Source organism: Lepisosteus platostomus, chromosome 22, assembly GCF_059453375.1.
Source record: "Lepisosteus platostomus isolate fLepPlt1 chromosome 22, fLepPlt1.hap1, whole genome shotgun sequence".
In the NCBI taxonomy this organism is placed as follows: Eukaryota; Metazoa; Chordata; class Actinopteri; order Semionotiformes; family Lepisosteidae; genus Lepisosteus; species Lepisosteus platostomus.
In genome coordinates, this window is record NC_142632.1 from 15,301,427 (window position 1) to 15,419,896 (window position 118,470).

The 118,470-nt window shown below is 40.9% G+C and overlaps 1 protein-coding gene and 3 long non-coding RNA genes across 6 annotated transcripts; 2 read left to right on the forward strand and 2 right to left on the reverse strand.

The window, feature by feature from the left end:
* Window positions 1–2,216: 2,216 nt before the first annotated feature.
* On the reverse strand, window positions 2,217–87,562 carry atp2a3 (ATPase sarcoplasmic/endoplasmic reticulum Ca2+ transporting 3). 2 transcript variants are annotated; one of them, XM_088615708.1, is made up of 22 exons: window positions 87,414–87,562; window positions 86,792–86,924; window positions 65,931–65,948; window positions 64,759–64,841; window positions 54,409–54,513; window positions 52,318–52,456; window positions 39,981–40,061; window positions 37,667–37,752; window positions 36,526–36,990; window positions 23,874–23,962; window positions 20,999–21,101; window positions 18,193–18,324; window positions 15,687–15,803; window positions 14,275–14,493; window positions 13,214–13,549; window positions 12,370–12,590; window positions 11,705–11,907; window positions 11,355–11,440; window positions 10,960–11,093; window positions 10,071–10,188; window positions 9,428–9,545; window positions 2,217–6,738 (listed from the first exon to the last, which is right to left on the reverse strand). In XM_088615708.1, the coding sequence occupies exons 2-22, from the start codon at window positions 86,907–86,909 to the stop codon at window positions 6,692–6,694; spliced, it is 3,018 nt and encodes a 1,005-aa protein (XP_088471834.1). In that variant the 5' UTR covers window positions 86,910–86,924; window positions 87,414–87,562; the 3' UTR covers window positions 2,217–6,691. The 2 variants fall into 2 exon arrangements, with proteins under 2 accessions (XP_088471834.1, XP_088471835.1); XM_088615709.1 differs by lacking the exons at window positions 2,217–6,738; window positions 87,414–87,562 and adding an exon at window positions 6,745–8,574 and having other exon boundaries at window positions 86,792–87,311.
* LOC148643616 (uncharacterized) lies at window positions 33,412–36,992 on the forward strand. The gene is made up of 3 exons (XR_015929008.1): window positions 33,412–33,758; window positions 34,188–34,287; window positions 34,982–36,992. It is a non-coding gene; the product is annotated as an uncharacterized LOC148643616 (long non-coding RNA).
* Window positions 87,563–94,032: 6,470 nt separating the features above from the next.
* LOC148643617 (uncharacterized) lies at window positions 94,033–111,074 on the reverse strand. Of its 2 annotated transcripts, none has more exons than XR_015929072.1 (4): window positions 110,810–111,074; window positions 106,060–106,214; window positions 105,553–105,702; window positions 94,033–94,999 (listed from the first exon to the last, which is right to left on the reverse strand). It is a non-coding gene; the product is annotated as an uncharacterized LOC148643617 (long non-coding RNA). The 2 variants fall into 2 exon arrangements; XR_015929071.1 differs by lacking the exon at window positions 94,033–94,999 and adding an exon at window positions 102,765–104,330.
* Window positions 104,234–105,288, forward strand: LOC148643618 (uncharacterized). Its single transcript, XR_015929070.1, has 2 exons — window positions 104,234–104,440; window positions 104,629–105,288. It is a non-coding gene; the product is annotated as an uncharacterized LOC148643618 (long non-coding RNA).
* Window positions 111,075–118,470: the final 7,396 nt, after the last annotated feature.

Genomic DNA, 118,470 nt, shown 5'->3' on the forward strand with positions numbered 1-118,470 from the left:
TAAAATTCTGTCGGTTAAGTGTTGTTTGCTCATTGATGCACCTTCAGAGGTGAAAGAGAAAGCGATTAGATAGTATCTTTGATGAGTCACTTGAAAACACGAACCAGAATGTGTCTAAGATACAGATACAGCTTTTCAAAGAACCTTATTTCTTACACATTAAAAACAAGGACAAATTCAGCACCAAGAAGTTAGGTGGAGAAAATGCTATGCAACAGCAAACATCAGTAACAAAAGCAGTTCCTATGAATAAAGGTGTAATTCAAAGAACTCTGACATAGATTAGAATTAAAAGGAAGTGAATTGAGGATGAATAATATTCCACAAGGTTTGAGATCGTATGCATCAGATATGAATATATTAAGGTTACTGTATATCCTTATTACAATGCTTTAGAATGCATTTAACTATGAATGGAAAAGGAACAAGCTCGGCTCTGTTAGATTTGAAACACTAGTGTTTGTGATGCTTTGAATTCAATAGCCACAGCTGTATCCTCTTTATTTGCAGCCAAAGAAATTGGAATGTGGTGTTTTATTTTGTAAGTTGTTTTCTTTTACATTTATTTCAAGTTATATGTCTAACTAGAACAGCACTACACTTCTATGGATGTTTTGTGTTTTGCTATGTTCGGGGGAAAAAAAAAAGAATGAGCTATTTTGAAATTCCATCAAATGCAAGTACAAACATCTCCAAATGGCTAAAGTATGTTTCCCTATCATTTCTACCAATACCATAATTTCCGTGGAATTCAAGTGTTATCTCTGAAGGGGTTTGGGTCCTGTCTTTACATGTCAAATTGCCCAAAGTAACTGCAGAGAAAGGTAACAAAACACTCTGAACCTTCGACAATAAATGAAGTCCATTTCACTCTGATATTCAACAAATAATGCGGCCACTCTTAAACAGGGAGAAAAACAGACTTGAGACAAATAATGGCCAATGAAATCCTGAAACATTACTAAAGGCATCAAAACACAGCAAGCCTGCACAATGGAAGAACAATGTTTATTTTGCATATAACTGTTTACCAATATTAGTGTACTTAGTGAAACCTGAAAAATGACCTCTCTTTTTCTCCTCCTTTCCTGTGGTGGTGACTTTGCTGAGACAATTTAAAAAGCAGCGGACAGCTCCAGGGGTCCGGACAGCAGACCATACAGACTGAAACCACATGGTAGAGAGGAATGCAATGTAAATTTACTTCGCTCTTGTCACATTTGAAAGTTGGAGACTGTCAAACGGCTGTGCATTGGCAGGTATCCTGTTAGTATTCACAACCGGATCCGTTGCAGCTTCAATACAAACACAAGAGCGTCTCTCATCAGCTGTGCTGTGGAAAAGTAAACTAATTCAGTCACACAGGCCTGTTCTTCTTTCTCCTGTTTGATTACGGTATACATTCGATAACGGAACACGTTGTGTTAAACCTAAAGAATGGGAATAGAAAATCAGCGTTCTTTACATGAGGAAGCTGAAACTGTTACCTCTCCACACTACACAGTGGGAAAAACAGAACTGCAGAGCTGCTTTTGGTCACAGAAAGTTAAAGAAGCAACACAGGACAAACAATACTACTAATTACATGAGGTCATTTTCACTTTCTTTTCAATTGTTTTCATGTCCTGCCTGTCAATAAATTGGTGTCTTGCTTTTGTTCTACCACTTCAAGAATCCAGCAAACAAAAAGCCCATTTAAACTAGAATGATTGATAAAACAGGGTCATTCTCAATGTTAACATAGTTGAACCTGCTTCTATTCAAGCCAAAATACTAACTTCAAAATCCTCTTCCTTTAAAAGATCCCTAAAGCTTGGGAAATGAAAACCCTAAAACAGCAAAGAGAACAGGGAATATCTCATTAGATTTAGGCAGGAATACTTTACTTTAGTCACAATTTTGTTATTCACTCAGGTATGTATAGTGTTCGAAATTGGCAATCTTGATTAGAAATCATTTGTGGCACCACTTTTTCACCTACTGTATGTATGTTCACATGTATATTGTATGTGTTCATGTACTGTATGTAATGTATGTTGTGTTTTCATGTATACACAGTATTTGCATGTGATAGTATGTTACATGTGTTCATATGTGTATGTGTATGTTCACACCATCTGTACATGTGTGATGTTCATGTACAGTATGTTTTCAGTCATTCCAGACACCCCTCCTCCAGGATGAAAACAATAAAAAGATTTTGCTGTACAGTATGATAGCTTACATCTGTTCATTTTATTTCAAAGATAAAAGTAAGTATTTCCCATATGTCTACATTAAGGTTAACCTTATTGCAAGGTTCTTTTATTACATTCTGAGAACAAACATGTCTTTAGATTAATTCTGGCAATTTAGGCTCAAGCATTTTAACAAGAAGTTTCCTCTCAGTTGTTTCTGTACATACCCAATAAAGCACCATTCCTGAATAAATAAGATAAATAATCTTTATTTTTTAAATGTATTTTTAGAAAATATCTGTGTCCAACAGATAATATTAACAAGGCAATACAGACAAACCCCAATTTTATTTCTCAGCTGTTAGAAACAGTCTCCAAAAATGACCTGATTTCACCTGTTGACAATGCTGGTGAAGGTTATCATCAGTAACTGTGTGAAACTGATGCTTTCAATGATTTCTCTCCTGAAGGAAATGAAGAACAGACAAGGCAGGAGAGCAAGGCAAAACGCAGATTGCTTCAGTAATATGTACAGTATAGTAGTATAAATGGGTACAAATATAAGTAACTTGTGGATGAAAGCATCAGACACATACATTAATAACAATAACAGGTGGTTTTAAAATAGTCATATTGTTTTAACATAATAAAGGTGTGGTTTAGGCCACTTTCAGAAGAACTGATCAATTTTACATTGCTAATTTCTTTCCACGAGAATGCAGCTGTTTAATTTTCAGATGTTAAAGTAAATATTTGGTGCATGCTTAGGGGTAGGGTTTAACTCTTTGAAGTGTCGATGAGAAGATGAGATTTTTCAAATATTTTTCAGTAGCCTCATACATTTCATATTCATCGAGAAGTTACTGACAAGGACAAAGCCAGCTCTTACACAGGCATGGGGAATTTTAAGGGGGGGGGACTGATGCAGATCTCCTGGGATAACTCAAGGAAATTACAAGACACTATCCTTGGAACAATAAGCATCAAGCAACCAAGATGAGCAGAACAGACTTCTCTCATGTTACTGTTAAGTTATATTCTCAAAGAAGTGGGAAAGCTTATCCTGAAAGACCTGCCTTCTTTTTACAGTGGGGGTGATTCAGTCACATATCCCCCAAAAAGTGTGATCTACCCCAAACCCAATGTGAACAACCAGCAAGAAACTTGACGGAGGGACAAAAACAACTGGACAGGAACAGGTCTGTTTTTGGCAGGACTGCCATGGCATTGTGAAGTGCAAAAAGCCTGGTTATGGATGAATACATACTGTACCGTATACTGCCTCAATATGTAATACAGATGGGCCAGAGATTTCACATCAGAAAAAGCTATGTAAGTGAGTGTTTTATAGAATTACCATAATACTCATTACATAGTTAATCCAGTAGCATCAGAAGCAGTATGTAGTCCATAAGAGAGTTCACCTTTGTTGTTTTGCACCAGTTACTAAATGCCACTGATAAATAGCCAGTTTTAAAGCAGTTTTAAGTTACACTCCTTTGTAACCTTTCTGAAATTCACTCCTCGTTTCATTGAAACAGCACACTTAGGTCAAATCAGGTCAACTTAAGAGGCAGTTCACAACACTGAAACCTTCAATGAGCAACCTAAATCAACTTCATATCACACGATTCCTCCCTTCACACTCTCTGTGTAAACCAGACACCTAAATAAACGCAACGTTCTCCTTGCAAATCAAATTATCATCATCGTCGTCATTATTATTATCATTATCATTTGGAATATTATTTTACACATATTTCTCCCCCTGAAATAAAAGCCACAAGACCCCCAACAACTGTAAAAACAAACAATAACAAGGAAATAATTAACCCTTCTAGCCTACAAGTGAAATTCCTAGATGCCATGCGCTCGAAGAAAAATAAGACTCTCAGCGGTTTAACTCAGTTCTCTCGTCGTTTTTTTCATGTTGTTAAAGTAGATATTAAAAAATTAAATACAATATACTGTATAGGTTATTAATTACAGTAACAATGTTCCATGCAATCTTTTTTCTGTACAGAGTTCAGAAGTTCAGTAGTAAATAACAAGGCTATACAATCCCACATTGCAGGGCGGTACACAATATCATTCAGCTGTGGTACAAGAACACAAAAGGTAAAGTTCCATCCTTTCCACTGGATTATACCACTTTATTAGATTCAACAGAATTCAAAATATTATCCTGAAACTCAACTGCAAATCACGACCTTTTTTCACTAATGCCCACAAGCGATTCTATTTTACAGAGTTATTTAAATTACATCCTGGAAATTTACATGTACTGTAGCACGGGTTTTCTAATGCACTGATTTAAAGACAATAATGGAGTCCAATAGGACAGTTACCATGTGGTCACAGTAGCCCTTAGGGCTCCACTAAAATCTTTAAGGATGTTTATCTTGCACTACTGCCACGGTCTGCCCCTTCCTAACACAGTGGCAAAAACTGGAAAATAAGGCCCAAGCTAATACAAAAAAAACCAAAGATGGACTTTCAGGCCATACTCAGTCAAAAATGAGCTTTTAACAACTGCTACGGCCATTCTACAGCAAAGCGTTGTGTAAGGGTCATTTCACAATCTTAAACAGAAGGAGCAGGCGAAAGGAAACAATTTTATCTTGCCTTACATAAACTGCACGGGAAATGTGTTGGCAGGCACAAACAAAATAACGGAAGAGAGGGGTTTTTGATAATCTTATAATCCGGATTGTGTGAAGAGTATTTAAAAATAAGCACTGGGGTGGTGTGGTGTCTTGCATTTAGGACACCAACTGAAAGAGGGGGGTTTCAGTCAGTGTGAGTTGGGAATAAACTGGAGGTCTGTAAACATTTTAAGTTTAATGACCTGTAGTTGACCATATTTGTCACTTTCTCAGCAGGCCTCAGGAGACCTACACTAGTTAGCAAGGAGTTTGCTCTAGAATGGCCTCTGACCCAGTAAAATGAGAACTACAGACTGAAAACTGAGTTCAGAAAATGCTTGTTAAAGCACAGGTTTTCAGGTCAGGTTTTGTAGGTCTTTTGTTCTTCTTGTTCACATCCTTGCCAATTAATCCGGTTGTATTTCCTGCAGCATTGTTACTTTCTCTCTGCTCTGAAGGAATATTTTTTAACCCAAAGCATGTTAGAAGGGTCCTTCTAAGACTGATAGCATTCCCCGCTGAGTAGTGTTTTATAAATCGGATGCAAGAAGGACATTTAGATGGCAGCTTGTTCAAAAGTGTTCTCAACAGTTTAGAAATATCAACTCAGTACTTGATCTGAATCATTTCTGCAGAGTCAATACCTAGTAAACTAGGATTCAATTGCTTGGCAAAATTATTGTGTACTCACTCTTATCCAGGCTGGGAGACACCTACTGCAGTAATCACCAGTCCTTTTTTGATACCTGCAGCAATTGGCAACTTACATTTGAACTGGGCATTCCAGGTTATAGAGAAACTGGAGGAAGCGCTAAAATACATTTCATTTTAAAAATATAATAAATATATATATATTTTACACATTCTTTTGAAATTAAAAGTCAATAAAGCCTTGAAAGACAAGGAACTTAATTTGATATTCCTATTGCAAAAACATTTCAAGATAATTGTATCTTTGGGTTTATGAAAGTATTTTTTAAATATTCAAATTTCATCTTGGTTTAAAAGGCTGGTGGGGGTGGGGTGGGGGGGGGCAGAACAGATAGCTACAACTTAAAATGAACTGCCTGTTGTTTAGCTGGATTATAGACAGTATGGAAAACATTTTTTCAAAATGGAAGAGTGTAAACTTCAAACTGGAGGAAATGTGAAATTTCGAGAGGATCCAGACAGACACCAAGTGAGAAGAAACAAGAAGGTCTCCTAGCAGACACTACGAGTGAGAAGAGTACTAAATTCTCTTGTGGCCAAGATTGCCAGATGTGTGCAGAGGTGATAGAACTAGGTGATAGCATCCGACTGAGACATTATAAGAGCATACGGTTCAACCATGGACTGTTCTTCATGTGGCCACATCCCTGGAGCCAGAAATCGTTAACCGGTTCGCTTTTCACTAAAGCCAGTGGATTGTGAAACAGTTTTAATCCCTTTTTTTCTCTGACGATGAAAACATAACTGGAGAACCGAGGTCCCACGCACCTGCCACTGCAGACCCAGATGTAAAAAGGTCCCATTCTGTGGCCGACCCAGAAATAATCCAGCTCTCCATGGTCCAGTCTCAGCTCCTCCCCTGCCCAGCCCGCTTTCTTCAAACTGGACTCTTCCCAGCAGCAGTGGATCAATCCGATGGATCCTCAGCGGCCCCTCTGCTGAAATCACCCCCACCCTCTTCCTCCTCCCCATCCCCTTCCCCTTCCCAATCTTTGCTCCAGTTATTGCACTAGTATGTACAGAAAAAAAAAAGCTATGAAAGTCATCAGTATGTTTCTGCAGTTTGTCCGCGTTCTTCTTACACATGCAAGTCCTGCTGGCTGATAGTGGTGGTTGAACATGCAAGACTTGGTGTACTTAGGGCCAGGGTTCAAAGGGTTAGAATTTCAGCTGCCTTCTTCTCATGTATTTCTTCTCCTCTTCTCCTGTGGAAATGAAAAAGAAAATGCAGAGGAGTTAAGTTCTGGACCGCCTGACCTGGACAGGTCCAGAGAATTAAACGGCAAGCTTTGCCTTTTCTCCAGAGTGCCTTTTTCTGTCTTTGGTTGACACTTTCAGTACTTTTAATCAGCCACACCCTGCATTCAGCAAGCATGCTAAATAAACCTTACCTTTCGTGGATTTAGTTTTCCTTTGAAAACAAACCTTGTTTGCCATTATTCATAAAACTGTAGCAGCTGCCTGACTTTTTAGACAGAAACACATTAAACAACAAAAACAATATAACAGTTAATGTCATCTGCAATTCTTGTGATGCTGTTCTTTCACCTGTGTATGGTTATGATCTGTTAGAAAAGACTTAGTCTCCAAGTCACATTCAGCATGAGTGGTGCTAATAAAATGACTGTGCTGGAAAAGCAGCTCATGCAGTCACCAGTTCATGACTGCTTTCAGGGCCAGATGTACTAAAAGACTATACCTGCTTTAAGAGTGGCCAACATATTAGGTTGGAAGTGCTGGGTGATATACACTAAACAAGCATAATAATCTGGGAGCTTTCATACAGTTTGCGAAGGTCATTTGTCTGAACCGGTTAGACCATTAATTTAAATTTGGGCGTTCCTGTAGAAACCACAAAAAAGAGGTGTTTGTGCCAAAGAGATTTCTCAAATCTTAAATAAGATGTGCTAAACCTGCAAGGAATTACAACACTTAAAATTACTCCAGACTGTTAGAGATTTTGAAAAGTGCGTCTTAAAAGCAGTCACAAAGACAAACCATTACAAACCACAATGCCAGTCCCTAAGCACACACTGCAGCAAGAATGACCCATCACTTTTAGCAACAAGGAGTGAAATGTAGAATGATGGGAAAAAATACTCTTCCCCTATGTGACGGTCAAATTAGATTAATACATTACCTACAGTAATTCATTAAATAAAAACCCAAAGTTATAACAGGCACTCTGTCTATGAAAAGCCTTTCAAATATGAAAGATTTAAATTAACTAAATTCTATGCTGCCATCACATCCTTAAAATCATGTAGGCTACACAGTCAAACTTAATTACAAATAGCTTAGGCAAGTCCCACAGGTTAATTCACAATTATTTTACTCTTAAGTAGAGCTTTAACCAGCTGTCCAACTTATCAGAAAAACTGACCTTTCTTGCACACAGTGGACATTGTGCCATACATTGATACTAGAGTTTTTCTCGTAGGACAGAACGTTTATCTTGTAAAATGTCGCAACACAACTGCAGTTTGCATGTACTGTATGTGCTGTGAGTGGCATTTCGTAGTACATCTGGCCCTATGTCTTTGAGCAGCCCCTGCATTAAATGGTCAAAAATGTATGAACTTAATTACTGATATTGCAGGCAATTAATAAAATGGAAATTACAGCAGCAATAGGTCCCTCAATTGGCCATTGACCAAACCAAAACAGATGAAACTTCTTTCAAGTGACTGTGATAGAATCTTGGCATGAAATAAGTGAGCCAGAAAAAAAACACCTAATGATTGTTTCAACAACGACTGCAATGAATAACATGTCCAGCAGTTTCAAAATGATTTAGAATTATCCTGTGTCTCCTGCACACAATCCTCTTTTATCTCCTGTTGGACATCTTTTCCCATTGCAAGGAGATCCCAGAAAAGGAATTCACTTTGGAAGGAGTTGGAATTTCTTTTTGGCAAAAAAGCAGATTCTCCTGAATGAGTATCAGAAGAGTACAGTAGTCCCATGCTGTATGGATGACAGGGTGAGAGACAGAGGGCAGAAATGTACCTTCTCCTGAAGACTAAGAGGAGAATGTTAGGCTGCAGGGGGAAGAAATAGAAAGCATGTTGACTTTGGTTTTCCAAGGGTCTCAGTCGTGCCACGGAGTTCTGTTCGTTGCCACGGAGATGTTTGCTTTGTGGGTGTTGTCCTGTAGATCTTCATTCTGTGTGCTCATGACACTGCAGTGCGTCTTTGGAAATCTTTTGTACACAGTGCAGTACCTTCCCCTCGAGGTATGTGTGAATTTCACCCCCCCCCTCAGTACCAGGACACAGATACTCCTCTAGTGTTAAAACTGAAGTGGCATCAAGTATTTCAAAAAGTAATGTGCACCTTTTCAGACTTGAAATGCCCACTTTCAAGTGTTCATTATTATTTCTCTAACCACTGACCTAATACTATGGCTGCATACAACAACAGAGACACAATGCCTTCTTTGATGATCACCCTTGTTCCTATGAAGTTATTATTCCCCCCAAACCTCTATAAATACCCTTTGGTACGAGAATGTCAATGAGACCTTTAACTAAAAGTATTTACTATAAATTTATCAAAAAGAGCTGCTTTTGAGACTCACAGTACACCTGTCTCAGGAGCACTGGCCATTTGAAGACTTCATAAAGGGTTCTGAATTGAGAATTAGCTACAGTTTTAGGAAATTCTGTACTTTATCGTTGGAGGTTTATTGTGCATTCTGCCTTTTAGCATCAATTAACCCATATTTTATATTTTCCCCACTACTGCTACATAGCTCTCAGGTCTCACTGTAATCACAGGTCATTGAAGGTATTAATTTGTTTTGCTGGCACAGCACTCCAGATGCAGAGGAAGGTGACATGTCAAGCTGACTCCCATTCCTTATCCCATAATAAACTCAATCGGATCACATACCTTCCAGGTAGTGGCGGGAAAAGTACTTGAGAGTTTCGTCCAATAGGATGACAGGAATCGAGATCTTCAGGACCACCACCCACTGAGACCACCGCAAAGGTGTCACCTGGAATATCAGCTGAGAGGGAGGGAAGGGGTGGGGAATTACAGGGCAGAAACCAAAGAGGTGCTTGTGTTCCTGTAGGTTTTTCATGGCCTCAAAAAACAGGACTGTAACAGCAGTTACAATGAACTGCAGCTATCCTCTGGAATGACAGGAGCAAAACATTCCATAAGTGCAATGCTACAGTACCTCATTTTTTCTCTTAAATACCACTTTGCTGTATGTCTCTATGCAGGAGTTCAACAGCATGTTACGTTCTTTCTGGTTTTCAGATTATATCTTGCATAGGCAATCCATTCATGACAAAATGACATTTTCACTTAGAATGTTATATAAAGAATAGGCTGTGATGGACTGGTGTCCCGTGCAGGGTGCACCCTGCCTCCTGCTCACTGCTTGCCGGTACCCTGAATTGGATGTAGGAGTTACAAAATGGATGGATTTGATCAAATTAAGGGTTTTGAGCCTAAAACAAGGCAGAACACTGTTAAGACTGCGCTTGTCTGCAATGAATGGGCAGCGCAGGACTGCTGCACTTACCGGCAGGGGCTCCACGTACAGGATGAGGAAGTGCAGAGACATCGACAAGACAATGGCCCCCAAAAGCCAGATGTTCACCCAGGGAGGCATCCTCAGCAAGGACTGGTTCTCAGACAGGCTAATGAAATGAAAGGGTGGCAGGAAATTACCATCAGGGGCTGGACTCAACCAGCCTTGAGTGCCACGTTACCTTTGCACGCACAAGAACTTACAGTCAGTGCAAACCTTTTACACTAACAATCTAAAGAGAAAAGACTGGACAAATTCACACTGCCCTACTACAAACAACCCCCTGGAATTAAGACACACAGGAAAAAGTCTATGATATCCTATTGAAAAAAAAAACGTGTGAATTCTCATTTGTTTTTCAACAGTTTTAACTGCAGTTTGGCTGAGCTGTTATTGGTTATCATTTAAACTATCACTAAATGAAGTTAAAAAACAAAGTAAGGACACAAAAACTAAATTGGTCTAGTGGAGCTCGGTTCCCCTATCCTAGGTTTTAAGCTATATGGATTACTGGAGTTTATGCCTCACGCTTCTGCTTGCCTGCGTGTAGAAATCTCAAACCCATCTCTCTCGCATTCCTTGGAGCAGCTCCCCAGCTCATTCCTTGCCTCAGTGAGGGGGATTTAGGCAGCCTTATCCGCACAACTAGACTGGCATTCCCTCTGCTGGGCGAGTTGCACCAAATATTCTCTACATATTCCATCTCACTATTGCATTCATTAGCATTTAACTGAACTACATAAGTGAAAGTTTACTCAGATACAAAAAAGTCCACATTAATATCAGTCTGTACTTTATAATATGATACAACATTTAATCTAATTTAGCTACTTAAACTTGGTATGAGCAGGACATGTCTAATGCACAGTAATGTACTTACCTGTTGAGCGCGTTGAACATCTCTATAGTGACCAGCACAGATAGAGCCATAGTGGTTGGGTAGCGTGACTCAAATATTTCACAATCAACGTTGGCGAACATGGGGTTGTCCTCTGTGCACTGCATGAAGTGTCTCTGTGGACCGACAGCCACACACATGAACGGATGAAAGGTGTTGTACAAGGCAAAAGGTAAAACAATGTTCATAAATTTTGAACCAGCCTCAATATAATGTTACTCAAATCAAGCCAGCAATTGAGAATATAAGTTTAAAATGTGTATCATACAAAATGCTGCCATAAAGCAATTATGCTTCGTCTTCTTGAGTTGTGATACTATCTCGGCTATTTTCCATTTATAGTTTGTATTAAACCTTTTGATGTGCTTCCAACTTACCAGCTGGTAGAAAGAAACCTGAGGACCTTCTTCATCAAGTAGGAACCACCATGTAGCGGCCCCTACTGTTCCCAGGCCAACATACCCTGCAGGGTATAACTGCGGTTATTATTCCGTCTTGACTAAAGCAAACCACCCCCAATGCATCGACCCTTCCAAGTTTACAACTTGTTAAACCAATCTGGTGGAAAAGTCATTCCGAGCAGCTCAAGTGATCAGAAGACCTTCGGGCTCTTGTGGTTTTACCAAGGTGTTCTCTGTCAACGACCAGAGTGCAAGAAGGCTCCCTCTGCTTCTACTGATAAAAGGGGACAGATCAGAGCTAGTTTGGGTGCCCCCCCCCAGCTCACCTCCGATTGCCAGATATCGGAAGAAGAGCCAGCCGGAGATCAGGGGCTCCTTGGGGTTCCGCGGGGGCTTGTCCATGATGTCCAGGTCCGGGGGGTTGAAGCCCAGGGCGGTGGCAGGCAGACCGTCCGTTACCAGGTTCACCCACAGCAGCTGCACAGGGATGAGGGCCTCCGGGAGGCCCAGGATGGCGGTCATGAAGATACTGGAGACAAGAGGACAGAGCCCTGATGTCAGGAATCAATGGTCTTATAAAACGGCTACCACAGGAAATGTATTAGCTGGGTGTCTCCTTGTCAGAATACACATGATATAGTGCAAGGCTTTTCATATGAAAAATATGGGATGATAAACATTTTGGATAGTTTGGTCAAATTCTAATAATGATCAAATGAGCTGACAAATATATAGGAAGAGCGGACGTATTGCTTAATGTTAACTTGACTGGCCAAGGATCAGCACCGTCCCAACTCCCCTCAACCATGAGGAATGAACCAGGGAGCTGCTGCAAGAGTGAAGTTGGGGTGGACGGAGGAGTGTTAAATCAGGCACAGAGTTAAAATTTATTAAGCATTTATTAGTATGATTGGGCAGAGGCAGGGTGCAGGTCCACAGGTAGCTATGTACATATCCGAATGATTCAGTAAGTGAGACAAGGTTTTCTTACCACACAACCTCGCCCACGTTGGAGGAGATGAGGTAGCGGATGAACTGCTTCATGTTGTTGTAGATGGCCCTGCCCTCCTCTACTGCTGCCACAATGGTGGAGAAGTTGTCGTCCGACAGCACCATCTCCGAGGCGGACTTGGCTACGGCGGTGCCCGAGCCCATTGCGATCCCAATCTCCGCCTTCTTCAGGGCTGGGGCATCATTCACGCCATCACCTGTCTGACAGGGGAAGGGGACACCATCACTGACAGGGCGGAATGGAAAACTGTCTGTCCGAGACCAATCTGGTCTGCAATGTGTATTCATACTGTTCTGACCTTAAGGCTCCAACTTTAAACAGTACAGAGCCAAAACATAAAAAAATGATTTTATGTTTTGGCTGATTCAAAGTTTTGGCTGATTAAATCAACAATTATTTTACATTTATTTTGCATAGACATACATCTACTGTTCAAACATGCCTCTAGCAAAAAGATTCCTTGCTTATTTAAGCTAATTACATAAGCTATCATGATAATGAAATTGGAAGAAATAACATTGAATCTGGTTGACTGAACGAGCAAGAGCACTCCTTCTGAATCGGACTGTGTCAGAGGTACTGTATCCAAGCCAGGTCCCGCAGGTGCCTGGAGGAAGCAGGTTTTCCATCAACTTGGTTATTAATGACCTTATTCAGTTAATTATTGGCTTAAATTTGGAACTTTTTCTCAGCATGTAAGGTGCTAGTGCTTTAAAAAGACTGGCAGTAGAAAACCTGCAGACACCCTGGCCTCCCATGAGAGTCTATAACTAGGTATTGGCTTAAGATTAAAACCGGTTCAGTCCTTCTCAGGTCCACTCACCATGGCGGTGATCTCGTCGAAGGACTGCAGGTACTCCACAATCTTGGACTTGTGCGCGGGCTCCACGCGGGCGAAGCAGCGGGCTTGCGTGCAGGCCTCTTTCTGGTCCTCGGGGGACAGGTCGTCAAACTCCCGGCCTGTGTAGGCCTTACCAGTCACCTCCTCGTTCTCCCCAAAGATCCCAATCCGGCGGCAGATGGCCACCGCCGTGCCCTTGTTGTCGCCCGTGATCATGATGACCCGGATGCCGGCCTCGCTGCAGAGCTTGATGGAGTCCGTCACCTCCTTCCGCGGGGGGTCCAGCATGCCCACGCAGCCCACGAACGTCAGGTCGGTCTGCCGTTGGGAAGAAGGAGGGGAGACGGGAAGCTTTTGTGAGAAATGAACAGCAAACTGCATTGTGTGAAGAAGGCGAGTGCCTGGTTCACTCCGCAGTGCATCTGAAAATGCTTTGCCATTTGGAGTGACCTGGAATGTCAGAAGTGCCACGACAGGTTTAAAAGGGTAAAATGTACAGAGTAAAGTGTAATACCTCCATTTTACATCACAAAACAGACAACATTCTCAAGTAAGCACAGTGCCACATTCCCGTCATTGTCTATGATTCAGAATGAGGCAACAAAATATCCAGCCCGGCCCTATTATACTGTAAACAAGCAGGCTTTTGAAAACATCTCTTTAAATCCAAAAGTAATACTGCTTTCAATTTTTGTGTAGGCTTTTCTGACAAATACTACTTACTTGTCCTTGTACTTATTCGCTAATACATCGCATCACATTTATTACAGTTATTACAGGGACTAGTGAGCAGGGAGGGCTGCTTCACATCATAATTCGTAGGAACTCTCTCTCTCACCCGTGGCAAGACTAGGGGTCTGTCAGGGTTTCTGAGAAATTGGGACTGCAAATCCCTCAAACAACAAAAACTTTCAGATGGAACCAAAGTAAATAAAAATCTCCACATAGTGTGAAATTAGGCTTTCTGTTACAGTACATCAGTCATAAGGGTAAATCTTGCAATAAAGAGATCCCTGCTCGGGGACAGGTGCTGATGAGCTGACCTCATATATCGCGAACTTGGCAGAGTTCTCCAAGTCCATCTCCTCTTTCCTGGGCGGGATGTCCCGTGTGGCGAGAGCCAGGCAGCGCAGTGTGTCCCTGCCGGTCCCCCACTCCTTGATCTGGGCCATCAGCTGTTCCCTGAGTGGTGGCGTGAGTGGGATCTTACGGGTTCCCAGACGCAGGTAGGTGCAACGTTCTATCACACTCTCAGGGGCACCCTGAATGGAGGGACAATGGCTGAGCATTGAGGCTGTGTGATGGATTCCGGAATACTAGAATAATGGGCCAGATAACAGGCAAGACACCACTGGAATACTCCCCCTGTTGAAGCTGAAGCTGTGTATAAACAGTTCTTCAGTATTACAGTATTACACAAGAACCATTTTCTTTTATAAAAAGACAAATTGCCAGCTAGACCTGTCACTATATACTTTCAACTAATTCCAAAACCTTTTTATACTATTGGTGAAACACTCATGAGAATACTGTATATTATAAAGACATTTTAGTCTAATTAGTCCAATTAAGATGTTTTAATCTTGATATACCCAACAGGACAAAGAAAAAAAGACCAAACTCTCAAGCAGAATTAAAAGCTGATGAAACAATCTTGTTACGGATTGCCCCAATAAATATTATTGGAGTTCTTTACTGCAGTAAAGCACAAAATCTGATATGTGACTCTATATGGTAGGTGAGAGTCTGTAAGGAGCAGTGCATCTTTATTATCACATTAATTCAAACATCATTTGAGCTGCAGAACTAAACGTGTGGAATAGAATTGCTTATATAAAAAACAGTACCTCTCTCTATGTTAGAGTCACTTATTTATTTTAAATTTCAATATTATGTTGTATATATGATTAACTGCATGAAATGAACCCATCCTATATACAGTACATTTATTTAATGAGCTTAAAAAGCTAGTTCTTAAGTATCATGAGCAATTTGAAATTCCATTGCTATTACAATGTGTGTAAATGTACAATAGACTTTGATGAAAATAAATTGTGAGATATAGTGTATATCACCTATAACATGCCAAAAATGCTGCAATATATATTGTACAGTATATATTCAGGCTTATTGATTTCCCCTTTCCCCAGAACATACTGTATTAAGTATCTTATATCTTATGGAGTTTCTTATGTACCTATTGTCAATTGTGGATTTGTATTAAAAATGCAGGTAATATGTCAGTGTACCTGAATGACAAGATTTGTTCTGCCTTGATGGTACATTACACTGGCAGCATAAATTATGTTTTAGTTAATGGTCTCCAGGAAAAATATTCAGTATATTTTCTATATTGTGATTAAGAAATAAAGTAGAAATAATCATGAAAGGTAATTTGTAAAGGGGGTAGGAGAGAGAATTGCTGATAGAAATGTGTTCTCTCCATTTTCTGTACCTTAACGAACATCTTGCTCTGAGTGCCAGGCTTGGCTGGGCTGCAGTAGACAGACATTGACTTGCGATCACGGGAGAACTCCAGGGTGAACTCCTTTTTCATCAGCTGCTTTATGACCTGGGGAGAGAGAGAGGCAGGGTGAAGGAGAGCTGTCAGGCACACACGCTTCAGTGTAAATGACAGGCAGGCCAGTCACAGGTGGTCAGTGCAGTACGATATCACTAATCCGTCACAGCAGGGGATGGTGACAGCTTGTCAGCCCCACTGTGCATGTGCAAAGCCAAAAACTGCACCACTGTTGTGCTTCATTTAAATCCTCTTTTCTAATGTGGGATTTCAATCTAGTATGCGACAATACAACTGTATTGTGTGTTGTATGTGCAGAAATACAACAATGTAACCGTAGAAAGAGGCTCATGTGTTTTAACCTACTTCTCATAGTTAATGGGCAGAGACCTTCCATTAATGTCCTACTTTTTCCTTTTTTGAAGGTCTCAAAATGGTGGCTGTTTTAGCACTAAACTGCCCTACATTTGGAGAACTTGGCGAATTAATTTAATTTCATGGACAGGAATAATGTCCTTCCCCTTCTTCCCCCCCAATTCCATTCCATCATTGTTTACACTGCTCATCTATTCTCATGTAAAGACAGATGTGCGTTGTTTCATGCTTGAACTCCAGTATTTTCACCATTTTGTAAACTGTACAGTATGTGTTTGCAATAAATCCTCTCGGGTGATAATTTTCACATGAAGAGAAGATGAGTTGTTCAGCTAAATGGCAGATTTTAAGCTGGCTGTGGTGAAACAGAAAATGTAACATTGACTTTTAAGTCCCAGCTGTTCTAAATTCTGGCTGAATTAATTTCCTATTAGAACTATTTTCTGCATATCAGCTGTGTTATACATACTGCAGGCAGCCACGCTCAGCAGCTTCTAGTGTATCTACAGGGAGAGTTTTACGATTTTCTCTCTCCACTAGGTGTCCCCATTGTATTGGATACATTTTACACCTCACTGTGGGACAATAAAAGTGAGGTATCTACCATGAACACACTCCAGGCACCTGGGAAACATCATTAACAAAGAGCTAAAATTCAATCATTTTGGACAGCACAGATGTAACGTTGAATAAAACACATTCATCAGGCATCCTGAAAAGAAACCACAATCCCATATAAAGCAACACATCCCATCTTTTGAGTAGTGAAAAAAACCTAAAGCTTTCTCCAAGGAATTTAAAGGGAGATAAATAATTTTCATATTCCGACTTTTAAAAGCTTACTTGGTCCAGAGCCTTCCAAGTAACTCAGGTCATCAACCAAGCTATTTTTTTTCCCGTTGAAAGACTGGTTCAAACTTGAATGTTTAGCTAACCCCCTCATAAACTTATACTTGTCTAAATATTATTCTTAACTTTCAAGTGCTGGAGTCACTAGAGGGCTTTTCAGCCTTTTACAAGGGAGAGTGGTTGCACTGCTTGCCCAGGCTCATTGAGGAAATGGGAAATACCAGTAGCCATTTACACAGATTAAATCTCATTGCATCGCCATTGTTCGAGCTGCAGTACAGGCTGTTCCATTCCACAGACTCCAGGCATCCACATAGTACAAGGGTCAATAGAACTCAGAAAGCAATGTTTGTTTAGGTATTTTAATGAATCTGTTGAAGCACTGTAACCCTTGCTTCAATTTGATTAAGTTGCTGCTCATTTCTCTACTAAAAGGTCTACAAACCATCTAGAAGCCTCATTCATTTTTTTTCTGTATTCTGAAAGCGGATGAATGAGAAATTGTAAGGGCTCCTTATACTGTAGTCAACATATCAAAATTACAGCCAAATCCAGCAGAATGACGGTATTTTTCTTACAAATTAAAATTTGGTGTTCAGGGGAAAAAAAAACAAAAACAAGCTTCTGATTTTCAAAAGCTTACATTTTTCTGGGTCTTTAAACGAATCTCAGAGCAAAATCTTAAAAAGATAAGAAAATGTGGCACAAAGGGTTGACCATATTTTTGGTGAGATTTGGTAAACACCACTGACTGTCTTGGGGTTTAATCAGCGCAATGCTGTAAGCTGGATGTTGAGGAGAGGACTGAGGGCAAAGTTCTCAAGATTTCTGTTTTTGCATTTCAATTTTAAATTAAACTTAAAAGGGACCTTAACCACTTTTAATTAGTATACAAAACATCTGCAGTATCATAGGTTATTAACTACTACTTTCAATAAAAAATAGTAGTAGTGTAAAAAGGGACATTTCTGTAAAACAGTGTAAGAATGTAAGAAGCATAAGACAAGATGAACTTTAATGTCCCCTAGGAACACACATCACATCTATTGCATGTACGTAACTCATAACAAAAAAAGTCACGCACAAACGGTTTATAGTGACGCAATTGCATTTACCTTTGGCATCTGAAGTAAGCCAGTAATACAATCGGTCAAAAATAAGGCAATAAGGAGGCCTGTACAGTCTGAGCTGTACCTTATCGATTTGCAAACCTTACCGAATTGCATGCTCCAGCCCGCTCCACCTTGCTGAGCCCAGAAAGGTGGGTCTTGAAGACGTTCATCTTCTCCACCAGAGTGGTCAGTGCGGTCTCGGTGGCCTCTCCCACTTTCTCGTATACCCCCTTGGACTGCAGAAGACAAAGAAGGCTTGCGCCAGTCATGCCAGAGGCCAGGGGGACATTGTGGAGTAAGACACAAGACACAGCACACGGAAGGTTGCAGGGGAACCAGACGAGCTGAAATTGTTCCTCTGAGACAATGACACAGAAATCTGCAGTCTTAGTGCGACGCACCGTGGAGATGTTTCCTGAAATATAAGGGATACGTCTGCCACATTCAATTAATTTAGAGAGGCAAGAACGCCAGACCAAGACTGCAGTAGTTTCAGATTCCTCTATCAATAATCACCACTATAGAGCACCAAACAGAGCACAATAAACTGAATTTGAAAGCTCACGGCAAATGAAATAATTTACTATAAAAACAGCACTAAATAGAGATAAATACACTGAATTTGAAAGCTCACAGCACATAGAATAATTTACTATATTTTATTTATTACTATATTATAAACAATTAAAGAATAAACTAATAAGAGACTAAGTAGCATGGATTGTCTATAAGTATCTGAGTTCGTTTTATGCAATCATATGAATAAGAACAACTCAGAGCTGGCAGTATTGGGCACAACTCTTTTTAGTGGAAGTGGGAAAATAACAGGAAACATATTCAAATAGACAAAACCAGATAAGAATTAAAATAACTTGCTGTTCACCCTACGAGCACACTGCAACTGTTTGTAGTCAACCCCCTACCTGAAGCTTAACAATGTCAAAGCATGTATTAAGAATAGAACTTGTAAATTTTAGATAAAACTGTATTTGTCTAGAAGGTGTAACATGGACAGGCCACGCCCCAACCCACATTTGTATTCCCTGACTGAACAAAACATGAAACAGCATGCAGGACCCATATGTTTAATTTCATAAAGAGAAACGATACTGGTCTGAAACTGAACCAGAATTGCTTTTACAATGTTAACATGTTCAATGTATACAAATAATATAATGTAATGATCAAAGGCAACAAGTAGAGTGCTCTTTTGTCAAAATGTACCCAAGAGCACTCACGGTGTTTTTATGATGAGGTTATAACTTTCGTCTTCCATTCAGACTGACTGGTGGAGGTTACAGATCTGTATGAATGTGCATTGCTTGACAGATCGCCCCTGTTCAACAGCTTGGCGCCGTGTGTAAACAGTGCAGTGTTTTTCTTAGAGATGCACTACTCTGCATAGCAACCCCACACAGATGTGTAAAACGGCAGTGAAGCATCCCAGCTTACATTCATCTCAGACTCCCTGTTCGAAAAATGCAGAAACATGCTCAGAACCCCTTAACTGTTAATGTGCAGGAGGCCTGCCTTAATAATACTACAGTATCTTTGGTTGTGTCTTGCATTAGGACATTTATTTATGTTTAAAGAAAGACAGACTCCATTAACTTTGCTTTTTATGGTATGTCCTTGTGCAGTTCAGAGAACTGGGCTGCAGTATTTCTACAGTGCTACATGCTACAGTGGTAGCTTTTAAGTCACTCTCTGACTCGAGCAATTTAATTCATAAAATGGGCAATTCAAATTCAAAGCCACCCTCCCCGGGTTCTGCTAAAAAACCCTAATATTCTCACTGTTATACCTGTACAATCCTCTGAAACCCAATAAGAGCCAGCCCTGAATTTGCTGAGAAAAGTTCTAACTGTAAGTATTCTCTTTTCTACTAGAGAAATAGATTACACTGCAATGTGTTTTTGACTTACAAAGACAGACATCGAGCTGGGCTTTGGAGTGTGAAGATGAACGACCACATTCCCTACAGCTTTTTTTACACAATCTGTTCCGTCAGTGGCCCAGTTTTTTTTATTTCTCAAGTGGATATAACCCAAAACATTTAGACCTGTGGTTAAGGTTAGTATTGACCTAATTTCTGGGTTTCGTATCATTCAGGTTTGTAGAATGTGAGTAATTTGGGAACTTTGCAGAGTAAAGTTTAAATAAGGGTGACACTACTTAAAGTACTTGAGAAGGTGAAGTGATAATATTGCTATTGCAAAGGGAGTTAGAAAAGAAACCTGTGGCCAACCCAAACAGTGGATGCAGAAACAGTTTACAAGGGTCTTTTCAAACAAAATAAAAATTACAGGCATCAATTAACCTCTCTGATTAAAGATCACATGAGAACTATTGGTTTAAATGACAGCTTGGACTAGCACTGTGAAAGGAGTGGCTGACTTATCCACAAATCCCCACTGTCTTTTAAAGTGCAATGAAATGAATGGTATATGCGGACCAGAAGAAAAACACGTTGTGAAATGATCCAGAAAGAGGACCAGGTTGACCAAGGGTGGGTGTTGATTATCTAAACACGCCCAGAGAGAACACAGCCATGACCGGAACAGTGCTTGCTCTGGAATTAGCAAGATACATCAGATACATCTATAGTGTGCCATTCCCAAAAAGCTCACTGAACATGTTCAAGATTTAAGAAGCAAAGATGTACCAACAAAACTTAGGTCTGGCTTATACACCTTCACTTGTTACTGCATAAATGATGCTAAATGGTAATCAAAAGTGTCACTCTATTTAATTCTTTTGTAATTTAATTGCAGCCAATATACAGATAGCAGTATTGAATTTGAGTTTTTTTAAGGCTCCAGCACAGAATCACTGCATAGGTCCTGCTGCAGGGAAGCCTAATGTCCCACAGATCCCTAGTGCAGACGTTTGTGGAGAGGAAAGGCTTACCTCATTGTAATCCAGAGAGGAATCGTTGCACAGTGCACAGATCGTCGCCAGCTCCACCAGGCCATCGTAATCCCCACACTGCACCGGTTGGTCTCCCTTCAGCCTGCAAAGATAAAACCATATACCAGTCACATACAGACAGGAGGGGTCTCACGTCAGAGGTGTATCTACAGTATGCATACTGTGTACAACATTACCTATATAATGTCTTCTTAAGGCTGTACAGTATTCATTAGGTGCACCAGAGATATTCTTACTGGGTATTGTCACACTCACCATCGCTGCAACCTTTTAAATGACCCTGAGAAAATCCTTCCCATCTGGCTGGAGATTCAAGCATATTTTAACTCACTTTTAATCCTTCACACTGGCATCTACAGCAAGGTGTTTCAGTGTTGTTGTTTTTGTTATTTAGGGGATTACAGTGTCCAACCATTCTAGAATCACATTTCATGTTTGCACTCAAGCTACAGTTTTCCTCCTGTTTTTAGATTACTGTGCAGAACCTTGTTAAGTCAGTCCCCAGAAACATTTAATTGGATGCAATACCATAAATCCCAGAACAGGAGTATTGTAGTTAATGTAAACAGCTTGGCAGAGATATCCACTAGAATTTTTCATGCATGTCTATGGTTTAATATACTATTTTGACATTCTGAGATCATACAGGACTGCTGGGAACCTAGCACTACAAGAACTCTGTCAGCCTCACAGCCCATACAGTATATATTTTTTAAACTTTTTTAGTCACCGCAGCTGAAAGCAGAATTAAATCTTATTATCACTAACAAAAATGACTACAAAGGCACAGATCCCACACATAACTGCAGCCGAACTACTGCACAGAATCCTTTAAAATCTACTCATGTTAATCCCATAACTAACACTTGTCATTCTCTATGTCTTAAATCTCAGTCAAATGACTGTAGTTTTGCAGTTGTCTACTTATATAAATATATAAATATTGACTAATGATGTGGCAATGCAGGGATTCAACTTACCTTCATTGTATTCACAAGTAATTGTCTGTGTCCTTTGAATTATTTAGAGCTTTAGATTTGACATTCTTTGCTTCACACACACCAGGCTGTTTTGATACTGTAGACTAGGATACATACACTCTGATCGCTTGCAGGGTTAGCAGTCACCCTTACTCGGAGAAATAAACTGAAACTCTATGTTCTTTGGATGTAAAAAAAAGGCTCAGTTCAAGAACACACCATGAGAACCCACTACCTAGCCCTGTGGTTTCAAGGCAGATTCCTATCAGAGCAGTAAATTCACCAACGTTAAAAGGAGAAGCATAAAGGCCAATAAAATAACCATTCATACATTGGAGGACAGGCACCTATATATAAATAATTAAAATACTGGTCCATCAACACCACTTACAATTTGCTGGTGTGAGCGGTGTTCATGGAACAGTAGGTGGCGCTGTTCCCCTTGGACAAGAATTTCCAAACGGATGCTCCAGAATGGCGGCCAGGAACACTGCGCTGTAGGAGGTGCTGTCACTCAGCTGAGACACTAAACCGAAGTCCTCACTATGTGGTCATTAAAAGTGCCGTGGTACTATTCGTAAGAGTAGGGGTGTCAACCCTGGTGTCCTGGTTAAATTCCACTGGGGGCTTGAACAATCTAATGCTCCCCCATTCAATTAGCAAAAGAATGTCTCACATAATGATTTTCCCACATCACCCAGGTGGGTACAGCATCCCAAGATCCTCTGAACTTTATAAATGTAGAACTTTATAATGTAATTAAGAACTTCATAAATGTATTTACCTATTATTTAATAACAAAGGGGAAAAACACTGATGTTACAGACTACAGCTTTAAGGAACTGCGCACAGACAGCTTTTAGTTGCCTTTGCCCCAGACATTTATTTAAGCCAATTTGTGAAACAGAAGCAACTCCAGTCAGAAAAAATGAGTCTGCAAGTTGTCATGGAATTCTGGATTAGGCTTTTAGAAAGACGGTGATATGATATAAAAGCAAGACTTCTCTTTTCCAGCAGGGTGTTGAGAATAAATCAAGACTGGAGGAAAGAAAAGATCTACAAGAGGGCCAAATGCAGTGAATTTGGAACTGGAAAATTGTGATGAATGGCAACAAAAAGCAGTAAAAAAAAAACATGGTGAAATTACAGAATAATGACTCCTCGTAAAACACGTATCAAAGTCAATGCTCCTCTCTCACTATGCTGTCTTTTAAAGTGCAATGAAATATATTCCCCTAGTCACATCTCATGCTAGTGGTCCATGATCGTAAGAGGTGATTGTCCATACTGGAGGTGTATATTAATGACATCACTAGATTACCCAATCAAAGGACATCCTACATAACTAGAAGACGCACTTACTAGAGCCAGAACTACCCGAAGAACCTGCTTGAAGGCAATCATTGTTAAAAGGCCATGCAGTTTAAGGAGAGCAGGAGTGGAACAAATGAATTGAGAGACTAGAACTGCATCAAGCTAATATTTTAACTGGTCCTAATGGTGTCTTTCTCCAGGAGGATGTTGGAACAGCACTTAAAAAGGGCTTCAAGAACACGTTTTGATCAAGCAGCACTTTGTGGGAAGAAATGAATCCCCTTGCTTTGGTGCCACGAGGCAGCAAATGAGGCAAAGAGAGCTTTCAGGTCCTGGCCTGGTAGTGTTGAGCAAATGCAAAAACTGTTCTGAACTGATATGACAATTCGTTTGCATCAGTGTATTACTCTGGTAACTCATTTTTGTTTCCTTTGCCTAATTAACCAAATTGGAATGATCTAACTCCCATTTGGGTTGCTACGCTCCAGTGCCTCTAACTGCCAGAAATAGAAGCAGAAGACCCTGGGCTGTAAATGTCTGCTGGCATGACGAATACTCACACTTGACCTTCAGGGGCGTATGTGGAGCCGGTGATGGAGAACTCATGCAGGGTACAGCTGGAATTGTCAGCTTTGTCCACCACGAACATCTGAGGGAAGAGAACAGAGGGGGTTTGTCTTACACTATAATACAATCACGCTCGATCAGGGTTTAATATACTACAAGCAGTCCCGTCTACAGTATGAAGTGAGCAATACTAGCAGCATTTGAATAAATCATAACATTTATTCAGGGATGCCTGACGAAAGTGAAAGTTAGGACACAAGAGTGACAGGGCCAAGGAAGGTGAACCCTGAAGCTAAAGAGGCACGTAGTTCTGCTATGAGTATATTCTTTTCATCTTTTTAAATTTTAATTCCATCAAGTAGTGTCCTGAATTCCAACCATTCCACAAGGCTATATATTATTGAATCAAGCACCATTTCTCAGGAGGGAATATGTAATGACACTGGAGGGCACAGTCTCCAGAAGTTACAGCGAAAAAAGAAAGGGAGTGCTGCAAATCTCCTTAGCATACCCATTGATGAACTCTCATAAAAAGACTCTTTTCACAATTTAAAAAACAATCAGAGAGTCTGTACAAATAACAAAAGCAAGATTATAAAACAGATAAACAGGCTGCTCTGAAGGCCTTCAAAAGATGGTCTTTTCACCTAGAAATGATGCTTCACATTTTGCCATGTCCCTAAACAAAGCATCAATACCATGAGAGCAATAGAACAAAATGACAAACAACCAGATTTATTTGTCCTTTGAGAGCTGTCTGACCTGCTGTCTCAGAACCTGGCAGTGACACAGAATCTCATTTGGGATGGATAGGAAGAGGAAAAGGGAAATGGAAAAGTCTGGCTGGCCCAGGGCACTGGGGACTGTGTGATTGAGGGTTAATAACAAGAGACTTTTCCTGAGTTCTCAACACATCAGTGCCATGCTTGAAAGGCTCCACCTACCAAAGGGGTTTCCCCTGTGGTCACAGCCAATCAGAATCCACCTGATGTCATCCAGGATGAGGCTTTATTCCCCAGCATGGTAAAGGGCCAGGAGCTTCCCTTCCACTGACCCAGCACAAATCCTCTTCCACACTTGATCTAAGCCAGTCTTAAAGAGGAAGCATGTACAGTAGGTCTTCTCGTTAAGATGAATGCTTATTCAGGGAACTCCTGCCAAGCAATGTGCCTCACAGAAAGGACACTCTTTGGAGGTCAAACTAACCAAACCTTCTTGCATTACAGTCATTAGACAATACATTCTAGTTTGAGGCTCTCTTGTACAATTCTTGAGAGGGATATTTTAATATCCCATCTGGGGGTAAAAACATTTTAATGCACTGAAAGCAGGGCCATAAAGCATCTGCACTTTTCTCTATCAAATCAAGTCAACATGAATTAATGAAAATTAAAATTAACTAATGAAAACTTTGGCTCTGGCAAACAATTCCTGACACTGAACTTTGAGAAACTGATTTTAACTGCCATATAATCACAGCAGAAATAATATGTGAGCAAGTAAATCAATGTGTGACAACACAGCCTCACTTGGAGTGTGTGCTCCTCAAAGCTGTTCTCCCTGTGCTTTGACTGAAAATTAAATTAATGTGGAAGAACGCTATCAATCACTTGATAGCACTTATGCCCCCCACAAATCAACCTAAATTACTGTGCAAGTGACTTACTGTATCTAGCCGAATCAGGCTGGGTTTTAAATTAAACCTTAGCTGATGCACTGTGAAGTTTACCTTGTAAGGCCTGTTGCCCTGTGAATTAATCCCATATCGCTTTCATTTGTTAAGGCTCTGGCCACAATAATTAGAAACTGGTAAGCACTGTTACTCCCGGGTTCTGCCACATCTGCTTTATCAGTAAGGGCATTGAGACCCTGGCTGATAGACTGATAAACTACTCAATTGTACCAAAGCAATTGCTTGTTGCAGGTTGAATTAATAAGGCTTTGTGACACTCTGGGCTTTCCTGAATTATTAACCAACAATGTCTTTAATGCTATTTACACAGTGTGCATATTTCCCACAATAAAGACAGGAAGTAGGCATTCTTTTCTGGGATAAGATAAGATAGTCCTCAAGTCCTCAAGGTAAAAACAGCAGGGGAACTGAATTGGGCTGTGGCAGAGTAATGAGTGAATATCTGGATTCCCATTGGAGTAATGATGCAGAGATGAGGGAGTCCCCAGTTTCTCATAGGAAAGGGATCATTTCAAGGAACCCTATTTTTTTGGACTTTTTGTATGTACAAAATTAAATGCATTTATTTAAAAAGAATATTGTTTCTGCTAACTAGAGGAAATCAACATGTAACAAAAGTCCTCTACTCCTTGCCCAATTAAAGAACTGCATACATACTTCCTAGATTATTACCTTATAGCATGGAGGAGGATATCGACAATTGATGTACAGTAAGACTAAGTCATATGAAATGAGCAGAACATACACCATCTGCAAGAATTCATTGGACACTGTCAATGGTTCAGCAAAGGACCTCATCAGCATATCAAGACCAAAATCTACACAAACACTTATGATTCTTTACATATGTCTATGCAGTGTTAAGAGGAAGACTACATAACATGGTTGCTAGTGGTTTATAAATGTTTTATTCTATAACCCTGGTTCTGTTTAGATATACCCTTTAGACTGACAGGTGTATTGTACAATATGCTTTTTGTGAAAATCCTGACTAATGGCACTAGCAGACCTTACTGTCTTGCATGTTCCCAGAGAAATCAAGTAACCAGAAGAAATTACTCATTTATGTAGTGTTTGTTCCTTATTTATGAAGCTTTCCTTGAAGTATCCTGATCATCAGTTCTCCTTAAAGGGAGATGTTGTTGTCATCCTTAACAACATAACATCCTCACAGTCCCTGCAGCCACTGAGATCATTCTCTGTAGTAAATCACTGCTCAGAACCCTCAGTGCACTCCATTCATCAGGCCAGCTGGACTCGGCAACACGTTATTCCACGCTGAGCGCGTTCACTAGCTTGCTGCAGCTATCCAGATCAATATTCCATTTCAATAATCGACTGGCTTCCACGCTGCCTCTCCAAAAATAAGAAATAAGGAAAGAGGGTCAGTTCGCCTGGGTACTCTTTATGCAAAAAGCACAAAGAACTTTGGTATTGGTGGAAAATGCTTAAAGTAGAAAAAACTGCTGTCCCTTGGCTGGGATCATTCACTTCAAAGCTGTGGTACAACCAAGCTGCTTAGTTAATGAAATTGCCTTCCAGCAGAATTTCTCCTTGTAGTCTCTTCTACAGTATACAGAATTCTCACCATAAAGGACACTAGTCCTTGATCTGCACTTTACAATCCCTTCAATATGACTCCATATACTGGTGGTTTAAAAGCCTGGATTCTAACCAGAGCTGTTCGACAGAGAACAACCATTCACAATCCCAGCCACCACAGACACTCCTGTATAAGAGATTGCCCAATGTGCCCCTTTCTGTCTTCGTTTTCTACTTCAACAGGCACAGCACGATTAAAATTGCATTCTGAAAAGCTTTAAACCAACACATAGAATATCATGTCCCATGCCCTGGTCTCCACTGTGGTGTAAACAAAGTGTGAATTAAATGTGAAATAAATTGACAAAGCTATATGAAATCAAATTCAAGGGGCCTTTGACTGTGCTGCTAGAACCCCCACACTTCTTCCCCAAAATACAAGCATCTTCAAGTGACTGTATCTAAAGCTCTGTTCAGGTTGCATATCTATGAAAACTGCCACTTCACACCCAAAATAAGCCTCTTAATATTTTACACTTTTCATTAGTGGGTGTTTAAAGTCATCTGTGGCTTTTGCTGCTTGAAAGAAAAATGTTCTTCTTTTCTCAAGTGTTGTAATGATTTTACTTGTCTGTTATACTGACAAGGAGGCATTTATTACTGGCTGTGATAATGGCTATAGACTTCTGGGACTGAAGAATCTCTGGGGATCAGACACCAGAAAATGAAACAGTGTAAGATAAGAAAATGATTTGCGCTGGCTATTACTTCTGTGAGACGTGGGAGTCTGTGATGACTTTTTTCATAAGCTGTGCTTTCACAAAAACGTTCAGCAGAAATTGCTGTTGAACAAATTTAATTTAAACTTCTTTATGATGAATTCATGCCTGAATTTCTCACTATTATAAAAGTAGTTACATGAGTTGCATGCTCTCCTCGTTGTAGGAGCAACTTTAGCAAACCTTATCAAAAACATAAGGATGAGTCCTGAATGTCTGCTCCTTATATTGTAAGGACTGCCTGTCAGCTTGGAAACCTACTGATTATATCCTCAATGTCTGGAAAGGAAAAACTAATTCTTAAAAAAAACAGCATTCTACCCAAAGAGACTACATTTTATTCCAAGGACATCCTGTATGACTGGATTAAATATCCGAAATGCACCGCCTTACCAAAATATTAGAGAATGGTTTGTTTCATTGACATAATCCTTCCTGTCCAAAGTAGTAAGAATGGTGCAGCACATGGTATAGCCTATAAATCCTATTGTCTGTAAAGCAGCAGCAGACCAGACCTTTGCCTCAGTGTGCCATGTTAAAGGAAGGAAGGGTGATGTCAGTGATCTCACAAGAGGCATGACTGTTCTTGTATCTCTCATGGCAAGAACACACCAGACAAATTCACAAACAGTAGCTAGTGACAAAAATAAAACACCAGCAGGAAGCAACACAAGAACCTACTGCATCACCACCTCACATCTCACGAAGAGCTGAATCGACTGCTACAGGCTAAGTGGACACATATCTCCATGTACATCCATGAACACGTACTGGAACCAGTGAAAGATGTTGTAGCTGTAACTGCTGCCGGAGACTGATACTTCCGTTATTCAGAATTGAGTATACAGTATGTATGCATGAATTAGCATGAACTGATGCAGCATGCGTACAGAACTTTGCACATTTTCCCACAGGATATTCATTATATGGGCAACACGATGGCAGCACTGGGGTCCTGGGTTCCATGCGGGAACTGAGATGCTATCCGTGTTTGCGTGTGTTTCCTCCCACAGTCCAAAAACATGTCAGTAGGTTAATTTGCTTCTGGAAAACATGGCCCTGGTGCGATATGGTTTGTTAAGGTTGCTCCTGCGTTTGTCTGTGATGGACAGGGAGTATCAGACCTTCCACCTGTTGCTTGGCTGGGATAGGCTCTCCTGTGATCATGAATTGGATTTTAAGGGGTAAGAAAATGGATGGATGGATATTCCTTAAATGACAAAATTGCTTAACTTGCAAACATTCAACATCATTCAACACCTGTACAGTAAGTGCTTCAAATGGAGGCAGTTTCATTTCACAACATAGATTCCCTAGAAACACTCTGCTGACCTCTGACACCAGCTCACACAATATCCTTTGATATTCCCTGACCATTATGATACAATATGTAATGTTTTCAGTCAGTTTTGTTGTTGACGTGGCCACTGTTTTTCATGTAATGGAACAACATTATTTTCTAAAAAAGTTTTAAAAAAACTTTCGAAGTTTAAAGAGCCAGCAGATTGTTTCAAACAGAAATAAAAAAGAAAAGCTAAAAACGCACCATGGTTCTCACAGATCCACACTAATAAGCTGTGAAAGAAGGAGGCTGAAAATGAATCACCACTCTCAGGCACACAGCCTTGTGAGGAGCCGATACAATTTTTTTTCTGAACTTTTTTTTTCAACCCAGACACGGGTTCCCATCTTTATCACAGTGATGTTTTACTCGGTGGCCATGGCAACAGGGCCTAGCACTGTTTTGAGTTCGTACTCCAAACCTCTCTCTTGCTTTGACTGTGAGTAATGTTATGGCACTGAAACAGGAACCTGAGGCTCCCAGGCTTGGGCAGTTGTAATTGGATTACAATATATTTTCCACCAGCCATAATAATGTTATCCTTAACAGTGCACAGTGCAGAGGAAGTGAGCGCACAGCCAAGCTTTGTGCTAAAAATAGAGCAGCTAATGTTCTTTAAACACAGCACACCACTGAACATTTCGAAAGTGTGGGGATCCGAGAGGAACCGGATCTTCAGTAGGAAAACTCTAGAACAAACTTGTGCAAGTTCACCCTGTGTGTGCAGGAATATTAGACAAGGTCCAGAATTCAGCTGGAAGTCAGAGAGTTTCTCTTCATAAGTTTTACCTGGTTAAACCGTACCCTTTCTCTGACACCTAGATATCTGCAGCCAATGATACACTTTAACACTCTTAAACACCGCTGTTACCAAGTGTTTTATGTGATGAAGGGTGTTTTTTTGGACGCTTAATTTTATATCGGAGAATGTTTAAAAAGGTCTTTCCCGTTCGACCACAAGCCTGACTCAAGTTTTCATACATTAACAAAAAGTAAAAAGCTGGCAGAGAAGAAAGCAATTTATTTGCACAAGGAGTCGAACACCTCCTGAATGAGATGAAACGCTGCACTACAAGTTGGCTCTGTTGATCTGTTTCCACTCTGCATTCCCCTCGGATAGAGACGACAGCTTTCATAGCACCTGACAGCGTCTGTGACGTGTTCCTAATGGACTGGCTGGGATTATAGCAGAGCCAGACTTCCAGACTGGCCCCACCCCTGTTATGTTATTCCTCGAGACAAACGGTGCAAGCTACAGTACAACTTAAACCAGCTTCTGGGCCTCCGAAACATCACACTGGGGCAGCAGGTGCGAAGTGACTGGCTAGATGCCTTGTGCCACTAGTGGACTGTGACCAGAGTCCCCAAGCAGCAAAACGTGTCAAGATGGGACATTGAGATAAATAGAGCAGCCTTTTCACAAGAGTGACCCCTGTTGACTGTTAGTCACGCGCGCTAGTAGGTGTGTCAGGGCTGCAGAACCGAATTCAGTTCATTTAAACAACTAACATTTTCCATTTAAAAAAAATCAATAATCATTGTAAGAAGTCTCTATATTTTAAAATGCACTGAAATGAAACTCTTCTACCCAGAGTTGAATATTGCTGCCCTTTAAGGTAATTTGTCAAATTAAATATCTACAATGTCTGAGGCACCATACAGTAACTTGCTAGTTTCAGCACAACACAGTTTCTAAGTTCTGTTTGGTACAGCTGATGCAGAAGGAATCAGTTATGTCCAGCTGGGTAAGAACACAGCAGACAACCAGTTTAAGCACAAATGAAAAAGAAGATAGAAATAAAGAATACACTTTTTTATGAGTTCTCAAAGAAAATATGAATCGCTAAAATTTAACAGAGGAAAAAAATGCATCCATGTTACATGCTCAATAACAAAGAAGTAACACAGAAGAAGAATCTGGTAAAACAGATTTTAAGTTTAAAATCTATAAATCATTAAACAAGCAGAGAATCCAGAGTCCATCCTGAATTAAGATAATGGTTTTTCTTCCTTTTCAACTAGAAGAGCAAGATTTCCGTGGCTCTCAGACATCCAAGAGTTTTTAAAGAAAGCAAAAGAACTGTTACGTTTCATAATTTATACAGTACGCACTGGGTGGCACGGAGGTGCATTGGCTAGCATTGCTGCCTCTCAAGAGGACTCTGGGTTCAATTCCGGAACTGGAGTGCTATCTCCATGAAGTTTGTATGTTCTTCCCATGTTTCTGCGGGGTTCCTCCTGGTGCTCTCGTTTGCTCCCACAGCACAAAGACACACCTGGTGGTTAACTGGCTTCTGGGAAAACTGGCCAGTGGTACAAGTGTGTGTGCTGTGTGTTTGACTTGCATCCCTTGGTCACTGAGACGAGCTCCGGCTCCCCTGTCACCCTGACTTGGATTAAGTGGTTAGCCCTATAGGGCACCACTGATGTTTCTGAATTTAAAATTCTCTAAATATTTTACATATTTTTATGTCTTAACTTTTGCGTGGTTTTTAAGAATAAACCGAGCCCAGAAAAGTCTGGCATCTCAGATTTGACAGATTTTGTCTGCTACCGTATATCCGAATGTTCAAAGCCATGAAGTGAAGTCTGTTAAAGCGAGGGTTTACTGTCATTCCTTGTATTATTGCATTGGGCCTGCTGGTCGGCAGGAAAACAGCATGGCTATACACTCCCAATGAGAGAAAATTTCTCCTATCATGGGGATATGAGCTGGGCTCAGTGAACCATGAGTATTGTAAATTTACAGTGTCAATATTTACCAGACCATGGCTCTGGCAGTCTGTAAAAGATCTCAGTATTAATGTTGTGAGATTAAACAGGTTCTACCAAGGGAACTCCCTGCAGTTAAACATTTATAAACCATGGCTTTTCCTAAGTGATTATGCTGCCTATTTCTGTTTTCATAGGTCAATTAAAGCAGCAGGTCACTGCTGTGCCCGACTCCTGCTGACAACATGTACTATATCAGAAGCGAGCCCAGTGCCTGGAAAATGGAGAACTGTTCCCTTTACTGGCTTCTTCTCCCACTCTCTGCCAGCCCCAGTGACCACAGCACACGGTCAGTTCCTTGTGTCACCGGCGCTCTCTGATCACGCCATGTTATTACTGCTTTACTGTAGCACGCCATACTAAAAGCAAGTTAAAGTAGTAAAACAGAGTTACATCATCATGGAAACAACATGTTAAACTGTGGAGAAACCAAAGTAAGGTAAATGCAGAAAAGCACAAAGTTACCTTATTCCCATTTTTGTGACTTAATGCGCAGTGCTGTGGAAAAACTTTAAAGAATTATGAATTTATTTGGCTTGTACTGTACATTTATACCAGCACACATTGATATATGTGGACATTTTACTGGAGCAAACTGTAATACATTGCTTACACACACAAAAACATCACCACACCTGAGACTGGAGCTCACACCTAGACCACTGCCTGACCACTTCTCCACTGCCCCTCTTTTACCAGCCACTGAGAGGCTGAATGCAACCAGAAATAATTGGAAACTCCCTGGTATTTGTATGTACAGTATGAATGCTGGGGAAATATGAAAGTGCTTTGCATGTGGCAGAACAAATACAGATTTAGAACTGGAAACAAAGATCCAGTGAACTTTTTTTTTCCCCCCAACCATTTTGAAATGTATTTTTCATGAGTACATTTTTTCACATACTGTATAACAGTGCGCACAAAATAAAAGCATGACAGAATTTATAGTCTGTGCTGTTCACACTTGAGGTAAAATAGATTGGAAGGCTAGATAGACTAGCATGGGGAATTATACCCAGAAATGGTCGATTTAAGAGTTGCCAATCAAACCCAAGCTGCAGGTGTTTCAGATGTAAGAGAAAACTGGAGCACTTGGAAAAGAACAATTAAATGGAACCCAGGACCTCAAAAGCTGTGCCACATTAATTAATGCTATAACTTACTAATAAAACATTAACGCTAAAAGCTATGGGACCATGCTGCTCAAATACAGACAGAGGTATTTACTAACATCTTTGCACCCTGGAAACATCTAGTTACACATTATTGAATCTCGTGTCGTGAAGAGGTGTAAGATATTTTAGCAGCTCTTAAACTGCAAAAGTGATTGGGGACCACAGTACTGCTTGTGTTTCTAATCCACTTTCAGCAGTCTGAGTGCATCAGTAGAGCTCAATGATTTACTGTATTTTTAATGCAGGCGTCTTTGCTGCTGTTTTTTTCGGGGAAGCTGTCAGCTGCTTTATTTGCAGGAGAGACCACATGCATTATTGAAGTGCACAGACACCAGCAATGTCACTTTGCATTGCTTCACAAGGCACAGAAAAATCCCGCGAGCTCGGGCACCCTTCATCTTTCACCAGCTTTGTGCTTTCGCCAAAAGGCAGACGGAAACTGAAAGCCCCGCCTCTCCGCTCTGTTCTCTAGGGTGACCTTGAACACTCCGGAGGACCTGGTCCATTTATATCCGGCCTTCTCTCCTGCTGTGCCCTTATTTCTTACTGATGTTAGTGGAATGGCTCCAGTCAAGGTAAGAGGGAAATCCCATTTTATAAATCAAGTCCAGGAATCCTTCCATTTCATCTTGAGAAACACAGTGTTCCTGTTCCTTATGACTCCGTGTATTTCAAAGGAATTGCCAGGATTATCTACTTCGGAGGTGCAGTAAAAACTGCTGTATTTGCAAGTAGTAGCACAAAACTGCCACTGAAGTTTTTCAAAGAATCTTTGTATTGAAATTGGACTGTTACTGGCACCCAAACACACTTTTGCATTTTACATGTCACCTACTCTTTCCTTAAATGGATGAAAGGGATAATAAAATATCTAAATGTATCAAGAGCGAACTGATTTGGTAGCATTAGCAAGAGGATTTTTACAGTGCAAATTATTTGAATTAGTATTCCTGGGAGCTGGCTAGGTTAACACTTACTAAAAGACTGTCCTTTTTATTTTGTAGGAAACACATCTAAACTAATAAGGAGAAGTTAGGTCATACTATGGCAGAGATGGAAAACTGGCCCTGAACAGCTTCAATCCAGCTGGATTACGAGGAGCAGGTGCTAAATTAAGTCATTCTGAGGTCATTTAAAATGAAAATACCAGCACTCTGTAACTCTCAAGGACTACAGATGGCCATTTCTCACTTAATTGAACAAATGAATTTATGTTATTAATTTACATATCACAAGTCTCTACATATTGATGATTTAAGATGACATACAGTATCAGATCTGAATGGACTGGGGGTACTCCAGGGCTGAGCACCTCTTTAATATGGTATAAAGCACAGAATCATCCCCATCTCCCTAGAACTCGCAACTGATAACCCTTTGGAGCTAAACAATGTGAGCCTGGTCAGTGCCAGGATGGGAGACCTCCTTGGAAAGCTAAGGTTACTACTGGAAGAGGACTGGTAGGGGGCACTCACCCTACAGTCTGTGTGGGTCATAATGCCCCAATATAGTAATGGGGACTCTATCCTAAAAAAGTAACAAAAGCACTGTCCTTCAGATAAGGTGTAAAACCAAAGCCCTGATTCTCCGTGGTCATTAACATTTCCAGGGTGTTACCCTGGGGGCTACACATTGGTGGTGATGGAGGGGAGTCCCCATTACCTGTAAAATGCTTTGAGTGTAATGTCCAGAAAAGCACTGTATAACAATAAGGATTATTATTATTAAATGTAAACTTCATACAACAAAAAATAATGTTCCAAGGAATCAGAGTATGAATATTGACTTTCATGATTAGGTCCCACTAGCTTGGATTATGTCTGAGATGTCAATTCAGCAGCTCCAGTGACAAAGGATTCCAGTAACACAGCTGCCACAGAAGCTCTCATCTCTGCCCCACACTCCGAGTGAAAGTGAACACCGATGGACTGAGCTGGGCTGAAAGGGGTGCCGGAGTGGGAAGACATCAGACACCACCTGAGAAAACTGGTGTTCTCGGGAGCTGAGTGCCAAGGTAAACAAGGAGCGGTTTTTCTTCAGACTGACTGGCATCCCCCCAGCGAAAGGGCACAAAATGTCACGTTGTGGGAGGAGAACAGAGGGGAGAGAGCTCTTGACAAGGTGGTTGCCGAGCATCACATGCACGAAAACCCAGACCAGCATTCTTCTCTCCCTGGCGACGGCTTTGTGAATACCCTGGGGCAAAGATTACTGGGTCTGCAGTGGGAAGTGCAGTGCTTTGACATTTCAAAAACCCAGCCAGGCTTAAGAAAGGCACTTTTAGCATCAAACTTATAGAAGCAGAAGTCCTATCTAAGGACTTTGCAAAGGAAAAAAACGCATGTTGTTCTTGTTAAAGAAAAAGAAAACAACACACAGAACTTTGACATTTACCCTATTCCGCAGTACGTGCAGCTGTATATTAAATAACAGTGAGAATTTAAGAACATAGTTTGGATTTAACGGGCTTGTCCTGGGGGATGATAGGGTGGTCAAGAGGATGGGTTAGCTGATCCACACCTCCAGCCCGAGATACATTACAACAAAATAGCACAGATCATGATACATTCAGTGCAGTAGAAGGAATATTCTAATACACCCTTACTTATAAGCACTGACAAAGAAGTCGGGACCAAACAAGAATCAATTTCTCCTGTTCATCTGTAAAAAATATTCGGCATTAATTAATGCATTTTTATGCTGAATGCTCAAACATCATCATAATGTTTAGAAAAAAAATTCTGTATCTTAATTTAAGCCAGCTCCAGACAGAGTGGACCTGATGTCTTAAGCTACTATTGAATCAGTAAGAAATTAACAGTAATAATAATTAAAATGAAATTGATCTCCATTAATCACGATGGCTTAGACTGCTGTTCCAAAATGCTTTACCCTATACATCCCTGCTTCTTCAACACCTACAGTATGACTGTTTCAGTTTTCTAACAGGCTCATTTTTGCTGTCCCTTTCAATTATACAGCACCACCTTTACTGCAAACGTGCTGTTACAGTAGGTCAGTCCATCGGTTTCTTTCTCATACATTTCCCAAGCTTTTAACAAAAGAGGAGCTCATTTGTTTCTGCCATCATTTACATATTGTATAAGCTGCACTGTTAAAGGACTGAAGAGTTTGCAGTCACATGTTATATGTTTTAGTCTTTAGTTTTTTTTAAGTGTGCAGAAGCCCATGCAATTTAATATTCAGATTGCTGGCAATGTCCTCATGGGCTCAATGACAATAAATACAGGGCTTTTCAAACAGGGGATAAAAAGCGAAGTATTGTGGCACCTGTTCCAACGCAGTCTGACACTAGAACTGCCCCCAGAGGCTGGCACTTACCCTGCACACGGACATCTGGTTGGTGGTGAGAGTGCCAGTCTTGTCGGAGCAGATGACGGAGGTGCAGCCCAGGGTCTCGACGGAGGGCAGGCTGCGCACGATGGCGTTCTTCTTGGCCATGCGGCGGGTGCCCAGCGCCAGGCAGGTGGTGATGACGGCGGGCAGCCCCTCGGGGATGGCGGCCACGGCCAGCGCCACGGCGATCTTGAAGTAGTAGATGGCGCCCCGGAGCCAGGAGCCTCCGTGCACGGGGTCGTTGAAGTGGCCGATGTTGATGACCCACACGGCCACACAGATCAGGGAGATGACCTTGGACAGCTGCTCGCCGAACTCGTCCAGCTTCTGCTGCAGAGGCGTCTTCTCCTGCTCCGTTGTGGCCATCTGGTTGCGGATCTTGCCGATCTCAGTGGAGACCCCTGTGGACACAACCACGCCGATGGCCCTGCCAGCAGCGATGTTGGTCCCCTGTGGTCAAACAGCAAATTACAGGATGAGCTAACATGGATGGCTACTGACTTTCAATAAGGTATAATTACATTTGTACTGATTTACAATAATAGCCCTGAAGTCTGTATTTCACTTACTATCTTTGGACAGGAAAAAAATAGAAGTCATATAGTAAACACCACAGCACTGGTTGTGATCAGCTTTTTTGGCATCATGCGTGTTATATATTGATCTGATTGTAAAGAGAATAAATTCAAAAGTGTTTAGCCTGACACCCAGCAGTGTTGATAACAAGGTATCATAATTTGAAAATAACTACAGTACATTACATTTTTGAGAATTTCTCCCTGAAATATTGCAATATGAACTGACTAAATGTTTGTTAGGTATGAATGAATTGAAATAACAGGGCACCATCAAGCTAAGCTACACAAGGATCTCCCCAAATACTCCCCTCTCACCTGTCAAAAAAGGCTGCTCATGCTACATTCCTACTGTCCCACAGTCAATTTCAGTCCTGACTGGACACACCAGAGCAAAAATAAAAGCTACGTATCTTTTCCTGCAATCTGGTCTGATGTTAAACATGTCAAATGAGACTTGAAAGCTCATTATAATACAATACATACCATTCTTGACATTGTTGCAGGATGCAATCACCAGTGAGATCAGGAATAAAATCCACAACACTCACCGAAAAAAGCATGTTCTTCTTGTCCTGATTGACAGCTCTGGGGTCAGGAACAGGATCGGTGTGCTTGATGACTGATACCGATTCCCCTGTACAAGGAAGGAGCAGATATCTGTTAAACGAGATTTCCACCACTCTTTCTACTGCATTTTTCCCCCTAAAGAGGAGTGATAAAATTTGGCTCCACTCCACCCTTTATTATTCTTTTTATAAATATTGGCTCTTCTGGGAGTTATTTCTTCAGATAGAGAATTCAAGATAGTATCACACAGCAAACTACAAGTTATGTTCTCAAGTTCAAAATACCAGTGATGACAATGTTTTCATTGTAGTCCAATGAACAAAAACTCCACAGGTTGGTGTTCTCTTTTGTTAATTTATTAACCATGTCAAACTTTTTTCTTATAAAGTACATTTGTTCATTGTTCACTTCAACTGAACACCAACTGATTACTAGTCCATTTGAAAAAGTCTGTCTGAATACAAAACCACACCTTTGAAAAACCTACTGTACTTTGAAAACTGTGGCTGAATTGATCTACAATAATTCTTTTACAAATGGAGAATGACAAATGCTTCACAAAAAAAGAAGACTTGTGTTTAGTTACTTTAAACCTGCATGCTGAATGTTGGCGATATAAAGTAGAAGGTTCAACATCAAAATTCTGGGAGCAAATCTGCAGATCTTCAGTGACGAGAGAATTGCAGTCCAGTAAACGAGATAAGAACAAGGGGCCAGAGGAGCCATAGAGCCTCAATTAAACCTGCTTTATATGCAATGGGGGAGAATGTCATTTCGAAACTGTCTGCCATTCAGGAGATTTTATAAAAACCCTTCTGGTCTAGAAATTAATCCAAGTAAGTGAGGATGCGACTTCAGCCAGTTCCACTTCCTGAGTGGCTCATAAATAGAAGGGAAGCACTGTGAATATCCGGACTGGACGCAACCTCTATCAACAACTTACTAATGCCTTCTGTGCGGTGCCCATTATCAACATGCAATACATCAGAATTGACAACAGCTAGCCTTCATCTAAGAATGTGTTATCTCCTTTGCTTGGCTGAATTTTTAAGGATGTTTCTTAATATGTCCACATTCTCGGGGTAATACCAGATATTTTGGAAGCACAAGCTGTTTTTATGGCCAAACACAAACTGTGCCGTTTAAATTTTCTTTTTTTGTGGGCATTTTTATTTCAGTAGGTTGTTCAAGCCTTAATGAAAGTTTGAGATGTTTTAATAGCATGTTACTGGGGTAACTCAACCAGCTGAGGAGAACCCAGACATAACAATGGGGTTGTCAGTACACCCCCTTTAATTGAAGGATGAACCAGGGAACTGTTGCAAGGGTAAAGATGGAGAGAACTCGGAAATGGGTCAGCAGTAATCATATTTATATCCAGGGAAGCTATAGCGGACGAGATTAGAGCTTGAACTACTCCTGAAATTTTGTAATTAACTCCAAATGGGGCTGCTCAATGGTGCAGCTAGCTAGCACTATGCATGTTGTGCAGGACGTAGACGGTTAAATTGAACTTTGTTATAAAACCCTAGAACTTGCCAGAGAAATAATGAAGCGGTACTGTGAAACTGACACAGATAGGAAAAAAATAACAAATTCAGGTAAAGACGTAATCTACTGCATATCAACTGCAGAGAACATGAATTTTGTATCTCTGCTTCAGTATTTGTATTTGTACTATTGTTCTTGGATGCAAAACCTGCAGCTGCCTACATGAAATGTCAGCCAGGCGTTTTTCAGTCTTAAAATTTTACCTGAATCTTACTGAACCATATTTATTGCTTAGGCAGTGTGTTCTAATCCTCCTTTTTGTGGTATCAATTAGAAATTTGGCTAACTTACCAACTTTAATAGAATCTAGATTATTGATACGGAGTATCATATATCCGCTGTGCACCTATATTATTGATGTTGCTTATTCAAAGAGCTCTAATAAACTTAAGCAAGGCTTATCTTTTCTCAATTTAAAAATCAAAACATTCATTTTCTTTTAAGAACTCTAAATTCCTAAAGCTGGTAATGAGGTAGCACTGAACTCATATGACCTCATGTTCACTGTTTTGTTGCCCCCTTTGGGTCTTCTTTTACTGCTGCTTCCAATGCATTTTTTAATTAAATGGATTCTCTCATCTGGAAACATTCTTTGGAAAAGCTCAAATGTTCTATGTGCACTGCTTACAGTATATACAGTACTGAAAATTGATGTGGTCATCAATGCCAAACTGTTTGAGGAAAACCAATACCTTTTCAATGCTGGAAAGGACAATGTAACAGAGACCCCCCCCTCCCACTCACCTGTAAGAATGGACTGGTCCACTCGCAGGGTTGTGGATTTAATGGAGGTGATCCTGATGTCAGCAGGGACCTTGTCACCAACTATAAGGGGGAAGAGAAATGTAAGTTGTTGGCAGCTAGATATTGTATGTCTCATTCTCGTCAGTACTTATCGTTTAACTTTACAGTTCGGTGTCTTACTAGGCAAGAACAATGAGCCACCCTGGGTCCCAACATCCTCAACTCTCTGCTCAGTTCTCACCACATGGCTGACAGTACCTGACTGGAGACGCAGAGCTTCACGTACTCTTTGACATGGAGAAAGGGGTGAATTAGAGACGAGCATTTAGCCGAATGTGAAGATGCATATTTTATTTTTAGCTCTTAATGTTCTTAATGAGCCCTTTGTAGTTTTCCATCTGCCACTGTACTTCATATCCTGCAATCTTTGAGCAGTATTTTCAAAAGAAGAATGAGATGATATTCAGGGGAAGAGTTTAAATGATGCATTAACTCATTGAAACAACACTTAAACAACAGTATGAGCTTCTGAGTAACTTCCCCATTAAATCTGTTTTCAGGAAGTATTTTTATGCAATAAAGCAAGACTACCAGCTGAAAAAGGAAGAATACAAAGTGAATGAAAAGCCAGACAACTAGCATTTAGAAACAAGAGAAATATGTGCTTATATTATAAACTAAAACAATTTTAACTAGTTTTAAATACAGAGCCCAATTCTTCTTAAATCAAAGGAGCACACAATCATCAGATTTCTTCCATTAAAGTCTCACAGATGCTGTGTTTTTTCCAACTGCAGGACTGAAGCAATTTCTGAGATGTTATCATTAGTACTTTCCATTTGGTGCCATTGTTTAAGAACGCAGAATGGTCTTGAAAACTTGTCTCCACTTTCTCCAGACTTCCTTTTATTTAATGTAGTAAAAACACAGAGAAATAATGTATTTCATACCTCTTAAGTTTTTTTTAATTAAATACCGTGGCCATAGACTGGCTGCAGGGATTACTCCTTGATAAAGATGGAAATTAAAAACATTATCTACACCTTCCATCTCAAGAAACACATTGTAGCTTAAAGCAATTTCTATTACAAATTAAAAACATCTACTTGAATGCAAGTAATAATTAAAAGCACAGGGCCTCAAAAGTCCCAGATTAAGGAACCCTTTTGAATCTGTTATTGTGAAACTTCAGCAATTGCTGCATAATTCCTTGTTCATTCTGACCTCTACTATTATGTTCATTGTTCCTTGTGAATGAGTTTTAGTTGGCCATGTTTGTCTGGTGAAGCATTAGTCTATGAAATTAAACACTGATTTCCTCTCTGTGAGGGAAGGAGAAAGATTGTGTTTCTGGGAAAAATCCTTACCTCCCATTTGTGGGATCTCCCTTCCCAGCCAACAGAGAAAATTCTCTGTACATGAATATTCTACTGTATAAGATATGTGGTCATCATGAGGGATAGGAGCAGATTCTGAGAACTGAGATATTCAGTCCTTTACAAACACACGGTGAAGATGCAAGAGTCACTATTCATGTGTGATTGCTTCATGAATGCTTGCTGCTGTGTCACAATAGCCAAGCTTTAAATGCATTTCTTGTGTTTTGGCCATGTGGACTACTAGACCTTACAAAAGATTGACGTGAGCTTTTGACCTGTGTGGCAACTGTGCTCTAGGTGTTGTTGGTTTTGGTTATTCACTTTAACCTTATCTGGAAAATTCCAAAATGAAGAATCTCTGCACCATCACAAGGCTGAACTGATCTGCTACCGTACCGGGAGGATTATAATATCAAAGCTAAGAACAGCACTGAAGGAAGTGCATCTTGACAACACAAGCTAAAGTGTTGCCAATATACAACAATATACAAAGCACTTTCACAGCAACGTTCAGGATATACAAGGAAAGCAAATTTTCCTTATAATGGTACTGTGAAACACACAGGTGTTCCATGTAAGTATCACACACATCTGCATCACCTGGAAGAACGCCGAGATCCTCTGAGCAATATCTTTAGCTTTGGGTTTTCACTTTTATTAATCATTTTATTTGCACTATGTACAGTAACTACATATTAAGGAGGTCAAAGTTATGCGTAATCTACACTGCTGTTCATTTTTTTCACACTGCCTTTTCGTCGGAGGACACAAAAACTAGGGGGACCTCCTGTATTGCAGTACGATGCCAAATGTATTAATTTAATATTAAAACTGTTCAAAATGCCGTACGGAGCAGGCAGGCTGATTTCACAATGCCAAGGCTACCCCTCTGAAGGTCAAGGTCTGGCAGCTCAGTTCACATACAGTATCCTCCTTTTAGCACTGGGAGGACCCAGTCCGAGAAGAGAAGCAGCCTTTTTTCAGCAGGATGTATTTCCTGCTGCGACGAGTCTGCCAGGAGATAAACAAAATGTTCTGGGTTTCTGTCCCTCTGCTCTGCATGTTGCTTTTAGACACTTAAAAAAGACTAAGAAAACACTTCAGGTTACCTGGCTCTCCTAATGTGAAGAAGGAGATGGACAATATGAAGTCAGAGTAACGTTCACCAGTAACTGTAGCGTCAGTCTAGATGTTTTATATCCTGCTGATAAATACAGTGCCTTGAACTTTTCAACCTTTTGCCACATTTCAGGCTTCAAACATAAAGATATAAATTTTTTATTTTATGTGAAGAATCACCAACAAGTGGGACACAATTGTGAAGTGGAACGAAATCTATTGGATTTTTGAAACTTTTTTAACTAATAAAAAAATGAAAAGTGGGGCGTGCAAAATTATTCGGCCCCTTTACTTTCAGTGCAGCAAACTCACTCCAGAAGTTCAGCGAGGATCTCTGAATGATCCAATGTTGTCCTAAATGACTGATGGTGATAAATAGAATCCACCTGTGTGTAATCAAGTCTCTGTATAAATGCACCTGCTCTGTGACAGTCTCAAGGTTCTGTTGAAAGCGCAGAGAGCATCATGAAGACCAAGGAACACACCAGGCAGGTCCGTAATACTGTTGTGGAGAAGTTTAAAGCCGGATTTGGATACAAAAAGATTTCCCAAGCTTCAAACATCCCAAGGAGCACTGTGCAAGCGATCATCTTGAAATGGAAGGAGTATCAGACCACTGCAAATCTACCAAGACCTGGCCGTCCCTCTAAACTTTCAGCTCAGACAAGGAGAAGACTGATCAGAGATGCAGCCAAGAGGCCCATGATCACTCTGGATGAACTGCAGAGAACTACAGCTGAGGTGGGAGAGTCTGTCCATAGGACAACAATCAGTCTTACACTGCACAAATCTGGCCTTTATGGAAGAGTGGCAAGAAGAAAGCCATTTCTCAAAGATATCCATAAAAAGTCTCGTCTAAAGTTTGCCACAAGCCACCTGGGAGACACCCCAAACATGTGGAAGAAGGTGCTCTGGTCAGATGAAACCAAAATCGAACTTTTTGGCCACAATGCAAAACGATATGTTTGGCGTAAAAGCAACACAGCTCATCACCCTCAACACACCATCCCCACTGTCAAACATGGTGGTGGCAGCATCATGGTTTGGGCCTGCTTTTCTTCAGCAGGGACAGGGAAGATGGTTAAAATTGAGGGGAAGATGGATGCAGCCAAATACAGGACCATTCTGGATGAAAACCTGTTGGAGTCTGCAAAAGACCTGAAACTGGGACGGAGATTTATCTTCCAACAAGACAATGATCCCAAACATACAGCAAAATCTACAAAGGAATGGTTCACAAATAAACGTATCCAGGTGTTTGAATGGCCAAGTCAAAGTCCAGACCTGAATCCAATCGAGAATCTGTGGAAAGAGCTGAAAACTGCTGTTCACAAACGCTCTCCATCCAACCTCACTGAGCTCGAGCTGTTTTGCAAGGAAGAATGGGCAAGAATTTCAGTCTCTCGATGTGCAAAACTGATAGAGACATACCCCAAGCGACTTGCAGCTGTAATCGCAGCAAAAGGTGGCTCTACAAAGTATTAACGCAAGGGGGCCGAATAATTTTGCACGCCCCACTTTTCATTTTTTTATTAGTTAAAAAAGTTTCAAAAATCCAATAGATTTCGTTCCACTTCACAATTGTGTCCCACTTGTTGGTGATTCTTCACATAAAATAAAAAAATTATATCTTTATGTTTGAAGCCTGAAATGTGGCAAAAGGTTGAAAAGTTCAAGGGGGCCGAATACTTTCGCAAGGCACTGTATACTGTGTTTATTATTCCCTCTGTCCACACCTGCCTCATAAAGCATATAACACTTTGCAATTAGTCTGTTGGATTCAAATGCTGCTTTTACTGAAAAACTGGAGTCCCTGCTGTCTGAAGCTAGCCATCAGCTCACGGGAACAGTAAGCTGGAGTAACCAAAGGGAGTTCTGTACAAGTAGGGAAAAAAATACTACAAACACAACTCTGGATAAGCTGCATGGAGTCAAAAACACTGCAGGTAATACTCTCCTACTTACAACTTAAAAATGGGGGGAAAACAAAGCGACAGCACATGATGTGTGGATGACCAGGACGTTGTGTGCCAAGCACTGGTGCATCTGGCTGGAAGTCACAGCCTATGATTTATCAGAGGTCAATGTCATCAGAGGACGAACATTTTCAACATTGCGAGCAAACAAGAGCAATCAATGTTTTCCACTTCTTATTTTTATTTTTGAGTTCGGTTTCTGGTGTTGAGTTCTTTGTTCCAGATTTGGAGCTGAGGGAGCTGATGTCATACCAGTGGGAGTCTCTGCTGGAATGCTGCATGCCTAACAACCAAGGGGCACAGTGCCAAAAGGAGAGACGCTACCCGCAGGCAGGCAGTGATGACAAACTGTGTTTTGAAATGCAGTGACCTAGGAGAATCCCCAAAATAACAAGGAGGAGGGAGGGGGAGTTTTCCAAGAAGGCAAAAAAACTTTTTTTTTCTCTCTCCACTCCCTCTCACATGAAAGGCCTACTGTGCTTAACTCTTCCAGAACTCTTTCCACCGTCTGCTAATGTCCTTAGTCATCACTTTTCTACGAGGCTTTTTATTTTAAGAGAGAAGTTGGTGCAGTCAACCCAGGTCACAAGTAACAACAAAGAGACCATCGGCTTATATACTGTAGCATCTGCGTATTTTAGACACACCGCTACAAAGAAGCCTTTTAAAATCAGGATCTGAAATCGGTCAATAGAGGAATTAACTTGGAAAGGCAAAATTCCTACACTGTCTCAAATGCTCTACATAAGCTTGATCTCCAGAAAGATTTTAGAATATACTCAGCTAATTTTTCAATGCATATCTAAGTCACAATGCTTGTATCAGGTGACCAGTCTTAACCGCACAAATACACATCTCTGTAACATACATATCTTTGAAAATTACAAACACATCTCTTCTTACCTAACGTACACATGTACAACTGGGCTCACAGAGCATAATACAGAACATGATCATTGCAGTTCGAGTTGTTCCAAGTTTCACAAGCTCTAATATAAGAGTGAAGTCAAATCCTGGGTATTCATATGTTATATTTATATTGGGCTCTTTTGCCTTTTTCTATAGGATTTGCATGAAAAGGCACATGCATTTATTTTTTAAATATACTTTTGTTTTGTCAGTGGATTAGTGAATAAATTTGCTCTTTAGCAAAGTTGAACTACTGTAGTTCAGCCTCCCATGCAAAGGTAGTTTCCTTTTGAAATTCTTAAAACCAACAGGTCTTGAAGTTCACATTGTCAAGAGGGTAGACATAACCTTACACAGCTTGTTAATTATCTCCCAGGACCTTGTGTGAAAGAACACAAGGAACATTTTTCCTCTCAATGGACTTGATAAAGGCTGCACCCAAGGCTGAGAAAAAGCACTCGAACCTTTGGGAAAATCATTCAAGAGGGACAGACCAAAGGGAAGCCCTAAGTCCCAGTACACAGAGCACATTCAACACGCATCTCTACGGCTGCTCATGACTTTGTGACTTATCGTTTTAACTGGCTACTAGTTTCCAATTCCACAGCCCTCAATAAATCTTGTCAATGCTCCTGCTCCATGCAACCAAGGGTTTTCCATCCTATAAAACCCATGAAACGTTCTATGCCAGATACGACTCTTAATTACGATGTCAAACTGGAACCCGCAGCGCACAGAGTCCTGTAACGGGGGAAATTTTCCACATGGTGGCTTCGGTATTCGTTCCAATTCCCATTTGCTCCCAGCTACCGGAATTTCCAGCAGGGGCTCATGGAGAAACCATGTTAACCGAAGCCACAGAGAGACTCCCTGTGCTCTGCTTGGCGTTCGGCAGAAAAAAAAAGAAAAGGCCCTTTTCATAATTGGTTAATGTTTTTTTTTTTCTTCATGGTGCCGTCACCCACCTTGGGTCTGCAAGCATTTTTTTTTCTCGACTCCAAAAACAATATTTCTATGCGAGAGCTCAGCTGGCGTTGTTTTTCTCTTTCTGTTTATACTGAGAAATGACTGCGGTTTACCTTCTCAACTGTTTACTGGTGTTTAAGGCTGCTTAGCAACGGAAATATGTCAGAGAAGCAGCTCTTGATGGAAAGGAAGGGAATTCTCCTGTTTCTGCCAGACGGGACAGAGCTGACAGCTGCTCTAGTTCAAAAGCATCAATTGGAAACAGTTCCTTCTCAGAGTTTCTAGATGCGGCCTACAGAAAAACAGAATCTAATAAAACAAAAGTGCTCCACAACAGACCACATTACTCTGTGATCCCTGAGGTACAGCTGTTACAGAACTTGATAAGGACTGGAAAGTTGCAAAATTATTCTTATTACTTAGGAAGCAGGTACTTCAAATACACACAGCATTTCTTTTCACATTACGGAAGCCCTGTTATTTATTGAAGACGTTAAAGTAAATGGGATTGTAGGTATCAGTATATTGTAGATAACCTTTCATTTAAGTAAAGGAAATAGCAATAATAGCACAAAATGTCCAGGAGATGTAAAAGTATAATTTTTAAAATAGTTTTTGAAAGGCTTTGATTCGAAACAGACCTGGGCTTCAAGTATGCTTTGCGTAGAATGACACACCCCTGCGTCTCATAATGGCTACAAACAAGGCCGAGAGGTAATTAGTAATTAATTGATCCCAGGATCTCATCCAGCCACTTATTAGAGAAAGCCAGGGTTTCAGCTTCGAACTTGAACTTGTTCAATACACAACCCTGCGCATAGAGATAAGAGCACAAATTTCACACTATCTGATTAGACCTAGCCGGTCTAACCCCTTGTTTTCTCTAACCCCGTGCTCCGCCATGGGGATGTAGCAGTTGGGAAAGAGTCCTTTTCAGGTTTTTTGTTTCACCTTCTCCTCCGACTGAGCTGCTTGTGGGGGAGAGCGTGCTAGCCCTCTCCTGTTGCGCTTTTATTCGGAGCAGGTGGGACTCCTCGGAGAGCCGTGCGCTCATTAACCTCGCTCTCTCCCGCCGACCCCGCAGACGGGCTTTCCTGTGTCGAGGTATCAGCCCTTTCCGCAGGGCCTGACAGATTTGCTGTGTGAATCGGGCAGCCCCATCTCTCTGTCCCCACCACAGGCCCTTTCAAACGCCACCAGCTGGAGATGGGAAAACCTCAAGGTCTCAGGATGCCTGCTTGTCCCATCCTCCCACAGGGTGTCCTTTCCCTCCAGATCCTGTATCCTGCGTTCCAGGTCAGGGCTTTCCAGTACACGGGACGGGTCCTTCCACTCATTTGAGAGGGACGTCCCGCCAAGGTCAGCCCTCGAGCCCACGAGAGCTCAGCCCTCGGAAATTACACGACAGAGGCTGGCGAGGAGAATGGGCAGGCCTCGGATAATCTCTTGTGTGGGGCTTGCAAACTGCAACAACTTCTAACGCAGCTTCTTCAACAAAAAGAGATGAAAGAAAATCAAGGGGCCCTACCTTCGTGATCTTGGATGAAAAAAAAAATGTCAAGAAGCCTTTAGGTACAAGAGACAGCAAACACACAGATACAGGTTTTAACGGTTTGGCATTGCAGCCTCTTCCCACATAGAGAAAAAGAAGAAGTAGAAACAAAAACAAATTCAACAGGTTTGATTCCAACACTGAGCAGAGACGTTTTTTTTCTGCTGCTCTGTTGTGCAAAAAAAGATTAATGTTTTTTTTTTTCATACTGCCTCAGTCGACCTCAAAAGAACTTTAGGAAATAATTTCAGTTTTTTTTTAAAGTCTTACTGTACTTCTGTTCATGCTGTTTCATGGTAACTTAACCAAGAATACATGACAGTCAGAGAAGACTTATTGAAGAGTAGTTTCAATCTTTAAACATTAAACTTTCAGGTTGCGTTTGTGACAGCAGCATCATCTTGTTTTCTGTGTTATTCTCATTTTGTCTTTCTCTGCATAAAACGATTTACCAACTGTACTAACAGATTGTGACACAACAGATAAGACAAGAAGGAGGAGTGTTGGAAATAAAAGTTGCAGAATACCCTGAAGTCCCTTTGGTAAAGCACTGCATATTGAAGCTTGAGTTGTACCGACATGCTTTGCTTTTTCTATTCACTTTCCCAGAGGAATCTTTGCAGTTTTTTTGGTGGAATATTTTAAACCTTTATACAAATATTATAATAATATTAATAATAATAATAATAATAATAATAATAATAATATAATCAGTACAAAATAATAATAATCAGCACAAAATTTGCCCAAAGAGGACGCACCTTCTCCTAATTTTAATTCAACTGAAATAACTATTTACAGTAGGAGTCAAATGTCCCTATTCTGTAGTTCACAAGGACTTGTGAATCTTGCTAATGATCTGTAGGAACTGAAGCAATGAATTAAAGTAAAATAAAGAAACATATGGGAAAAGATCATTATTTTACACTATCATTCTTCTTATCTTGCAAGGGACACTGTATCATAATTAAAAACACAATTAAAAATAAAACACCCTAATGAGGGGATGTAAGCATGTGAAAGTGTGCCAGTGATTTTTTGCACAGAAATTGAGGCCTTTAGGAAGCACGCATCAGAAGAGAATGGTAGCGAGATACCACTGGTTGCTACAGTTCTCAATTATTAGGCCCTGTGATAATATCAGCTTCAACAAGTCTTTAGCAAGAAATGCAGTACAACAAAAGAAAAATGTTTATGATCCTTAACTTTGTAATCATCATTCACAGAAGCAACAAATGCAGAAGACAGAGGACCAGAAAAAGAGATTACAGAAATAAAATAAAAATATAAAATAAACTAAAGAAGGCAGACTTGAAATGTGAAAAATGAAAAATATTATTTATTTTTATAACTTTAAGAAGATCACTTCAATCAACAAATCTCGGAGACATAAAATACTGCTTGAAAGACACATTATTGTATGTTAGTGATAAAACCAGGAGCCCTGACAATGCCAACAGGCTCGCGAGAGAGAATAAAACAGCTGATCTGTACCAACACAGTTCTGCAGTAATGTTGAGTAGCAGCAGAAACCAGAATCCAGTTATCTCCTCACTGACCTCACAAGACCTGGTCCAACACGTACATGTTTGTCTTGATTTCAAGCCGTTGATGTTCCCACTTTCATCATTTCTGCTTCCCACTACCTTTTGATCTGGGCCTTCTGGCCTTTAAGATCACTCCCTCATCACCGCTGCTCTTGCGTACTGGAATGCAGGGCCTGTCTTAGCAGAGCCCTGTGATGGCTCTGCCTGAACAAAGCATGTTTGTAAGCAAGTTGAGATGCCTCTATACGCAGACCTCACAAGGTCATTTGTCCCTTTGTACACGCCATGCAAGGAATCGAGGAATCCCAACAGAACTTCTTAAACATCTGCAAGTATTGCTTTACTCCCTTCTCCTCTGACTGCTGAGATGCTGCTGCTCAAGTCTTTAGAGTTCATGGCTTCCTAGCTGATGACAAATAACCTCCCGAAGTGCAGAGCTGTAATCTGCTGTTTTCTATTTCTGAACACAAGGAAGGGGAGAGTGTAAAAAAAGTACAGGGACCCTGGTGAGCATGTTGGCCTTTTCTGGAAATAATTCCGATTTCTACTGAAGATACCACAATGAGCTACGAGTATCTCTTAAATCAGTGGTAAACATAATGGCATATTTATCATTATGGAATGCAATACCACAAAAATGGCAACAATGCATAAGTTCTAAAACAAGGAAGTATTAATTATGTTTGAGGAAACCATACACACTAAATACATCTCCATCATACAATGGCAGACTATACAGGTAAGTGCTCAAAACAGAGTTTTTCAAAGCTCCTTAAAAAACGTTACATGTGACGCTTAAAATCTGCTTCAATTAGTGTGATGTTAAAATTACTTTTCAGTAATAAGCATATGATAGAAAAACATTTTTGTTATAAGGCACAACCAGAACAGTCACAAGAATGCAAAAGTATTCAAAACTTAACAAAGAGACAAACTGCGTCAAATGTCGTTATATGCATACTGTAGCATGTGTTCCAATTCTTATTTTCCAAAAGAATAGCAATTAAATGAAGAATGAGTGTGGCACCTGTTAAAACACAGAGAGGCTCTCATAGGAAAAACCTATGAGTCAGGTAGCAGATGTGCTTGGCCCATAACCATTTTTTCTGTATTTTCATGTTCATTTCTTTTTGACGTTATGGGGTCTCATGAGTTTGAAGAATAATAATGCCAAAATAATTACTAGAGATTGTATAAGAATGAAAAGATAGCAGGAAAAATGCATTTACCAAATGGATTGCAGTTCAGATTGGGACGGCTTGTGTGTTGATACGATATTATTTTGGATGAAAAGATGACTAGCGTAAAGCTGGAGCAGATGACTAAAACCCATGAAATTTCTGACGGCTGCAAATTGGAGTCTGTCTTAAGGAGATCTGTCGCTTGAATTTTAAACGCGCTTCTCCTTTCCAGGGGGATTCGTCTGCTTTCCTTTGATACCTCAACGCTGTCACTATTCCGTCAAGCCAAATCAATAAATGAGGTGCAACAGGTCATTAGTCCTCAGAGGGAGTGACAGAGCAAACTTCTTCAAGTGGAAAACACTTCATCGTTGTTTACCAAAGCACCCGAGGGAGTGATTTATGCTTTCTCAAACAAGCCTGGCGCAGCGTCTTCAAGACTGAAAGCTTTTCCTTCAGAGCAAGAGCAGCATGACTCTGAGACCTCAAGACAGCCATGTTTCCATCACACTGATGTCAGCGAGGCATTCTTGTACGATTTTAACACCACACAAAAAGCACATAAACATCAGGAAAAAAACAAGACCTTGAAACTTAAAAGAAAGCTACAAAAGATTAACTTTAACTATGGCCCAGATTTAATAAAAAATTCCACCCATCAGCTAATTGCATTTTGCAAAGCCTGTACTTACTGGCAGCTTTTTGTATGATTCTGCCCAATGGAAATCTATCATCAACTACTTGGATTGTAACTTGCAATTGGTTGGTGATTTAAAGTTTTGATTTAATCCAGATCTCTGTATTAGAATGGAAAAACCTGTCTTTCAACCCTTCTTGACACTTCATTTAGAACTTCAGACGAAACCATTTAGACTATGTTCCATGTTTATATATTTATCTGTGCATATAGGTTTGTATTTTCTTTTTTTTCATAAAAAAGTACTGCACAAAGACGTGCAATAACCAACAGCATTGATTTCCAACACAGCAACGATTTGCAGCAATACAGTACAAGTTTCAGAATGAGATGCTTGTAAGGAATTGAAAAGCTAGCCGCACTGGGACTCCTACTACCTCTGAAAATTACTGGCTTATTTTTATTTAGGTAAAATGCCTTCACCAGAATGTCATCAGCGGGTTTTTGCTCTAGCTTTCACTGGTGGCGTAAACAAAGAAACTCTAAATTTCACCACAAAGAGGGATTCTAAGGGGTTTTTATGAGCCACAAGGCAATTCCTTCCAAAAATTCATCACATAGACACCAATGCAGCAGCCCCATGATTTATCATAGAGAGGTTACACCTATGCCCTGCAATGGACTGATGTCCTCTACAGGTGTACCCTGCCTTTCACCTGTTGGAAATGGACGGATGGTCAGACAGTAAGCTCTCAAAGAGTGTGGAGCAGCGGCTAGGGCTCTGGACTTGGAACTGGAAGGCTGTAGGTTCAAAACCTAGGTGAGACACTGCTGTTGTACCCTTGAATAATTCACGTCAGTTGCTCTAGTAGAATACCCAGGTATATACTGTAAATGGGCATAAAGGTAAGTTGCTTTGGATAAAAGCATCAGCCAAGTAAATTAGTACCCATTAAAAACCCAAATACTAAACTGAAACAAATCAAATGACCTCATGTACTACAGTACATCCAAAAATGCAGCAGCACAGATCTTATCAAGACTGGGGCTCCAATTTATTGCAGTACTTACCAGCCACCTCTACTATATCTCCTGGCACGATGTCTCGAGCCTTGATCCTCTGGACGGTTTTCCTGTTCATTCGGAATACCTTTCCCATCTCCGGCTCGTACTCCTTCAGAGCCTCTATAGCATTCTCTGCATTTCTCTCCTGCCACCCCAGAGAAAAGACCATCAGTGAGGAACATGGCTGAACAGGTGCCTTGGTTCAATACTGACCGTGCATCTCCAAGCAGGGATCAGGGGCGCAGTAAGAAATTCAAGAAAAATCAGGGGAAAAGTAGTTTGAATCATCTCGTATTTCACAATTGCTGGCTTGGAGTATATCAGCCAACGTCAGGGTCTGGGTACAGTACCTCATGCTTCTGTCCTTGTTTGGAGTCAATACAAGGTCAGGGTGGAGCCGGAGTCTATCCCAGCAAGCAAGGGCACAAGGCGGGATACAATCTGGATGGGGCGCCAATCCATCAAATGGCAAAGACAGACCCCCCCCCCCACTCACACAACAGGGCTAATTTTCCCAGAAACAAATTAACCTACCAGCATGTCTTTGGACTGTGGCAGGAAACTGGAGCACCTGGAGCAAACCCACACGCACGAGAAAAGAACATACAAACTCCACGCAGATTGTACCCCGGGTGCAGAATTGAACTCGGGGCGGCAATGCTAACCACTGTGCAGATAGCACCCCAGGAATTGAACCCTGGGCTGCAGCACCGCAAGATAATACAAGATACCTGCAACCAGTAAAGCCCGGAACGGATCGAAATTTTATGCAATTTGAGTTTTGTTTCTGTTCCTGCATTTATTTCATCTCATGTACTCTCAGACACTAGGCTCTTAACTGTCCTTGGATTGCGAATTCCCTGCTAGGTTAATTGTTTTGACAGGAAACGGTGATGAACAGACATTTCACAGACGTATTGTTAAGGAAGGGGCTGGGAAAAGAGAGACTGTATTTCTGTTGCAGTGACGGATTTTACATGTGATTTTCAGGTAACCATCTCCCCTGCCTCCCTGAGAGAAGCTTCACCCCTCTCGCCCGCCACTGCAGCAATGGAAACGAAGCCTTATCATGCTCAAACCACAACGTCTGTCTCATTTCTAAATGACTGAACCCGCCTCCCCTGTCAGCACACCTCTAATCAGATCGGTCTTTCGCTGTAAGTTTCAGAGTCCTCAAGAAGCTCTCAAAGAGCTCGCTTGCCTGCTGTATCCCGAGCCCGCCAGAATTTAGAACACAATATTGCAATTCCCCCAAAAAAATTGTTTTATTATTTGAATGTTTTGACAACCTACTAAGAGATGGGCAGGGCAGCAGAGAAATGCAGCCAAAACCTTCCACAACTTTTGTAAATGATAGGAAAAAATGTAACAGAACCGTGTGAGAGCACTGTATGTGTGCGAGGGAGGTGATCTTAATAAAGTGTGTTGTGTCGAGATAAATGTACATGACACACTGGCTGGGATGAAACCCAGCATTCTCCCCCCCTTTTGAACTGCAAATTTCAAATGTACCACAACATGAAGTCTTTCTAAAGCAGTCATGTCCACCCAGTGCAAAAGCAGTACTCAGGAACTGAGTTTGGACATTATGATTATGGGATGGGTAGTGTTTTTTTTTAGTTAACGCCTGGTGCTGCCTTTTTAATAATAATCATCATCAGCACGCTTATCTAGCACTTTTCTGGACACTCCACTGAAACTGCTTTACAGTAATGGGGACTCCCCTCCACCACCACCACTATGTAGCCAGCCCCCACCTGGATGATGCAATGGCAGTTATACTGTATTGCACCAGTCCTACGGCCAGGAGGAAATGTGGTCAGGACACCAGGGTTAACACCCCTACCCTTTTTTACATAGTGTCCCCATCTCTACACTGGGGCATTAGAACCCACACAGACTGCAGGGTGAGCGCCCCCTACTGGTCTCACTGACACCTCTTCCAGCAGCAGCCTTTAGCTTTCCCTGGAGGTCTCCCCTCCAGGTACTGGCCAGGCTCACAGCTGCTGAGCTGCAGTGGGCTGCCACGTGTGAGTTGCAAGGCGGCACAGCTGCGGACTTTCACCAGCGTATCGCTGCAGAAGGACTGGGCCTCACCTGCCATACTCCGATGACGGCGTTTGCAATCAGAATCAGAAGGATGACTATGGGCTCCACGAAGGCTGTGGTGGTTTCCTCACCTTCCTCAAACAACGCCAAGACCTGCAATGGAAAACACATGGCAAATGAGCAGCAGCAATGACAGAGGAGGCCGACAGAAACAGAACTCCCTCAGGTTACACAGCGTGTCACCACCTCCCTTTCACAGGAGGCTCCCATTCATCAAAACAGAAAGCCCTGCACACAGAGGATGTGCTTTCAACACAGTGATGTCACCTCATTCTTACAGGGTGTGACAACAAAATGGCCCAGGGAGTTATCTGTACATAATCACATTTCGATTCTGGGAACCCTAAACACTCACGTTGAGAGATGACTTTTTGCACAAGCAAGCCAGGCGCTGACCTCAATTAACATTAGAAATGCTGAGAAAAAAAGTGGAAAGCAGACTGACTTGGAACATTTGTAAAAAGACAAATAAAGCTGAGCTTTCACTAACCCCAGGCACAAATCAGCTCAAGACTAGCAACTAAAACTTATTTTACCAGGACTTTTTTCTACAAAGATACTGGCATGAAACAAGGGTAGGGTATGTGTCTGGAACAATGTTGTTGAAGCCAGCCTTTGAATTCTTTCACAACTGGATCCTTGGATCAATCCTCCAATATGTACCTAACAGATCAGACAGACCAAAGGGCCTCTTATTGTTTATCAATTTTATTTTTAACAACACAGTTCAGCCTGGGCTGCAGCCAGTCAGTTATATAGGACAATAACATTTGTGCATTTTGCAATACAGAAGAAGTACTGCAAAGTCTTGTTAACCATTAAGTAGTCCTGACCAAGTCAAAACGATAATGCTTCTGTATTTGTTTTGATAGCATCACTTTGGTTCAGGAACTGCTGGTGAACTATATACGTGTTACAATGCAGCCTGTGTTACAGTTAACCCTGGAGCTGCCCTGAGGCGAATCCTGCTATATAAATACAGGTGCAGAGAGGGAAACAAAAGGACATTTATGTATCTAAAATTATAACTGAGAAGATGAGCTTAATTCTGCCCCCCCCCCCCCCCACATTGAAAAAATAATTGAATGTTTACAGCCTGGAAATCAAGAAGCTTACAGTCGATACATCTACTTGAAATTGTTTCTTAGGCTTTTATAAATAATTAATATAACTTTGCCATTTTTTCTTTTAAAAGATTCTTCATTCATCACTTTCTGGTGTTTCCAGCGCACAAAAGAGATTGACTATCTTCAAGGTGACTTCAATAATGTTTCCTCATTTGGAAAACCAACACATTCTCGCCATTAACACAAAATTAACACAAATTTGCATTCATAAAATGGTCAGTCTTTTCACAAAGTGAAGGTGGACCTTAAGATGTCTGCTTGCATTGCCACATTGCTATTTGGGGATAATTGCCCTATCACTAAAGCGAGATAGGATTCTCACACCTTAACATTTTAATGATTGAGCTTGATTACAAGAAAAGTAAAACATCTAATCAGGCACTTCCAAAATTAACCCTTTTAGGTCTACATTTGGCACTTATAACAATGCAGAATTCTAGACTGCATAGACTCGAAAAAATATCAATGTCATTTTAATGAAAAAGCTTACAGTATTACTTCTTGATTCCCTGTCACCACCCCTCACACATGTTACTTCACAAACACTTTCCTGGTCAGAACTAAAATACACAGATTGTTAACACATCCACCAAATAAATTTGTAAGAGACCAAAAAAGGTAAGACTAGAAAGCAGAAGTGCTACATAGATTTAATTTACTTACACAACTTTAGATATTCTTAACCAATTCTTGATTACAGTGGACTATGAAGTTTGATTGCATAGTTTATAGAGTTTATCTCATGGGTACTTAAAATAAAACAATAAGCTGAGCATTTCTATTAATAACATATTAAACCCGCACAGAACATTTCAAGATAGTTCATTATAGTTTGAAAAACACAAGACTAGAGCAAGAAATGCAAAGCTACACGGTTTTGGGGCACTTTTACAGTGGATTGTGCTGAACGAGTGCTGTCAACTCCATAGTATATATTATTAAGAATTTCCCTATGTCGTTCATTTGTGGAACAACAAGGAGGTCTTTTTTTTTTAACAGGGCCAGCTAAACTTGGCTTGTGGTGTACAACCTATGTTACTTTTCAACTTGTTTTGCTTTTTAACGTTTATTTCCACAGGCCATGGGGAGGGCTTTTTTTCAGTCCTTTCAAATGCTGTCAGATTTCAAAAAGTACCTTGTTAATGCTCTTCATAGCAGTTTCCCACCCATAATTCAGGCAGAAAGTTTTACTTTCTCAAAGCAAGCACTTTCCCCTCCGTTTTCAGTTCTCACCCTACTCACTTTTGCCATGCTCGTTAATGCAATCCAAACCACAGGCGGACCTCACACCTGCTCTCTGCACGAGGATACTCCCAGCTAGTCCGTAAGGGAGGGGCTGAGTACCTCGCAGCCAACTTTACACCCACAGACCAGTTTACACTGACAGACCAGTTTGAGGCTTAAGCACAAGACAGTCAAGCTGGGGTAACTCAAAATGAGGTTGCAAAATGGGGCACAAGACAAAATACTTTCAGAAAGTAGATACTGTCAAAGACACTACTGATGAAATTGCTGTATGCCAACTCAATATTGGGACATTTTAGTCAAAAGAGCAAGTTGCTTGTTGTTTAGCATCTAAAACATGACTCTTTAGTTGTTATTCTGTTTTGTGACCCCTGCTTTATTCTTCCCTAACTTTCCTTTTTTAGAGTGTTTATTATTGCAACTAATCTGCTGAAAGAGCTCCCAAAAACCATTCTATCTGATAAATTTAAGAAAGGGCACTGGAGACAAAAATAACAGCATGGCAGTCACTGGGAAGCATGCTGCATGATGCACTGTGTCAAATCCTCTCTTTCAGTCTTGCTAAACCTTTCAAAAACAATTTCCGCTTGAGTACCTAGACAATGTGGCACATCTCTGTCATTTCTCTAAAAATAATCACAGGAAGATGAGAAAACATGAAATCATGAAACCATGAAAAAACAGGAAATATATTACTGGTTCTAAATACCTGTAAATGAATTGATAGTAGCGGCTCTCCCCTGTTTCCTGCCTTATCATTGTGCAACACATGAATTAAATGCAGGACAATTAAAGATAGTTCTAGGCATTAGAGCATCGTCAAAAATGCTTATTCTAAAGAAATATGCTTTGAAACACAAGCACACAGACTTGTTTAAAAAGAAATTAGGTAATCTCATAGACTGCTTTGAAAAATTACTGTTCTTTCCATCCATCCAAACATAAATTAAAATACAAAGTACTAAAGCCTGAAATGTCAAAGTACTCCAGTGAACCTGGATCATGTTTTTGTTTTACTGCAGAGAGTGGGACCTCTTCTTTATCCAGAATACAACCTGAGAAGTTGAAAGCCTAAGAAAAAATAAAAGACACACTGAAGGTGGAAAACAACAGCATTAACATATTTTAAAAAGATTATAGATAGTTCCTTTGGTCAGCACCCACTCCCTTTGTGAAAATCTTTCTTCATTACTGATTGTGGAGTTGTGTTGTACGTCAGTGTGTAGACGTGCCAGAAAAGTATTAATGGAAGGGCTACTAAATCTTTCTTTCAGGGACTGGATATGAAAAAACTTGTGTGTTGATGTACAAATCTATTGAAGTTCCAGGCATGGAACAAAGGTTGAGAGGTTGGCTTTTAAACAGCCATTTTAAATCACTAGGAAAAGGCTAATTGCTTTCTGAGATATAGAGGGAATATAGCCTGGATTTGTACGTACTGTACATACTGTATACACTGCATTTAGAAAGTATTCTCCCACTCCTGAACAACTGCAAATATCGCTGTCTTATGGGCTGACGTTTCATTGCATTTAAATTATTTTTTCACACAACACACTGGATGGACGGTGCTGGTGAACTGCGATTTTCAGGTCCTTACACAGATCCCCACTGTTGGCGCTTTGACTGGGCCACTCAAGGCCATTCATCTTCTTGTTATGAAGGAACTTTGCTGTCATTGTGACTGTGCCCTCGGGGTCTCTGTCGTGCTGGAAAGTGAATCTTTGGCCCAGGCTGAGGTCTGAGGCTGACCGAAGCAGGTTCCCCTCAAGGACTTTCTTGTATTTGGCCCCATTCATTGTTCCCTCTATCCTGATTAGTGTTCCAGTCCCAGCTGCTGAAATGCATTTCCATGATGATGATGCAGAAACCACCAACATTCATGGTAAGGATGGTGTAACTCATGTCGACCACATGCCTTCTCGCAGACTCTGGCCTGCCTTTAGCTTCTGTCTAGCCACACTCCTATAGAGGCCAAATCTGTGTAGTGCAGCAGAGATTGTCCTTGAACAGGTTCTCCCGTCTCAGCTGTGGAATTCTGTAGCTCTGTCAGGGTGGTCAATGAGTCACTTGTCTGATGGAGGTCCATCTTGCCCACGTGCTCAGTCTGTGCCGGTGGCCTGCTCTAGAAAGAGTCATGGTGTTCCGTATTCTTCTCATTTTCTAATGATGGACCTGACTGGACTCCTGAGAAATTTCAACATCTTAAGATATATTTTTATACCCCTCCACACAGTTGCACGGACACCTCTCTTTATTCCACACCCTTTGTCTTCCGAAACAAATGTAAAAAATAGAAATGACTCATTTCTAGGTAACCTGAAGTGAATTAGGTTATTTTGTGGGAAGAATAAGGGGTGGGACATTCATAAAGCATCTACAAAGAATTAAGGATGGACAGAAAGGTGTGTAGTGTAGGAAAAATACTGGACCAGAAAGTCTTGTTCAGTAATAATAACCTGTGGTGGCAGCTACAGACCTGTCAGAAATCCTGTTTTGGGTAACAGGCTGAAGTAAAAAAAAAAACCCTCCCCAGTAATAACAGTCTTAGCAGTGAACACATACTGTAGGCCAACCACAAGGAAACTAACTGACAACACTGGGGTTGTTGCTGTTGCATTTCCCATTCACAAAGAGAATTTGAACATAAAGAGGGCTGAGAGAGATGCCCCTGGTTGGCATAGCTGGGTGCACTGGATCAACTAGAGTAAAATACCTCACTCAAGGCACAACAGCAGGGTCTACAGTGCAGGACTCGAACCCACATCAGGGGCTTACCCACTATTCTACCTTCCCCCCGAAAAAAAACATTTTGGGCTGGCTCGGGTGTTGATAGAAACTCCAACGAGAGCGAATTCAATACCCACTTGTTCTTCCCTTCCTGCTGCGAGCGATGTGCATCGAAATCCAGCCTCTCCCTGAGAACAGTCTTATCCCAGTCTCCAATAGAGGAAATCCATGCAATTGTTGCTTGTGACCTTTACAATTTAATAGCACAATTTGTCCAGTTTGCTTCCTCTTTTTGTGTGGATTTGATGGAGGCAAAAATTGTATTGGAGTTTAAGGAGTCCAAGCGTCATGTTTTTGTATGTTTTTTTTGGTGGCTTAGTTTTACATTTTGATATGACAAGACGGTTATTTCTCCTGCACTAAGGCTGCCTGCTGTCCTGCTTAGAAACTAGGAAATTCACTCTAAGAAGCCATGTTAGACTAAAACACACACACACATCTTTCTCAAAGTACCTTTGCAATCATTAATGTAACGGCAATCAGAAAAAAATGGATAACAGTGTTGAATAAGAATTAAAATCATTGAGGCAGTAATCTCTGCTCTACATTACTTTCCTTAAAGATAAAAATTACATCTATTTCTTTTGCTCTCATGCTAAACTAATTTCTTAGAAATACATTTTTTATTTAGTGTGGAATGCTGTTAGGAGCTCAAATCCATGCAGAATGTGCTTCACTGACTAAACCAAACTTTCAGAATACAAGCTCTCAATAAAGTTCTTAATGGACATTAAAGGGAACCCACAAGTTTCTACAGTTAAGGTAGCATGATGACCGCATCAGCTGTCTGGACAATCTGTCAGATCAAGTGAAAGTGCATGTGAGCTGGAGTGTAAGCTTCACTTAAATTTCACAGTGTGAACTTAGGTGAAGAATAATCCTGCATAAAAGAAAACCTTGAAACCACCAAGAGACTATTATTAAAAGGCTGCAAATTGAATATCTTCTGGCTTGAAGAGCACCAGGGGAAACCCGTGCCTGCATTTCTTTAAGAGTTCAAAAAGGAAATCCTATTTCATTCAATTTACTGTAGTATTTTGATGAAACAGATCTTTTTTTGTATACAGTACGCACTAACAAGAAAGGGAATCTGTAGGACATTTTTTAAAAGCTAGGATGATTCCATTTCAAGAACTTGAAGCTCACGCTAATAAATTGTAACTAATTATGTTGACTAATAGGGTACATCAAACAGAAACAGCAGATTTGAAGGTCAGCAATTAAGGCTGTGGGTCAAACCGCACAGTGGCTAGGCGGCATTTAGCACTGTCCACTGTTTTTTCTAATTCGTAAAGGCAGTAATAACAGCTCATTCTAAACCAAAGAGAAAAGACACCTATTAATTATTCCAAGTATTATGTAAAAACAGTGCCTGAAACTTCTCTAAGATACCATAACACATCAAGATGAACTTTTATATCCGTTCAGAGCACAGAAACAGGGGCTGCTGAGCAGAGGGCTTGTGGGGATCTATGCATGATTTAATTGGCTGATCAGCTGATTGGACTCTAGCCCCATCAGGGGGCTGTATCGGTGGCCACACTCTGCATGTACTGAGATCTGGGCCAGGACACAGAATGTTTATCTTGTGCAGAACTAGAAAGACTCCAGAATAGTGGAACAGGCTGAGCCAGGAAAAATAGTTACAACTAAACATGAACCCCCTAATGAAATGCACACAAGCTTACATATAATCCAGACAGCCTGCTAATTAAATAATTTATTCAAACTGATCCTGTGTGTAAGCCGTTACAGTACCTATTTTCTACACATAAGGGATCTCAAATCTGGATTGTGAGACAGATTTAGGATTTTTCTGATATTCAGACAAAATACATGAAAGGTGTTGAGGAATTTTCCTCGACTCCTTTCATGCATATCACGTATCATATCTGTGTATGAACTGCGAGATTTCGTGTGGAATATGCCCGCATATTCTGCACAAGATCAAACCCCTCTCTGCTTTCATATCCTGTGCAAACTGTTCCCTGTCACTACAGAATCCCTGCATACTTGCATTCAACCAAAACAGCTCCTGTTGGTGTCTCAGATACAAGCTGCTTCTGTCCTCATGGGATGCAAATTTAAGGAAAAATGGGCTGCCGTATTGAAATATATTAAAAGTCATGCAAATGGTTCAAGTAAGGTGACCTAAGCTAAACTTGCTTTTTTGTTCTAATACCCCTTCTTAAGGAAACACACCACTTATGTGTCAATGCACAGCATTTACTGTATGTATGCAAAAGCCATATTTGGAACAATGATTTTTATCTGGCCTACTGACTGATCAAAGCCAGGCAGGGCTTTTACTGCAAACTTAAGGACATCACCAATCAACCAAGATTCCAGTTTTCCCAGTTTCTCCAGCTGACATACAGGTACATGTCCCAGTTCTCACAGTCACTGACTTAGAGAAAGGCTCGGATTTCACTGAGCCAGGAGCTCACTGATGGAAAACTCTGGGGATCTGGGCTGGGTGGGGGGGGAGACTACTTTAGTTTGTCTGCCAAAAACAGGTACTATTTTTAAATTCATTTGCTTCCAGAAAAAAGAAACAGAGTGGAACACCGACACTGGTAGTCTCTGGTAGGTCTGAGCCTTTCCTGGATTAATTTAGAAGTCAATTTAAAAGTTGAAATGCATCTTGTTAAGACGTGTCTATTAAAAATCTGATAGACATCTTTGTAAGATCACTGGCACTGCAACACAGGACTTGGAAAGAAAAAACAGTTGAATGTTCATTTGTTTCACATAATTGACAGCTGCCTTTAGCTTCTGAATAAAAGACACACATATGGACATGACTCCATAACTGCAAATGTGATTAAAAACAAGTAGAAGAAAAATATATAATATGAGATATAAGTGTATCAGAATAGTAAAAATCTCATCAGTAAGTTTGGTGAATAGAAGTCCTAATGATCCTCTTTAATAAATTGAAATTATCTCCTTCACAAGTATGTTTGCACAGAGGCCTTTTTAGCTCCACAGAGGGGAAAAAAAGTATGATTGTGTTATTACAAGATACCACTACATTACTTCACAATAATTATTGATGAAAAAGAGAGGTTTTTCCATCAAAAATTAGAAAAAAAAATGTTTTTTCAGCTTTGTTTAAAAATTGTTTAGGAACCAGAATACCATCTTCATGATGAAGAAAAAAAGAATAACTTTTGTGCAAAGAAATTAGTATGAAGGGAACTACTTAATAATATATTTTTAGACTTCAAGTATATCTGCAGCTACACCAGCACTGCTGGGTTAAACTAGTGTAACATTAACATGTTCCTAAATGGGTGCAATCTAAAGGGCAAAGAAATTGTCGGAAAGTAAAATAATGTACTGTTTCATTTCACACCCCCAATACAAATACACCTGAATCACTAAAAAACTTTTACATTAGACTGCTCCAGTAGTAAAAGATATGGTTTCATATTCCAGAGTGAGTTTGAGTTTTTTTGAGTGTGTGAAACATTGCAGTGTTAAATAATTAGGCCCTGAATATTTCACTACCGTTTTGTGCAACCTGCTTGCATGAAGCTGACATTTCACCATTTGCCTTCAAAAATATAAGTGGCTTTGAAGCCCACTGAAGCCACTGTTGACCTGAGATGCATCCTTTCAAACATGACCAATACATTTCAAAGCCTGTGCAAAGTCAAGGTTCACATTAATGTAGCAATAACTGGTTGCTTAGTGCTGTTTGTGAAATATTTGTGCTTCTGCAAAACTATTGTGTGCAACCAACTAAGAAATTAATTATTGATCTATTTTAACATCATTATTTCATACTAGTACATCATTTCCTATGCGTCAATTATATTTTGGTAACAATTATATACTTAATTTGTAGACCACAGTAAATGAATTAAAAGGAAATTAATTCAAAACTGAAATATCGGTCACAAAGCTGACTCCCAAGCTCATTCTTGGGTCCTGGCCGAAAAAGGTTAAGTTCCCCTGCTCTAAACATTAAATATAAATGAGTAAAGAAGGACAGGGAGATAAATAAAACTGCAGGTACCAGTTGCCTGGGGTAGGCCTAGCCTTGAAACTACCCTGTTTATAGTCTTGCCAGCTTGTTCCTACCTTGGCTAGCTTGGACAAGACTTCAAGACATCCAGAGCCTTCCCCCTGTGTGCCAACGGCTGGCATCACCGGCACTGCCTAGCGCCTCACAGACAGTCCTGCACACTGCAGCAGGGAGGCAAGCAATGTAGCATCACCCAGCAGTGACAGCCTGCCTTCATGGCCAAGTCAAGAAAAACCCTTCAAAGTCTATAAAAGGCCTTCCTCTCAGCTCCGAATAAAAACTCCAGTCAGAGAGCCTAGCAGCAGATGTACCCCTGGGATCGCACTGTTTCCAGGTTGGCAGGACTTAAGAGGCAACTACCGGAATGCAGTGGTGTGGTTTTCTTCAGGACCATAACATGAAATTCAACTCCCTAGCAGCTGGCGGTTAAGCAACACAATACACAGCACAACTGTATAAGCCATCCTGGAGCATGAGCTGAGAAAAACACTAAAGATTGAGAAGTGTGATGCACTCCCAGCTTTACCGTCAACTTCATTAAAATACCTACCATTTTGTGCCCAGTAGAGCAAAGGGCACAACTGAGGCACCAACTCTCAATATACTGTTAACGACAGGTACAGTATCCTGACATTCCCAGGAATGCAGATTTCAGTCTGCACCCTGCAGTAGCTGCTTCAGACATATTTGCCTGTCCAGTCAAAAGCAGTCTGTTCTGATGATTGGAATATTCAACTGCAATATGCTGAATAGAATCGGAGAGCCCAAGGCAGAAAACTAAAGGGAAGCACCCTGCCTCAACAGTGGGGGGTTGTCAGGACAAACTAATTCCAGCTTGAAAAACCATGCACGCGACACAGCACTGCAAGCGCAGCAATCCACCGCCAGAGACGGGCTAATGTGCAGACTCTCCTCCAACAGACAGCTGAAACCTTATAAGAGATGACAAAATGTGATGTTTTGCTCTCTTTAATTTTATTATATACAGTAGTACTATATGAGTCACTTTAGGGAGCTCAAGCGGCTTACCTGGCAGTGTCGGTCCCCCTCTTCCCATGCCTTCCCTTGGGATATAAACTTACACACAGAACAAAAGACACAGGCAGGGCTTGCCGAGCAGGGAGTCCTTTGACTGGTACTTACAAAGGAGACGCAGGCGGCCAGCAGGAGGATCCTCACCAGGAGGTCTTCAAACTGCTCCACCACCAGCTCCCACAGGGACTTGCCTGGAACACAGGGAAACAACACTGCTCGTCCCTGGGGTGGGCTTCAGCACGGCATCATCACAGCACAGTCACCTACACTGGCTGTTGGGGTCCCTGCACTTACCAGATCCAGCTAGGCCTGCGTTTTCACTCTTTAACTTGCATAGAAACTGTCTGCTTCTTGCTACTGTAACCTGCCTGACCCTGGAGCTAAATTAGAGACTTTTTCCCTTGGCTAGTATTTACCTTCTCTGTGCTGCACTTTAGTAGCTTGCTTGAAAGAAGAGTTAGAAGTTTCATGTAAACTAGATACTAAAGTGTGCTGCCACAGAGCCGTACTCAGAGGTATTAAATATAGAACAAATGAACAAATGAGATTTGGAACCAAACGCATTTGTTGTGGTTTTCATGTCTCTTGGTATTTTTTCTGTTAGTAGGATTTGTTTTCGTTGAAGTATGCTTCCCCACAACATGTAGCTCTGAACCTGCTTGCTAGGAAATCAATTCAAGATGGTGCTCGCCATAGGGCTGACCAAAATAAAAATAACCTTCAACAGATGCCTGGTATTGTATTTCAAGGTTTTGTGCTGTCATTTCCCCATACCACTGTGCAGCATCTCTTTACTTTTTAGATCCCTAAGTAAATCATTAAACTAGGTATTTCCATTCTGCAGAGCGCACATGTAAATTCAGTAAAATGCATGTATATTGACTGTCTACAATAGCGTGCCAATGCTGTTTCCTGTCCAAACCACTCAAGTGATGCTTCACTGAGGAATGAACCAAGGAACCCAGCTGGGAGATTACTGAACTGACTGGGGATGCTGGTTCCTACACTTTATCACAATGCAATAGAACTAATTCAGTTCTGGTCAGGGTGGAGCCTCCTTTCACTAATCCAGACAGATTTAACTAAAGAGATCACTGCCATAATCCATCACCCGGCTTTGCACATCCTGTATGCACAGAGTCAGTAGAGGTGGGGAGGGTTGGAACCCTGTTTACCAAGAGGATTTGTACTGTATAATGCGAGTACAATCGGTTCTATTTCAGAGCTGACAAAAGCTTCTGAAGAACAAGGAATAATACACTGGAAAAATCAATATTTACCTTCTTCCGCTGGCAGCTCTATTGGCGTGTTCCAAAAAGAATCCACAGAAGAACATGCAAAAAAAAAATGAGAGAGAAATACAAATGCTGGTTATTAACAGAACCTTTTGCTGCTCAGTGATGAGCCAGATGATAAACTGGCCACTGATTGACAAGAACTCCCCAATGGCATAGAACAGAAAATAGAGAGAGCAGAACTCAGACGCTTCAATTCAAGTCTATGAGCCTCAGAAAACAAGGGGGGCAATTCTGTCTCTTATTTTCAGGATGACAAACTCTATGAAAATTCAGTTCTCTTCTCTGAGTGTAGTCTTGGCAGGTGGAAAGGCATCAGCAGAGGAAGGAACCAGAAAAGGCATGAAGGAGGAAAGAAAGGTCTGTCCTTTTCCTACAAAAATGAAATATTTCAAGTCATTGAGCCTGCTACAGTGGTGACAAAATCCCCAAGTACTCAATGATACCCCTCAATTACCCCGCAAGGGGAGGTAATCTTTTTGACATAGCAGGAATCCACCACTGTCAGCACTTCCTCCTGAAGATGGCTGGGGAATTTACTGGGAAGTGGCAATCAAGTTTGCAGAGGTGCCATTCCACGGATAATTCCAGGGCAAAAGCTGTGGTCCTTTTGAAATCCACTATTTGAGCAACATTTTAGCCCCAGACCCATGGAAAGTGCTGCAGAAGAATATTTTTAGCCATTATTGTAATTTAGAGCCCTCCTTCCTTATGCCATCGTATCCATCTAGCTAACCCCCGAGAATGATGGCAGTGGTTCACGGAGGCTGCTGGAGAACTTGGAGGAGGAATTTGGAGGGGAGAATGTAACTGGACTCATTGAGCTTGTTATAAACACTGCAATACTGCACAAAGAAACTGCCCTGCAGCAAACTCTCCAAAGACAGGAGCCTTTGGGGTAGCAGAATTCACCATTGTTTGGAGGGGATATTTTGTAGCTGGGACCACACCCTGAGAAATTTGAGGTGATTGAACCCCAACCCTAAAAGATGAGCAGCGCACACCACAAGTGTAAATTACAGTAAAATGTTACAGCTGAAATAATTTCGAATGGCTGTACAAAGACCCTTCCCTGGCTCAACTTCCTTCAAAAAGATGTTAACAAGAATCTTGCGCGACAGCACTGCTCTACAGAAGGCAGAAGCTGCTCCTGCCTGGGTGCCGCTAGAAAGTAAAAGTAAAACGCTCACACACACTCCAATAAAACGCTCACACATGCATGCCGTGGGCTCAGCAGGAGACTTTGTCAGGTGAGTGGGTGTCTCGTGCTGGCAGGCTTCAGATGTGCAATCTGAGCATGAGTTTCTGCAGCTCCAGCTCACTCCTTGGTGTGTGTGCATATTAAAGATGGAACATGCTGTATGAGACAGCAGGGCTCATCCTTTGCAACAGGAATAGATCATCTCAAACATTAACCCCTTGTCACAAAACAAATCCGAGGAGCTCAATAGCCATCACATTCATAAGTCGTCGACGTTTACAGTACATAAGGTGGGGGAGAGGTTGGTGAAGCAGGAGAGGGATTAAAAAATGTCAAGAAGGTGAATATCATATCATAAGTGTCTCAGTGTTGTTCAATAGCTACATTTAGAAAACCAATCTTGATCCACCTAGACATTAATATTCAACGGCCTTGTGCTGTGGACACCAGTGTGGTTTGATCTTTAATAAGAACAAAATGGTCAAAGTGCAAAAACAATGGGCAACGCTTGCCTGAAACAGAAAGCAGCATCATATGGCGAGAATGAAAAAAAAAAAAGGTTTACAAAACCTAGCTGCAAATCCCTGTCACTACTATCATTCACTCTGAACCCCTTCATTATGCTGAACTTTATATATAGTAAACCACTACACATATACATGTGGCTTGAGTGCACACAGGCACTTTCACATGCATCAGATCCTATAAAAAAATGCTGTTGGGTGACTGTACAAAATATGCCTGGTGCACAGAAACCCTCTTTTCCACGCTGTAATCTAAACTGATTCTTTCAAAATCAGAAAAAGAAAGAAACAGAAAATAGTTTTGCACTCTTGTACACATTCTTGCCTTGTACTCGATAGCGGAGCATTAACATACTGAACTGCCACTTGAGCTGTCTGGGCATTTTGGAAGCTCAGAAAACATTTCCATCCGAGGGCATAGCGATGCATGGTCTACCCCTATCCTTAGCAAAAGCTAAGGAGGCTGATGGTGTCCCAGATAAAGGAATTCCGACCACTACTGCTTGAGAAGTGTAATTTCTCTCAGCTTTTCATAGTTCCATTCTTTATAGGTTTAAGCAGCTCGCTGTCTCAGGAAGGCTGGAAGTATCACTAAGGATACCAGTCATCCTGGTTTCTAATTTTTCTCCCCCTTCCCTCTGGTAAGCGTTATAAGGGCATAAAGGCACGAACTTCCAGATTCAGAGAGAGTTTCTTCCCACAAGCTGTCAGATTACTGAACTCTACCCCCACCACTGGCTCACACTGATGTTTTTTCTCATACTTTTTTTTAAGTTGTGTGTTATTTAACTTGTTGTGGCTGCTGCTGTTCTGTGTTTATGTTTTTGGTAATTCCTTTTTGTAATTGTATTGGAGCATACGTGCAAATAAGCACTCCATTGCACTGTGTGAAGCACAGTGACTGCAATCACTACAGAAGGAAGGTTAAGGTTTCATTATCATTATATACCATCATTTAATGTCCATTTGTTTGTACGTCTGTTGCTTAAACTAGAGGACTGGGGAAAATAATGAACTAGCCAGCGGCTCAGCAGTATCGTTTTTACAGTATGTCAATCGATGTGATAATGGAGGTTTAATACATGTAGCTACTGTATGCAGGCCGTACAACTGTTTTGTCGACAGGCAAACACTCATTCCCAGTGATAAGTGAAAGTTATATGTCAATAATCAGTTCAGGAGAGAAATTAAAAAGAGAAGATTAGATTAGTTAGATTCCCCAAATGGAAATTCAATTGTACAACACATTCGATCCTTCAGTAGTAATTTGCATGGTAGGCCTGTCGGTTGGCAGTCACATACTGTAAAAAGGATTGTGACCAACAGCTTGGGAAAAACAAATTGACATACAGGATGGCTCTCTTATGACTGTTCAAAATCAGGGCGCAACGCACACCAACAGAGAGCAGTGTGGCTCAGCGAAAACAGAGGCTCTGCGGCTTTAAAAAAAACAGGTCCATTCACATTAGAAATTAGCCACTGCAGGTCGTCACAGCCTCAGGTAGCTGTGTAGGATTTGTCAAGCTGGGATTTCAAGCTGAGCTAACAGGCAGTGGGTGGGCAGCATTTGGCGTGTGGGCAGAGGCCGGGGCATGTAGTTCCAGTGTTATTTGACAGGAAGGAGTGGAATAACGCTGGCAGCTGGCGAACCTTCGCTCGCCCATCGCTATCTCCTCGATAGAGTTCTCGAGAAACTTCAGCGGCTGTCATTCCCTATTGGAAACCCTCCTGCCAAATTCACAGCTTCTTTATCACACTGCGGTTTTATATTTAACTGATGCACAATTTCACAGGTCCCATTGTTCAGGACAATATCCTCCTTCCAAAGAAAGCACAGCACTAACCCAGAAGAGAATAGGGCAAATAAAAGGGTGTTAAATGATTATAAACCTTGTGTCCTTTCCCAAAGTCAATAAACAGTCTAAACATCATTCTGGTGAGAGTACCATGTCGGCAAACAGTGAAGATAATAAAGTAAAGATGTTTTAGTGGGACTGCAAGTGACAACATGGTCATTTACTGTACTTCCTAGGAATTTAGCAGAAAATATCGGGACAGGTGGCAGGCAGAATTCTGTAACAGATTTCAGACCTACCCACATTTAAAATTTCTGGCCATTCTAAGAAGACGCTTCAAATTCTCAATTACCTTGTAAATGTTTAAAAGAGACAGCAAGAAAATATTTAATCACACAGTTATGAGCCTTGAAGAAAAACACCAGCTGCATTTCTAATAGGACCACTACCACGCTTCAGTGATCACTCAGTCCCCTAGGAAAAAGAAAATACCAACTCTTCTCAATGAGAGAACAAATAAGTTGAGGAGAAATCATACGACTAATAATGCAGATTTATTTATAAGCACTTCTTAAGAAACTCTAAGAACAGAATAATACACATAACAGAAGCAAAGACACCACTTTAACTAGCAAATTCAAGACTAAAACTAAATTATACATTAAAAGCTGAAGGGAAAAGACAGAAAAAGAAATATGAGCAGTCACAGAGTCTGTAATGCTGTAGTTCAACAGATTTGGTGCTGCACACAAGAAGGATTTATTGCCCATTGTCTGTAGAACACTTTCAGATTAAGACCTGGAATGTTCTCATAGAGTACATCCTTAAAGTAATCTGGAGCAACACCACTCAATGCCTTATAAAAGTGAACTAACCTTAGCTCTGCTCTAAACCTTGTTTTAGCTCTGCTTCACAATGAGCCAGCAGACTTTACTCAGGCCACAGTAATATACAACTACAGAATTCTTTCAGTGAGCAAATGACGCACAGAATTGAGAATATACTGAAGCCTATTCAGACCCGTCAGGAGGCTACTCTGGAAACAAATGTCTGCATCAATATGCAAGGGTCCAGTCAACACCAAATATCACAAATTGTCTGAGATACAACAGGCTTTTAAAGAAGGAAAAACTACATTTTTCCCATCTGATCTGATTTTTTTAATTAAAACTCACGTGTCACCAACTCAAGCAATTACACTGTCGATATATAAATGTGGTCATTTGAAACGTTTAATCTAGACAAAGAAATTTTTCACAGGAAAGTAGAGTCATATTAATTCAAAGCCGACCCAACAGTCCACCAGAAGTGACTCAACAAGGTACAATCTAACTAGAGAAAGCAGTTGGAGAAGAAAATTAAATTTCAACCAATGAAAAGAAAACACTTGTACTTGAGACGTGCATTCTTCTATAATCAGCTATAATGTGTGAGCAAGAAGATGTCTACAGTGCAGAAAGCCCCAGCCACCATGAATCAGAAATGATCAGATAAGAAATGGAACATTAAAACCATGATGGTTTTTGCAACTAAATGTTTATTTTTCTTGCCATTTGCAAACCCACCAAAAAAACAAATCACAAAGGTTTCTAAAACATTCTTGTATACGTATACTTATATATATATATCACTTTAAATTCTGATGTTTGTACATTTTCACTATAGATACAAAATGATATACAGTATTTGATCACCAATCATATTACAAACAAAACTATTGATAAAAACAATAACAAATAAAAAAACAATGGTTTTAATTTGAATTTTAGATCAACTGAGTCTGGCATCTTCATGGGGCTTTTCTGTTAATGTTTTTGGAACATATCTGTCCTTCCATCTACATAAACTGTGCATATACAGTATACAGAACATGAATATGTACGTACAATATATACATCCAAACCTTGCAAAACTACTTCTGACTTAGAAGTAAAACGTGCTGCCCCACATTCGATGGAAAACCCCAGGAGCCAAATTCCCTACGTCATTCATAATCCACCCTGCTGTGAAGAGCCAAAGGGAAATACCACAGCCTTCCGGAAGATAATCCTCTAAGAGAAGCCTCAGACCGACAGTAGACTGATGTGAGAGACAGCTTTGAAATAATTCTTGACAGGATAACTTTCCAGAGCCTTAATCATCAATCCAAGAACATTACAAAGCTGCATTTTAAACAGATCCCAGACAATTCAGCTCCTCACAACCCGCTACCTTTTTTAAAATGCACAAAGCTCTTTTTTTAGAGTCCAAAACCATGGTGAATCGAGCAATTCTTAACTAAGTGACTGCAGGCTATGGATATATTTTGCCAGCTTGCTAAGCACATGCATGACATCTGAAGAAAACTGTTGAGAACTTGTCAGTAGTGATCTCTGAGGTTCCTGTCTCGCTGAGTCGCTTGCTAAGCAGATCTCTCATACCATTATGAAACCCGAGGGAAACTGGCTACAACCAAACGTTTTGACTTCTGTTGTATTCATTTTGTGGAAATCATTCCAAACTTCACAATGACTGCATTAAGACCATGGAAATTCCTTTTCAAATATTATTAATTGCATTACCTTGCAGGACTGGAAACTGCTTGCGGTGGAAAAGCCGTTAGTAAAAATAAAAGATAATTCATTCATTGAATTTGTCATTTTCAGCACATCAGCTTTCAAGTTCCAACATTTGTTAAGTTTGAGTTGCGAGTTTTCATCAAGTTTCCATTTGCGAAGGCAATGCGAATGCTGAGTATTTATCCAATCACCTCATTCGAATACAAACCAAGTGAATGGCTTCCCAGCGCTTTGAAATAGCAATCAGATTTTCCAGATCGTTTTTGCTGGAGAGTTCAGATGGAAACCTCAAGACAAAAAAGACCTCGATGAAGAAATTACAGCTTCAATGTGGAACTGCAGAGGACCAGCGGATAGTGTTCGCTGCTTCTCCAGCAGTCCGTTTGCATGAACTCAGAATGGACGATCTTTTTAAGCATGAAGGGCCTTAAAAGTGGCAAAAAAACAATTTTTTTTGTACTCTGAAGGTTACATTAAAGCTACCAAAGCTTTCCTCCAAAGACTTACTGTATCTAGTGGCCTAAACCACTTACAACAGAACATCAGATTTTCAACTTATTCAAAGAACAGAGTTCATACATTAACCTTCTCAGGAGAACAGGCTGTGAGTGAATGCCAAATAAACTTACACGTGTTGGAATAAATATCTCTCCTTCATAAGCCATTAACCATACTAATGCTCAGTGTTGTCTGGGATTTCAAATGCATATCTACTGTACATGCCCGCCTGTAATCTTGCCCCCTATGGATACAAAAGATTCAAAAAATGCCTGTGAAAAAACAATCAGTGTGTTTTCAGCTTACCAGAGTTGTGATAAGCAGACACTTCACTAACATATGTTTTTTTTTCTCCTAGGAGTATTAACTCCCTGGCTTTGTCGTGTTTTGTCAGTAGACATTACAGCTGCAGTGTTTCCTAGAGCTGTAAGGACGACAGAGGATTGCTGGGAAGGAAAGGGGGGTGGTGGTGGGGGGAGGGGGGTTGAATGGGGTTCCCCTCTCAAGTAAGAGCCAAGGATTCCCTCTGTAGTCATCTGGGCTGTGTCAGCCTGGGCCTGCCCAGACACATTCCAAAATACTGACTTCACCACGCCTTCTTCCAGCTCACACACACACAGCGAAAACAAGAGCCAGCCTGTTTACACACCATCCAGAGGAGGTACACTTCCTGGAGACAGTTGCCAGCAACACTGGGTAATGTTAAAGCCCAGAAAAAGAGAGAAAGTTAAAAATAAGCCGTAGTGTCTATGACCTTCACGATTGCTCTATAAGAAACAGAAGAGACATCCTTTCTATCTGGGAAGGCCTTCTAATATTCCAGATTACCCATCTGTATCATCAAGACCCTTGTTCCTCTACAGCAGGCTTAGCAGACACCTGCAAAAACACACACCTCCACTGCCACCAATCACATGGTTCCCATGCCTTAACTAAGTACATTGCAAAAACATAATTTACATGCCGAGGCAGGTCAGTGCAATTGACTGACAGCCTCTTGCTCTGCGTCTGTTCAATGCAACAGTAGCAAGGGTGAGCTCTGGCCTGAGAGGCTGCTGTGCTCTGGTATGGACTTTACCTTTGACTTATCTGCTATGCAATTAAGACTTGATGCAGCAGGCTCAGGGCTTCAAAAGCTAGGTCTATCTAGTGTCCGTCAAATTGTGCATTCAGAAAAATTAATCACCTTGATGGGTCAAGGTTACTGCAATACAGCTTCCTCATGTTGTGATTAAATTCATGTCTTTCCAGCCTTTGATTGGCCTGATGCCCAAACCTTTCATGGCTGGTCCATCAACACTCCCTTGCAAAAGCATTCAGATCCTTGCTAAGTTTTAGCAGTTTGTTACTTTAAAGTGTGCAGTCATGATGCTCTTTGAAGTAGCAATTAATATCTGTTACATTCACAACCTACTCTGCACATTTTAAGTAAAAAACTGAAAAAAGTTCATATATAATATGAAAAACATGGAAAAGCCATGTGTGCATAAGCATTCAGAACATTTGCAAACTAATTTAGGTGTACAAAAATACTTTATAAAGACCTACTTAAGTTGGTGAGTGGCCACTATCTGTCCAATAATAGTGGTTCTCGTGATTTCAGAATAAAAACACCTATCTCTGTGAGGTTCCTGGGTTAGGTAGTGAATTTCAAGCAAACGCTAAACCTCTGAAACGCACAGATTAGAAGGATACATAAAATACCGATATCTCTGTCTAATCACTCAACAAAAAAAGTGGATGGTGTATTATATGACTCAGACATTGTTTAGACCAGGCCATCCCTCCAAACGGAGGAGGAAGGAGAAAGCTGGGGATGGATGCCAATGTCAGGATCTAGGATGGGAGAAAATGTGCATTAATCAACAACATCCCGATCACTCCAGAAAGCTGGCCTGTATCACAAAGCGGAAAACCCATCTCGTATCTTGTGTGGACTTTGCAACAAAGCACCTGAGCGGCCCTGCAAGAACGTGGCAAAAGATGGTGGTCAGATGAGACCAAACGGGAACTATTTAGTCTAAACGCCAAGTGTTACATTTGATGCAGGTGCCACACAGTGCAGTCAACACCACCCATCCAGTCAAGCGTAGTGCTGACAACATCATGCCATGGGGATGCTTCTCAGAGAGGAACAAATTCACATTGTGGATCGGCTTTAGGTGATCATCTTTTTCCTTTTCCATTATTTTTCAACATAAATACAATATCTGGCAAAGAGAACGACTTACAGCTTCCCACTTCTGGAAAAACACACCACGCACTACATAGGGCTAAACTAATTGCTCCATAGCAAACAAATTGTTTTTCCATCTGCCCATGAAAAGCTCCACCAAGGGCACTTGAATTGACTAATTATCCACGTAGCATTCCTTCTACATTCTTTCCCCAGGGGGAGGAGGTTGGCTTTGGGACACTGCAACTAAGCCGCAGAGAGGCAGCTCTCCAAGGTCTTCCACTCCTGAAGCCTCCCTGCTCATTTCACTTGTGGGGGAAGAAAGTGATTAGCCTCCTGTGATTAAGAGGCCCGGGCTCAATCCAGAAATGAATCTGACTCACTCAAGTTCCAAACATTTACTCCACGAATCTTCTTTTTCTGTCTTGAGATGTGGGATTAACTATTTTTTAAATGCTTCAAATAGCTGTTAAGATGCTTAATGATGCCCACTTTAAGATTGATTTTGGATTTTGGAGAACAATGAAAATGATAACTTATGGTAACCTATGCTGCATTTATCTGTAGGCTATTCTATATACAGCAAATCAGGAAAAAAAGAATGGTCTTAAAATGAACATCACAGGAGAATCTCTCTCTTTATGAAGCACCAGATGAAATTCTATTATCTGCCTTATTCATAGGTTGTTACAGATTAAGAACACAGTAAAACTGCTCAACTGGGCTGAACTGCTTACTGTATGTCCCAGTTTTTGCCTCCAGATACACCGCAGAGACACACTTATGGGTAAGATGATGTTATCTACAATTTTACATGACCTAAATACAATGAAAAAACTGCTCACCAAAAAGACTTAACAGCAGCTGGTAGCGCCCTGAACATCTGGTAGAAGAAGAATCATATGCTATATACTCGGTGCATGTGCAGTGCAGTTTTCAAATTCTGTTAGGACACCATGAAGTGTCCTGTATTGTTCAGAGCAGATCATGGGGCTCAACTGTTTAAAATAGAACAATGTTCTCTGCAGAACAGAATAGAATAATCCACCAATGTAAATCTCATTATGTTCAATATAGATTAGGGCATTGGAGGACTCGGAGCCCTCTTTCTTCAATTCACTCCATTCAAGCACTACTGCAACTTAAAATGATCACCTCCATCCTGCAATTTACTGGGATTATCTAAGTGAATTATATAAGTGAAGTTAACGTAGATCTCAGAAAAGGATACAGTGCACATTATCCATTTTGTTACATAAATCAGTCAATATAAATTATTTGATTGTCAACCACTGCAAAGGGGAGTACCACCATTATTATTGAACTCATTAGAAGTGCTGAATAAATCCGACTGCTTCAGAATAACTTGAGGGCAGTGCATGGAAATTAATGGCATTGTGCTCTCATAGACGATGTGTGATGGGTTGTCTTTTGCCCACTGCCATTTTGATTTAAAAGACTTTCATATTTCTTTCATTATGATTTATAACATTATACACATGCCAGCCCTCACTTTCTGTGTACAAACTTCAACAGAACCAGACAGGTGACGATTCACCACAAACTCTCTTCAGTTACATTAGTTAGTAGGTAGATCTGAGCAGGCTCACTTTATGCAGTCATTTTTCACAACTGTATTAGAAGTGACAACCACACCCCCTCACATTTGTTTATTGTGAAGTAGCATAGATGGAAATATAAGACACACAAAAAAGCAACAGCAGTCTCAATTTGATCTGCACAGTTCTTTGTGCTAATGATCTGTTCAGGCTTTAATATACTGCTATCAACTTGTTTCGAATGCTTAACCAGGGTTTTGTACTTTGCCCTTCTGTAAGAAGTTGCATTGTGCATAACAGATTCCTCCTTTCTTCTAAGAACATAGTGCTTGAAATGAGAACTCAGTCCAAAACCCCCCCTTTTTTTTTTCTTTTCCCACAAATTAATTTGTGCATAAACCACACCAAATTACTAGAGCTCTTTCTAATACGTTTGTCTTTTTGGGGGGGTTTAACACTAAAATCAGGAAAAACGTCCAGTTATATAAGCTGGTCTATGCTAACATAAAATATATCACTAAATTCAATTTAAGCTTTAAAATGATCAAATGTAGCATGCAAACAATCCATATGTGATCAATGGCTGAGTGCTCTCATAAAACTTGTCTTTTAAGGTTTTTTGCCAAAGTTTCAAATAAAACACGCATGGTCAAAACATATCTGATTTACAAGTTTTGATGAAGATAATGTCAGCGTAGTTAACTGAGAATCACCTGTAAAACCAGTTATAAATGCCTATCATTTGCTGTTGTTTTAACTGGGTGGAGATGTACTCAAACAGAAAGACTAATGACAAACTACATACACTGAGAGGAATTAAAAATACAAGTGAGTATGGAAACCAATGGCATTTATTATGTCTTTATTGTAGATTTACAATCTCATGGCTTTTGAAACAGCCATGGACTACCACATAATCAGCCTTTACAACAAAATCACACTACTGGTATCATATTCCTAATGCATAAAAAATATTCTTAAAGCATCTGGCATTCAAATAGTGCTCAATGTATTCTTGGTCAGATGGAAGCTTTGAAGACTGCCTAACCTGGCATGACAACATGGTACTGTATAATTGAGAATTTCTCTTTGTTTTCCACTAAGATTACCAAGTTCATACGCTGGAAAGGAGGTAAAATCTGAAGCCATGTGCTTTCCCTCAGAATATGCACAGTACAGTGGAGACAGGAATAAACGAGTATTACCATTCCTAGCTGTCTAAAACACTCCTGCCCTGGGCAGACCAACTCCTTCCTGGGTCAGAGGTCAATTGGTCTTCATGCCTGTCAATGCTTGGCCACAATTGCCTTCCAGGACAATTAACAATGTAAGGGCTGACTTAAGCAGATTTCTAACCAGGAATGTCATCAACTCCAGCAAACACACTTCACACTGGAAACAAACTGTTTAAGTTTAATGGACCCAAGCAGTCCATCAAAGGGTACCACTGTCACAATGCAGCCAACTAACCACTTTCAAACCAATCACCAAAAACCCAGGAGTCTTACTGGAGAAGAAAAGTCCTGTTCTGTAACCTGAGGTGGAAAACACAAGCTGGTCATGCACAGCACAAATACCCCCGAGAAGCAAGTGACAAATCCATATTGGTGCATACTTTGCACATAAATTCTGTTGAAGTACAAGAAACCACAATCAAGGAGATCATTCTCTCTAAAAAACATTTCATTAGCCGGGAAAGTTTGCTTAATAAGACAGTGAGCCACGAGCCTCTAATAAAAGATCCCAAAAATATATTCAAAAGAAGCAAATGACAGACAAATAAATGCATGTTTTTTAAATGATTTCTAGATTTGTCCATTCACCGTGATCATGAAATCAGCATATCTAGTACAGTATGCCACTGCATCATTCATTCAATGAAAAGCAACATCTGTGCTTCACATAACTACACACAAACTGTGGAGTTTGCATTTTAGTTTTTTTTTTACTTTGCTGTATGTTAAATGAGTGAAATGGAAACATACTACCCAGGACTGGTATACAAAACTTAACTGGGGAAAATTTCAGACAAATACTGAGGATGGCAGAAAGGATGTGGTCATTTTCAGTGTGCACTGGGCGACCCTGAATAACAGGGCAACCTGAAGATGGAAGACATGCGGTGATATTTGTCTCCCACATTCTCTTTTACATTTCCATTCAAGAACCGGCAGATTAGTCAACACCTGGCCATATAAGGATACAAACCCCAACTGTGTACTTTCAAGGGGCATGAGAGGTTTTTCAACTCTGCTGTAGAACGTTATCAAAACAAACGTAAGCCTTTGTTTTACCAGGCAAGTCAATTGAGGACAAATCCCCATGTCCAACTTTGACCTGGGAGTCCTTTTAGATTGAGGATATTTCTTGGAGCAACCTTGTGAAATAGACTTTGCACCATCCAATCCAGGATTTTCTAGACCCAACATCTAGACCCCTATCCACTACCCCACGTTGCCAATGACAAATCTAACACAATCCAGAAGGGAAAGCAAAGTGAAATATTAACTTAGTAAAGTGCTTTAAAAATACTAAAATCACAGTGGTTGCTTTGGAATGTGTTCTCTACCCATGTTGTTCCTCAAGCTGGTAAAGGAATAACCAGCAGTGGGAGTAATAACCACATACGGGGTATGATCACTGCTTTGCTGGAGTCAAGCTCTTTAAAAAGGCATTCATATTCCTTATAAATAAACTTACATTAATTTAGCTCTTGTCTCATTTGAAATACATTTGAATTAGTTTCAAATGGTAATTTTTTAAATTTATATTTGTAATAACTCATCAATAAATAAATAATGAACAAAGGGCTTGGTATTTCTCAAAATCTCTCTTTATGAACACATACGGGGGTATATATTTATAGACGGCAAAGGCTTTTCCAGTTTTTGCAAATATTGCCACTTGTAAACCCTTCTAAAAATGTGAACCGTTCTAAAAATAAAGTAAAAGATCTGTAGTATTACTACAGAAGAGGTGCTCAACCAAATCTGCACACCTCACACCTCACTCAGTTAAAGCTGTGTAAACTTCACTCATCTAAAACTCAGCTAAAATCCTGCTGTATCAGATATTGTATGCTTCATTTTTTTCCCTTTTTCTCTCTAAAAAATGTAGTTGACTATCTGTGTCATGGCTTTCCTCAGTATTCTTAGTGTCTTTGCCACAAGATAAAATAACATGATTAGATTGGCTAAGAACACAGTACATGTCACTTTTTATATTTTAATCAGAGGAAGGTGCCCACGTCTGCTTTGCATCTTATAGTTGCGACCTGATGAACTGGAAGCCAGAAAGAATTCCGAGTGAAGAGTTCAGGTCTTCCGCTTTCTTTTTCCTCTCTGTTCCTATTCTGTAACATTTTACATTCTGTGGGATAGAGACTTTCCAATCCATTTCACAAAAATCCATCATGTCTCCTGTTTTTCCCTCACACCTGGGCACTTACTGTACTTACCAAACAGAACTAACAAACTGCTTAAATGAATAAACATGGTGTCCGACCACTTTCAAAGAGTCCAACAATGTATTCAAACTTGTAACTTGTGAGATTGGACCCTTGAGGAGTACAGTAGGTGCAGCACACCTCTATTTCAGAGGTGCAAGCCATAGTCATCACAGCACACTCTGGATTCCACCAAGAAAAAAAATTGAATCCCGTTTTCAAGCTGTGCAGAACAGAATAAGAAAATGACCAAGTGTTCAAAGTCTCTTTGTTGATGGCATTTTACATTAAATTTCGTTCTCAATACTTACACAACAACAAGGCACATTCCCCCTGTGCACTGAAACTGCTCTCTTATAGAGCCAGCAGGCTCTGTGTTGTTTTACTGGACAACCTCACACTTACATCAGCTGTACCTCTAATGTTGCTGCTTTGCCTTATACAAACAGGGGGTTCAGAAGGCCCCTTTCAATAGTGTGCACAGTTACACTGCACTGGTAATACAGCACAGACATTCTTTCTTGGAACTTCATGGCACTTCAGCTACAGGAGTGCTGTAAAAAAAAAGCCTTGCACACTCCCTCTTTGAAACACTATGTACCCATCTGTACACACAACTGCAGAAGTATCCACACTCCTTTGACCTGAAGCACAAAACAAAAGCAACAAAGCATGAAGTGTTCAGATCAAGGCACACTGTGGATAGCCTGCCAAACGGATGTGATTTGGGATTGATTCATAGTGGACAGTTAAGCATGTTAACAACAGTCAAATCACGATTACAGGCTTGGAAAAAAAAACTCTCCATCCATCCACTTCCTAATGCGGAGCCAGGAAGTGGGGAGCCAGAGGCTATAGTGACAAGCAACGGGCATGATACACCCTGGATGGGACTTCAGTCCAGCACAGGGAGACACACAGACACAAACACACTCACACCAGGGCCTATTTTTCCAGAAGCCAATTAACCTACCCCTTATATCTTTGGGGTGTGGGAGGAGATCGGAGCACCAGAAGAAGGCAGAACATACAAACTCCACGTAGACTGTACCTCAGGTCCAGAATTCAGGGCCCCAGAGCTATAGGGCAGCCATGCTAACCACTGTGCCACTGTGCTAGGATTAAAATGTAAATATACACCCAGCGAAGGAATTCAAGAGCAGTGTGAATGATTCTGATTTGCCTCCAACCGAGCTGAAGTGGAACAGTGATCTCAGTGTTGTCTCACCCTAGTTACATTTTTCATTGTGAATTGAATTATTTCACCGATTCATTTTCCACTCTCCAGACATGTGTGCTGTACAGCCACCCAACTCTTTGACTCTGTCACAGACACTCCCCTTAACAATGGAGACCATTGTGCCACTTCATTTAATATTGAACATTCTGCTGCTGACTGACACAATGCATTATTACCTCAGTTACACAGACCACCGCTTTGTCATTGTTTTACCAGGCTAAAGAACGAATATAAAGCTCTAAAACAGAAAATTAAAACAACTTTAATCATAATTGTAGCCTCAATGGAAAACAAATACAGTAAACCCTTTGTTTAATGGACTTTGCTTTAACAGATTTCAGATTTAACTGACAAAATCTTCTGAAGGGGAATTATGTCTTTAAATCAGAAATGCTGAAATTGGAGCGGGACATCCAAAGGACATTCACAAATAACGTAAACCCCTTTCCCCCCAATTAGTCCGTTAAATGGAGGTGTTTACTGTATGGGCAAATTGCCCTTTTTGTGTTTGCAAGTTCAAGGCAGGAAGTATCAAGGCGAAAGAGACCACATTGCCTTTAAGGAAACGCATTTAACCCTGCATCACCTAAAACATGAACCTCAATATTAATGTTGGTTGGCTGGATTTCTACTGGTCAGTTCTCTTTTACCGATCTATCACTCTTTTATTTGTTAATGCTTTATGAAGTCAGACTGTAATTTTATTAACAGAAGAAGCACTTTAATTCACAGGGCACAACAGTCGCAAGCTCACACTGTGCAATTTAGAGAAAATGAAGAATTAACTGTCCCCTAATGTAAAGCAGTTCATTGTTATTACATTAGTTGGCGCATCACACCCACCATTCTAACCTGGATACACACAGGTGTGTCCCTGAGTGCGCTACCAATACAGTAAGCCTATGTTTGCATTGCAGGCTGGAAATAAGAGTCTAGGTATCACACTTGAACACATGCAAGGCTGACTCCTACACTATGAAGTCGTACACATACTCTGACACCTACTCTGAAGATGTCCGTTAAAGGGCCTGTCTATTTACTTGATCCATTGCAACCACAGCAGTGCACAGACCTACACTACTCGCATGCATTCCTGGAAACTGTGCACACAGCATGGATCTCAGCCTCTGGAAAGCTATTGAACTCATGCATGAGCAAGCAAAATCTACCACATGATTTATTCTGGGGTCACCCCGAGTTTCTACTGTCTTCCATGCAGCTCTGGAAGAAAGCTGTCTATGCGGAAAAAAAACATTCAGTGTTGGGTGGAGGCCACTGAATGCTGTGTCCTCTGAAGCAGTAACAGATTCATCAGTGGAAGGCTTTTTTTAATCATTTATGGGGAATGCATCATATTAGCAGAGCAATTGAAACCCAGGTAATCCTCTACACCACGCACACAGCAGTGAAAAAACAGCCAATGAAAACAGGTGTCTGTACTTCGAAAGAGCTAGAAGCCAAAGCAAAGGGAAAGCTCCCTTTCACATATATCTTTATACATCCAAAAATGCTGCAAGACATCCACCTTAAAAATGGTTCTGAAGCCTGTGAATTGCTACCTTTTGCAATTCAGTATGTGGAACATCCTGGATGACTTCCACAAGCCAAAATACATCAGTGTAAACTGTGACAAACTCTTGTTTCTCGCTGAAATAGCAAATGCATTAAAGAATGTTCTTTAGGAACTTAGAGAACCTTCTTTTGAGAAACGGCTGGGTAAGATCTTCTGATGATTTAGCTACTACCAACTGAACAAGCCAGATGAAGCAAACAGGTTTCCCATGCTTATAACTTTCTTATGTTCTTATGTACTGTACATGCAGGACAAAACAGGAATATGTCTTTTTACTCACCACCATCATGTAATTTTCACAATCACATTTGGTGTTGATATTTTTAAATTTCAAAACTGCTGAATACCAGCTTCTCTCAAAAAATTTGCAAATGAAAGTTACAGAACCCACTGTGGGTTAATTCATCCTTACTGCCCACTTGTCACCTTTCCCCATAGTAGCTTATACTGTAATATTAAGAACAAATGCAATAAAAGCTACTTTTGCATTAAAAATACAACGCAGCAAGATCACTCTAGTTAAGGGTGAAAATGATACTTGCAACTCTTTTACACTACACTAATTTAAAAAATATAAGTGGCATATTCTTCTGCTATAGTAACACTCAAATATTCTACATTTAATGAAACAGCTGAGACATTGAACAAAGCTAAAAAATGGACTGTTATTATTAATATCAGAAGTAAAAATATTTTTCTATGTATTTAAAAGTTTGCGTTCAAGTGTAAAAAACTCAAAATTATATAAACTTAAAAAAAACTTTAAGAATGAAATAATTGAAAGTTCTGTACGTGGACATGAGGCTTGTGCTTGATCACAGAGCAGCTGGCCAATTTAAGAAGGGTATTCCCTTGTGCATCCGCCTCATTTTCAAGTAACAGGAAGTCACCATTAAAACGGAAAGTGCACTGCTATCTGTTAAAGGAGTCTAAGTGTTTCCATTAAGTAATCAGATTGTGAAGCACAAGCTCGTCTCTTAAAAAGAAAGATTATAATCACACTACAAATATGCATATTTGAAAATCAAACTTTTTTAAATACCCCATTTAAGGTTAAACATTAAATTGCACTGTCAGACTTCAATGATCTTTTGAAAGTGGGAAGCTGTATTAAAAAGACTCTCGTTTTAATGCAAAAGGGGAGACTGCACTTTCTTTACTCTCGGTAGAGATCTGCTTATGCCAAGACATTCAAAGGGAATCAAAGGACATGCTTTGAAGTCCCGTTTTCCACCAATGTGTCAGACATGCAGGGAAAATACTTGCACTTAATTCCCTCTAGCAAAATGAAAATTCCCCACAGCAAGCTCTTGAGCAGGCAGCTCTGATACAAGGCTGAGATGCCCGACATTTAGCCCTGTAATTCTCAATTCAGAAGCTGATGTCTGGACAATAGACACCAAAGCTCCACCTGCAGTTCTAGTTTGCCAACGTGGAAGATGAAGAAATCATTGATCAGCTCCAAATAAGGTTAGAATGTCTCTGAGAGGCCTGTTTTATCCTTCTAAACAGTTTCAAATACAGTATGTACTGTATACAGTGCAGTATGCACCCACACAGATCTAGCACAGGAACATTAACTGTACTGTATGGCACTGCAATGATAGTTGTAGGTTTTAATTCAGTAGCAGATTAAAATGTGGAACTTCTGGTTCCCCTCAATAGGCATATACTGTATTTCTAATGCTTCAGAACATGCAGATCCTGACAGCCAGTGACAATGAACAGAAATGGTCCTGTATAACGTGGATTAGAAGGAGACACCACATTTGAACAGCACAGAATAGTTTTGCACTGCAGTTCCTGTTCACTGTAACGGTCAATGTAAAAAGATACTTCCCAAATGTTATCTTTCCTGTTGGCTATTTTCTGTCAATGGAGGATCTAATGCAGGTATACAGGAGCACAATCAGATTGCACATGAAATCCTACACTTTGCACACTATTTCTAATGTTCACGGTGAGTGGCAGAGCTTTCCACTGCTTTGTCTGACTCTAGAGAAACAATAAGCCTAGAATTTAAAATTGGTATTGAACTGCAAATTCTTCATAGAAAAAAAATCTACACAAAACTGTAAGGAAATACGGGACAAATTTGATGTCAAATGTCAGGCAAGAAAAACAGATATCCGTCCATTAACAGACTTGTAGAGGACACCTCTGAAATCCCTGAACTCCATTACTGCACACGTTTTTAACTCTTGCCTTTGGACACAATTCAGACCCTCTTTGCACTTCAAATGCTACTAATGGTTCAGGCAAAAAACACATGGCCGTGTTCTGGTCTTGAGCTCTGTGAACCCCTGGGAGACTATTTAAAAGAGGTTGCAGACGGAATGCAATTACTCTCCAGGACAAACAGGTAGCCTAATCTGAATTTTCTGAAAACCCCAGCGTTTCCAAATACGTGTACAGTCCTTTATAAAGAAATATGACTGACAAAAATATCTCCTTCAGAAATGACAGGTACTTTAATTTGTTTTTTAGGTATGTTCCATACCTTTAGTTAGATAGCGAGGCTTAAATAAGCCTGACAATAAATGTAACAAACTTAAAAATGAATTAAATATTCCAAATATGCCCAGTTACCTGTTCCACGGTTCACTTTATAATAAAAATGATTTTTACTGTTTCACTTCCCTTAATTACCACTTACAATAATTAATTTAAGAGTATACCACTCAACAAGCTGAATGGGAGGTGCACTTTAAAAGTTTAACATAATGTACTGTAAACAGCCAAGCTTGGGGAACCGATTCACGTTGTGGCTGTCAGAGAACCATCAAACACGTCAGCGGACGGAACGGTTAAGATGTTGAACACATCCAGCGATTTATCTGACAAAACAGAGACACTATCCTACTGCAGACGTTAATCTTTACTACCTTATTCATTAACCCTGTTTTTTATTTTTTGAAGAGTGTAGAAAACGAGGACCCCGGCCGTCAGAGACCCGACTTTTCGTGTTTCAAAAAAATATCATTCTCATCATCACCGTCATCTACGCCGCTGTTGCACACCCGAGCCTTAGCAAGCTAGGAACCTATGCAGTACCGCGCTAAGACGAAACCTGTCGTGCTGTTTTTCTGCAAATGTATGGGTAATCGTAATGATGCAGCAGTATTGCATACTAGCTGCTATTTCGTTGCAAGGATAGTCCTCTTCTGCCGTTTTTCTAGGGGGCGGGGGTCTCAAAACAACGATAATGAACAAAGCGTTATTTCCTGTTTTACACGCATGTCTTAGGACATGACTCTATACAGAATTCGTTTATTATTTTAGATGTTGCGAATCATCACTTGATTGACAAAGACGAGAAGCTTAGAGATTGAGAACGACCAAAATAAAATACGCATTCCGCCGCACACTTCAAAGTTTAACATGTTCGGCGCAACACCGTACCTACACCGACACACATCTTTACACAATGCTAATATGGTATTTTAAAATGTATTTTTTTATAACTGGCATTTTCAATCTGCTGCAAGAGTATAACATGGTTTGTGTTTTAATTTCTTAAATTACAATTCGAAAAATGATCAGTCGCTTAGACGTGCTTCGCTACCACTCCGGAACTACTGTACCATCTCGCACCTTCGCTGTGTCAACGACGCGACCTACAGTCAGGTGGACAATTAATACAAGAACTTAACGAAGAGTTAAATAGTGATTCCTAATTTAACAAGCAATACCTTTAGGCTCTCACGAGTCTCCATCAGAATTAAGCCGACACTGTTTCCATTTATGAACTGTTTACACATCACATCTGAGCTACATAATGCAGTTTCTTCACGCAAGAAAAACAAGTTAGAATTAGCCTGGCAATTCATATCTAGAGAGTGTTGCACTTACTCAATTTCAGATAAAACGGCCAGACACAAACGAGAATGGGGAATATGACTTCTCAGTCGAAAGTGAACCCTACTACTACTACGCGTCTTAAGATCATTGTATATATATTCCTGTTTAAAGCAAGCAGGATGAAACATTAAGTCAAAAAATAAACCTGTGTTCTGCAACATTGTTAAAAACGTTCAACTCGCATGCACAGTTGGCAAGTGTTGTGCAATAACGTTACATACAGAGAGCAGTTTACACGCAGGGGCGAAAATTGGCGATCCGAAATTTTTTTCAAAGTTTTGCAGAAACGTTTCGGAACCGAGGCGGCGGTCAGTGGGGAAGTTGCAGAACGAGTACAAACCTGCCACGGAGAAACGCCGATACCTGACAGACAGACACCCCACAACGTTATAATCGTTCGCAACGAGCTACTCACCGTTTGGTCCATATTTCTCCAAATTATTTTTTACTTGTTCAAGTGTCAGTCCGGTGTTCTCGTTCACCCCGAAGTTGTCTAGAACTTCGGATGCGGATTTAGTGTGTGCGTTTTCCATCTCCGAACATGTAGCCTGTATCAATAAATATACGTGTATTTGATTAGTTTTCTTTAAAAATATATATATCTAGGAGCTTTCCACCGTGATGCGTTTAGGCTGCCAAGCGGAGGTGGACCAGATAACAGAGCCACCTGCCCTTCTGCAAGCCAACGGCTTTAAAACCCAGACTCCGGAATCCTAATGCTGCTGTTCCCTCAAACAGATAAGTCCCTTCGTCTTCTTTACTTCATCAGAAGGTATGTTTGGTCGTTGAGTCCCGCCTCTTTCTTGTCTTTCTTTTTTTCTGGCTTCTTTTTGTGAGTGTGTTTGCTGACGCGTATTTCTATTGGCTCCTGTTACCTGAGATGACAGGAGTAATAAGTACAAACCCCCTACACTGTTGCGCGGCGTTTCCTACTCGAATATATTCCCAACCCTCTCACTCTTTAATGGGTTCAGACCAAGACACGCCTCACATCGTGAGGCCGGTTTGCTTTCCTCGGTGGGTTTGAAAAGACTCGCCTTTTCCTTGAGCTGGAATTGCTCTGTTCGTGGAGAGCCGTACCTGCCCGGATTGACAACAACAGAGCGGATCTTTAGCTGGGCTTTGAGGTGCGCAGAGGCAGACAGTTAATAACACAAACCTATTACACACAGCAGCAGTCTTTTCGAACTGTGCCTATTGGCTGGTGTGTAGTTTTCATATTTGCAAATAGTGTATAATATCCGTTGTGCAACACTTCCGCAAAAGCACCGCATCTAGTGTTCCAACACGCATCTGTGGTTGACGCAGCCCCTAAACGGAAAAACAAATCTTGTCAAACAAGAATTCTTTTCAATTTGAGAGAGAAGCTAATTTCGATAGCAATTTGGAGTGTGCAGTTACAGTATGTTCATTCCGTTTCTTTTGGTGGTATAGAATTTGAGCCTATAAAACGATCCTGCTACTAAGATTATTGTTAGTAGTGCAAGGGGCGTCTTGAATAGTTAACCTTGATTCGGAGGTGGTGTGACAGGTAGCGCTGTGAAATCATGCACAGCTCTTGATCCTTTTAGACACTTTCGCCCATTTCTAGTTAAAAGCTGTCAGAAAAACAAACTTAACACGGGAAAATATTTTCAATGGGTAGATGTTTTCTGTAAACAAATTGCATTATTATGTGAGGTATTTTACATAGTTGCATTGTAAATGCAAATAAACATTGGTGCATAAGTAAATAAAACCCATTACTGAAAAATGCAGTTTCCGTTTTTTTTTTTCGCTAAAAGAACGTGTTGCTATACTGTAAGTGATGTTGGTTCACAAGTAGGTGTCTGGCACTAACATGGATTTCCAAACCAATGCACCAGTATAGCATCCAGGGATGCCACCCTTCAGGTGAGACATTAAATGGAGGTCCCACTGACCTGATCATTAAAGATGCCATGTCACTGCCTCTGCGTAGAGTAGCTCCTGCACATCCCCCAGGTCGATGGTGAATAAAATGGGTCCCCTCTTATAGGCAAAGTGCTTTGGGATCCCTTGAGGATGAAAAGTACAATCAATTATTGTTTTAGAAATTAAATCAATAGCTTTAAAAGAGCATGGGAAAATATACAGTAAAGTATTCCAAAATGGATGCTGTTAAGTTAATTGGTGGCACAGACTGGCAGAGAAAAACGGAAAACAGCACCGCCCTGAGATACTGAGTCTGACACCCCTGGCACCACACTGAAGTCCAGGATTCATGTAAAAGGTATTGGTTAATTTAAACAAATTTATCAAGCAAACTGCGCTGTGGAGCAATAAAATTGAGCCCATGAGTAAATAGGGCCAGAGGGAACATACACCCACAGGCAATGATAGTGCAATCTCTGCACTGACTCGGTGTGGCCACTGTCTGTTCCTACTCAGCTGTATCCTCAAGAGGTGTCACTCTCTCCTGATGCAAACGGCTGCTTTCCAATAGGAATGTGCTTCCCATGTGTGCCAAATATTGTGTTTCCTTGCTGCACCATTCTCGCAATTCTGTTGTTTAGTTAGACAATCTCTTTTAAAATCCTGTACCAACAAAGCAGCTTCTGGAAAGCAAGACTGGTGCAAAAACTATCTTTACATGTCATGTAACAAGAACAGATTCTGCTGACCTTCTCACCATCCAAAGTTAAATCTTCCTCCCAGAGCCCTGATGCAAGAACACCTGTTCATCCTAGCCTACAGGAATTGCATTTCAATTTAAAAAATAAAAATGAACACTACCCAAAAATAAACAGAAGCAAAACAAACCGGGTATTGCTGTGGTTTGGAAGTGGAAGTTGAGGAAGAGCCAGTGAACGAATGTCTCACTGCTGCTTATGAAATGGAGGTGTGTTCCGTTCGCTTGCATGTCAGCTTTTCAAGCCAGCACACCTCAGAGTCACCCCTGACCTTCAGCGCAGGGTTCCTTGGTCAAAGACCAGGATCTTCCGCCTTTAGCCACAGGGAGTCGAGGAAAACCCAATCCTGAAAGCTTATCCGTGGCTCTCAAACCGCTCTGTGAGCAATGCTGCAGTCAACAATACTGGAAATGTAACTCCCTAGTATCACCGCTTCTGTAACTCCTGCTGTGGGAGATCAATGGTAAAAAACTAAAACTTCTGGGGAAGGTGGAAAGACACTTCAGACAATTTCACACAATTACAATCAACTTACAACCAATCAAAGAGTGATAGCATGAGGAAAACATACCCACAAGGCACTGAGTGCTTAATTAAATACCAGGCTTGCTCACTGTATATCAGATAAAGAGCAACTGTACTAGCTTTAGAACTCAAGTAGGCCTTGGTACAGTATTCTTCCAGAAATCAGCCTTCTGCCCTTGAGTCGTCAAGCTGTAAAGGTAATAAAAGTGGGAATTTTTGGGTCAGGAGCGGACATTTGGAAATAAAAGTTTATTATAGATAATTTTCAGTGATATTCTTTATTACCTCAATTTTTATTCGTTTTCACAGGCTAGAGCATTGACGTTAGCAGGCAGGGGAACTGAAGCAACTAAGGGATTACTGAGTTTACATCTGAGATAAATCCTCAAGTTTAAACACTCTGTAAAAATAAACTGTAAATCTTTTAAAGTGTTAACTGGCAATGCTTCAGTATATACGTATATAAAAAACACACCCTTTGTCTTGAGTGTCCTATTAAACTGAAGAAACATCTTTAGCAACAAAATTTGCAGGTTAAATCTGGTTGAAATACTTCAGGGTTTGGACTTCCTCTCACTCTATTTAGTAATAATAATGATGATATATTGGGACGATAGAGTTTTGAGATCCACTGAAGAGAGATTTAGAATAGTGTGAATGTTTTTATCAAAGAGAGTAGCCAATGTTGAATATTTGTCACAGGTGTAAGATGGGGATGGAGTCTGAATTTTTTTTTGCTTTCTGAGTCAGATCTTTTTGACTCCAAGCCCGCCGTCAGAGGAAAAAATCCTAACATATCAGCTAAGGGGGTAGAGTCTTCACCACTCTTCCAACGGAGCACACGTAGCAATAAAAAGCAGCCTTCTGTCGGTTTTACTATGGTAATGAATGAATGGTCTTCACATTTACATGCCAACACGAATCCTAGAGTGTTTACGAAACAGCTCTTACAACCATGGACTCTAAACCTTGCAGTTCGAGAAGTGGGAAGGATCAGAAAAGTTTAGAAAAAGCAGATTCTGGACACATCTGATAATACAAAACACACACCAGCTTATCAAGATCTGCTAGTTGCATGTATTTTAAGAATTTGATCTGTTAAATGTAAGGAGTATTTTTTGACAGAAATTTAATATTTTACCTCACTTTGTCACTCATAAATCTGGAGCTTCGGAAACCCAGCTGGATCTAATCTGAACAAGTCTGAAGCACGGACTCCTGTGGTCTTCTGCATGCACTTCCTGAGGTCTACAATAATTATGAGAAGGTTAGAATGGGGATGTGTACCTGCTTGCAAGTTGCAAAAAACAAATAAAGATTAATTCTACGCTGAAAAGTAACAAGAAATGAAGAAAACAGCTGTGTCAAGAAATTAAGGAGAGAGCCTTAAACACTTTCTGCAAATACTACAGACCGAAGCCTGAATTAATAGTGTGTGGGACTCATACAATTTGTTTCTTTTTAAAATGTGAAGATATAGTTTTAGTTCTGTACCTCAAGAACAGCTCTTCTATGGCAGCTTTACTATGGCTTGTCTTTGGTATGCTTCCTGGTGACAATGGCAATCAAACGACTGATAAATGAGTCTTGACTGAGTGACAGATGAATGGATGAGATATGGATCTGGAACAATTAGAAAAACCTGAGAAGATCCCTCTACAGCCCCTCTGCTTTGTTATGTTTCATACACAAATAGATCCAAGGCTATTCTTTAGTCAGCATTTCCTAGTCCTGAAGGGGATCCCTGCTCAAAGAGATTGCTGTATAAGCATATTCCTCATCGAAAGCACACTGTGTTCCCTAACTCTCCCCAGGTACATTGTCACACATTGATGAGTAGACCATGTGTGGAGCATGTCGCAGCAGAGACTATGCAGGGAATGAAACCTCTTTGGTTTCCTTTAGAGTTTGTGTCTGTAGTGAAGCAAGTCTTTGTCTTTCAATACATGCTCTTAATTGTCCTGTATAGAATGAGTCTCATTATAAAACATTAAAGTTGAAAACTTGAAAGATTTTTCAACTTTGAAATTTGAAAAAACTTGAAAAACTTGAAATTTTATTGCTCTTTTGATGATTCTATTTGCCTTTCATTGGTTAGATTTAGGGGTGACACAGTGGCATTGTGGTTGGGCTGCTGCCTCTCAGTGCTCAGGCCCTGGGTTCAGTTCTAGACTTGGATTGCTATCTTTGGAGTTTGTGTTTTCCCATTGTTCATGCAGCTTTCTTCCCAAAGTCCAAAGACTTACTGGTAGGTTAATTGACCCTGGTGTGTGTGTGTGTGTCGTTTGTGTCTTCCTTGTGACGCACTGGTGTCCAATCCAGGGTGTATCCTATCTTGAGCCTGTTGCTTGCCAGGACATCACCTGTGACCCTGGGTGGATTCATGTTTTAAATTGACATTTTGAGCAAACAAATGCTAGTAGTGCAACTGTAGCTTTCTCTGCAAACATTCCTTCAAGTAAAAATAAAATGGTCAGGACTACGAAAGGCAACAGCATTTATGTGATTTGCATGATTGAGCTGCTGCCTTCTACAGCCCTAGAAATGAGTTTGTTTCATTCTTTCTTCAGGTTAAAATGTGATGCTGCAAACACATTCTTTGGCTTGGCAAGCAAAATGCTAAATATAGCTCTGTCTGAAGTCACTGCTTAACTCCTATCCAGATCATGGTGAATTTTCATACAGCTAAAAGCCCTTTTGTGTTTTACTTTACGTAGTGACACTTTATCGCCTGTTGGCAAGTCTGTAAGGTCTGATAAAGTTCCCAGTTGCTTGACACTTATCTTTCACATTGCTGTCCAGCCATCAGCCAGTTTTTTAAGAGCCACCTTTAAACCACCCACATCAGGCATGTTGCACTTACAATCTTTCTGGACCTCTGTGTGCCCTGCTGTGCTGTCACTCACTGTAATGTTAACACGTTTTCCTGTAACATTTGAAGTGTTAAAAAATGCTAACAGAAAACGCCAAAAAGCTCACTGTGTCCCACAGGTTTGTAGGTTGATCGGGCTCACTATAGCTCATTAGAATGTTAACGACTTGCCTTCATTCAGAATCACGCAGTGTAAAGAAACAGATGAAAATATTGTAAATAATGTGCAGTTTAATTTACTCAGCTATACATGAGGGCAACACAGTGGCTGCAAACTCCATATGGAAAGTGGCACTTTATATGGCCTGAGGCACATTCCGTATGGAGTTTGCATGTTCACAGGGTGATCTCACTCAGTCGTAGTAACAGGTCCCCTCTGTAACACTTTCATTGTGTTTCAGTTTCCAGATCTTCTCTTATAGATGTTATGAAAACAGGTTTTGTTGACAAAAGAACAAGCTCAGAGTGAGCTATTATCAGCTCTTTGACCTGTCTGTCTTAGTCAGCTGGGTGCTTCACACAAAATCCAATGGAGAAAAAGCACACTAGCTGTGAGCTTAATAATAATAATATCCGACTCACAGCAGGCTCACTGCAAACTGGAGTTTTAACTCTAGTTTAAAGGAGGAGTAACAAATTAACTAAAAGATTCTGAGAACATATTTGAAACTATTATAGTAGCTAGATTTTATACGACAGCTCAAGGTGACCACCACACTCTTACAAAGCGAAACAGACTAGAGAACTCAGTCACCGTTCAATGAGCCGTTTCATTTTCCTCCAACATGGCTCCAGCTTTGGGCTGGCTGTGGGGCTTGGACTCATGTGCTTGTGATAAGATACAGACCTTCCCTCATGTCACTTGCAGTGAAATACAAAATAACACAACCAGAGTTCACTGTGCAACAGCATGGAGTCCACAGCAAAGCTCCGATTGCAAGGCAACTTGAAAAAGAAGGAAAGATCTCCCTTCTCAAAGATTCATTTCTCATCCTGACCAGACTGAGGCAGGAGCCTGAGGGGTATTTTCCATTAGTTCCTTTGGCCACTTCTGATTTGCATTGAGTTTTGGTTATGTTTAGTATTTGCATAATCTGTATGAAAATGGAATGCCAGGAGAGGATGTAGTTACAGTGCTATTGCCTCGGTAAAAGGGATTTATCTTAAATGAAAAAGAGAGACCAGAACTAAAAAATCAGTCTTCTACTGATGTTGTACTCAGAATATCAGACAGACTCTTGATGAGAGAAGGCCATTCAGTCTATAATGCAAGTTCTTTTTCTCTACAGTAACAAAGCCAGAACTGATTATACTGCAGATAAACCCAATCAGGCTTGAAAGGCAGTATTCAGCCTGAGACAATTTAGAGTATTCAATCAAACCTAAGATGAATTTCTCAGAGAGGTGGAAGGAAATGGAAACATTCAGCAACAGCCCTCACAAACACAGGGAGCCCATACAGTACCAACTCCACACGGACAAGCAGCCCGTGCTGGAACTGAGACCAGTAAAGAAGTAGCAGTAACCACCTTGCTGCATCACGTCACGTAATTGCGCCAGTCCCTCATGTTAACCTGATTGTACTCCCCTAGTGAGGAACTGGCAGTTATTTTTTTTCCACCACGGCTCACAGCAATACCTCCTGTGCCACATGGGAAGAATGGAGATGGGCAGACGAGTCCCTCCCACCCTTCTGATCGATTAGACTTTTGACCAGCTTTAAGCTCAGCAGTGCTCCCCTCAGGAGGGGAGACCCCCCTTCTCGCCGAGATCGACTGAAACTGCAGCCGCAGGGAAACACTGCTTTGACAAGATGTCAGGCGGCTCTGGTCTCTACTCCCAGCCTGGGAATGCTCAGCCAGTTGTGTGCTGTCGCAAGGGGAATCCAACAGGAGCTAACAGTAATAGTGTAATGGATTGATCTTTCCAGACCCTATGCGGACGACACAATCCGGGGTTGAGTGAGAAACACAGGGGGGAAAGCCATGCAGGAATCGGGAATGAAGACGGGGGGGCGTGTCCAAGGTGCGCAGGTGTCCAGGGGGGTGAGTCCGGGGCAAAGAATCCAGAGGGAATCCAAAGACGGGCAAAGTCCAAAGCCGGGCGGTCCATCCAAAAACAGACAGGTAAAAAACAGGAACCGGGTCGGAACCGGCGGGGGGAACGGAAAACAGGAACAGAAACTTAAAAACATAACGGAGCCAGGCAAATACAGGTCCTGGGCTCGCACGATATGGGAATCATATACAGAGCCCCGAACTGAGTGAGTGTCTGGCTTTTAAGGGGGACAGGAAGAAGGCTGGAACAAGGAACAGGTGCGGCGGATGAGTAACAAAGTAGGAAGGGCTGCAGCGTCCTTAAGAGGAGGGGTTACACACGTGACAAATAGTTCATCTTACCTGGGCCAAATGGATGGTAGTGTTGTGATCTTTGCATGGCTTCCAAATTACTTCTATACATCTGCGGGACCCCCAGTCACCCCATAAGTACCCGGCTTTGGAGTTAAACTGCACTCCTCTCATAAAAAAATATGAGGTCAAAACGTTTTGAAATGAGCTTAATGGGAGCCAGTGGCCTGCAAAAGATGGTGGAAAAAAAGAGAAAAACAGCAAGAGCTACAGTAAACATTTAAAACACACTAAGGATGCAAACCCTTTGGTTGCAGGAGCTGATCCCTAAAAGCAGACTGCAAAAAAAAAGATTGTGAGATAAGTGACAATCCAGGTCAACCTCCCTATGGGATGCTATTTTTTTTTAAATCCAGGGATTAGCCTTTTTTCTCCATTGTTCTTGCTTAAAGAGCTGTTGCTGTGATTGACTTCTAATTATGGTCTGAATGAGTGGCAGCCTGGCCCTCAGCATCTGCCCCTGACAGGCGTGTGCTGTCTGTGCTGAGCTGTCACGGGCCGCGCCGTGGAGGCCACATCCAGCTTGACGGGTGACAGGCGGAGAGAGAGAGGCAGCCGTCTCCCAGCGCGCCGCCCCGGCGCTTCGGCTGACAGACAGACAGTGTGCAGAAGAGGTGGGAGCTCACGGCTCCCTTTCCAGAGCTGCAAGTGCAGTGCGGGGAAAATCTGTGACCCCAGATGTGCCGTATAGCTCTGCCATTCCCAGTCTGATTTTCCCTAGAGAAACGTGGCACGAGTAACATCACCTTCTCGCTTCGTGCTAACCAAAGAATAAACAAAAAAAAAACAGGTGGATTGCTGCAAAACTGCAACAGAATTTCTTCTGTCTTCCCTCTTTAAGGAGGTGCAGGTCTGTTTTATGGCTAAGACAGTCAGCTTTGGTATATTCTGTGTGTCACAACTCTTTTTTGTATACCTAATCTCTTGGTGTAATTGGTAACTGGTGTGTACTCACCAGATTACATTTTTGGCTGAATCTCGTGACTCCTAGCTTCTAAATAACAGACATCTATAGAACAGCTTCTATGACTGCAGGTTTAGTACCTTCCGGTCTGTCAGAAACTAGGCCGGGCCTCATCAATATCTGGAGGAGAGATCTTTAGGAACACCTAGGTTGCTGCTTTTGAAGACCCAGTATGTGACACGATTCTCCTGTTCCTTTAAGGAGGAATTGTGTTCTGTTGCCCCATGGAACCAAAGGGGGTAAAACAGTCAAGACGCTTCCTTTGAGATTCGTTCTCAGAAAAGGGGGTGATCAGGAGAAACTGTGGGACCCAATTAGTCAATGATCTGATCCACTCACATTCAGTTCACTAAATGGGGCATTAAGAAAGAAACAGGAGACTTGATATCAGATAAGCCTGTAAGGGGAAAAACAGGTTGTTTGTGCCCAGATCAGTCGCTGAATATTGAGGAAAAAAGTATCCATCAGAGAAAGGTCTCAAGTGTCAGCTACAAATTAGTCCAAACGTCAGAGTTATCTTCCAGCCCTGTGATAGAATTAATTGGCCACAAATTCAGCATAGCCAGACTGTGTAAGGAAGAGAGTTTCCACATACAGAGGGCTGAAGGGGATATTCAGGAGACACAAAGTGCAGAAGCATGGTGTAAGCCTGACATTATCATTTTTTTGGTCAACAAGCTGTCCAGCTTTAAAAATCCCTAATGACAAGCTATAGCGAAGCTGTAGAAGTATAATTTAAGTTCTGTATTAAAAACTTTAATAGAAGAAAAAAGATGATTACGATTTGGTGTACTTTTTCAAAATAGTCCTTGAACATAAAGAGTTCATAACCTTATTACAACTGATTACAAACTTATTTTAACATATCCTTGTACTGTGTATGTACTGTATATACTGTATGTTCAGTGTATTGTTTCACAGGAAATGAGTGTTTATTCCATTTTAGACATTTCTACATTTGAGCCATTGCAGATCAGTGCTAAACAAAGCACCATAAACATTTCAGCAGACTTAAGCTGTAGTTTGTTTTCATTTCTCTTCCAGATATTGGTTGAAAGCCCTTCTGTATTACGTCCTGGGAAGAAAAAAAAAACTAGAGCAATCTAAGCACAGATCTGAGGTAACGTGATTCTAAAGTCTAACTGATGAAAAGCTTTTGTTCTCTGTCTTTTATGGGCCTGAAAATTCTTTTAGGAAAAGACTCAGAACTTAAACCCTTGCTTTGTTTCTTCCAGAAACAGACCTTTACTTAAGCCCTTGCTTTCTGCAGGTGGGGTAACTACCGGAAATTCAGATTTTTTTTCACACTCTCCCCCTCACATTGTTGAAAGACGAAGTGAAAAGTGGGAGGGCTCTCTTGATTGTCCAATCTCTCCAGGGCAATGTCAGAGAATAGTTATTTCAGGTGTGTCATGTAGCCCCGCTGCTTTTTCATGATTTACTTAAACAGGTTACCTTCAAGGAAATATATTTCCACAAATGAGCACAGCATGCTCACAGTTTTCCAGTGATTTTCCAGTGCATGCACTGTGCATTTATTTTGGTCTACCATAACTACCCACAGTTTGTTAAGTGATTTATATGCTAAAACTGTCGCATTTGGCCATAGAATTCACACCTCCCAACATGACAACAGATGGGCGTACTCACAGAATACCCCAGCATAGCACAGACTGGACACTTTTAGAACAGACATGAATGTTAACTGCAATGTCATTCAATAGCTAGAGACTGTTGGTATCTCACTACCTGTGGAACAAGATGATACATATCTTTGTTCAGGTCCCTGATTTTGTCATTTCTACAAAGTCATATACAATCATAAAGCTAAAGGGGTACCTTATCTACTATAATAATACAACCCTGCCTAGATGGCCTGTTAGCTTAAATCAAGTATGACTAATATTTCAGTAGAAGTAGTATTGTGTTTCTATACAAGAAAGAAAAGCATTAAGTTGAAGTGAAACAGCGATACAAAACGTTGTTTTTGTTCAGCAATGTATTTCGCAAGGGACTTTGATTAGGTAACAAATAAGGCTCAAAGTTCTGTCTTTCTTTCCCATAAACCTCCATGTCATCTCAACCTAAACCTCATTTGCTGTGTAGAAAGGCCAGTTGCTGTAAAACTGCCGACTTATGTTCTGCAATGGATCACCTGAACAAATGGAAGGTGAATCTAACCCCCTTAAGCGAAAGGCAATGTTTCCTTGTACTGGATTTCTCAAGAACTTGACAAAAGCAACCAAGTTCCCCCACCAACTTCATATATTCACCTTGACAGTAGCCTGCTTCGAGCTTGTAAACTGAGATCAGATACACATCAAAGAAAACTGACCGGGAGGGCTTGTCTGAAAAGCATCCATTTCTTCTCTAAAGCGACAGGGAGGGATTTATAAAAATAAAATTGATAAATGTGCCAACAAACCTGGAGAATTCCAAACACCCAGCAGTACACCACTGTAGCAGCAACCAACCAGACAAAAAGCGGTCCAATGCACTTGAACTTGAGACGTCAGCTTCTTTCTGACAAGTACAGAGGGCCGACTGCCTGGTAATTTAAGTGATTTTTTAATCCCAGAGCTGCCTTGACAAGGATCTTTTAAATTCATTTCATTTTAAAAAATCATGTCCCAGTACTCAGGCGCTGTGACACCCTGAGTTAGAAAATGCTTAATGAGAGACAGATGGCAACATTTGCCATAGCTTTCAGCTCCTCATCTCTCAGTCTGTCGGCATAGTAACCCACAAGAGGAGCAACTGCAGTTTAATGACGTTAATTATGGCCCAAACTTCAGTTAACATTAGAATGTTATCTCTGTCTCTATGTAACTGCACTTTGACTGAACTGCAGCTTTGAAATGAATACGATCAGTGCTATCACAATCATTTTGGAATTACTGTCTGTTACCACTGTACTGTACCATCCTGAATGAATATTGTTCCAAAATGTGTAGTCTTGTAAGTGCCATGTTGTAAAAAGTTCTTCATTGTCCGTTTTTTCCCCCAGGTTAACACTGACTATACCATGATTGTACAGTGTGTTGCCTATTTAAAGCCAGTCATAAATGAGGACAAGAGTTTTTTCATTCTTATGCACTGATATGCAACAGCAATATGACTATTAATTTTTGCATTAAGAAGACATTTTTCAGATATGGTATGGTATGTCTATGATTTGTTAACAGTTTTAAATGTTTTAAAAGAGCACGAGGTGAAATTACTGTAGAGTAAACGGCAGAGAAGGAAAGTTAGCAACCACAGGCTGACTTCTCTGCTTTCCTCAGGGTGTTTCCTGAAGACAGATCAACCACAACTCAGCTTTCAGACAGAGAGAGCGGCTTGATAAAACATTCTCTCTTCCCGTGCTGAAGAAGCATCGCTCTCTCTCTCTGCCTCTCTTCAGAAGCAAAATGCACTCTTGTGCTGTCTTATTTTTGGTTATGAATGGGGATACAAGCTTATGTTGCACATTGTGTCCATACTCAAGAAAGGTGTAGTAATTAGAAACAAGATGTTAAACTATCCAATGAATCATTGCAATTTGGGTTAAAAGTAGAAGAGGTCTGAACAAAGGTAAGAGTCATCTACATCTATGGAATTATACCGCTATGCTGCTGAAACTGACTATTTTGTCAACCATCAAGAAACCTGATTTAATATGCATCTAGGCAACTACGTAAGGCCCAGTAATCTTCGCTTTTTAATAAATGTTACAATGGTGGTGCCCAGTGGTGTCTCTGCCACACTTCTTTCCTCCAGTACAGCCTGTCATTAGATGCCGTAGACAGATCTCATCATGGTGAAGGAATTTTCAATCTGGGATTAATGTTGCAAAAGGTCAGGCTGCCAGCAGTGACAGAAATCATACTGTTGATGCAGTTTCCTTACCTCTGCCCTACAGATGCATAAGGTTCCACTTAACACCTGATCATCTGACAGGTATTAAAAGGTGAAATATACGTGCAATTGTTGCATCTTAAGCTGTTCAGAGATTTACATGAAACTTGAGGGGGGAAGCTGCTAATGTGAATCGTTCTGCTGTACAGGGAGCCTTACAAAGGTTTACACACAGTACAACAAGGGAAAGCAAATTGGGTTGGATTACTGTTCTGATTCTAAATTGTGTCAACTAACATTATGTACACATAGAGTTAGAATAGAAATTTATTAGGTGTTATTCACCTCCAGCTGAACTCCACAAACGCATATTTATTTATTCAGAGAGACTCATTGTTCTACTTCCTTTTTAAACATGCACTTTCAGTCCCTTAAAGAAGGCTGGGGCAGTTTTAGAAGACATTTTAGAATACATTATTCAAAGGAATTAAAGGCCAATAACACCTACAGTGGGGGGCACCTCAGTTCCAAAAATTATTTCACCAAAGGTTGGAGGGGCTTTGTGCTCTGCATTTGCTTTTAAGTGTGTAATTCTAGCCTCTGTGAGCTTGTTTTATCTCAGCTGTATTTCCGGGTGAAGCATTGGAGAGCCACGTGGAGGGCATGGCTGGGCCACAGCTCACAACAGCAAGAGTCTGTGCTCAAAGCAAAGAGGAAGGAAACGAACATTGCCCTTTGCTGTGTGCTCTGTAGTAACGCATAAATAGCAACAGGAGCAGAGGCAGAGACCTTGCGTTTCCTTATAGGTCTTCTTTCTTTAAAAAAAAAAGAAGTAATCCTGAAACACTAACTGACACTGTAGTAAATGCACTGGCTGGTTCTTTTTTAGTTTTGGTTTTGTTCTGGCAAGGCTATGAGGTCAAATGTGCTTGTACAATATGTCAGCCATTTGCTTGAGCAGACAGACGCTGTTTCCTTGGTTAGTGACATCGTCAGGACATAGGAGGGCAGGTAAATAATACTCTGTAAGCAAAGAGTAAAGTCTTAATGGAACAAGACAAGCAAGTGGATGCTTGTGAGGCGCTGCAAAAATGCATGAAGATGGCAGAAGGGTGAACATTAGGATTTCCGTGAAAAACAGTGAATCCAATCAAACATGAAATTAAAATTCAGACCCTTTCACAGTGCTGTCTGTGCTGAAGAGCTAGTGAATGATTACTGAGATCCCAATACATTTCACAAAGCCAAAGCAGGACTCCATATTCTGTGATCTGTCATTCATTGACGTCGCTCCTGCTACTGCCTATACCAGACTAAGCTACAGTACCTCTGCAGAGATGTCTCGGCCTGGCTCCTGGGAGACATACAGAAGGAAGACAAATGCAGCGATAGTGGTCAGATACTGTATCTGTTGGCGACTCCAAAGCCTTCTTTCCCCTTAAATCAAAACACCTAAGGAAATAACCAAGGAACACAGGAAAGCTGTAAATGGTGCATGACACAAGCAAGACATTCAGCAGGAGGGGTAAATGCTGTGGGTTTAAATGATTCCTTATTGAAACAAATCTGCTGCAGTTGCTTGTCAGTATTTTGTGAGAAATCAACGTGGATTTAGACTGGGCCTCTCAGAGGCAAAAGAGTGGATTTGTTTTGGTCCCCGTTTCCATGCAATTCGCAGACATCTCTACAAAACGCAGGCCTACTTACTGCCCCAGAAAGGCTCCTGCAGACTGAGGCCTCATTAATTTCCTGGGGCCTGTCTAGGATTGGGCAGGTACAAGGCTTTATCTGCACACTACGTGACATGTGAAACAGAGCTCTCTTCTGGAACTAAAGACTGTTTCTCAGGCAGTTCTTGAATTGTTGTTTACAGTACCTTGGTGGAATTCTAAATGAAGTCTCCTAAGCCATGTTTGATTTAAAATCCACTCTTATTCTGCTTTTTGTTAAGCTCCACAGTTACAAAAATAAAGAAAAGTGATGTTCTGTGATACAGAACCCAGATTTTAAAAGTATCCTGTGCTTGTTGAAACGTATAGCACTTTGATCAGGAACTGCGAATCTCTGTGAAGGCCACAGTGAAGCAGGATGTACAGGCCTCTTTAAATCACAACTTCCTTGATACAATTACAATGTAATACAGTTAATTAGGGAAATAATACAATTTGGTCATTTCTGAGCTCTGTTTGTTTGCACAGACCCCTGGTCATTTAAAATGCATGGCATCATCCTCATTACTACCATCATTAATTCACCATGACCTTGTCATACCTTTTGGAAGAAGAGTTAGTAAGAGGTGAGTCATAGCTAGCTTAGCTTACACACACACACGCAGTCATGCAGCCAGATGAGTAAAACTATAACTTGTTTGTGAGCACCGATCGGTAATTAAGATCTGCCTTCACTCTGGTGATTAAGGCTCGTCTTGTTAGAGAATTATTAATCCACAAGCCATGGAGCACAGATTGTCAGGGAGTACCCTGGCTGTGTTTTCCTGATCATCCACTTTCTCAACTCATCAATACCTCTCCCTTGTCACTTGGTATTGTCACAAAGAGTAAAACAACAAGTGCAAGACAGAGCACGGACATCCGATCGATTTGATGTGGCAGAGATCACTACAGGCATACATGCTGGGATCAGGACAGACAGGAAAATTGGGTTCTTTTCTGAGTAGAGCAGTAAGCTGAGATCATATCAGAGTCTCCCAAAAGACAATTAGTGAAGTACTTCATTTAGCAGAAGGTGCTGCAGTTGTTTCATTTCTTTAGAAGTAATGAGTTAATCATTTCCCAAGACTAACAAGATGGTACTTATGTTAATACAGATCCCCTGCTATGATTATAAGAGTTTATTAATAAATCCTCATTCATTTGTTTGATTATTTTTAATTGGATTTTTGCAAATGGCATGCTGTCATGAGGTGTACCTGTGAGGTGGCAGCTGTATTTAGCTGTATCTTCCTTTGTGGTGAGATAAGTCATTTTCTATCAGTAAAGTCAAGGGAATGTGTTTTACTAAGACATTCCTTCTTTCAATCAAACAAATCTAAACCACATTCATTCTTTATTGGAATATATACATCTTATGTTTCATGGTGATTTTATTATATTTCAGGCATTGTTAAATAGTATAAAAGTTCATTACAGGAGCAGAATTTAGACACAACATAATATTGATTCCTATGTCAAAGTCTGAGTCTTGTCTATGTTTCAAGTGTTTGATTTATTTTTATAATACAATCAGCTGTTCTAATCATTTTACAGAGTCTCCTTTTAATTCATTTCATTGCACTGAACTGTGGGTAACTATGGAAACAATCTTATAATACTTTTAGTGTATCTTTTCATTTTTACTGTATTTAACCCCTGGTAAACAAAATCCTCTGTTGGGGGTATAAAAGAGTTTACATGATGATTATGATAATAATCCTTATTCTTCTAGTCACAAATGTGAGCGTTATCACAAGTATTGACATCGCTCTCGTGGAAGCTATCTGTATTAAAAAGTACATTGTGATACATTGTACAATTGTGATGTCATTTGTGATGTCATGTTATATTTTATGTCATCTGCTATGTCATCATGTGAGGAAAACACACAAGTAAGCATTTCATTGTACTCGGGTACATATGACAATAAACAAACACTCTAAGAAGAAATCAAAGCAACCAGGGGGAACATTCACACCTGTGAGTCTAACATAAAGCACAGTGGAAGAAATACAAGTTACAGGGGACATCTGCCATGACATGACAGCAGCTGCGATCTTCCCTGTAAAAACATGGGCTCTCCTGAGCAGAGGTGTGGAAGCTGAACTGCAAGCTAGAGGCCCATCAGGGCTCTGCAGGAGAGGCAGGAGAAGTGAACTTTTCCAAGAAGACGGAGGGAGACTTATGAGCCGAAAGGGAAAAGCTGCCTTAGGTGTTTTAAAACACCAAGAAATGGGAGACACCTGACAAGCCACAGTAGGAAAAAGACGAATAAAGAGCCCTACCGTGCCAGTTTCGTTTTAAAAAGGACTTTCACTGGTGTGATTTCCCTCGCCCTTCACAACTACTTAAGCTGGGCCACTGGCTTCTGGACTGTGGGAGGAAACTATAGCTCTTGGTGAAAACCTACATGGACCCAAAGAGAGCATGCAAACGCCACACGGAAGGTTACCTGTGGATGGGTGTCGCCTTGAATTTCTTCGCACAATTACATGATCTTAATAACTACTTCAATTAAGAACAAGGACTAAAAAACAGAAGACACGCCTTGTCTGGGAGACCAGGTTTGACAAATACTGCATCCCCGTTACACTGAGAGAGGTACAGGGCTGTACAACACAAACACCACACTGTGAAAGAGGGCTCTCCTTAGGAGAGCTGAATGGCTTGATGTGGGCCGTTCCACAGTTATGTTCTGTAGGAGAATGTCTCTGGCAGTGAAAGCAGGAATCCTTATGGGATGTCAGACATACAGCACTTAGCAATGCAGAACAACCGTACTGTACCTCAGCAGAAAAAAATGGATTGAGGTTCAAAATAATAAAGTGAAAAATTTCTGAGGGTTAGCCTGTATGTGTCCCTTTTACAATTAGCAGTGCAGTCAGGAAATGAAAAACAGACTGGCCATTAGTAAATGATTCATTTTCTTCTGAGAAAAGCCCCAGTGACTGAGTTCCACTTTCCTTATTTCCTTATTTTCGGACTCTGAAAAACACAACCTTCAATATGTTACATTTCAAGCAGATCGTTTTGTTAGTGTTCCGTGTTCCCTTGTTGACAGCATCTACATCGTTGACGGTGCACTAAGACTTTTAGTAAGTATACACTTTAGCTGGTTTACTTGTTAATTAAAAGGATCCGGGTTCAAATCCTAGCTGTGCTGGTGCCTCTTCAAGTGTTACAGTTTGTACAATATATAACCTTCTTACTCTCAGCCTTACAGGTGAGATAAAACACCAGTTGACACTGACAAAGTTTTTTCCTCTCTCATTACATTTGGCAGGGGACTACAGTAAAATGTTTATCTCAAATTCACCTAAGACCAATGGATTTCTGATGAAAGAAGAAAAAACAAATATTTCTACACGCTAAAAGAACTATGGATGAAAAAAACACTTGAACGTAATTTGTATAATGTCCAAAATGGGAACCCCTTCAGGAAACAGTCTGCCAGCTGATTAAAAGTGTTTGAGATAGTACCATGCCATGCAGACTTACAAAAAGACCTGACAATGGCTGATTCCTGTGTGAAGACAGGTTTGTGTTTTCTCTGCCCCTAAAGTTCCCTGGGTCCCTTTTTCCATACATTTTGTTTTCCTCAAGAGAAGAAAACCTAGAAACATTTCCATTGAGGGCAATAGATTAAAATGACACTGAAACGTGTATGTGCACACTGTGATGCACTGGCATGCCATTCAGAGGTGTCATTCTGCTTCAAACTCTGTGTTTCTGGGACCTGCTCCAAGTTATCGTGACCTTTATGACCAATAAGCAGCTTTGTAATAATGGATGGTTGAATGGAAAAATGAATATAGAATGTAGTCCATTAACTAAAAATGTAACAACGAATACTAAAGTACTGATGCTGAAAGTAATAAATGATAATATTGTGTTACTGGTATTAAATGCACTGTACCTTCATTAAGGTGCAGAGAAAATAAAACAGTTTTTCTTTTGTGTTCAGAAGTGCTGAAATCGATTCCAAAGACATTTTACATTAGCACCAGACTACAGGTGAGAGGCTCTAGAAGTGTGTCTGATGTCTTTTTGTTCCTTCCAAGCTTAGCTAACCCTTAACTGTATATTAAGACATTTGTAATTACAGTTGTGGTCCACTTCTCAAATGGTGTGGGATCTCAAGCAATTAGAGGGGTTTATGGGGAGACCTGATACAGGTAAACAGAATTAATTAACTTGTTGGATTTACCTTATCTTCAGCAAAGAAAACAGGAAGGGAAACCAGGAGGTACGTCTTTACACAAAGAGTTGTGGAAGTCTGGAACAAGCTGCCAAGCCTTGTTGAAGCTGACTCCAACAAGGTACCTCCCAGAAATGGCGGGGAAAAAAAAACAGAATCCTATGGTGGAAAAAACAGCACGAGAGAATTACAATTCAAATGACATAAAAATATTTTTTTTTCTTAAATCTATTGAGACATGATAAAACTACATAAAACCTTTGAGAGGACAAACTCCCCAAATCCTGCCTCTTTAAGTCAGCAAAATGGCATAGTAACAATAAATAATGTTTTTAACAAAAGTGGCCTTTAAAATGTCATCTTCAGCTGCAATAGTGCAGATCTATGAAGCCGGTATTATAGCAACCCCAGGAATGTTTATGAGCTACAGCCCACATACAAAGAAAAATCACACAGTCTGGGGGGGGGGGAGTGTTCAGCAATTTATGATGAATCACAATTATCATATTTGCTCACCGGAGTCACCATTAATACATCAGAGATTTTATTGCTCAGCACTGCAGCTTGTTTTATCTCCTCTCCAGGCAAGCTTTTTTTGCTGTCCAGGTGGGCTATCCCTCATTAACATATTCCTTTCTGGCACTGTGGCAGTGACTCATCCCCTGCTGCAGCTTGAAGGGGGGAAAAAACAGGCAAATTATCAGACACTCTGCTCCCTCTGAAGGCTGAAGGCTTGATGGGCTTATTCATGGTGTTTTGTTTCTCACTGAGTCAGGACTACCTACAGTACCCTGTGCTCATGGCTCTCGCTCAGCACTGTCATCTCCCCTGGAAATGAGACATGTTCTCCAGCAGACGCCCTCTCAGCACAGCAACTGCATGCTCTGCCTATCCAGATGTACTGTACACAGGGACGTGCTGGCTCAGAAGAATGGCCGAGACTTGATCACCTCCTTCTGGAAGCCAGCCTAGCAGAGGCTAGCACGACTTCATATTTTCGATAAAATGTGATAGGAAACAAAATCCATAGTGCACAAAGTCTTCAGCTGCTAACTTGTAGTTAGTTAGGCTAGCTGGTTTGCTTGTTAATTAAAAGGATACAGGTTCAAATCCTGGCTGTGCCACTGTCTCTGCATGGGTTTGACCCTGAGCACATTATTTAAATGTCTTGCGCTGTTACAGGTGGTGCTAAAAAAAAACTGCAGTGCCGTGAGTATGTCACCTCCCAGTCATTCTCAGCTGGATAAAAAGATTTGATTTATCATAAGGAGTAATTGTTCCTCCCAACTAAATACACATCAGAAAAAAAGTATAGGGGGACTTCCAAATGCTACTACTAGTCTGGAGTACAACATGAATCATATGGATTTTAGATTCAAACCCATATGGTGTTACTAATTAGAAAAAGCTGGGAATGCCAATGGAGCTCCTGGGATGGGCAACATCCATCGTTTTTATTAAACCTGCCATACAGCATGGCCCAGGTTCCCGCCTGGTGCTGAAGCCTGGCTGCAGCAGTTCTTGGCATTTCAGATGGCATGAGCCAGAATGGGTTTGTGGGTTTGTGGGAAATGTACCGCACACAAAAAGGAAAAAGAAAAACTGGCTCCTCCACCTTGGACTTCAAAAAAGACCACAGGAGGAACATAGTGATGGACTGAATGCTTGGAAAAGGTGAATGCGATGGAGCCCAATTTCAAAGGCTCTCAATCTCAGCACCTTTTCAGATAGCAAAACAGCTGAGCACTCCACTCCCTCGTCTGAAGGCCGTCCGCCTAAAACAGTCACTCAGAAAAACCCTTTGAAACTCATCAGGCTTTTCATGCAGTTGAATTTCTGAATAAGGGTGAAGCACATAACGGGCTGATTTAAAAGGTTCTCGTAACAAGCGCTTATTAATGCTGAGCTCTTCAGAGCTCTGACTCGGCCCACAGCCTGCTGGGGTTGTTTCTCATGCTGCATTTTCTGTCATTTAATTATATTCTATGCATACGCAGGGCCAAAGGGATCAAGTGACAGAATGTTTACTCACGCAAAATAGACCTTTCCACTTAAAAGTTCATAGGCATTTAAAATATTCTGTTCTCAGAACAATACAGCAGGGCTGTCCAGTCCAGGTCCTGGAAGGCCTGTGTGTCCTCAGCAGGTTTTCAAGTTCTTTCAAAAGAAACAGCACCTTGAAGCCTGGAAATAGCTTTTAAAATGGCAAGTTAAGAGTACCCATCCATCCATTTTCTAATCACACACACTCACACCACAACCAGTTTTCCCAGAAGCCAGTTAACATATCAGTATGTCTTTGAACTGTGGGAGGAGAACATGGGTAGAAGAAACAAACCTACAGTGGACAGTCACTGTGTAACATGGATTCCACAAAGTTTTACTACTTCGTCTTCAGTGCAAAGGTGAATTGTATTTCATTGGGCACAATCCTGTGATCACTTTCCATTCGAAAGAACTGACATTTTACATCATTTGGCTTTCTCACGAGTTTCAGTCATGAAAGCATGTATCCTATGTTGGATCTGAGCTCTTTAAAACAATAAAGCTGTCCCTTCAACTCCATTCCCTTCATCCTCTGGAAGAAAGAAAACATGTGAGCATCTCTTACTCCTTGATGACAGTGCCCTTTCTAATGTGCCCAGATGATACAAGTCATGTGTGCGAACTAGCATGGTAATGTTGACACAGACTGGTGCACATCCATTCCAATGCAAATCTGTGAAGGAAGCTTGCTTCCTCCAAAACCATGTCTTGCAGTCTCATTCCCTTGAGGCAAAGCTGAAGGTGACTGTGGTATAGCACTTTGACAGCGGGTCTTGTCCACTTCTGGGCATAATATGGGTTATTCACAGGTATTCTCCTCACTGCTTTTAAAGTCAGTGGACATGTGGACACAGCAAATCAACATGAATTTATAAGAATACAGAAGTATATTATTTATCCAATTTATAGGATTGTCAACATATATCTTTTTCCACAACCTGGGATTTACTTCATGTACCTAACAGATTTTATACAATTAACATATTATATTTAAAAGTTGTGTCACTTCAGCTGGTAGTATAGCACTACCTGAATGCCTGCAGGAACAGCTGAGCACTTAACAAAACGCTGGTTCAAATGCTGTTAATGTTTATCCAGTCCTCACAATGGACTAATCACTGGTCTAGTATTTTCTATTGATCTGGACAAGTGGTGCAGGATACTCATGCAAGGTGAATCACTGGAAAGCTCACAGAAAGACATTAAAACGATTCACCAGGCTGTTTCCCCTTACAGGTACACTGGGTTAATTGGCCTGCTTATATACCTTCACTGGGAGCAAATAAGAATCTAGGCAAACAATAAGATCAGATGCCATGCGATCTTATTGTTGAAAAGTTCTGCTTTTGAGCAACTACAACACATGCCTGAGTTTAATGGGTGAATTTTTTCATGTTCACCATAATTTCATCAAACTTAACGTTTACGAAAAATAAAAAAACAGGTTTCACTTGTGAAGTGCCTCTTTTAAGCCAGGGCTTGTTAAAACTTTTTCCTCACTGCTGCTCCCTTACTTCTATGTGGGCTACACTGTACAAGAAAGAAACTCAGGGGATTACAGCCTCAACTCTGAGTCTTTAAATAAAATAGTGACCTAATTTAGAGCAGCTGGCCGTTCTGACTGACTGAGCTTGATGTCAGCAGGTGTGCCCCTCCTACAGTAAAGTACAGCATCTCTCTGATAAGCTAGGTCTCTCTTACATTACTGAACAGCATCTGCTGATAGGGTGCAGGGGGGGGGGTTGTCAGGAGGGAAACAAGAGAATTGGTGCAATTTGGCAGGGTAATTCCTCTGCACTGGATGAACTGAGGATCAATATTTGCCCTCGCAGCAGACTGCAGCTTCTGAGCTCATTTCATGGGCCATTTACCAGCCCCTGTTCTCACAGAGGAACCACCTGTTTACAGAAAATGCACGATCCAACCAAGCAGGCAGTGGAGGTGGGCGGTGGCTTCACACCAGCAAATCATTTGCAAGGCAAAGTACAGCTCGTGCGCCTTTGAAATAGAATGCAAATGCCCAGCTTAGGCAGAGCTACTGTATATAGCCTGAAACCCGGACTAGCCTTTAGCAGGCCCAAACAGATGCCATCAGCAAAGACTAATCAGACAAACTGACAGACAGTTAACCATCCTGGGGGTCACATGCCCAATGGTCTTTAAAGTAACTGAATGGGGAAAAAAAATGTTTTTCAAAGAGACACATTTGAGGTCCCTACCTTTTCCATCAACCATGAAGCACAGATCTTTAAGAGGTCGTTCTCATCACCAGTAATAACATTAAGACTGAATTTATGATAATGTTTTATTCCTTTCTTTCCAAAAAGCATGACAGGTGTTAAGAGTTTGCCAAATAAGCCCCTGTGTCCTGTGTAAACTTTTAAAACAATAATAGAAATCCTATATATTCCATGTATTGTCCCCTTTGTCTGCTGACACCCACACATCAAATATCTGGGTGTGCTGGCTTCATTCCAGATGACATTCCAGTGACTGGCCAGGCGCAAGCAGGGAAACACTCATTCCTCCCATTTCTCACCATCCCACCTCCCCCACACCCTCCACAAGCAGAAAAAGCACAATTGGATCACCCCTTCCCTGGACAGCAGGGCAGTGGTCACCCCCACCAGCAAGTTCTCAGGTCTCAAAGGACCTTTACAGATCTTTACAGACAGAAAGGTGCAGAACCTTGGGGATGAACATGATCAGTTTTGCTGCTCACTGCACCACAGATCAGCGAGGGTGAAATATGCCTTAGCCAGACTAACTAGGCCCAAACGGACTCTTAGCCAGTGCACCAGGTACTTGATATGCATCAATGCATGTGCAGGAGCCTCTAAAAGTGCTGCAGAAAATCAACATGACATGTTTTGAACTAGGAAGGAAAAACACATTTCTTGAAACTGATGAATAAGGACGCCTTTCTTATTCATAAAAGTTTTTGAAAATATATCAGATACAGTATGAATACACCAAGAGTCAGAATCTGTTTTTTTTTTAGGTAGGTGACTGAAGAAGAATGTTTAAACCATTTCTCGTTACTTACCACATTCTATCAAAGATCTTGTACTGCTTAATTTTGATCACTACCAACACCTTGTAGTCAAAAAATTCATTGAGACGTTTCAGGAGCTCTGAAAGCATTTCATTCTTAAGAGCCTGTCAGTAAAACGCAAGCTTGTGGAGTGCAAAGACAACACACAGACTCAATCCATCTTACCTGGAGCATTCTGCTCTGCACATCCCTGGGCGTTTTAGGCTTGCATCCATGAAAGAAAGGGAGGAATGAATATACCAGCTCATTTTTCATTTCAGAAAAAGCTATTTTAAAATTCAGTGCTATCAGATAGGCGCACTTGGCCCTCAAGGGAAACAACGGGAAGAGAAAACACACAGTACAGAAATAGTTTTGTTTCTTTTGCATATGTGGCTTTTTTGGGGGGTATGTGCTACCTTTTAAAAAATCTTCCCACCCATCTCACCAATCTGCGTAGCTGAAATGCACTAACAGTCTAAAACGGACTAGGTATCGGTCCTGAGAAAAAAAGGAACTAATCACAAAATGGAGGCAAAAAAAGCACTTCTATCACAAAAGAAGTAATGAAACTATGGTGTAGCTTTTTGAGTGCCGACAAAAGAGGGATTTTGTGGTGCCGCTGCAAGAATGAAACCCTACATCACAAATTCCAGGCATGCACGAGTCAAAGCATGGCCACTACTTCTGCCTGATTTTGTTTTTTGAAGAGAAAGAGAGATCTGGCTGTGCGGGGCTTTGTGGAAGCTTCGAAAGTAGGATGAGTGGTACAGTTAGCAGGTGCCTGAGACAGCAGACTCTTCACGCAGGGTCCTGTCCAGCTGGCTGTGACAGAGAGCAGGGTGTTGCTGCCCAGGATCAGCACAGCTCTCCAGGCCTTCTGTCCACCCCCCCACCTCGCTTCTTCTTTACCACACTCCCCTCGTGCCAGACTGAAGGGGGACTGCAAAAGCCAATTAAAGCAGGGAGGCCAGGGCATTAAAAATTCAAAAGGCCTTTCCATCTGCAATCGCTGCTTTTTTGTGTTTGCTGGCGAAAGCAAGCCTATCACACGTGCCCACAAACGCAGGGGATCAGATTGTAGAGCCACTCTGACCCGTCATATTTCTTGCTCTATTGTTGATCTCCTTAGTCTGCTGCAATTCACTGTCTTGACATATTCCTGTTACCCCAGAACTATACATTTTCCAAATGGCAGTCACCCATCTGAAGCATGTCCTTCCTCAGGACATGAGGACAGCAAAGACAAGGAATCAAGTTGATGCAACTAGGAGTGATTAATTTAATAACATGGCTTGTAGCATTAGCATTGCCATAAACACTGGTGTGAGAATCCACTTCAGAGATGCTTCAGCTTCAAGCAGTTCTGAAATGACATTTCTCTGTCTTCCTTTAATGCACCAGTGCACAGTTCTCTTTCTGACTAATAACAGGAATGCTCTACTGAATTATCCTCCTGTCTCTGGCCCTGTGACCACTGTAGAGCTCCCACTCCGCACTGCAGTGGGCTTAAAGGATTGAAGGACGATGTGCTGGACACCCAGAGGCCAGAGTGATCAAACCTGGCACTGCAACCAGTGGTGGTAACAGACAGCTCACAGAACAGATGAGGTTTGAGGCCACAGGGAGCGCAAACTCATTAACATCTTCAATTCACTTGTGCCTGGCCCCCATGTCACTATTAAAGGGGTTCTAAAGTTTTGTGTTCCAGTAGTACTGAGCCTGCAAGCCACGGCTCAGAGGGACCACATGCCTAGAGGCAAATATTATATCACGAGGCTGATAAAAGGGTATTTTTTCTCTCTTGAGATTTCATACATTTGCCCAGGCTGGAATGTTGGTTCCTCAGTCTTTCCCGTACAATCATCATTGCCTGCACTGAAGCGGTATCCCTGCTACAAAAAAAAAAAACAGTTTATGTTTATGTAACAGTAAAATGATGATAAATATTGAAGTACAGTACAAGTATCAAGACTGACACATCAGGTAAGTCTTGTTTAACTAGCTTGTGCATACACACCAAGAACAAGATACAGTCTATTTAGAATTTCAGACAGCTTTTGATACAGTTCCGTGGAAAAGATTTTTATCTTTGTGTGCTCACCCAATTCTTTGGGACCAGGATTCCCCAAGGGACAGCCCACAGTAGGCTGAGAGCACTGCGGTTCTCTTGCCTCTCAGCAGTAGCACAGCCCCTGGGGCACTTTCAGGCATGCAGTGCTGTTGGCGAGCCATGCGCGCGATCTCTGCACCGCCTGTGGCATGTTGAAACGTGAAGGGGCTGAAGGCGGGGGGGGGCGGAGGTGCCCACCTGCAGGATTCCTCTTCGTTTTCCTTCTCATCTCTGGGAGCTTCCTTACACATGATGGCACCATGCCAAACAGCGGTATCAGATTGGGAAGACCCGCAGAAGATAATTTTTCATTGTGCTTCCTTGGGTGCTAAGGATTTCTGAACAGAGCAAAAACAGTTTATTTAGCACCGAGGGTTATTTAGCACCGATGTCCTGGCAAGACCACCTTCATTGCATCCACCTTACTTTTTCTCCTCTGCGCTGTTTGTTCATGCAATTGAGAAGTGATTTTGAACCTTATAGTTTTAGTCATAAAAAACAAAAAAAGAAATGGCTGGTGACACAAGCACATAGACAACTCCACTCTGTACAGCAGGTCATACTGAGCCTCTAACCCAAGTCAGAGTGCTGTGAATCAGCCAAAGATCCTGTGACAGATGAGATCTCCCATGACACTTTATTTGTGGGTTAAATAAGTGTGATTCCCCCCACCTACTCCAGAGCAGTAGATTGTAAAATAACAGCTCATAACAGTGCTGCTCCCAACACATTGTAATCATTAAATTCAGCTACTTTAAGATACATAGAACTATTTTAACACTTATTTTTATAGACCATTAAGTGGAAACACTTTGACATACAGTACAGTATTATGTGTTGGTCTGGCAACATCAGTACCATTAATTGTACTACCGTAGGTTGGGAAAATTGTGAGGATAAGCACCAAAATTGGGACACAACAAATAAACCTAAACAAACCTTTTGCCCTCTACAAAGTACGTCTCACCCCCCCTCCATTGTGAATTGACACTACTCCCACCTGAGAGATGCCTCTGTATCCCCAGGCTTATCATGAATAAAACTCAGGAAATCTTTCCCCCCCACTGCGATCTCACTCATGCACAATGGAACGGAACTCTCTGACCTCCTGAAACAGTGTTATCCTGTGCTCTTTGTTGGTGATGTTTGTCTGTTTCTGTTGTGGTGTTGCATTGGACAAGTGCTGAGTGGCACAGTGGTTAGCAGTGCCACTCAGCCACTGGGGCCTGGGGTCGGGTCTGGACCTGGGGTGCTATCAGTGTGGAGTGTCTACAGTATGTTCTTGGTGTTCATGTGCGTTGGCTTCAGGTGCTCCAGTTTCCTCCCACAGCCCAAAGACATACTGGTAGGGTAGGTTAACTGGCTTCTGGAAAACTTGGCCCTGGAGTGAGTGTATCCCTTGTGAAGGACTGGTGTCCCATCCAGAGGGTATCCCACCTTGTGCCTGCTGTTTGCCGGGATAGACTCTCACTACCCCATGACCCTTTACTGGATAAAGTGGCTAGAAAATGGTATGGATGGGTAATAAAGTTTGAATTGAATTAAACTTTGTTACATCCAATGTACTTACTTACCAGTACATTTGGTCCTTTCTTACAGACAACCCCTTTCAACAACCGCCACTGCAAATAGTTAAAACCAGGCCTATAAGGGTGACAGAAAAACTCTCCATTACAGGGACAGCAAGGTAAAAATATTAAAGCCCAAGGAGAATGATGATGAGGTAAAAATAAGGTAAGAAACTGATAATTTTTTTAAAGTGCGTGTTCAAATGCAGAGCTTGTCTCCTGTGGGTTGCGCCTTGAAAAGTTTTACTTCCTGCAGACAGACGTTCTGTGCTACCTGTGACCAGTGTCTGTGGGCAGTGGGAGTTTTTGATGCTGGCTGTGATAATGGGATTTTTATAGCTTTCCTCTGCCTGTCTGCATCTTTGCAAGCCCACAGAGAGACCTCCTGGCTCCAAAATGATTAAATAAAAGGACAAGCAAATGAAACCCTACAACTTCATAGGAAAAGTAGTAAAATATAATAGTCCTTCGAATCTTTATAGTGAAGTCTGTGAAATAAAGCATAGACTGTACAGTGAAGCTATACACTAGATACAGTATGCAAAACCTATGTTTGATTGCACATTGATTAATATGGACATCTTCAATATAACATTTTATAGATATCATGTACATACAATAACATACACATTATACATATTGAATCTTTTGTACTGGGAATGGACCGTTTATCTTAAACAAAACATACTGTATATACTGTTCTCTGTTCCCCTAATCACCTCAATGTTCCCAATATTACTCCCATGTGGAAAAGATAGTGTACTGTACATGTAAATGGTTCATAATCTTCTAGACTGAAACAATCCTCAGGAGAATCATGCAGGCCACACTCACTGGGATTTGTCAACAAGGAAAAAGTAAAGAGAGCTGAGGACATTGGAAAGGATGTGAATTGCTCTTTTAATTTAGGGATTGAGGAGTATTTCTCCTCACGATGAATAAAAAAACCAAAAGGGTGACTCTTTGAAGTTAAAGCTCCAGCATCTTTCTTTAGCGTCGCCCTACAGTGTTTGAATAGCACTGGGATTGGATGAAAGCCGTGAACCATGCTAGGCACAGGTCTGTGTGCCTGCCAGCCCTTGTCAATGTGGCAGCCAGCCTTTCAAGGATACAGTATCCATCCTACTGGAACTCTGCCAGTTCAATTAGCCAGCCTCTGCTGTTCCCTGAATAACCTTCTCAATCACTTTTTCTCAGGGCATTAATATGGGTATGTTTGCTCTGGCTACTGCCATTCAGGAAAAGGTTCATTAGGCCAGTGTGATTTTTTTTAACCAATGCACTGTCTTTATCTCCCTGACCAGGAAAGTGAAAAAAATATTCCTGATAATCATATTCAAGCTCTCAGTTTAGATAGAGATCGTCATCTGAGCTAAAAGAAATCCACAGCTCTAACAAACATAACTCTAACAGACATAGGGCTTCAGGATTGCTTTTGTGAATGTCCTCAATAGCTACAGTTTAAATGAAAGTCCTATCCAGGAAGTTCCATGCAAAGAACTCGTACTGGTATTGAAAATTATAGACTGGTAAGTGAGCCAAAACTCTGTTTACTTGTGACCATATGGTGCGTTTTTAGAGCCACGGAACGTTTTTGATAACTGAGAGCCAAACCGATTGTGTCAAGATGACACACTGCTGTTCCTAAAGTACACAAACCTTTCTGGAGAAACATGGACTTATCTCTGGACCCCCAGGCAAACCATTTTAGGAAGCAGTACCCTGAAATATTAATGAGAAAGGCTTCATGGTACTGTACATATCTAATTGTGGGTTAAAATAATTTAGATATAGTTATAAAGTAAGTAGAATTTACCCAGAAAACATTATTTAATCAGTAGTGTCATTGCCTTGTGATGTTGTGAACAAGAATGTTAAATTTTCTGTCAAATCTCAAGGTAACTGGGCAAGATATCATTAAATTATGGGGAAATCTTGGTGATACAGCATGATAAATACACAGTAAAACGAGGGGGAAACTGTGCAGCGTACTGTGATAAACCTCCATAAAAACACAGTGTGCAGGTTTCTAGCACTTCTTCATTTGTGTTGCCAGTGCAGCTCCTAACTAAAACAACACACAGCCTAATCTGGGAAAAGGTGACAAACACTGGTCGCCAGCGATTCATCCAATAAAGGATCACGGGATCTTGGCAAGCAGTGGCACAAGGCGGATGGGACACCAGTCCATCACAGACACACAGTACGCACCAGGGCCGACTTTCCCAGAAGCCACAGCATGTCTTTGGACTGTGGAAGGAAACCGGAAAACTCAGATGAAACCCGTGTGAACATGTGGAGATCACACAAACGCCATGCAGAGAGCATCCCAGGGCCTCAGCGCTGTGAGGCAGCAATGATAATCACTGCACCACTGAAGGAATAACCTAGACCTTAATTTCTTTACCTATGAGAAAAGAATCATGCTTCAGTACAAACCTCTTGGCCATTTCTCTTCTGTATTTGGGATCAGTCATCCATAATTGGCTGTTGGGAGCAGCCTAATAATAGCCCATGGGGTCAACTGAGCCCTGCCCTCCCAGATTATTTTAAGTACACAATTAACTCCACCCCCGAAAGGAATATGCCCATGTGTCCCTGTAGGCACAAGGAATTAGGTCTAATTATCACAGCTGGTCTTTGCAGGATACAAGACAAGGGAAATCAGCACAACGAGAACAACTCTGCCTCGGACTCCACCTTTGCGACTTGTCCAGTCGTCACTCCAGAAATGAACTTTTGCAGGACCCATCAGTAAATTAAAGTCCCCATTACCTGTAAAGCGCTTTGAGTGGAGTGTCCAGAAAAGCGCTATATAAGTGTAAGCAATTATTATTATTATTAAAGAAAAAAACCCAACAAATCCAAAATAAATTTGATTGGTCTTGTGTAGGCCCTCTTTAAAACAACAGTTCATTTACTGTGTAAAGGTTAATTGAGTTTTCTCTGCTCACAATGTGAGCTGCCTCATGTCACTGGAACGAGGGGAAAACACTGGTTTACTAGCAGGAGACTGGAATGGCCTACAGTACCTACAGTACACACAGTCCCAGCAGCTCCTGTCCTGTTCATCCAGACGCAGCGCTGGGTCTTCCAGTTTCACCTGCCTCGCACGCTCGAGTCTTTTGTGCTACTCTGAGTAGATTATGGCTCACTACATTATGAACGAGTGGCATCTGATACCTTTTCCGATTAAAATATTACAACTTCAGCACAGCTAATAATGAAAAGCCCCGCTGCCGTCCCCAGTGCCCCTGGTAAACAAAGACCTCTCTTCACACCTGACTAGCAGCCACCTGCTAAAGGATTTTCATGTCAGACACACAAGAAATTAGGCAGCAAGATCTGTTTTGCTGCTGAAAAAACAAGTGTTAAAGAATTTAGACCTACTAGTGAATAGTACTGTGGCCAAACTATTCTTTGTATTAAGTCTGAAGAATCAAGAATTTATATGGACGGTTGGCACACCCTTTTAAACTCCTGCATGCCTCAGTAGGCCTACAACTCCTCTTCTCAATATGAAGCAAGCTGAAATTTCACCATCCTGAATAATTCAAGAGATTGTCTGTCTATTTTATCAATTGCATTTTTTCTAGGTAATACATTATTTGAGTATAGGTATAGACCAAGACAATTGAAATAATTAACCTGTACATGAAGTATCTGAACTGAAGTAAATCTCTTGAAATCTCTTTCACAGATTAATAAACAGCAACTCTTTCACAGACCTTACCCCTAAAGCAAACAGGTTTGGTTTATCCTACATCATACAGATCAGAAAACATTAACATCTAATCCTCTGTGTTAAGCCATGAAAGCTCCACCTCACACCATGGAAGGGAGAATGGATCAATTTGGCCACTCTGATCAAAGTGCTTAAAAAATCCAGTCTCTAATTAGACAATTAATCTTAAATGACAGTACAGTGAAAAACTGAAAATCTGTTAACGATGAAACAAGGCGAGCTGTTTTTCATTTCATGTCTGCAGATGCTGAGTTTTGCAACGCCAGTCACGCTAACAGAGCTTCTAGGTGACACTGAAAACTAACCCCAGAGTCCTTTTAACTCATATTTCACTCCTGCGGTGGACAGATTAGAATAAATGGCTGTATAATTTAGACAGCTGTTATTGGCGACGTTGGGCCATGATACTAGAGATGTGATT

Bases quoted from the DNA above. Each gene is read 5' to 3' on its own strand.
- atp2a3 (XM_088615708.1), bottom strand. From the start codon at position 86,909: ATGGAAAACGCACACACTAAATCCGCATCCGAAGTTCTAGACAACTTC. The intron at 40,062-52,317 runs GTAAGTACTGCA...TCCCCCTTATAG, and splicing joins AGATATAGTAGAGGTGGCTG to TTGGTGACAAGGTCCCTGCT. The intron at 10,189-10,959 runs GTAAGTACATTA...TCATTTCATTAG, and splicing joins ATGTTCAACGCGCTCAACAG to CCTGTCTGAGAACCAGTCCT.